Genomic DNA, 136,893 nt, shown 5'->3' on the forward strand with positions numbered 1-136,893 from the left:
ATTATATAAAACAATTATCATATTATTATTATTATTACATTATATATATATATGAGCAAAAAAAGTCCAATTATTTTAAAGTAAAATTGTCTTTTAATATTTGATTAAATGTTCTTGTATTTAGTACTTTTTTTTTGCACTTCCTCTTAGTTAAAAATATAATCATTATAATCTTTTAGTTATTATTACTAGGAGTGTTTACAGATGGGATATGGCTGAAATTTCGATCCAATCCGCACTAAACTCATTAGATCAAATTCGATATTAGCACTTTTTATGTTTGGATCAGATATCAAATATATCCATAAAATAAAAAATATTAAAAAAATTTATTTTTATAAAAAAGGTCAATAATTTTTTTTGCTTACTTTTTTAAACATATTTACTTCTATCTGATTAGAGTGTGGATCCGATTCGATCCAATCCAATTACAGATCAGATCACATCCTCAAATTACAGATCAGATACGGATAAATATTGTGGATTAATATGAATATGATCTAATCTATGAACACTCCTAACTACTACTATAGGTTCAGTATTGCAAAAGAATGCTTCTTTTATTATAAATCATTATTAGATCTTAATTACCATTAAAACAACTTAATTGTCAACAAAGAGATAATACTTGTTGGTCTCTGAAATTATGTTCATATTTCAATCCATAGTTGTAAAAATCAAACTGGATCAGCTGGTTCGACCGAAAAACTAGTGAACCAGACTAGAATCGGATCCTGGTCCGGTTTGGTTTACTTCTTAGACCGTTTAAGAAATAAAACCGGTGTGAACCGATAAGAACTGGTGCAAACCGGTCTAACCGAACTGGTCTACTTAAAAAAAATTTTAAAATATCTCCACAAAGTCTCGAACCAAGAACCTTGGAGCAAAAACAACCTTTACTTGCCACTTAGCCATTGTACTTCTAAATATTATATTTGACAAATACTAATTATATAGTATACATAAATATATAATTTAATTTAATTTTTGTTTTTTCTATTTTTAAAATTAATTATATTTTAATTATATACCATTATTAATATAAATATAATTTTCACTAAAAAATTATTAATTTACTTTATCTATTTTATTGCTAGTATTGTGATTAAGGTTATTTGTTTTGATGTTAGTATTAAAATCTACTGATATTATAGTTAGATGATAGGCTTTGTGAATTAATTATTTTTTTATTGTGTCAAAATAAGATACTATTGTAGTATTAAAATTTTATGGTTTTTTTATATTAGTTATTTTTATAAGCTGAGACTTGATTCTTCATAAAATGTTAGTGAAGATATGTATTTCAAATTTTAATTTTAAGTTTTTAACTATTTTATATTTTATATTTACATGAGACCGGTTTTATCGGTCCAACCAGTGAATCAGTAACTTGACCGGTTCGATCACTGGTTCGGTTCTAACAACTATATGTTTCAATCTAATTTCAAAAATTTTGATTTACTCAATTTAGTCTCCCAACTTAATAGTTATGACTTATGACTCACATTAGTTCCTAATCTTATTTTTGTCACTGTCTCACAAAATCGTTAACGACATGCTGAGATGGACTAACGACTGCTACATTATACATTCTAGCGACTATTTAATGTGACAATTAAAATTTTTTTACCTTATTTTTTTTAACTAAACACTTAAAACCCTAATATGAGTCACGAATACCAAAGTTAAAAAATCAAACTAAGTAAATTGAAACTTTAAAAATCAGATTAAAGCTTGAATATAACTTCAAAATAGAACTTTAACTTATGTAGTGATTAATTTAAATGAGAATCAAATAAATCAAAATTCAACATAATTTTTATTAATGTTTTCAAATTCGAAATTTCTATACGAAAATTAACTAGGATTTTTCTTTAAATTCAAAATTTAATGAAATAATGACTTTAATTATCTTAACCAATGTCCTACTTAATTACTTTTATATCTTAAAAAAATTGTATATGAGAAAAAAATAATTAATTTGTCTACTTTAATAAATAGTTATTTTACTAAAATGAAAGAAACTATTTTTTAGAATCTTTTAAGAACTAATTAATATTATATATATTTTGTTACACTACATTTAGTTATAAAAATTTTATTTATTTTTAATACTTATATTAAAAATATATATATATTTATGTTAATCTATTACCTTTTTGTTTTAATCCAAATTAAACATTTTTTATTGTTTTTGGAAAGAAAATCTTTTGAGAAATTTAATAATATGTGATGAATAATACCAAATAAATTATACAGAAACAAATTAAAACACAATATGAAAACATCTTTAAAAAAATACGTTTTAGGCGTCTTTATTTGAGTGGCCTCCATGACAAAAATCTATATCCAAATCAGATAAGAATTGAAAGGGTAAAAGTTACTATCATTAACAAGGATAGAATCACGGTCATATACTACTCTAAAGTCTAATCAAACTATGCATGCATTACCTCATTACTAATCTTAGAAATCAAAGGCACCTCATGAGTTCTTCTTCTTGTTAACCTTCTTCTTGGACTTACTAGAATCTTGGCTCTTACCCGCTTCATGTCCATGGATCATACCATGCAGCTCGAAACCAATGAGGTAGCAAAGATAAGTATCAATGGTGATGAACATTGTCTTCTCATCCGTATACACATTGTAATAACAGCACGAGCTTTCTTCATCATACCAGTTCAGCTTCTCTTCCGGCCTCACCACGTCAAAGTGCTTCCCCAGCACTGTCTTCGCCAACTTGTCAAGATTGTAATGCCACAGATCCACCTTCTCCCCTACCTCCTTCATCCCTTCCACCGCCATCGCCCTAAGGTCCAACGCCTTCTTCAGCTCGATCCCGTAGTGCTTCTCCAGCTTTGCCTTCACCTTTTCGATCTCCATTCCCACCGTGATAACCCTAGTGTTGGCGAAGAAGTCGCAGAGGGGCCTAAGATTTTGCTTCGCCTTGTAAGAGTCGGCTTGTTGGAGAAGAGGGTAGAGGAGGTAGTGAGAGCCAATGCAGAGGGAGATGAAGTCGTAGCCGTGGTCCTTGACGCCGCGCTTGGTGTACTTGGTAAATTGGTGCTCGGCGGTTACGCCCACGATGGCCGAGGTGTTTTTGGGAGTGGACTTGAGGAGGTTGGTGAGCCACTTGGAGAGCGTTGGTCGTCGGCATAAACGGTGTAAAGATAATGGCGGGAAGTAAGGTCATAAGTCTCGACTTCGATGATCATGCTGGGTTCAATGCTGATCTCGAGAACCATTGTTGTTAGTGGTTGTAGGATCAAGGACTTGCAACAGTTGTCGGATCGTCTTTTTGGAGTGGCCGGGGTGGTGGAATCTGCAAAGATACTCCACAGTCTAAAAGGTATAAAGTATGAAGGATGAGTTTGTACCTGCTTATGATAGTTATCTTATCTTATCTGGCTTATCCTTACAAAAGAGATAAGATAACTATCATAAGCTATATAAAGGAGATAAGATAAGCTATATCTTATTTGGAGGATATCTTCATTATTCTCTAATGTAATGGAGGAAACAAAATTCTTTTCAATAATTTATTTAACGTTTAGTAGAATAAAAATAAATTTTATTAGAATAAATTTTAGTACGAGTTTAATATTTTTATTCATCGTAAAATATTTATAGAATTACTTGTAAATAAATTTTGGAAAAAATAAAAAAACCATAATTTTTAATTTTATTTTTTAATTAATATTAATTTTTTTTACCGTATATAATTATTCAATTATTTTTTAATCATATATAAATAAATTACTCTTAATAAGACTTTTTTTGTGTTATTCAATTATCTTTTTAAAAAAATAATTAATTATTAAAATAATTAAACTTTTCACAACAAAAAATAATAAAAAAAATTATGAACGAAAACTATCCTGATAATTTTTTTGTATTTTTATTCATATTTTATTAGGGTAAAAAATCATAATAAGCCATCTGGCTCAAAAAATTACGTAAATACGCCAAAGCAAAAATTGTTTCAGCAATAAGCCAGATCGCATTTTTATATAATTCGAACCAGCTTGGTTCGAACTCTATTTGTTAGTAAATCGAACCAGGTGAGTTCGAATTAGGGTTTTTTGATGGTAATAAATCGAACCAGCCTGGTTCGAATTAAGAATGAAGGTAATTCGAACCATGGTGGTTCGAATTATAGAGAGAGAAGGTTTCCTTGTAATTCGAACCGGGCTGGTTCGAATTACAGCAATCATAGTTCGAACCAGGCCGGTTCGAATTAGTGTGAGACTGACTGAGCTGTGTATCTATGGACGAGGCAGATCCGAATCGGCCAAAGAGATGCGGCCTATATCGCCAACCCGGACACAATCTAATAAGAAAAAATAAACACTAAACTGTTTCAAGATTCATTGATCATACAAAATGAATGTCCCAGAACACAAATTAAAAAAAAAACATAGGTAAACAGACTATAACATAACAAAAAAAGTACAAACCACTATCATACATGATTGAACTTTAAAGAAAAAAATACATAATTAAAGAAGCCATATTCATTACTACTCGCAACAATCAAACTAAAAGTCATGTGCACTAATGTAAATAATACTGACACTAACAACATGGGAAATAATCTAAATAACTCTAAGACTAGCAAGATGCGCACTAATGTAGATAATGCTAACACTAACAACATGCATACTAATGGTGTCCTTGTAAAAATGTTGATGAATGTGATATATTTTTTTATGTAAATAATCTTTTAAAAAAATCTAATAGTTAATTTATTATCTTTTTTATTATAGTCCAAATTAAATGCTTTTTATTGTTTTTGGAAAAAAATATTTTGAGAAATTTAATAATATGTGATGAGAAACACTAAATAAATTATACAAAAACTAATGCATGCACAAGCCGAAATTTAAACTCTCGACACTTGTTTAAACAGACCAATGAACTAATCACTAAACCAACCCAACTTAGTTAATATAAAAATATCCTTAAAAAATATTTTAAACGTATTTATCTGAGTGGCCTCCTTTTTCTTTTTCTGGTCACAATTCAGATTGTGAATTTTCATTCAAAGCTATTGTAAATAACGAATTGAAATAAATAATGGAAAAGGAAAACAGCTAGACAGTGTGGACGTTGGATTTCGGGCATCTATAGAATCAGCCTCTATTTGGCCTTTATCCCTTTCGTGTCAAATGCCCTTTCACATACCCCACAATAAAATTAAAAAAAAAAAGTTAGTTAAATAATAATTTAGTTAAATTTATTAAATTATTTAATAATTTTTAATTATTAATTTTATATAATGATAATTTAATTACATTTATCCGTTAATATTACAAATATAAAAAATATATAAAATTAATCTCACGTAAAAAAAATAAAAAGATAAACTATTTATAAAATAAAAGACTTATTAATTTGACAATATAAGATTTTAAATTAGAGATAATGTCAAAATTTTCCAGGATAGTCCGAACTATCCAAATAAAAGTCAAGGTTTACCGTTTACTCGATTGGTTTGTATTTATAATTTAATATTTAATATTTATTTATTTCGGTAATTAAGGGGGGAAAAAATGTAAAAGGCGGGCGTGGGGTTTTGAGGTGGTGGAAAAGGTTGGTACCTTAGCTGCAGTTGAAGAATGAAGAGGGAAAGAAAGAAAGAGAAGTCAAGTTCCTTTCAGGTTATAACAATTAACAAACGGTGTCTGTATTTGAAGAGAGTATATAAATGTATAATCAGCACCTGACTCCTCTTACAGTTTTGTATATAAAATGAATATTTGTGTATGGTGGGGTACTTGTCGCCTTTGCAACCAGATAGAGATAGAGACGGTTACAAAAATCATTCATCACTTCTTCTTTCTCACCTGAACCTGCCTCAATCAATCATTTCTCTTTTCGGTAGGGTTTACTTCCTCACACTGATTGGAACTCTTCTTCTTCCTCTTTGCAGTTTGCCTCCTGTTGCAGGATTTCACTGCCTCTTCATTTTCCTCCATTCATTCATTATCCATCTAAGGTTTCTGTTCAATCATTATTCGTATCCTGATTCACCTTTTTTTCTCTGTTTCGTGGTTTCATCGCATCTGGAAGAAACAGTATCATCTATGTGATTTGCGATTCCAGAGAAACTTAATTTCAAGTCTTTGATGTTTGTGCACGTTACTAGCTAGCTTGCTAGCTTCGTTACCTTCCTCTCGTCAAGTGTTTTGAGTTTCAATTTGATCCTGCCGTAACAATCTTCACCTGGATTTGGAGGGATCTGTTTTACGTGTTGGAAGACTCCAGAAACAGTAAGAAACCTTCTAAAGGTTTTACTTCTGTTATTTTGTAGTATAGTATTGGGAATGGCCTTCAATTTATGATTGTTATATTCTATGTATGTTTCAGAGTTCGCCACGGTGCACAGTGTTATAAAGCTTTTGAAGGCAGAGTTGAATTGTTTCCCTATCATATCTGTGAGTTATATTAACCTTTTCGAGGAAATTGGATTTATCCTTATGGATCAGTGAAAGTCTGCAAGTCATGGAAGACGGTGGGAGGTAATACTGGAAGAAAGTCACAGAACTCCTTATATATCTAATCAATCATCCTGTTGTTTTATGTACTATATGATAGTATGATGCTACTGTTTCTTCTTAATTGTAGTTTTGAAGAAAAGTTGTTTTCTAATGGAGATGTCTACGTCGGTAAGATCAAGGGCATACTGCCCCATGGCAATGGAAAATACACATGGTCAGATGGAACCGTATATGAGGGTGACTGGGTAGATGGGAAAATGACTGGGAAAGGACTGATCATATTTCCTTCAGGGGCAAAGTATGAGGGTGAATTCTCTGGGGGTTTCCTTCATGGTTATGGCACATTGACTACATCGAATGCAGGCGTTTATAGAGGTGGCTGGAGAATGAACGCTGAGCATGGAATTGGACGGAAGGAGTATCCCAATTCAGATGTATATGAAGGCTTATGGAGAGAAGGAATTCGTGAAGGCAGCGGGAGGTATTCTTGGAATAATGGAAATATATACGTTGGGAATTGGAAAAATGGAACAATAAATGGCAGAGGGGTTATGAAGTGGCCTAATGGTGATATCTTTGATGGTTCTTGGTTAAATGGACATAGACATGGATCAGGTGTTTATAGATTTGCAGATGGAGAGCTTTATATTGGGACATGGAGTAAGGGCTTGAAGGATGGAAAAGGAACATTCTATCCCACTGGCAGTAAACAACCATCTCTAAAGAAGTGGTGTAGTTCTCTTAACAGTGAAAATAATGGTTTGGTGTTAAATACAGAAAAACATATGGCTCAAAAATCGAAAGTAAAACGTAGCCTTTCTGAAAAGATTTCAAGAAGTAGCAGTTCAAAAAGTTCACATAACCTATCTCATAGGAGTAGGACTTCTTCATTGGATTCAAGTTGGGGTGTTCAAGATCCTGCTGGTGATTGCATATGTCATGATTCCTTAACCAAATCATCCCAGTCCTTTAAAGAAGCTCAATCTGATGCACCTGGTAATAGTACTAAAGTTTATGAGAGGGAATATATGCAAGGGGTGCTGATTATGGAGAGAGTTCGGAGTTATTCGGAAGTATCTCATACGAACAAACAGCAAAATAAGTTTAGTGTGAAGCAAGTAAAGAAGAGCACATGTATAGACATTTTTGGAGGCCGCAGAAGCCATTTTCTGAAGCTTAATTTGCAGCTTGGCATCAGGTAATTACTTGGTCTAAAGTCATCCTATTAACCATTTCTTGATATCATTTTTCTTTCTATTGACTTGTTTAAAAATCATGAGCTGCAGTGTGTACAAAGTGATGTGACTGATCAATTGGATGAGTTCAACACACTAACTAATGACTTAGCACAGTTGACTAAAAAAAAAATGAAAATTAAATTTTATCATCTTACAGATAAAATGGGTGATTCAGCTTAGTATTATCATATTTTGTTTCATGTGAAAATTATTTTGAAAAAGTTTGGCTGAATTATCAGGTACACTGTTGGCAAAATCACACCAGTGCCTGCACGTGATGTTCGTTCATCTGATTTTGGAGAACGAGCTAGGATAAGGATGTACTTCCCTAAGGAGGGTTCACAGTTGACTCCTCCACATTCTTCTATAGACTTCTACTGGAAGGATTATTGCCCCATGGTCTTCAGGTATTCATTTAACTGTGTGCACACCATGCTTAACCAGGTTATATTGTGAGCACCATAAGTCCGCTCCAGTTAACCATATATAGCTTCCCTTTCTGCATCTTATTTTGTTTTATTATTTCTCTGCATAGTTACACAAGAATATATTTCCAGGAATTTGAGAGAGATGTTCAAACTGGATGCTGCAGAGTACATGATGTCTATCTGTGGTGATTGTGGTCTAAGGGACATATCTTCCCCTGGAAAAAGTGGCAGCATCTTCTTTCTTTCTCAAGATGACAGATTTGTGATAAAGACACTGAAAAAATCAGAGCTAAAGGTTTGCGGTCAGTTTATGTGTCGAGTTCATCAATTGTTGTATGAACTTCACTTTTTAATAGTTCTGCAGTTGGAGATATCATCATATTAGATAGCACATAGACTGCAGAGTGATACAATAGAGTGTGACAAATTTGAGGGACAAACTACATGAAATCTAATGCCAAGTGGCTAACTAGGACCCCAATTGAATGGTGATTTTCAGGAGAAATGCATTTATTTTATGATTTTAACAAACATGCATATTTAGGGAGAAATAATTGATTGCATAAGTTCCTATTTAGGTGGGCCGCTATTTTCTTGTGCACTAATCTGTTGACAATTTTTAAGGCAAGGTTCATGAAGTCCAACATCAGAAGTTCCTTTTATGTTAAAGATAGAGAAGTAGATGATACATTTATGTTATTATCTCTATGGCAATCAATAATGAATTGATTTGTGCATTTAAATGTCCATGGTAATGTACTTTTGGTTCTCTTCTTGTAGGTTCTGCTCAATATGCTTCCTAAATACTATTACCATGTAGGGCATCATGAGAATACTCTTATTACAAAATTTTTTGGGGTACATCGAATAAAACTAAGGGGTGGGAAAAAGGTACACCAAATATCTTTCTCTAGCTCTTTTTTCTTCCTTGTTTGTTAAATGGCAAAGCTATAGAAATTTCCTTATTTTCTCAATTAGGTGCGTTTTGTGGTCATGGGGAATATGTTCTGCACAGAATTGCATATCCACCGTCGTTATGATCTGAAGGGGTCTTCTCATGGAAGATTTACGGAAAAGGATAAAATTAGCAGCCATACAACATTAAAAGATCTTGATCTAAAATACGAATTTCATATGGATAAAAAATTGCGAGAATCACTGTTCAAGTAAGTTCCTACTTTTTGAGAGGTACCTCTGTTGAAGTGAAATGATAAGCAACACATTTTTCTTGAATAATTAAGGAGTACTTGTAAAAAATTTCAAGCTCATATAATGGCCATGAAACCCAAAAGTTAGCTTATAAAGTGAGGGATGCCAAAGCTCATATAAAGGTTATCTAGGTCTTGTTATCTCTAGGTGATATGGGACTCTAACAAGTAGTATCTATTCATATATAGTAAGTTATGATGGATTTACTTTCATATGGATACCTGGCTGTGGCATGTGGTAGCATTGAGTTGTGATTGTGACTAGTAGTGTCAGTGTGTATGAACTATGAACTGAACTATTTATCAGTGGCAACTGCATTCAACCTCTCATTGACTTGGGATTATTAACTTACCTTCTATTTATGACTGGATTTCATTTTTCTGGTGCAGACAAATTTCTCTAGACTGCACTTTCTTGGAGTCTCAACACATAATTGATTATAGCCTTCTGCTAGGATTACATTTCAGAGCTCCAGAGAATCTAAGGGCCTTAGCAGAATATCCTGGATCTTTACAGCAACAGGATAGCTTATCTTCTGGAGAAGGTAATTGTTAAATACACTTTCTATTTCTAATGCCAGTTTTCTAAAATGTGACATAAGAAGTTTCTTTTAGAAATTATTGATTAAATTTTTCTACAGATAGGACAAATGTTTCACTTAATCTATATAGCCAACCATATCCAGGGGGAAAAAGTGTTTTGTTGGTCGCATATCTAGTGAACATATATAACCCCATCTAGTGGAAAAAAGTTTTGCTGGTCATATTTCTAATGAACCTATAACATCTTTTACATCTATAGCTTTTTGATATATTTTATAGCATGTAAATATCGCTCTTAAGAATTAGGTGAGCCTAAGCTCATTAGGCAGGATCCGTCGAACGTTTATAAAGGCAATCTCAGTCATATCCTTAAACAAAGTGAGACTTTGACAGATCTGATGAATCATAAAGTCATGATTTCTGTTTTGAGTTGTTTTACAAATTCGCTACAAGGTTCTTTTTCCTGCTTTTTCTTTTTGAAAAATCCTTTTGCCTTCTATTGAGAGAATTTGGGCCTGCTTTACGTACACTAGATTCAGTCAAGGAAGGGGATGAGTTGATTCTTCCTAAAGGGTTGCTGTTGGTTGCCCATGAACCGGGCTCTGTGAACACTGCACCTGGACCCCACATTAGAGGAAATACGTTGAGGGCATACTCCATTGGGGACAAAGAAGTTGATCTTTTACTTCCTGGTACTGCAAGGTATCTTCTTTGAATTAGTTGTTCTTGTGATCTACACTCTTTTGTTACTTTTCCCATTTCAGCATTCATTAACCCAGAAATTTACCAGTGTTTTCTATAATTTCTTTGGTCATAGAAGCATATAAAAAATAATCAATTTTATAGTTCAGTTTATATTTATATCTTAACAAGAGATATTTGCAGTTTTGCGTGTAATGGTGTGGATGCCACTAACTTTGTGCCATGTTGCACATACCACATGCCAATTAATTTGTAAATTGATGACAAGGACTAAGCATTAAAAGAATGACCAAAATTAACACAATTTTAGAGGGATTAAAAGCAAAATAACCTATATTTGTAGAGACTAAAAACTTATTTAAACCTTTATATATGCCGTATTCGTGTGTTATTTCAAAAAGTTGATGTGTGTCTCTGTGTTTATGTCCATGTGAATGTCTATGCTTCACTGATACCATATCATTATAGTCAGAATGAAAGCTGAAAATATCCTTTTTTCCGTGAATTCTGTCTCGTCCTCTATATTCAATGTGATGTCAATTACTTTCTTATCAACTCTAAGTAAAAATGTTATTGTTTCTTGTGTTTATGCTTTGTAACTCTGCAACCTGGCTTGATTAATCAGGTTGAGAGTGCAACTAGGAGTAAACATGCCAGCTCAAGCTACGCGCAAGGTTCAGAAGGATAAGGTGGAGGCATCAGAAATTGAGCTTTTTGAGGTCTATGATGTGGTGCTGTACATGGGAGTAATTGATATATTGCAGGAATACAATGCCAGAAAGAAAATTGAGCATAATATTAAGTCGCTACAATTTGACCCCATGACCATATCAGTAGTAGAACCCAAGTTATATGCTGAGCGTTTCATCAATTTCTTGGATAAAAAAGTATTTCCGGAGACTCCCTGATATATATATTGCTTTTTTATTATATCCATGTTTGTAAATTCTTTTGATCTGCGAGTCATATCTTTTTTGGGAACTGCAAAATCATATATGATTGAAATTCTGTGATATTTTATAACGAAAACAAGATATTAAGCCGCCTAAAATCCTAAAACTTTGAATAAGATATACCATTGAAATTCTGCAAATATAGCTGAATGTTTCATTATGAATTCTGGTGCAGCTCTAGTTTCCCACTTTTTCTAAACCAGCAATATTAAAGAATGAAAGCATTAAATACAACAATAAAGGTTAAAAGAAGTAAGAACCAGATGAACCTTTCCAATTTCCATGCAGCGGTTGAATTCATTGCATCCTCAATGTACTCTTGGAAGCAATGTCCATTTCTGGTTGTGACATCCTCTCAAGCTCTTCTTCAAAGCATCGAAGCTCATCGATGGCACTTTCCATGACACATTCAAGGTATTCCTCATGATCATCATCTTGTTGCATGGCAGTTGTTACCTTTGCTTCTTTTTCTTCTTGCACTTCTTTATTCTCTTGCTCAATAAGTTCCACACCTGCCCATGCCCTGTATGATTCGATCTCAAATAGCCTCATGAGGTCTTCACTTGTGGAGGGATCAGAGCTCCTTTCTTGTAATGCTTGGTTTGAGAGGAAGGTGAACTGGGAAATGAGGGCTTCCATTTTTCTTCCTATGGTGAGGTAAGTCTGAATTGAATAAGCAATTCTAAGATTGGTTTAGTGCTTGAATTCACAGGGTAAGGAATCCTATCTTATATCATATCATATATATCATTATAAAGTATGGGTATTTTTACTTTTTATAATGTCGAGAATTCGCGAGAGAGTCACATGGTTCCAAATGCATATTGGACCAAGTCTTATGAGTAATAGCTCTAATGGGACAGCAAAATTAGTAAGATAGAATGATTAAATCTAATTATTAGCTCACACTTTATTCAGTTAGATGTTGAAGAAAAGGGTTAGATAAAGGAGAAAATTGACATTGAAATCCAGCTTTTTTTTGTCACCTTTCTTGGGTTTATACGTTCATAAATATTTTATACTTATCCTTAATAGAACATAGAATCAATTTAACTAAAACTTATACTAAATTTAAATTATATGGTTTTCTTATATGATAGTCGATATACCTCATTATTTTATGTGATAGAATTGAGCCGTTGGAGCTCTTTTGTTAACTTGCTCTCATTTGGTAATTATCACCTTTATGCATGGTGCAGATTAAAAGTATTATTTTTTTCCCTTATCAAACTCATTAGCGAAATCTTTGTCACTGTCTAATAGAAAGTTTAGGGTGGGACCATAGGTTTGAAATTTTAATGTTGTTACGTTATTCTGAAATGCAAAGAATGGATGGATGCGGACATTTTGAATGTTAAGTGTAAGAATGCTTCCAAAAACAAAATCACATGTGGGACACTCGAATACATGTGTAGATTATGACAGCCCTAACGTGCACTTGTTTTTGTCAGGGACCCGGGCCAAAATTGGCCCAGACCCAAAGCAGAAGATCTGAGCCCGACCCGAATTTCAAACCTGCAATTCCATCTTCATCTTGCGCGAGACCAAAAACGACGCCCTTCATTGCGACGGCTTCCCTTTGCAAACACGACTAGATGACCGGAAGAGCTCTAGCGAGGTGGACGGCAGCATCTTCGAACTCGAATCTCTTGAATCAATGGACACAGTGTTTGGCAGATAACGTAAACCACTACAAAGTGTAGCAGTTTACCTTGGGACATATGTGAGAAAGAATTGTTACATTTCTATAGCGGTTTCTGAACAAACTGAACAATGAAAAAACTACAGCACTTCTACGGCTGTTTTTTCATAAATGGCCAACATAGGAAACCGTGTGAGTCTATAACGGTTTCTTCACATGAGAAATGTCTATAAATACTAAGTATGGTGTAGCAGTAGATAGTCATTTTTCACAAATTCACAAATGGATAGTAAAGACAGTTTTTTAATTCTAGTTCATTATTCTGAAAAAATTCAAAAATGCAAAAGACACATCGTTAAGTTTACTAATAGTGAGTGTTTTTATTCGGTCATCAAATACGTTATCAAAGTTAAAAACGAGTATATTGCAAAAAAACGGGAGTGTATAGGACAAAATGGGTGAAAAAGTTATTTTACAAGATTCCTATGTGTTAACTGGTGTGAAGTATGAAAAATTTGTATAGGGTCGGACAAAGATATGCAGGTTTTGTTTCATTGTCGATGTAATTTTCCGGAAGTGAAAATATACGAGTTGTATGTCAAGTTGAAAGATGGCATTGAAAGTTCTGGGATAATGTGCCATTTGTGAAAAAACAGAAGAGCCGCGGTTTCTTCATTGTTCAATCTGTTTAGAAACCGCTATAGAAGTGTAGCGGTTTCTTTTCACGCGTCCCAACGTAAACCGCTACATCTTGTAGCGATTTACGTTCAATACGGGATTCACTATACTTTTTCAAATTTTTATAGAAATATAAAAGTTGTATTTCCGTCTGCAATATCCAAAAGTTACATTCTGATAATATTGATTTTCAAACATTTTATTTATGTCCAAATATTAAATAGGGCAAATCACTTATATAAGTCAAGAGGAGAAAAAATTTACGCAAATCAGCCAAATCAAAAATTGGTTCATGAATCAACTAGTCCATCTTTTTATATAGTTCGAATCAATGTAATTCGAACTTCATCTCCATGTAATTCGAATCATACTGATTCGAATTAAATACACACGCACACACCCACTAATTCGAATCAACCTGATTCGAATTACACTCACAAAGTAATTCGAATAAGGGTGATTCGAATTACACCCACGCACGCGTTTCTAAGTAGTTCGAATTTGACTGATTTGAATTACATAAGCTATAATTCGAATTACACTGGTTCGAATTATACAGGGCCAAACGTGTATAAATATGGTGTGAACGTGAATTGATCTCATTAGAGTGAGAAAATGGCTACTGAGGAGAGTTTTGTAGTGTTGGTTCATCACAGAGGATCGATTAAGAGGAAAACACGATCTGGTGTGAAGTTCACCGATAAGGATCCTCTCAGTATTTTTATGAGGCATACAACGAACTATGATGACCTTGTGAATTCTATACTATAGAAACTTGGTCTGCAAAGCGTGAAACAGGTTAAGAAGTTATTCTATCGCATTCGGATCTCAGTGCTACAAGAAATCGTGAAGTATGATTGTTTCACGATCGGGAGTGATGAGGACTTGCAGGCATGTTTCATTGTCATCGGCAGTTTCCCGAGGTTATGACACCTAAGCTGTTGGCGAAGTTGGTTGATGTGGTATCTAGCTCGGGGGGTTCAAACCGGAATACCCACACTATAGGCACGGTAGCCGGTTTTAGCTCCAGACCTATTGGTGCATCTTCGTCCGTCCTTGTGAATGAACCTCTGGTCGAGCCTATCGCCTCCCCGTCGTTCGCTGTTGATCTCAACTGTAGTGGAGGCGGAGAGGTTGGAATAGGGGATATTGTGCCGACTTCTTTACAGTGTGCTGCACCAGCTAGTCTGGGCGATGCATTGCTGGATGATGTTGACGATGATGATGTGGAGCCGGATATCATTGCTGATGACAGTGGCGATGATATTGGAGCGAGTGAGCCAGCTGGGGCTGGAGGTGGTTCTAGCTCTGGCACACAACAGTACCCTCCGCATTTTTCATCTGCAAGTACGGAACGTACCTCTCGTCGAATCGCATGCCCTGCTGCCGTCGCATGCTTGAGATGCATCGCTGGGGCTGCACATATGATGGACCAAATAATTAAAACCACTTACAAAACCACTAACAAAAACCACTAACATAAACCACTTGCAAAATCACTAACAAAAACCACTGACAAAACCACTTGCAAAACCACTAACAAAACCACTAACACAACCACTAACGAAACTACTAATATAAACCACTTGCAAAATCACTAACAAAATTACTTGCAAAACCACTAACAAAACCACATACATTATCACTAACAAAACATAAAAAATCAGTCACATACAATGTTACCAACGTCATTTATCATCAAAACCACTAACATAACATATGGAATAAGTTACCTAATCCTACTTAAAAAAAGGTTACCTACTAACCTCTTCGTTGATGACTTCGGCTTTATGAGCTACTCCATCCAAACGATATAGTCTGTCCGGATTATCCCCATGAGCTGAATATCCTGCTCGAGCCTTTGTTGGAACGAATCTGGGTCATTTTCTCTGGGATTTACTGGGGTATGATAATGGAAAAGTGGTTCGAATGAGGTTGGTTCGAACTCCTTTTATAGCCGAAGCATGAGTAATTCAAAACACCCCAATTCGAATTACTACTAGAGCTAACAAATAAGTAATTCGAATAAGTCAAATTCGAACTACTTAAGAACGCGTGCGTGGGTGTAACTTGAATCACCCTGATTCGAATTAATGTGTGTGTAATTCGAATCAGGTTGATTCGAATTAGTGGGTGTGTAGCGTGTGTGTAATTTGAATCAATATGATTCGAATTACATAGGGATGAAATTCGAATTAGGCTGATTCGAACTATATAGAAATGTTTCTTGGTTGATTCATGAACCAATTTTTGATTTGGCTGATTTGCGTAAATTTTTCCTCCCCTTAGTTTATATCAGTGATTTGCCTTATTAAATATGAGAATGGATAACCTATTTAAATTTGTGATGTAATGCTTAGAATTAAAAATCTCTTATTATGAGATTTGAATGTAAACCTTAACATATTTTAGGGGTAAAAATGGTGCCCAAAAAGGCAAGAACCAATTGATCATATAATTAATAACTTTTGAGTTTTGACTATACGTAAACAAAAAAATAGAATAACAAAAATGCTATGCTTATACTAAAATTATAGTCTATGTTTTTATATAAATACATAGTTTAATTTATTTTCAATATATTTTTAAAAAATTTTTAAAAATGCTATATGCATTTTAGGAATATTTGAATTTTTTTTGTATTTTAACCTATATTTTATATTAATAATTAATTTTAGTAACTAATTTTAATATACATTTAACATAATTAAATGTATACTAAAATTAATTATAATTAAATTTATAATTTTTAGAGAAAAAGATAAATAGGTCCCTAACGTTTTGCTCTGTGGACATTTTCGTCCCTGACTATTGAAAAATACCTTTAAGTTTCTGACTTTTACAAAACTTGGACAGATTAATCCCTCTGTTCAATTGTCTCCGTCAGATCCAACGAAAAAGTCTGATGTGGCTCCCGTAATGCTTGTCACGAGTACGCGTCGCCTAGCAGACTTCCCTCTCACGCGTACGCGTCACCATGAATTTAACAAATCCTCATTTCTTCATGAATTCTCCACTTTGCATGCTTTTTTCCATTTCTTTCAAGCCATTCTTGCCTTCAAAACTTTAAATCACTCAAACAAACATATCAAGACATCGAATGGGAGAAAAGTAAATTAAATTTAGCAATTTAATAGCCTAAAAAACATGTTTTCAGTCACTAAGCACACTTAGGAGAAATTCACATAACCATGCTATTTTAGTAAATAAATGTGAAAAAAGTTAATAAAATCCACCAAATTCAATACAATATAAATCATAAAATTAGTTCATCAACTTTTCCACACTTAAACATTAGCATGCCGTCATGCTAAACTCTTGTAGTTCATCAACTAATATGCAAAATGCATCTACCTAGTTGGTTAAAATGAATCAATCTCCAAGAACATATATGAACAAGTAGGACTAAGATAGTATGATGATTTATGAATTCCACTAATTCAAATCTCAAAATGAAGTATAAATATACTTGCAAGAAGAAAGCTCGTGAAAGCAAGGAACAAGGGATTGAGCATCGAACCCTCACCGGAAGTGTTTGCACTCTAATTTCTCTAGTGTTTGAGGGTCGATTCTCTCAATTTTCTACTAATCTTGCTTTCTAAAACTTGCTCTTCTTCTACCAATCAACATATATTCAATGCATGGATACACATATCAAGAGGTCTTTTCAAGGGTTGTAATAGGGTTAGGGCTAAATTTAATTTACTTTTCTCCCATTTGATGTCTTGATATGTTTGTTTGAGTGATTTAAAGTTTTGAAGACAATAATGACTTGAAATAAATGAAAAAAAAAGCATGCAAAGTGGAGAATTCATGAAGAAATGAGGATTTGTTGAATTCATGGCAACACGTACGCGTGACAAGCATTACGGGAGCCACGTCAGACTTTTTCGTTGGGTCTTGGACGGAGGAACTGATCTATCCAAGTTTTGCGAATGTCAGAAATTTAAAAGTATTTTTCAATGGTCAGAGACGAAAATATTTGCGGGACAAATAGTTAAAGACCTATTTGTCATTTTCTCTAATTTTTATTATGCAGCAGTCATATTATCTTAATTTAAAAAGATTAGACATTTATATTTTTACTATACAAACTTTCTATTTTAGAGATTAATTGAGAAAATATTTATCCATTTAATTTGCTTTTTTTTAGTAATACAATTATTTGTACTCATAAATTTTATAAATATTGACAAAAATATCCATAAAAAACTAATTTTATATCTATGAAAGATGGGTTTTATGTAACAAAAATATTTAAATCTTAGATTTTTGTTGACGTTTTAATAAAATTTTTAAATTACACCATCCTTTATTATCAATATCAATTTCACCACTATCTCATCTTTTTCAAATCTCAAATTTTCACATCCCTCCATTACCACCATTATTAATTCATTATCTTTGGACAAAATCTTGTACTTTTTTTCTCAAAGGGTCTTTATCACTCTCTTCTTTTCGAGACACTCCTAAAGAGAAGAAAATCTTTCAGCCCTATTTTGGATACCTTCTCGTGAATAAGATTGAAGATAAGAACTATGCATATGAAGTTTTTGTGTTGTTTTTCATTCACTAAAACAAATTAAAAATAAACACAGCAGTTCACTCTAATATCATCGTCTTGGTTGGTGGTTCTATTCGCGGCGAATGCGACGGCGGCATGGAAGCCGCCGCAAAATGCCAAGAGAATGAACATCTCCAATTACGCCTTTGGCGACTCAAAGAAGTACGAAGGTTCATCAGAGTTCATAAGATCTGGTACCATATGGGTTCGTCCTCACCACCAACATCACTATCCACATAATCTGGTATGGCCACTGGGAGCGCAACCAAAAGAAGATCATCCCCGAGTTCATCAACCCAATCTCTGTCGTGAATGCCTCTCGCCGCTCCATGGCGGCGAGGTAGCGCATTGTCGAACTCTACATGGCCCAAACCGGCGCTAATATCTCCAAAACCGTCTGGCTCGGCCAGGAGAAGAACGACTGCTTCTACTCCCATGACAGTCTCTCACGCGCCTCTCAATCCAATCCGTCATCAACAGTGCCATAGCCGCCATAACTAAATCGCCGCCACAATAGGAGGATGAGCAGTTATGTAATGGAGGGATGTAAAAGTTTGAGACTGGGAGAAGAAGAGATGATAGTGGAGTTAACGTTTAGGATAAAAAATAGATAATTTAAAAATTTTAGAGAAAATACATCTCTCCTCTTATACGAGATGCTAAAATGACATTTTCCTTCCCTCTATTTATAAAATGTATATTCTCCTCCCTTATAATTTTTAAAAAACCTCATTTTTAATTCATTTTAATTTTTTTTGTGTTAACTAATGTTAATTTTATCTATTTTCAAAAAAATAAATTATTTTCTACAAAAATTTTCTTTAGTAAAATTTTTTTTTTTATCATTAAATTTTGCTTAGCAAAATACTCTTTAATAAATTATTTTTTTATTAATTAAATTATATTTTTACCAAAATATTTTTTCAAAAATTAATAATTAAATTTAACAGTAAAATATAAAAAAATTGTTAACAAAAATTTTGATAAAATTATAATTTAATAATTAAAAAATTATTGAAGGCTATCTTAGAAAAAAATTTAATTATTAATTTTTTTTAAAAATATTTTGATAAAATATAATTTAATCAATAAAAAAATAATTTATTAAAGAGTATTTTGGTAAGCAAAATTTAATGATAAAAAATAATTTATTTTTTCTTGAAAAATGGATAAAGTTAACATTAATTAACACAAAAGATTTAAAACGGATTAAAGAGGAAGTTTTTTAAAAGTTTTCTGGTTTCCTACGGTATCTCTCAACCCGACAGTTCAAGGACTAATCCGTCGCGGTACTGAACTTCATTTAAGGTTTGCCGCTGGCCAATGAGTTGCTGCATGCACAAGGCAGGATTTGAACCCTCCGATACTTGCTTAAGTGGACTAGTGAGCTAATCACTAGACCAACTCAACGAGGTTAGTTTTTTAAAAGTTATAAGAGAGAAAAATATACATTTTATAAATAGAGGGGATAAAAGTGTCATTTTAATATCTCACAAGAAAAAAAATAATATTTTCTCAAAATTTTATTAAAGTTTTTAAAAATATAAAATTTAAATATTTTTGTCAGATGAATTTAATTTTTATGGATATAATATTTTTTAACGAATCCTTTTATCGGTGTTTGTAAAATTTATGTGTACAAATAATTATTTTTTCTTCTTTTTTATATATGTAATTCTATTTTATCTGGTGAAGCAAATAGAGCACATTAAAGACAGGATAATATTCGTACATAAACCAAACACATATTAATATTCTTTGAAAGTCCCAAAATAAATAATTGTTATATATATATAAATCGAATTTAATGAATTTGATTTAGGTCTTTTAGTACTAAATCGAATTAAAAAGATTTGAATTAGTAGCGTTTCATGTATTTACATAAATCGAATTTATTGAATTCGAATTAACTATTATACTGCTAAGGGCCCATTTAAAAAGTTTCAAAAGTAATTTTTTTTGAGCTTTTGAGTTATAAAAAGTAGTGATATTAATATCTGGGTACAATTTTTAAAACCAAATTGCGGCTCTCTAAGAAGGCATTTAGGAGTTTATAGAGAAGTTAAAAAAATGATTTTTCTCATAATACTTTACTTTTTATCACATTTCTATAAAATAAGCATTTTTAAAACTAAAAATCCAAACACAAAATAACTTATTTATAGCTACTTTTAATATAGTTATTTATTGTTTAAGTTTTTTTTTTTTGTTGCCCACGGTATCCCCCATCCTGACAGACTAAGGACTAATCCGTCGCGGATCGGAACTCCATTTAAGGGTCTGCTGCTGGCCAATGGGTTGCTACATGCACAAGGCGAGATTCGAATCCCCGACACTTATTTAAGCGGACGAGTGAGTTGACCACTCGACCAACCCAAGTTGGTTTATTGTTTAAGTTATTTTTTTTCAAAATGAGTTTAATTAAGCTGTTTACTCAAATTAGGCCTAAGTCAAATCTACTTAATATTAATATGTGTTTGGTTTATGTGTGTATATTGAATTTGGATCATCTAAATTTTAAATTTTTACTTTAGAAAATAAAATGATATCTCTTACAATTGAGTGTTTTTTTTCTCATATTTTTTTAATCCCGTTTATGAAATAAATGATAATAAATTATATTTTATCCTTTAAAATAAAATTTAAAATTTAGAGGATTTAAATGAGTGTATATTGCCCTTAAAAGACAGTTGACCGATAATTATTTTCACAACACAAATAAATATAAATAATAATTGATATTAATGAATGTAATGAGAGAGAGAGAGAGAGAGAGAGAAGCAGAAGGAGAAAGAAAACTGAAATTAAAGCACCTAGCTCACTGAATTAAGCAGGGATAGTGAGACACAGAGATCGGAGGAGTTTTGAGCTTAACCCTAATTTGTGACGCTCCTTAACACCAACATTGCATTGTTGTAGAGACTAGAGAGAGAAGGGGCTATGGGGAAGATGATGCTGTGCACGCTGGGCATCTCCCTCTGCTTGTTCTCCATCATACCTTCCGCCTTCGGAATCTGGCTCACCTTGCCGTCTTCTGGCACCAAATGCGTCTCCGAAGAAATCCAAACCAACGTCGTCGTTTTAACCGATTACGTCGTCATTCCCGATGGCTCTTCCCTTCAACCCTCCATCGGTGTCAAGGTACACACACATTTCTTTCCTGCGTCGCTCTTTAAATTCCAGATCAGATTTCTTTCCATTATGAGAATTCGAGGTGGGAGTGTATTGTGTTCCTATTCATGAACTTGTTGCTGTCGATTTGCCTTGGCCGATTGGTTGTTAGGGGGAAATTTTTATTTATTTGTAGAATTAGTTGGTGTCCATAATGTTATATAAAAGCGTAAATGTTGACTATGGCTATCATCACGTTTAGGTTTGTTATTACTAGTATCAGTTAATGACCTAATGCAAACTTCTCCAAATTTGTTGTTTTATCATGTATGCTTAGTTCTGCAGCTGGAGAGGCTTAAAGCTTAATCATTGTTCTAATCATACCCTCAAATCTGCCCCTTATTTGTGCATTCCTCCTGTTGAGTCCATTGAGAGTTATTGAATTATTGTGAAAATCATGCACTTATGCCAATAGATTAATTTCTGCCGTTGAGACTAAAATCGCATTATCTTGATGATAGAACATTTTTTTCTTTTGGGGTTTCCAATTGATGGAGTTTCGTGTCAATTGTCAAACCCTGAACATACTTCAAGTTCATAAAGCTAGAAAACTGTTAGTGTTACAAGAGAAGTGGCATCATGATATAACTGTTATGTTGGTGCTTGGATGACTATCTTTTCACATCAGCTTGTTGAATAGTTTTATACTTGTCTGTTTGTTTTTAATAGTAATATGTTATATTTTAGGTGACATCACCATATGGAAACAATCTTTATTACAAGGAGAATACAACACATGGTAATTTTGCATTTACAACTCAAGAAACTGGGAACTACCTCGCATGTTTCTGGATTGATCCCCATTATCAGGGAGCTAAAGAGGTCAGTGTGAGTCTTGATTGGAAAACTGGAATTGCAGCCAAGGATTGGGAGTCGGTTGCCAGAAAAGAGAAGATTGAGGTAAATATCCAAGTGACATCTATAACTTTTATCTACCTGTGAACATTGTCTACAACATGTATATGAGTTTCACAAGGCTGGCATTTATTCAAGGCATCATAAGGAAGGAGTTTAAGCATGAGTTGAAAATGTTTTTTAGATATATATATATATATCGTTTCTTTTGATTTCTCCTTTCTACTGATTGTTTTTCCCGTACATTGATACTGCATAGGGAGTTGAACTTGAGCTGAGAAAGCTAGAAGGAGCAGTAGAGGCCATCCATGAGAATTTGCTTTATTTGAAGGGCAGGTAACCTGATCATGTCAACATGACAACATCTCCTGCCCCCAAAAAAATATTTTATTTTATTTTTCGCAAAATATCGAAATTTTTTGTTTTGATTTTGTTTCATTTTTTTTTTTTGAATTTTTAACTCAGGGAAGCAGAGATGAGGGCTGTGAGTGAAAGAACGAATACCAGGGTGGCATGGTTTAGTATAATGTCCTTGGGCATCTGCATCGGAGTTTCGGGTTTGCAATTGTGGCATTTGAAGAGATTCTTCCAGAAGAAGAAGCTAATCTAAACTGTGCTAGTGTTAGCTTAATATCATTAGTGAAACAAAGAAAGGTATAATAATATATAAGCATTTTCATCAAGTATACTCACAAGTTGTAGCTGGAAAGATTTTGATAACATATGTAGCGTTTCCAGATCTTCTTATACACAAGTTCCTTTTTTATTTTCAAAATTAATGCTTTATAATATATGAATATAATATAATTATTATACTGGATTATGTTACATGATATGGTTTATGAGAACTGTTAGACAGAAGGGAAATAACACAGCACAAACCCTTTAAGGGTCAGAGTGAGAGCATGACAACAATTGCAGACTTCACTCTTGTTGAACCTCATTACTATGATGCTAACCTTGTAGATGGATTCAATTTGCCTATAGCAATAGCAGTAAAAGTGAAACCTGTTAATGGCACTGGAAATTGCTTTGAGGCAGAGTTGGCTGGCATTAGAGGCAGAGCATTGTATTGATTAAACAAAAAATACTACAGGGCCACCAAAAATCAGTTACCAAATATTTTTGTCTATATACATATGTTGTTTTATACGTTTTTAATGTATATTTTGTATTGCGCCATGTATTTTATACAATTAGTTAATTTGGTAATTGATTTTTAGTGTACTCATAGTATAATTGATTTACGGTTATTTTGAGCATTCTAATGTTTTCCGGCCATAACTATCCAGTAATCTTGTAATGCTAAAACAAATGTTGATTTGGCCACCATGGAAAACAATAATCCTAATGAAATAATTGCAAGTTATGTTATTCCGGTCCATAAGGAGTTCTTAAAATAAGGTACTTTTTTTTCACACAACACAAATGTATGAGACTAGTTTATGCTTTCCGTTAATTAGTATCAAACAACCAAAAGGCTTATGATTCACGTGAATGAGGATGTTTTGCACTCCATAAAAGGCGTCATGATTATGTAAGCCATAAAATATGATTAATTATTCTACTTAAAAGATGAATTTGTATGTCAAGACTCCTAAGAGGATAAATTGATTGTTAGAAGAATAAATGTCCAAGTTTGAAGTGGTGATGAACACTTGAACAGTGATCAGTTGACAAAGTAATAACTACAAACTGAGTGGGAAACATGGCCAGCACATTTTGCATCCTCCTTTTGAAGCAAGTCAAAAAGGACAATGAAATCACAACCTCAACCACATATATAATTGCCATAGTACCACTACCACCACCACTACTACTCCTCCTGCTGCTGCTACTACTATAGTACTATGTATATGGTATCTGTGACCAATTGAGGCAAGATTATAAGTTGCACAGTGTGTTGAACAGAAGAACAGTGGATTTCTGTCATAAAAGTTACATACTTCTGTTAGACAGATTATTTTTGAACACTTAATATATATAATATTTAGATTGAGTCTCCTATGATTATTATTATGGTGGTTGGTGATTATACAACTTATTTGGCAATATTTAATACCGTTTTTAAAATTAAAATGATATTTTTACTACTTGATATAATTTTATTTTTAAATTAAAAAAGTGTTTCAAATAATAAAAACGTAACTTTATTTTTAGTAGTATTTTTTAAATGTTATTAAATAATAAACTCTGTGTCCATAGAAATAATTAACATGAACCCATTAATTAGTATATAGTATATAGCTAATGCTCATTTTTTGGAGATTTGAAAAAAATTCGGTGTACAAATTTTTCTTTTTAAAATACCTTTCATTTTATATAATTTATAAAAATAAAATTATTAACTCATGACTTTTTAATTTTAGTCTAAAATACTTAATAGTTAATACCATCTCGACTAAAACTGAATTTGTTATCATTGTTATTCAAAGTTAATTTATAAAAAAGTGCACACTAGAATATAATAAAGCAAGAGGCACTCACTACTAGTGAGTTGTGTGGAAACATGAAAAGGAAGAGTAGTAATAACTAATAAGTAAAGATGGTGCAACAACAAGAAGAAGAAGCCCTATTGCATGCACGCTTAGGCTTATATAATATAGCATATATAGCACATTGAATAATTACCACTCCCTTCTTTCTTTCTACAAAACAAGAGCCGCTCTTTGTGTCAAAACCCATCATTGGATCCAAATACTTGTTATACTTATGCCTTCAACACTTCTACCTTTACCATTATTATTCATCACAAATAAATCCTATGATCTCCAATCTTCTTCTTCTAAAGAGTTTGGTGCCCTCTAGGGTTTGTCAGAGGCATTGTTCCATAGCCATTTTGGCATTCTGTCCACCTCCGATCCGATCCGATTCAATCCATTAATTTGTAGGAGGTGGCCAGTAGGCCAAACGGGTTCTGTGAATATGTATTTGACAAACCCCATCTTAGAGGGCAAGCTTTAAGGCCTTCATCTTTCTTATTTCTTCTCTTTGAATAAGTGTTAGTGTTTTCTTCTCTATCATCTAACATATATACATGAGTTTTCATGTAGCATTTTTTTCAGAAAATACTACTTGATTTGAAGCTTGAAGATCAGAGAATATATGGTAATTACTCCAAGGTATGCATTTTTTGGTTTGTCACTGTGTTTTTCAGCTCCAAAAGTCAAAGATTAATTCATTATAAATCCGAGTTTCATTTAAAGATTTATCGTTGTTCATTCTAACCCCCGATCCATGCGCTTAGTATATTGTTTCTATTTTCTACTATAGAACGATCTTAATTAGGACAAGGTAATTGAAAGTCAATAATTCATATTAACTTTGACACGTAACTTGTTGATTATATATTATTGGTCTGAAAAATTAAAAGTCAACCAGCCACCACACATGAAACTGATGACTGGCATTGTCATAGAGGAGGTTTCTTTTGTATTTTTGTGTGTGTGTTTGTCTTGCATTGGATGGGTTTGCAAAGTATGATAGCGAAGTCACACCTTTTTACATGTTTAAACTCCTATTAAAAGCATGATAGATGATGGAGGATCCACATGTTTAAATTCAATTGGCCCATTGCTACATTAGGAGCATTGGATTCCTAGAAGCATTAGAGTACAATTTAGACCTAATTAGCAATGCTGTATTTGAGGCCAAACCAATTCCAATTATAATCATCATGAGTGGTAGTTGTGTTTATTAGTTTCATGCCCTAACAAAAACTCATCATCATGCCAACACCCACTAGCACCAATTCTATGCAAATATAGGAGGGGAATCTCTTAGTGCTCTTTCATTTCCAGCTGACACATTTCTATCTATATATACATCATTATTTATCTCATCGATGCATAATTCTTAGTCTCTTACAGGCTTTCAAAGCATACAAATGATGAACAGTAGTAATTAATTAATTTGTCAGAATATATAGCTTAATTAGCTAAAAATAATATAATATAATAATTCAATTCAATTAATTAATTAAGCTAGCTAGCTAGCTAGTAGTTGTTCCTATGAAGTGATTTCTCATATTGCCTCCTTTAATTTATTTTTTATGTGACAAAGTTTAACTTTGATAATTTTGCTGGTAGTTTATTGATATCTATGATGTGTGTCATCACCAAGCCCGAAAGAAATTAATGACCGAGTTTGCTTATGTTCAAGTGTAGCTAGCTAGAATGATTATGTATTTTCATTGCCAATTACTTCTCCTAAATTTTGTTGGTCAATAATATCAACTTTTGTTTTATATATTTTTTACTTTTGGTATTGAAACGGGGGCAAAAGTCCACTTTTCCCGGCCCTGAAGAGTGAAGTGTTTTCCCTTGGGCCAACCAACAGTGAAGTGTTGACTGTTGAAGGTCCAAAAATCTGCATCCGCTACTGTGTACTATATAGTAGTGACTGATGCATCAGATTCATTATCAATACATAACAGTAATAATACCATTATTGCACCGTCTTTTTCCGCTCCCATATCTTTTCTGAATTAACGGTTTAGGAAGGTGTTGAAAGAAATTTTAGAGTAATCCTAAGATTGGCTGTTTGCACTGAAAAAATCTTTTAAGATTTTAATTTTATCGTAAAAACTTTTGAAATTGAACAAATTACACGCATCATGTTAGTTCTCATTTTATTTTCGTCGAATTATTTGTCATACTGTGAGTATCTGATACATATTACTCTTGATTAGACGAAACGATGCTGTTTTAATTTTGATGTTAAATATTTGATGAAACAACGTCATCTAACCTTTAATGTATCAAAAAACATCTTATGAACCACAAAAAAATGTATAACGATTAAGATTAAATAGTGACGTTTCATCAAGTATTTAGCGTCAAAACTAAAGTGGCGTCGTCTCGTTTAGTCCAATATGAAAGAAATGTATCAGGTTACTTATAGCATAAGGAGTCTCAAAGACGCTTTTGGCATAATTAAAATTTGAATTTTTTTTTAAGTAGTCAATTTTAAGAATTACTTTAAAACTTAATCTGAAGATGTTAATTGCAATATTAGAGCACATGATTTTTATGGTAGTCAAATTAATTAATGGAGTAGGTAAAATATAGAACAATAATAATTCATGCCCAAAGCAATTATGAATCTAAGACAATGAGGGTCACTTCGTATTTGTAGTCGTCATCTTCTTAATTTAACACGACATAAATATATAGTTTGGTATTGAGTTTAGAAAACAATAATTATATTTTTTGTGATGACAAACATATATTTAGTTGGGTTGAAAGTACAAAAGTTTATTTGATGTGAGTATTGATTGTGCAGGCCTATATGATAGTTGAAATTGATAAAATGAGTTAAACTATTTTGGGTTCATTGAACATTGAATGGAGTCACAAGTTGCTGTTTTTTTTTGATCCAACAAAAACATATATTAAGACTCATTGATGCTGCACTATGTCCAAATCAGTTCGGATAGCGGTAATTTTGAGAAAAAGTTGCTAATCTTTAACCAAAGAAAATAAGAGTTTATAAGCTATTGAAGCTACAGTCTCACCATCTCAAGCCCAAGTTTGATTGTGCAGCCCAAACCAAGAGAACCAACAGGCCAATAAGTAGAACTATTTGCAACCAAAGTTGCTGATTGGAACCAAGTTCACAACCCAGTTCACTTGCTTCATGAAGAGAAAAAGAAAAACAATGTGATGCAGGTGGAGCTTTGTGGTTTTGCGTAAGGATCAGAGAAAAAAAAGAAGGGTTCACTTTTTCTATTTACCATCAAAGAAGAAAAGGGGAAAGTAAATCTTGGAAGCTATGTCAAATCAAAATGGAGTTAAAATTAATATGCTCAAGCAAACAAAATCAGAAGAAATAGGTAAAAGATTTCTATTAATATGCAAGTCAATTGTTTGTTGATTTCACCTTCTCTCTGCACAAGTATTTAGAGTAACAAGAAGACAATAAAGACTATTTTGTTCTGCTATAAATCAATGGTTGATATTGAAATTTGGAGTCAAAGCACCAGATTAAGGTTTGAATTTGACAAATTCATTAAGGAACCCAAATCAATGAAGTTGCTACTACTCATCTCTCTTCTGCATTGCTTAACTTTGATCTTAATCTCTGATTTTATAGTCTGATTGATGAAAAGAAAGGAAAGACTTCAGCTGATTCAAGATCTAATGAGTTGACTTAGTTTAGCAAACCTTAGTCTTAGGAATTGTACTTCATACAAAAAGAAAAATCAATTTTAGTTTTGAATAAGGAGAGTTGACCAAAATCTGAGTTTCATTTAGAGATTTTCTACTGTTTTTGCTCAATGTTTTGGACAGTGTTTCTAACTAAAAAGAATATTCTGCCAAAATGGAGAGCTACATATGAAAAAAATGAACCCAGTTCATTATATAGCTTCAAATCTGTTCTACATCATGTCCTTCATAATTTATCATTGAATATTTTATTTGTATATTTTATCTTTCTTAGTTTCACTGTGGAAAAAGGCATATATGTGATGTATTAAGAAAAAACCATTGAAAGAAAAGACAGAGTGGTACTTGGAGAGAAAAATCAAAATTTATATCATGCCTCTTTTGATTGTATTTCTATTTTATATCTTATACCTGAGATGTATCCCTTGTTAAGTTGGATGAGCACTTAGTGTGTTGTGAGTCTAAACAGTGAACCTAGTCAAGTCAAGTTTAAGTAGAAGTTTGATTTGTCCCTAATAAGATTATATTGAATCCTTGAGAATTGGTGTATGTAATACTTAAAAAGATAGTGAAAATTCCACCATTGTTGTGGTGAAGACTGGATGTAGACTGCATTGCACAAAGTAGCTGAACCAGGATACATGGTTGTATCATTTTCTTCTTCCCTGCTCTGATTCAGTTTGCACTCGTTATGAGATAAAATAAAATTGTCTCTTGCATAAACAATCTCAAAGTCTGAATAGAAGCAAAGTTTTATTTTTTGGATTAAAGATTAATTAATCAATTTAAAAGAAAGCTATAGATTCAACCCTTTTTCTCTAAGCCATCAATAACTTTCATCATACATTCTAAAATTATATTTATTTTATGTTTCTCAAAAGTTGAGACAAAGATATAAAGACATTAACCCTAAAATAAATACACATGTATATTGACATATTTGTGTTTGTACGGGTGGCAGTGGAGTGAGTAGGGACGGGTTTTTGTCCTACCCGATCCTGTCCCGCCCTCCTTTCACTTCACTACTACCCGCCCCACTCCTACCTGTGAATAGTATATTGCTATGTCCTAACCCATTTTCGTGTGTATTCGTTCCGTCCCTATAAAAATTAAATAACACTTTAATGTTTACATATTTATATATAAATTAAGATAAAAACTTAAAATTCATACTTAAATTAAGAATTTTATGTATAAACATATTCATAAAAATTTGTGTTTTAATAAATAAACAGTAAATATGTATTACTTGTCCATCGAAAATTATTATTAAACTTTTAATTTTAATAAATACACAAAAATATATTAAAAACATAATTTTATTTTTTTCCGATAATTTTAAAAAACTTTAACTCATCCACATGTTAGCTAAATATATATAGTTTAATCTTAATACACAACGATTAGATATGTGTATAAAATTATTTTAATATTAAATTTATATACCCGTGCATCAAAACTAAATCTATAAAGTCACAAAAAAAAAAACTAAATCTATAAAACAAATACAACGTGGTCTCATCGATCCACCGTGTTGCAATAATCCTCCCAAAATGACTGTTAATTACACAATGCAATATAAAGAATTTAAAGCAATTTAATTAAAAAAATATATAAGGAACTAATTTTTTAATCAGACAACTTGTACAACTCATTTAATTATAATAATTTAAGTTTATTTTAATAAATTATAATTTGATTACTTTGAAAAATTAAGATTTGGTATTAGCCACACAACAAGAACGTCATTTACAAAAATCTCTTTGCTTATCTATCATCCGGTATGCATTCAGTACTTGTGCTTGATCAATTGTGTTAAAGAACTCAACACTAGAACAACTTCTTTTCCGCATTTTCAGCGCTTTGCCGTTCGTGCCGCCGTAAGTGCTGTTGTTATAGTGCAAGGCTTCCGACAAAGAGCATTGGTCATGGAGTTTTTATTCACCGACTACCACCGCAGCGTCTTTCATCGCGCTGTGGCCTTTTCATCCCACGGCTCTTCTTCTATCGCGACGCAGTCACCGCGGGGTTCTATTTACGACACGCCATCAACTACTCTGATCCATGATGACTTTTTCACTCGCGATGCGCAGCTTTCATGACTTCCTCCTCGCAACGCGCTATCGTAAGTCCTCCACCGTTCACGCAATGCTGCCCAAGACGTCGTTACTGGCCATCCTGCGGCTCTTCTTCTCTTCCTCCTATTTGATTTTGAATGATTCTTTTAACTCGTTTTTTTTATAAGAAAAACTACCAAAAATATCGATGAATTTTACGAACATTAACAAAAATACCCATAAACTAAGGAAATTGACCTATTGCCGATACTAAGTAACAGCCAAAAATTTGTATCCATTTTTCATGATATTATGCATGGATCAGATATATCATGGCGAATTCTTCAGATTCCATTGTGGAAGAGCTATACCCATGAAAGATGGGTTCCGTACAACAAAAGTATCCAAATCCTAATTTTTTGTTAATTTTTTAATAAAATTCTCAAACTACCCCACCCTAACCCCATTCTACCGTCACTCCCTCTCTTCCCACTTCTTTGTCTCTCCTCACTTTTTTGCCTCTCAAAAATTCTTATAGAGTCACATATCTCTCCTCCTACCTCCTCACTACCGTCCGTCACCCACCTACCCTATCACCATCAATCTCCTCCCCTCTCACTGCTTCCCCTCACTCTTAAGGTAGCTACAACACCTTCGTCGCGCGCCTATGACCCAACCTAAGGAGAACTTTGTCGTGGCGCGCTTGACCCAGTCGAGGAGAACATCGTCGTCGTGCACCTGAGAAGAGAGGGGTCGTGGTGCTGCTACATGCAGAAAGAGGGTTCGGTAGACTTGTGACTAAATCGGTTGAAGTCCGATCCTCCACCACCATTGATTTCGGTCTGGTGTGTTGTAAGAGTAATTTTGGACTCCATGGCAAGAATTTTAAAGGTGTAGGTTGGGTTATAGAAGGTTAAAAAAGGTGAGTTGAGGTTGAAGGTGTAGTAGTGTAGGAATTTTATTAAAAAAATCAACAAAAAATTAGAATTTGGATACTTTTGTCTTACGAAACCCATCTTTCATAGGTACATCGTTAATTTTCTTAGTTTATGAGTACTTTTGTTAGCATTTGTAAACTTCATAGGTATTTTTTTGTTGTTTTTCCTTTTTTATATATTTTTTAAAAATTTAGATAATTCTTTTTATTAGTTTTGGATGATTTTTTTATATTTTATATTTTTTTAGGATTTGGATGTTTCTTTTTCATATATTTTGTATGCTTTTTTTTTTGTAAGAATTTACATTTTCACACTATAATTGACCTTAATAAATAATTTTTAAATTTAAGTCCTAAGTTTTTTATGAAATCTTGTTATATTAACTAGGATGAGAACACTACTTATATATTAGCAAAAACACACATATGTCCTGGTGCAGGCACACTCACTCACAGCTCATTAATTAACTCCACCCTCTTCCTCTTGTTTTATTGATTCTATGATGATGAGATATAGAGAAAACTAAAAGAAAAGAAAAGGGATTATTATTGATATAATAATAATAATGAATGGGTGTGCTTGTGTGTTGTGATCTTTACCGAGAAGGAAAATGAATGTGAAAGAGTATGTCATGGAAAGACAGGTAACTTGACCAGTGACAGAAATATGGCATAAAGGTGTTGTAACCCTTCCTTTAGGCCGAGGTTCCATTTTTGGCAACCACTGACCAACACAACACACACTATGCTACTCTTCACTCTCCTCACCCCTTAACCCCACCCCATTCTCCTTCTTTGCTTTCCAATTTTTTATATTATTCTACTCTTTTTTCATCACTACATACATACTACTTATATATGTCTCATGTATATACTAACTCAAATATATCATCATCTATCTACTCTTTTTACAATTTTGTAAAAACATGGTAAAATTGTTTTTACGTGAAATTATTAGTTAAGAATTATTAAATAATTTTATATGTTTGATTAAATTATTATTTTATAATTTTTAATTATTAATTTTAATTATAAAAGATATATATGATATATATAATTATGATTAACGATTAAAATTCAATTAAATACTTAGCATACTTGAAAACTTTCCTATATAATATACACTTATACAGCGTTGAAAGTATGGCAGACAAGAAAACGACGTACAGTTCTTTTAAATGCATGTCAAAAAGAAAAAGGTGCAACTACCAACTTTAATTTGAAGGCATGATGATGATTACCGCATTAATTAATTAATGAAAAAGAATTAATAGTTGATCTTCTTCCATTGTTTGGGTTGGGGAAGAACCAATTTATGTTATTTTCAACCAATGATGACCAACATTAAACTCCGGAATTTTGTTTTTCATCTACAAATTGCGTTGAAACGGATCAGACACTAGTGCTTTATCAAGCGGCGGAGTTTAGTTAAGACAAAGGGACCATGACTCTTTAAATTTTTGATAAAAAAATTAGTAATATTTTTTTAGAAAATAAAAAATAATTTAATTTATTCAAATACTTTACTATAATTTAAAATACTAAAATCAATCTTCATCTCTTATTTTTATTGCACAATAATTTTTAGTTTTAAACATTCAAATTTTGTTGGATTTGGACTGAACTGAATATATTTATATTTCGCAGCTCTCTATTCAATAAGTAACACTCTCTCTATTTTTGAGTTCAAATATAGAAAATTAGATATTTTTTATTTATATAATTTAATATTATTTTATATTTTACTATTTATATAATTTAATTTTTTAATATTTGTCTTTCTAATTTTTTTTACATATTTTATAGGATATATGTTCAATTTTTATACAAAATAATCATGAAAAATCAAAGAATTGATACATTTTTAAAAGGAATGCTAATATTTAAGAAGGATAACGTATAACTTTTACAATATCAACACTTGTAGATAGTTCTTCTATTTTAGTGAATCACGAAAAAAGTGAAATACAACCTTCAAAAATTTAAAGAGTTGCATCTGATGAGTTTGACCTTAATTCTTTGGAACGAGACCCTAAAAAATAGTTTCAAATTTGGCAATATCATCCAAATTAAAGAGATAAGATTATATGAACTTATCTTAAATAAAGCTATATCAAAAACATCTTAACAATTATCTTTTATTTGAATTCCAAAATTTTATTTCAAGCTCTACTACCGATTTTATCCATCATCCCATGAATATGAAGCACGCAATTGTGTCTTTCTGCAGCTTCAAGATCAGCATTATAATTTTCGACAATTTTTATATAGAGATAATAGAAAAAAAATTAAAAGATTAATTTGACTTTTAATCTTAAGTCAAACAAATTTTATTATCGAGAATTTAATTAACATAATTAAAAAAATAAAGACTCAATCCGCATTCTTTTTATTTTGTTGAAAAACAATGTGATCACTTCTCTAAAAGAAAAGGACATTTTGACAATTTGACTCTCAATATTATTATTTTGAGATAATATAAATTTTCTATTAAAAAATTCGTCAAATGTTAATAAAAATTAATTAATTTTGTGATACTTTATTTTGTAATTTTTGAAAATTTAAAACCCTCGCAAACTATAGTTTTTGTTGGAAATAATGGTTTTAAACTCTATAGATTATAAATAAAATTGTCACAGAATGATCATTTTATTAATATTTCACTGAATTTTTAACAAAAAATTCGTATTATCTTAAAAGAATAATATTAGAGATGAAGCATTTCTTTTTTAATAAGAGATACAACAATGCTAGGGAACCAACTCTATATAAGTAAAGAATCAGCTAACTGATAATCGGATGTTGCTACTAATAGGCACACGATAGTTTTGGATATAATTTCTATGTTTCATGTGTTACGCATTAATAAAACATAATTAATTATATGGAATCAACTAATGAATGATCAAAGCATCTGTTATGTGATTCTCTCCTAACACTAACGTGGTCGACAATAATTTAACAAACAAATTAAATTATAAATTAATAAAACTAATTATATTAATTATGTTGTTCCATTCTTGGCTGATTATTAGTTGGTTCCATATACTTTTCCTAAGAGATAACATCGTTTTTCGTAAAAATAAACTAGTACTAAATTCAGTAAATTAAATATTTACTCTTAAAAAATTGTAGCTATATTTTTTAGTATTTTTTAATCTAATACTTGAATTGAGGATCATTATGAAAAAATAAATTTACCGTCAAGTCTAATCAACATAATTAACGTTTAACGTTTTTCAAATTTTTTAACAATTTAATTAATATTAATTAAATATAAAAAAGCTGGGTTATGTTTGTATGCTGCTCTCTGTATATAGAAAGGAACAGATGATGGTAAATAAAGAAAGAAAAATATATAATAGCAACATTTATTATATTACTAGATCCATATATAGTATAGATCAGTGAACCATATTACATACGATATGAAACCTACACCCTTTTATTTCTTACAACTTAACCGAGTTGCTACATATATATTATAAGTGATGCAGTGTAAAATTAAAGGATAGAAGAAATATGATGGAATAATGAGGAGGATGGGAGGATTAGGCAGCGTTGACGGCGATTTTCATGCCGGACTCGCAGTGGCCGGGAAAGTTGCAGATGAAGTAGTTCTGTCCCCTGACAAGCCTGATCTGATCTTTCCCCGATCTGTACACTTTGGCTCCTCGCGGTGTCCTGCAGCTATCATACCCTCCTCTGTTCACTGCCACCACATTGTGTGCTCTTGGGTTGTAACTGAATACTACACAACCACGATTTTGTTAATTAAATAACGGGTTATGCTACGTGTACATCAAAAATTTTTATCAAACGATTTTGATTTTAAAAACAAAAACGTTCAACATAAAATTTGTTCTATTCGAGTACGCACTCTTAATTAAATATGTCAAATTATCTAATAATTCTTACCGAGAGTGTCGCCGGCTCTAAAGCGCTTTCCTCTGGGCCAGCCGACGGTATTGAAGGTCCAACCAGCTGCATCTCCAACGGTGTACGTGGCAGCATCAGCCATCTCGACCACCATCAAGCACAATACAAGTGCCACCATTATTGCACTGCCTCTTCCCACTGCACCCATGTTATTAATTAATAACACCTAGGTAACTTGAAAACTTAGTTCTAGAGAATACTATAGATATAGATAGATATTTGACAAGCGTTTCAGTGTGCATTTTGGAATGAAGAATCATGTAAGGTTTTATAAGTGAGGATTTAGGACTCTGTCTTTAGCTTGGTGGGTAGGTGGTTGGATAGAGGATGGTAAATACCATTGCAGGCCCCCCTAAATCCGTTCATTTTTTTATTGTTATTAATTAATATCAGAATTTATCTTTGAAAAAGGCTATTGTTTAATTTATGTTTAATATATATTCTCTGTACTTTTATTTTCAGTAATTTTTAATTATTGATTTTAATTATAAAAAATATATATAATTAAAATTAATAATTAAAATTTATTAAAATATCAGTATACTGATATATTTAAAAGTATTATTTATATATTTTTAATGAACTAAATAATAATTTTGTTTTTTTAGAGAAAAAAAGATTTTAGAATGAGCTAGATACATTAGATACATGAAATCTAGAAACGGTGGTTGAAACTTGAAATAACATTATTTCTTCTGTCTCCCTTTCTACAGTTAGACATTGACCAAGAGACACATGGTGATGTAGGCAGATAACAGAGTCAACGCTGATGCATGCTTTGGATCAACATTACATTACAAAAAAACTGTGTTGTGTGGTGCTTAATTTTTCAACTATATGATATAAAAATAAAAGGTGAAATAATCCACTTCTATCTCTTTTGATTATGTGTTAGACACCGTATAATTTCCCTTAAAAATATTAAAGGAAGAGCAATAAACATAGATTGCAGGCCCTCATTAAGGGGCAGAAAATCTGGAATTCTTGTAACAAACACATTCAGTATGCAACACTTCCTTTGGTATTATAAACATTCAGTATTCAATATTATTTTGTATGTGTTGGCAATTCCCTGAGCTATTGTGAGCTTGACATCACATTTTACTTCCATTGCAAACAACTTTCGCATCATATCAAAGTAAGTGTTTAAGATTCTTTATACTTGACCAAAAAAAATTACTTTATACCAAGTCTTCGTTTTGGAGATCTACAAAATTTTACTATACGGCGGTATAAGATGCCATGATAGTGGTCAAAGTTACTAAACCATACTATTAGTGTGTATATAACTATATGGTATATAGTAGTGGATTAATGAATTGGTTTGTTTAGTACACAACTTTAATTAGTGGCATGTCATGAAATTTTGAGTAATGCCTAACCCATTAATTTCCCGACATACAAATATAAATACCAATTATTATTTTTTAAGAATTGTGTGCCAACCACCCACCAGGCCTCTCTTCAGGCCCATCCCTTTAATCCCCCCCCCTTTTTTCTCAAAAAAAAAAAACTTTTAACATTAAATTTAAATTTAAATTGATTTCTCTTAAATAAATAGTAATAGTATTACTATTGATTTTTCTTTGCTTGGAGAAGTCCTACATATACATTGAATAAGGATCACCATCACCAATATCAATATGTATAGATTATAGTCCACAATCTCGGCTGAATTTAAGTATGGATATCTACCAAGTTTGGATATTTCACGAAATTAATATCATATGTTGTAGATGTTGAAGACAACGAATACACACACTAGTACTGAATCACAAATCAAGTTAACAATTCAATATATTTAGGATTTAATTAATATATCTCATAAGAATATATGTTATTAACATCAGGGATGGAGTTAGATGAAATATTAAAAAATAACTAAAAATATTTATACAATAAAATAAGATTAAAATAAAATTTAAAAAATTAAACTGAAATTTACATATAATTTACATATAAAAAATTAAAATTAGAGAAACCATTGTCCCCTTTCTCTTTATGTAGTTTCACCCCTGATTAAAATTATTTTAATATAAATTTTTAAAATTTTTTTTTGATAAATGAATAAAAAAAATACATTTAAAACCTAAATTTTATATGTTTTGTATAAAAAATTCTTTAGCAATCTTAAAAGCACGGTTTTTTTTAAATAAATAAAAAATTATTTTATTTACCAAAATATATAATTTGTAGTATTTTAACAAAATTTTATCGTATTTCTTATCTCTTTTATCGTATAAACGAATAAGAATGCATGTATTTCATTTATAATGAACGAGATAGGGTAATATATGGGAGATGTGCATATTTCATTTACAGTGTAAATGAGATACGTATATTTTTATTTCGTTTATACTGTAAACAAGATAAGAGATAAATTATGACGTTTATACTGTAAACGAGATATGTTACAACAAATTTTCAATAGCTATACAAAGATATGCAACTTTTTGTATTATCCACAAATATTTCACTTCTTCTTCTCTTCCGTTTTTCTTCCAAAAAATAAGTCAAAATGTCTAGTAGTAATGGATATGTGGTTGTAAGTGTGTATCCCAATTGCCATATGAGAAACAGTGACATTGGAATGATATTTGAGTGTGATAATTCCATTTTTTGCGCACTCGGCGAGTAAGTTTTTGTCCAAGCTAAAGAGTTTATAGCGTTGGTGGTAGCGGGAGACAAGAGATCGGAAGGGTGGATATAGGTTGCTAGCATAGACGGAAAATTGAGTTTTTCAGTTTCGTCTGTTTTGCCTCCATGGCGACGAGCATGTGTGTCTCATGTTTGACATCCATGAAAAAATCATGGCGGAACAAGTGATATAACTTTTTGCGGAGGTCGGTGATGTTGGTGGTAGTGAATTTGGCCACTCAAATTTTGTGTAGAATGACCCATCTCTCGCACCACCACGCTACACGATGCTAGTCTAGTGGAAGAAATGGACGTGGATGGCGATGACTCCGACGAGGAGTATGTCACGGATAGCAACGATAGTGGTTCTTCTGAAGATGATGATGAGGAGGAGTTTATACCGGAGATGTCGGTTGAGACATCAATTCGGTATCTTCTGCCTGCTCTGCACACAATTCTGACCTTATCAACTTACTCAGTCACTATCATACATTGGATCTAGACGCGATGCATGAGAAAACTCCATTTTTCAACACGAGTAAAGACAATTACAACTTAGACGGTGGTGTGGAGTTTCGAGTTGGCCACATATTTAAGAGCAAAGATGCAGTAATGCAGGGTGTGAAGAATTACAGCATTCGCAGAAATACTGAGTACTGAATTGTAGAGTCAAACCGATTAAAGTACCATGTGCATTATCAACAATATGCAGCAAGATGCCCTTGGAGTCTCCGTGTTACCTTCCGACAGAATCTCGGATATTGGTGAGGTCAAGTTTAACTATGGTGTATTTTCTCATTTATCATTGTTATATTTGATATAAATGCCAACCATGTATGTGTTATTTCGTTAGATGGGTGTGTAGGGTTGAAGGGGTGCACACATGTTTAGCACCCACCGTGTCTCAGGGCCATCGACAGTTGGACAATAACCTCTCTGCAGTGCCATCCTATCATTGATACAGTCCAACCCATCTGTCAGCATCCCTGTTTTACAAGGTGCAATTAGACAAAGCTATCATTTCAAATCCTCGTACAGAATTATATAAATAAACATTTACTTAACAAATTAATTTCACTAATACCTAAAATCATTCCCCCTGTTAGTTAACTCTTGCTAACAATACATTCATCCACCTAACATATATTGTATACTAGTTCTATTGAAGTATCCTAAGTATGGCTACACATATATGCTTTAACATAAACATAAAAATAACAACACTAACTTCGAAGTCAGTTGCTCAAGCAATGTGTCATGTCGCATTCAGTCAGTTGATGTCTGCATCATGTGCATTTACGCGCGCCATAATTTACGAGTTATTCGATAATACGATTAGAAAAAAGGTAGAAGTTAAAAGTTGAAGAAATGAGACAAATATCTATCCAAATGGTGCTGTAAATAAATTCTATATATAGGTCGCCTCTTCTCTTATCTCGTTTATAATGTAAACGAAATAAGACCGTTACACACCACATGTACAAATGTAATATGGCTATTTACACACCACGTATACAAATGTGATCCGACTACTTTGTTTACATACATTTTTTTTTTGTTTATATTGTAAACGAGCTAAACGATAGGATAAATTTTCGTAAATATATTACAAATTGTATATTTTGATTAATATAATATTTTTTATTTATTAAAAAAAAAACCCTAAAAGCACCCATATATTTGTTTACTAACTTAAAAAAGTCAACAATATTTATTGTGATAATTCTTAAATGCCCACTTTGACAAAAAATCTAAATATTTAATGCGATCTATTTAATTGTTACCATATTTTCAAACCAAAAAGTAATGACATGCATGTCTTTTCAAACTATTATATTTTAACTAGAGTAAACATACATCTAGATTGATTCTAAAGGGAAAGAAAAAGTAGATATTTTATTTTTCAATAAATTTGTTTTATCTTTTAAATTTCGGAGAATTACTTTTATCACATAAATTAGTTTCTTTGTCATTTAAAAAAAATTATTTTATTATAATATTTTAGGACACGTGTTAATATTACAAAAGAAAAAAATTATTAAAAATATAAAAAAATAAATTTTTAGTGTATTTATTTTAAATTTATTAAATGAAAATATTTAAAGTTTTGTACTAGTTGTAACTGATAAACTTATTATGTGTCCTAAGACACATGTTAACTACACCCTAATATTTTTAACCTAATTATATTATATACAACAAAATTTATTAGAGTCTTATTTGTCTAATATATATTAAATTTTTTTATTAAAAACTATAAAAGGATTAATAATCTATTTAGAGAGACTAATTTTTAAAATAATAAAAAATATTAAAAAATGAACTATCTAATATAAAATTTACTCTTTTAATTAACATTATAATTTAAAACAAAAATTTGATTTGCTTTTAATATTTCAGGATAATAACATGACAATTGGTACATTTAGAGTTACCCCTCAGATTTAATCAAATGTTACTATAAAATATAAATTAATAATGAATAAATAGTTCGAGAGGAGCTTTGCTTTTATTTTTAGGGAGAGTACAGTGAAACCAAACAAGGGTAGTACATGCTCGAAGTCCAAACGGCTAAAGTAAAAAATAAAAAATTGACATATCATTCTTAATGGGTCAGGCCCGACTTGGTCAGCCCAAAACTATAAAGAAGTGCCCCTAAAGGCAAGTGGATCGACTAACTTAGCCACGTAAGAACTCAGGTCTCACAGTCCAAATCCGGTAAAAGAATAAATGTATTAAAAATTTAAATTTTTTATATTTTTAATATTTTTTTTTGTTTTGTAATCTTATTATCTTAACATGTGTCCTGACATGATAGATAAACTGTAAACAATATTCACTTTTACTGATATGGTGGAAACCTTGATGCTTATTCCCTAAGCATTTTCACTCAACCCTCCTTAAGGACATTTAAAAACTCAAGGCCAATAAAACCAAACCTCCCCTTCAAAGAAGAAGATAACAGCAATGGAAAAGTTTCAGAATGAGATTTATAATTTTTGGAGGTTTCATGAGGAACCAGTAGATGATGAACCACAAAAAGAGATCTTGTTGCATCATAATTTGATGATGAACAAATTCATACATTGCAATGCTTTTTTTTTTCAAAAATATTATTCGTACACCAAAATCAATCACTAAAATCAGTCACTAATATATTTGTGTATAAATATATACATAGTTTAATTTTAATATATATTTATATTCTAATATGTAATTTATACTAGTGGCTGAATTTAGTGATTGACTTTCGTGTACAAATAACATAATTTTTTTGGTTAAATTTTTGTTTTGGTCTAAGATAGTGGTTATTATTATGAGAAGGGCACGATATCAGGAAAGCCCTTAAAGAAGGATAGAGGCTTATGGGCCTAGCCCAGACCAATAAGCCCATTTAAGTCAAACGTGACCTGGCTACATCAATCTCAAATTCCAAAAAAAAAAAAATATATATCCTATTACCACCAAGGAAAAAAACAAACAGAATAAGAAAATCTCATTATTTATTTATTTATGGCTCTTTGTCAATTCGCTCATATTTTTTAAATGAATAATTGAATTCTGTTCGTTACTCCACCATTTATTCTACTGTATTGAGAGAGCTTTTCAGAATTTAAATATCCAACTTTGTGAGTAAAACTTGCCTAAAACTCAATTCACTTTTACTAAAGTGAGACTCTTTAGATTTTGAAAAGAGTATGTTCTATATGAAAAACTCATGTGTTTAAGTAAATTTCATGATTGTTAACGTGCTATATAACCACTTTTTAATGAGTGTGCTTGCAAATCCTTGTATATTAAATTTTGCTCATACATAATTTTATATAAATAAAATAAACATAGCAATATTAACCAACGCTTCTATAATCCACGGTCAAAATTTACATGCAGTTTGTCTTTTAGTGAAATTATTAATTAATAATCGTTAAATAATAATTTAATTAAATATGTCAAATTATCTAATACTTTTTAACTAATAATTTCATATGAGAGACATATGAGCCTCAACATGATCCAGAGTTAGAAAATGTGAAACAAGTTTTCTTACCAAACTATGTTTTCCTCTATACCTATGGTGTGCCAAATTATATATGTATCGAAGTGGAATGGTCAAATAATTTTTCTAGAACTGAACTTCACTGTTCCAAGTACTCAAGTCGTTGACCATGTGATCTAAAACACTATTTTTAGGGTTCAATAACTTATGACTTTTGACGAGTATGTATATACGCAAATCATTCTCCACTAATAGAGGAATCTAGTGCTTGTCTCTTTCAACATTTCATTATTGAAGGAATAAAATTTGGGGGAAACAAATATTAATTAAAAAAAATGTTTGGTATGTAGTGCAGTCATAACTTCCTTTCACCAGTGCTTTGTTTGAACTTTGAAATGAGTTTGACAAAAGCTTAGTTGAGATTAAACTTAAATAGCTTGGATCCCAAACTAAATTAGAAAAAATGCATATGGTGTGTGACCGTGTTAGTTAATTATCAATTTGTCTCTCTCAAATTTGTTGAGCGGTACCAAATGTTATAAATAATAAACATTCATGCATACATTAAAAACCAACTATTAAATTTATTATTTATATAAAATATATATTAAAAATAAATTTAAAAATTACATGTATTTAACAGAAGCCCAACACAATAATGTGAAAAAAAAGGAAAAAAACAACAACAAAAAAAATAACTAAAGAGCAATCAACTTATTGTGGTATTGCCATTAACAACCTAATGAGTTAATATTAAACCACTAGCTCCTTATAGCTCAAAAAAAAATCTAAGAATAACAATATATATTTATACACAAATATATACTTACTGATTTAATGAATAATAATTAATTTTAGTGTATAAATAATATTTTTTAATAAAAAAAGAGAAAAATTAATAATATAAGTCTAATAATTTACATTGATACATTCACAGTTTAAAAGATTTTAAGATTCATAAAAATTAAATATATGTTAAAGAAATTTAATTGAACTTATTCCTATTATTGTTAACTTTTTCTAAATGTGAGTTATTGAATTATGTAAGAATTTAATTTCAAAGTTCAAATGTTTGGTGGAAGACTAGAAGCTATGCAAATAATAAATACACATCAAAATTTCAAGGTCTGCCTAATTTCACAATCAAGACAATTAAGTAACCTTCTTTCATTTAATGATTCCTCTCGATAATGGTAATTGACCCATTTCACCATGATATATAAAATGGGCACTCTTCTAGGTACCAAGGAAAAAGAAACTGCCACCTTTCTTTTTACTTATAGTTATACTGCCACCCTCTTTTTGTGAACATATACAATAATGTTTTTAAGGAAAAACAAATCATAATGTATCCAAATTAAAGAATTCCATATGTGTGAATATTATTTTATTTTTGGGTATGGTATGAATCTAGAAAGTGTTGGGGGTTCATGTGCTTCACAATGATTGATAATGAGGCAATTCTTGTTTGACTTTGGAGACTTTAGGCATACTTAATTTAAGGAGAGGATTGAGAAAATGTAGGCTTTAAAATAGGGAGCATAAATTGTAACCGACAATATGAAAATTCTTTTTTTTTTTTTTTTTAGTAAAGACAATTTTGTTCACTATATCTATATACTTAAAATAATTCATGATACTAAAAAAATGTAAGCAAGTTTGCGTTATTTTTCCTGTAATAATTAAACAACTGGGTCAGCTAATAGGGCCATGTGTTTTGCGTCGGTTTCGAAAAAGGTATACCTAGGTATCACAGTTTCGGTTTTCAGAAAAAAATAAAAAACATTAAAACAAAACATTTAAGATGAGAATGCTAATATTTTTGCTAACGTGATATTTAATATTTTTGTTAATATTATAAGTATGAGAAGTATATGAAATTAGTCTCACATTAAAAAAAATAAGAAAAATGAAAAATTTATAAGATGAGATACTCATTAATTTATTATCTTAAAATTTGGAGTTAAATGTGGTGTATTCTCATTTTATATTCTCTCACTTTATTTTTTTTCTAAGTCTACCCAAAACAGCAAAAATCTACGCATAAAATTAATTAATTCCTGAAGAAGCATTCTTATTATCATATATGTATCGAATGAAAAATAGAGTCATGAAATAACTCAAATAAATTAAATTAATTAAACATACAAAAGTAGTTCGTGGTCATAAAAGGATATATGAAAATGAAAGAGCTAAAGAAGCCCGACCCGGATTCATTTCATTTGGCACCACCGTCACTCACATTAATTAACAATGAGAATTTAAAAAAAAAAAGAGAATAGAAAAAGAGTGATCATGCAAACATCATGATAAAAGATTAAGACCAAATAGTATATATTTTCAACAAGAAAAAGTATAGGGAGCCAATGGTCTAAACGTACAATGTGTACAATGGAGGTTTAGGAAATATTAGAGATATGACCATTAGTGTTACATTGTTCTGTCAGGTTACGTTTTTGGGATGAGTGGGTTCATGATATGGTATTAGAATTCTAGATCCGAAAGGTCAAGGGTTCGATTCTTGGTGAACTGATGTTCATTTTATTTATTCATGGACCAAAAATTTAGTCCATTATACACATTGTACACTTAGACCATTGACTTCCTAATACTACCCTTCCAACAATAATTGTAAGAATATTCCCTTGTAAAAAGGCAAACCACATGATCATAGCCTCATATATAATGTTGGACATGCATATGCCTTTTAGAATATAATAAAATCAATTAATCTGTTATATGTACATTATAAATCACTCAATATAAAATATATATTAAAAATATATAAAATAAATATATATAAATATTAAAAATATGAGCTGATTATTTTTTTTATGTGTATGAAATATTCCTGTAAAGCAAGACCTGATCTTTCAAAGTATTAGCCTTGATTAATTTATAATAACAAGCAGCATAGTTTTCATGCCACCCACCTACAAGCCAGTGTTCGTGTTTAAAATTCTAGAAATTTGCTTTTTAAATTGTATTTACACCCATTGTCAAACGTGCTTTTTTTACTTTTGATATTAGAGATAAGATAATGTCTTGCATTATTGTTGGAATATAATATGTTTAATTAGGATGTGAAAAATATAAATTAAATAATCAGATTTGTCACTTAAAATATAAATATGACTTTTAGATTTGCGTATTTTAATTTTTAAAAATTGTTAGTACACATTTAAATTTGTGTATCTCGTTCAAATTGAAATTCAAAACATCAAAAAAAAATTTTCCTTAACAAATTTGACCCTCAGAATTTTATAAAAATTTCAAGAAGTCAAATAAAAACTTTCAATTTACTTTCATGATTCATATTAGAGTAAATATCGTTTTTGTCTTCACATTTGGGGTAAGTTATAAAGTTGTCCTTAACATTTCAATCGTTTTATTTAAGTCCCTAACGTTTTAAAATTTGTTCAATGTTATCCTGTCATTAGGGATCTGTTAATAGAATTGACAGTGGGATAAAATTGAGACGATTTTAAAACGTTAGGAACTTAAATAGAACAAAAATATTGGTAATAAAAAATGATACATAGAAATAAATTTTAATTTTATCTTTTAATAATATCAATTTTTTACTGTATATAATATTCAATTATTTTTTAATCACATCTAAGTAAACTACACTTAATCACACTACTTTTATTCTAAATAAATTTTTTATATTTTTATATTAACTTATAACTTTAAGTGTAAATTTATAAAAAATAAATTTATTTACAATGAAAGTAATGTGATAAGTGTAATTTACTTAGATGTGATTGAAAAATAATTGAATATTATGTACAGTAAAAAATTGATATTATTGAAGGATAAAATTAAAATTTATTTCTGTGTATCGTTTTTTACCCCAATATTTTTGTCCTATTTAACTTCCTAACATTTTAAAATCGTCTCAATTTTGTTCCGCCATCAATTTTGTTAACGGATTCCTAACAGCAAGACAACATTAAGTCAATTTTAAATTGTTAGAGACAATTTTAGAACTTACCACAAACGTTAAGTACAAAAATGATACTTTATTTCATATTAAAAGAAAACACACTTACCATTCTATAACACTGCATAACAGGTAAAAGGCCTCTCTTACTAAAAAAATAGCCTCAAACATGTCTTAATTTATTTTTAAAAAGGTAAAATATTAAATTGGTCTTTTATATTTGGGCGTAATTCTATTTTAGTTTTTAAAATTTAAAGTGTCTTATTTAAATTTAAAAAAGTTTTATCTAGTCCCACCGTTAGGTCAAAGTTAAATAATTAACGAAATGTACTACATGAAAGTAATACAAAAATAAGGTCGATAATCTGGAGAACAAGTACAAGTTTCAGAGGTACAAAATCAATCGTGGATGCATCAATACATTTATTTATCATTTTTCTTATAATTTAAACGAAATATTTTCTCTAAAACTAAGGAGAATGATAAATAAATGTATTCCACAGTTGATTTTATGCTTTTAGAACAAGTGTGTTTACTGTCATGTAAAACATTTCGTTAATTATTTAATTTTGATCTCACGGTAGTACATTAAAACTAAATGAATTTTTTTTAGATTCAAATATGATAATTTAAATCTTAAAGACCAAAATAGAATTACGTCTAAAAATAAGAGACCAATTTAATAAAAAAAATTATGAAATTAGAGATTTTTTTTGTTAAACTATAAGAGATTGCAGAAAAGGGATTGAAGGGAGGAAAAGCTGGGCCCAAAAGTGGACTATACTTAAAAATTTAGTATTTGATTGTTAAAAAGAAAGTTAAATAATTAATATTTAATTTAAAAGTATAAAATTTAATAAATTTTAAATAAATTATAAAAAAATAAAAAAAATTAAAATACTAAGTAATAAATACCATAGAATCAGTTTTCAAGTTTTCGTGCTACTTTTTTTTTCATTTGCTCCCACTTACAAAATAGATACAACTACAAAGGGCAAGGTGGTGTATCAACCTAGGAATTATTTTCGGCCGCCATTATGATTTACAAGTAGTTAGGTTGCTTTCCCATTTTGAAGTAAGATTTGGTGGTATGGACATTGCTTACAAGATTAAACATAAAAGTTTTCCACCCCTAATTTTAAAAACTTATGTCCTTTAGTCAAATTATTTAGTTATGATACTATAGGGATATTTGTTAGTAAAATTTATTAAAATATTATATATTTTTATTTTTACTAATTTATTAATATGCACTAATGTATTTACTATTCCAATGTTTATTTATGATATAATTTAAAAATAATTAAAATTTAATATAATTGATTTAAAATTTAAAAATTCATATACAGTTATTTTTATATAAAATTAATAATTATTAAATAATAATTTAATAAAAAAGGGGGTGTTCCTGTCCGGCAGGAAGAGGGCAATGGCTTCACAAAATGGAGTCGGTCGACACAGAGCCATTGCAATACTCCCTCGCTTCTCTCTCCTCCCTTCGTTTTCTCTCTCTCTCTCTCTCAACCCCAACATTTTTGGGACCCTCCTTTCACCTTCCATTTTCGTATGCGTTTTCTCTCTTTCTCTTTCTTACACCTTTTCTACCTTCTCCTTCTTTTAACTTTTTCTGAGATATTATTATCGCTAACTTTGAAAGCTCCCGTTTCCATCTTCCTATTGCTTTTGCCTTCTTAATGTAAACTGCTGCTGCTACTCCAACTATCTCTAGCTACTTCTTTTTCGTTTTCTGATTAATCATGCTTCGCCAAAACACAAAGGATTTTGTTTCTTGTTTTTCAAATTTTGATTTTGAATTTTAGTTGTACTGAAAACATGTGATTGTGTGCTTTTGTTTGTTTTCGTCATGTCTTGGATCTTGCAACTCAAACATTTTGTAACCATTTTACTTACCTTCTTTGTTGTTTTCTCCCAATTAAAGCTCTGGCACAAGATTGATTTGCATGTGAATTATGCAGAACTTGCCTTCTGCCTTCTCTCTGTTTTTTCAATCAATCGTTTCACTGATTTCTTCCTCTGCTGCTTTATTTGGATCTTCAATTTATTGCTGGGAATTGCAGCCACGAGAAGCTTTTAATCATCTCATTTTTTATGTTGTTTCTTTTGCTTTCAATGTTGACCTTTATTCGTTGTCTCTGTGTCTTTGTCTTCCATCTGTTCGTTAATTTGCTTGGGTGACTTTTCATTTTCAACTTCTTTTCGGGTTGTTTTCATTGTACGTTGACAATGAAATTTTTTCCTTACATGGCCTTTTTCTTAATGCAGCGTGTCTCTGAAGACCTATCAAGGAAGTGAAGCTTGATTTAATCATTCATATCAAGTGAAAAGACCTTATTCTCTGCAATAAATAATAAGGATTTTGCAAATGCTAAATTTTGTCCGGTCCAGAAGTCAGCCAAGGGCAGGAGCTAGACCTTTACCAATGGGAGGTAAGATTATGTCCTCCAAATTTGAGCATGAATGGTGTTAACTTTCCTTTTTCTTGAATGATGCTTCATGCTTGGTCACTCAAATCATTAATCAATTTGAAAATTGGAGCGAAGGCTTTGCCTTTTCAACACCTTAATCTAGGATAGAATGAATGCTGGTATATGACTGCACAGTCATAAGGTGTTTGCAGATTCATTAGTTCTAAAAGTTCTGTAGTTTATTTCATGCCATTGGATTTGTTTAGCTTATCATAGATGTGGCCTCTTCAATTTAATTTCTCCTGTTTATGTTTTTCTGTCTTTTAGGCTTGGATTATGCTGACCCAAAAAGGAAAGGCAATTTTCTTGGAAAAGTTTTTCTTGCTGCTGGATTAACAGCATTATGCATTATCATGATCAAGCAATCTCCATCTTTGAGTTCCACTAGTCCGGTAATCGCTAGTCATCTTACACATGTTTTCTTTGAGAGCTTTTTATGTCTTTGCTTCTTTCCCTTTTTTTTGTCCCCTCCACACCAGAGATGTACATATTCATTATAGTTTCATAGCTGTTTGATTATTACCCTTTGAAATATATCTTAAAAGTGGTAGATTGTTGATAGAGATGAATTGATGAATGATATGAACTATTTTAATTTTTTATCCATAAAGAGTGAAGCTTGGTTATGTTTAATTACCGTTCACAACTTTTGTCAGCCAGATAGTTGAAAGAAGGAGAAAAGGGGATACTTTGTAAGGGAAAAATTAGAAAGACAAGATATATATTTTTCAGTTATAGTTTTCTTCTTTCTTTGAACTATCCTGATATAGGAGTTTGCCTTCTCTAAAGCTAATTTTCTTTATTTATTTAAGCTAATTTATCATTTTCGTTTCTGTTTTCCCCCTTTTCCAGTTTGCCATTCGCGAACCTGGGGTAACTCATGTTTTAGTAACAGGCGGTGCAGGCTACATTGGTTCACATGCTACGCTTCGGCTTCTGAAGGAAAATTATCGTGTCACTATAGTAGTATGTCTATTAATAAAAATGAAATATTTCTCTGACAAAATCAAATGCACTTATCAGTGTGGTTGCAACAGGCATAACATTGTTTTTTCCTTTTTGGCAGGACAATCTGTCACGAGGAAATATGGGTGCCGTCAGAGTTCTTCAAAATTTATTTCCAGAACCAGGAAGGCTTCAATTTATATATGCTGACTTGGGAGATCAGACATCTGTATCCTTACCCACTTTCCTCATCACTAGAAATATTTTGTTGTCATATTTTTAACTTTGATTGAAACGTATGTGGAGAATACCCAAGAAAGATTTTCTACTTAACTGGTTACCAGGTTAATAAAATATTTTTGGAGAATAAGTTTGATGCTGTGATGCACTTTGCTGCTGTTGCATATGTTGGGGAAAGCACTGCGGATCCTCTCAAGTAAGTACTTCTGGAGTTTATTCAAGCACTTCAATCTCAGTTGAATGTTTGCGTTCTGCTTGTAGTTTGCTCCTCCTTCCAAGTTGCACAAGTAACATGTCTATTTAGATACCGATTGACTTGTTTAGTGGCATATTAAATATGGTATGAGATTTATCATTGTGCCGGCGTTGTAAATGTGTTCCTGATAACATAGTCACTATAACAACATTTTTATTTAAAGCTGTTTTGCTGTTGATGTTGGTTCTAATTTAGATTTAATTCTCGAGTTGTATCAAATTTGAGTAGTATCAAATTGTAATACTTGCGATAATGCTAATTGATGGTTATGATTCATCTACTTCAGTCTTATTGAATATATATTTAATCGTTTCTTTTTTTCATATTGTCAGGTACTATCACAACATTACATCAAATACATTGTTGGTATTAGAAGCTATGGCTAAACATGATGTGAAGACATTGATATATTCTAGTACATGTGCAACGTATGGTGAACCTGAAAAGATGCCCATTACGGAAGAAACACAGCAGGTGATTAAATTATGAGAGATTATATTTGCACCACTCTTTGATACACCACTAAGTGTATACCTTTCTTTTATGGTATAGAAGACATTTTTCATTTCTCTCATTTCTAATCAATCACTTTAATACCAAAAGTGCAAGGTATATAGAGAGGAGTGCATATAACATTCCTCTAAACTATGGAGGTTGCTTGAGAATATTTTACGTTTCTCATTGTATCTGTATTGGCTTTATCGCTTTTGTGATAAAATTAATGTTCTAATGTCAGGTCCCAATCAATCCGTATGGGAAAGCCAAAAAGATGGCCGAAGATATCATCCTTGATTTTTCTAAAACTTCAGACATGGCAGTAATGATTCTGAGGTTTGTATTCTACATAAATCCTCCCGGCTCTTTCCTTTTAAATAACTTGCTCATACTTTATTCAGCGTGGTCTTCCTTGCTTAGGCTAGCTAGAAGTGATTCTGAAATGTATGGATGCCTTGAAAAGTGGGTTGCGAACAGATGCGCAATGGTTGGGTTATGGGTCCATGTAACTAATGCAGACCTTTTTTATCTTTGGCTTTCTGCTTTTTTCTTATTTTCACGCCCTAGATTTTAGGTTTATCTATGTGTGTTTAGAAGATTGTAGGGAGCTTGTGGACCTTTCTAATTAGCATGTATCAAACAGAAAACAATTAAAAATAATATTTTTTGGATTTATTGGCATAACAAAACTGACTACTGCATGTTATTTGGGCTATTGGTAACAGTTTGAGGTGTCTCTAAGTGAAATATAGGCCGTCACTGGATACTTAGGAATTATGTATGCTGATCATTAATAATATGTTTTCATATGGGAAACCGCCAGATACTTTAATGTGATTGGATCAGACCCTGAGGGAAGACTAGGTGAAGCTCCAAGACCTGAACTACGAGAGCAAGGCCGAATTTCAGGTGCCTGCTTTGATGCAGCTCGTGGTATTATACCTGGCTTAAAGGTATATCTCGCTTAAATTTCTGAATTCACATATAAAAGGAAAACATCTTATTGTTTAAGTCTCATAAACTTGTAATTGTTGAATGCATGTAGTACTTGAAAGTTTTCTCATTGCATGTTTTGCCACCCTGCAGGTTAGAGGCACGGACTATAAGACAGCCGATGGAACTTGTGTGCGAGATTACATTGACGTAACTGACCTTGTCGATGCTCATGTCAAGGCTCTTCAAAAGGCAGAGTCTGGTAAAGTTGGGATCTTCAATGTTGGCACTGGAAAGGGTATGTTAACAACTCAGAATACAATGCTTCAATTTTTTAGTTGCCTCAAATGTTCATTCCCCTGTGGTGGTTATGTTTATCAGGTAGATCAGTGAAGGAGTTTGTGGACGCGTGTAAGAAGGCTACAGGGGTGGACATTAAAGTCGAATACCTCCCTCGTCGCCCTGGTGACTATGCTGAGGTATACAGCGATCCGACAAAGATTAGAAATGAGTTGAATTGGACTGCTCAGCACGCGGATCTTCTAGAGAGTTTGAAGGTTGCATGGAGATGGCAGAAATCTCATCATAACGGTTATGGTGTTTCAAATGCAGTGGTTTGAATCATTTAGAGATCTAACATAGCAGAAAACTAGAGAAGAAACCCCAGCAGCCTCATATGTCAGCTGCACTTACTAGTTACTATTGCTATCTTAGAAGAGGGGTTATCGTTACTACATACTTATTATTATTATTACTAATTTTTTTCTTCTTTCTTTCTTTCACTCTACAGTGATTTGGTATTCAGTAGGTGGTTGTTAGGGAATTATTAGTCCATTCGTTATATGTATTAACCACATAATATGATTCAATAATATAAATGCCCAGCCAATGGTATAGTTTTTTTTCACTCTCTTAGCTTTTGATTCTTACCTTCTCAGTTGTATAATAACAATAATAAATTAATACTACATTGCTGCTAGTAAATTATATGATTGTTCATTAGGTGACACTACTAGTTTGAACTTACAAATTTTTTTTTTCTTTAAAAAAAAAACGACAAGAATAAAAGGTGGTCCTGGTCCAGTATCTAGAACCTAGATGTACCTACTATTATTGCAGATTGTCGCTTTTGGGACCCATGAATTTGTGGTCCAGTATCTTGTTGGCAATTATTGGTTGACTTTAATCATAATCAAATCCTTATGTTGCCACAAAAGTCCTTATAGGAGCACAATTAATCGAAGCATTGATTGACACAACCATTATTATGCTTTATAGTTTGTATTCTTGGATTTATGAGATTTATGGGGATGTACCGTGAGTTAAATGGTACAAATATTACGGCAGTCACAAATTTAGGACATGATAATATTCACATGTTCATACAATGTACACTGAAGGTGATGCATTAATTATAGACCCCATAGATTTTACAATTGGTAGAGACTTGCATGCATGAAGTTGATGATTGAGAATTGTTAGATGATTTAACACGTTTGTTTAAATTATCATCAAATAATTTTTAATTATCAACTTCATATAAAGACAACTATACGTGAATTTTCACCTTAACAATTTTTTCCTTATTCTTACCTTTTAACCAAACTAGGCCTTAGAGGTGGCGAATTCGGATGGGAATTCCATTCGCCGGAAGAGGCACCAAAGAACCTAAGACTTGCTCATGAGGATGCATAACTTGCCAACTGAATTTGGTAACGAGATTGTGAATGAAAGTGAGAATCACAAACCTTGTGTAATCCTTTCCGGGGCAAGACCTTGCTCCAGCACCAAATGGTATATAACTGTATGGAACAGGGCCATTCTCTTCAAATCTTGATGGATCAAAACTTTCAGCCTCATCAAAGTATTTTGAGTTCTTATTTGTTCCCATCATTGCCCAAAATATCTGTTAAAAAAAGAAAAGGTAGTATTAATTTTTTTTTTATTTTTTGTGTATCAAGTTTGTTAATGTAAAGAAAAGGGTACCTTCCATCCCTTTGGAATAGTAAAACCTTCAAAGGTGATATCTGTTACTGCCTCTCTGAATGCTCCTGGTGCAGTTGGGTACAGTCTCATGGTTTCTTGTGTAACACACCATGTGTATTTCATTTTTTGTATGCTGTCCCAATCTAGTGCTGCACCTGCTCCTTTTGATTTTGTAATATCAGCATGCTCTGATTCAATTTAGAAAGAAACCACAAAATATTAGTATCTCTGTCATTGTGTTAGAAAGTGTTACACAATTACTGTCCTAAACTATTGAAGCAGCTACACTATATTAATACAGTTGCTATGTTATATTACCTGATACAATTTTTTGGTAGATATGAGGATCCAATCCAATGTGTTTGATCATGAAAGCAAGTGTGATTGCTATTGATGTGTAGCTAGAATTCATCAATCCCATTATGATGTTACTTATTTCAATTTTTGGCACATATTTTCCATCCTCAACAGCACCAACTAAATGTGCTAGTAAATCATTCATAACAATTCCCTTTGACAAATAATCAATCTTCTTATTGATCAATAATTGAATCTCTTCTCTGATTTTACTTGCAGCCTTCATTGCCCTGTGAAATGTAGTCCCCGGAAAATTCGCCGGAACAGCATAAATTCCAGAATACAAATCATCAAACTTGCTGATAAATTTTGCCACATGGAGTGGATCATCAATTCCTAAGTAGAACTGATAGGCCAGTGAAAGAGCAAAATTTTTCACCAAAGGATAAACCTTTAGTTCTGTTTTTCCTTCCCAATTTCTCATGAAGTGTTGGTGCATGATGGATTCAATGTTGCACCCCATGTACCTAAATAGACCTTCTGGTTTCAAGAACCCTAAGATCTTCACTGGAGCCGCAGCTACAACGGCCGAGTTTTTCGCACGCAGCTGATCATGATCAGGAAGATTGAAGAGCATTCTTTGTGTCCTCAAGTACCAAACTTTGACATGTTTTGGTTCATTGGTGGAGATAAATTTGTTTGCACTAGGACCATAAAGAACCACTGTTGGTTCTCCTAGTAACTTGGTCTTGAAGATATCTGAGGAGTGCTTTTTCTGTTTCTCTTGAAGGAAATGATCAATTTGTTTGAACAGAAATTGGTAGGTTTCATTCACTATAGGCCATCCAAAACTACCTTGGGGCAGGGTTTTGGTGGCATCAAGATTTTTTCTGTTCAGAACAAAGATGGATATAACTAAGGTGATCATAATTAGAAATAAAGATTGCATGAAAAAATCCATTTTCAAACTCTAGCCAATTTCATTGAAGGATGGATTTTGTGTTCCAATTTCATTTAAATTGATCTCCAAACAAGACTCCATCTCTAGCTGACATCATAAAATTTCTATATTTTCATTTTTTTTAACTTCTGCTATGCTATAAGTTGATCAAGATTTAATTTTAATATAATATCTACTCATTCCTATAAACATGCTGAGAGCATGGACCTTTTTATTGTTTTTTTTTTTACCTGTTTTCTTTGTCGACATTATATACAACCAAGCACTTTGGACATGCTATCATATATAGGAGACTCAAATCCACGATCTCTTAAATGAGTATAAGAAGATTATGCTATTTGAGTTATAACTTATTGACGCAAGTATAGCATAAATAAATTATAGAATCGTGGGAGCTATATTGAATTTAAGATCATAATAAAAAAACAATCCCGCTAAGTAAACAAGGGAAAAAGAAAACTGTGATTTTAAGTTCTATGATTGCATGGAAAAAAAAATGTTTAAGTTGTTACGTTAGTATTTATTATCATTATTATTTTAAAAAATTTCGGAATCATAATGACTTCGTGGTTGTATGATATCATTGAAATTGAAATTATATGGTCCTTTTAATTGTTTTATTGTATATCTATATTGTAATTTTATAATTTAGATGATGTCGTCGTGGTGGTCCAGTATATATACATGTATGGTCCAGGAATATTATGTCGTTACTAACATCTTATGCGAATAACCTAAATTCAGTAGCAATATCGTGACATGTATTATCTGTATTTATCCCCATAGTTTCTCAATTGTAACTGTCATGGCTGTGTTTTGCTTCGTCAATTATATTTTAATTAAAACTTATATTAAAAATCAAGAAGGTAGGATTATGGTAACTTTTAAAGCACATATTAAATGTATTTTTAAAATAATATATTATTATTTTTTACGACCAAAAATTTAAATATATAAGCTAATTCGATATCTATAACTCTACAAGGCTGCGTTTGTTTTTGACAATAGGACAAGAAAAGATCCTGAGAACAGGATATAAAAGACAGAGACACAAAATTTTGTATTCTTGTATTCTTTTTGGTGATAAACTAGAACAAATTATAAAAATCTAATTTATTCTTAATTTTTTATTCAAAAAATTTGAGACGAAAAATATAATAATAAAAAATATGATTATAAAAAATTAAAAAGAATAATGAAAGAAAAAATAAAAAATAAATTGTGTCTCTATATCCTTTCTGTTAGATGGACAGAAAATACACTAATTCAGTGTTTCTGAACACATTGTCTCTGTCTATATCTGTTCCGTAAATAAATACAGCCTAAATAATTAGAGTCAGACTGCCAAGACTACTTAGAACGTTCAACAGAGACATTCATTAAATAATCTATTTCAGACAATTTTATTGGAATAAATTTATACTTTTTGTGATTAAAATTATTCTTTCCTAAACAAAAATCACATTTCTAAACAGGATTAGCCCCTCCAAAAAGTTCTAACTTAAAAAACATTAGCATTTTTTAACTTTTCGAAATAACCTTTCACTCAACACTCATTTAAGTTATAAATAACGCAACCAAAATCTATTTACTCACTAAAAAGGTTCTAACTAACATCACAGTTCACTTTAACCGACTGTATAAAAGAAGGGACCCAAAAAAACATAGCAAAAAAGATAAAAAAAATATGCATATTAAAAATGACATGCAGCTTTTTGATTGAGCTTTGAGTCATACTGACCACCTTGTTGGCACCTTATTCATCGTCAGAGTTAAAAAGATCATTGTTTTTATCATTCTAAATCTACTAGAGTTGAATAAAATAAGAAAGTATTCCTCTAGTTAAAATTCTGCTTCAACTAGTTTTTTAAGTTAGGACCTGTAGAATACACATCCAAGAGAGTTTAAATTTTTCTAGTTTTGATATAGTCTCTGAGAGTAATAAAAAAGAGATTTAAGAATTTGTTGGCATTTATGACAGATATCAAATGTTGTAAAACTACCAAACCCATTGTAAAAACAAAGCCAAACCAAAAACTAATATTTTCCTGACACTTGCAAACACCAGTCATAATAATTTATATGCTTTAAAATTACATAAAACTTAACCTTTCTTTATAAAAGAAATCCATCAAACTCTTCAAATATATATAATATAATATAATATAATATCATTTATGTTTAACCATAAGGACCACACAACACATTTACAAAGAAGATACTTCGTTCTTTCTTTTTTCCACTTGGTATCCATCCAACGTGGCAATACTCAAAGAAGCAAAACATGCTTTGCCATGCCATTGGGGCCAGGGTTTTGGACTTCTAAGACTTGCTTGACTAATTAGTACAGAGTTTATGGAGATTCCCAAAGATAACGTTTAAATTCGTGTAACCTGGTTAAGGAAAGGAAAGTAAACACCTACTAACTACTTTACCAACCCTCCTAATTAAAGGACTTCATATGTGAACTTCTAACTGGGGCTTAGAATTTTCATGTACAAGACTTATTCAGCTTAGAATTTGCTCGTTGAAGTAATTTACAGTCATTATTAATTAGCACGAACTATTCACATGAAATTGTGGTTGCAGGAACCATAAATCGTATTCACATCTACGCTAGAAAAAATAGCCACCTTACGAACCAATAGGCTTTTTTTTTTTCCGCGGTGTTTCTTAATCTAACAAATTAAGAACTAATTCATATGAATCAAAGCTTCATTTAGAGGCTTGTCGCTCACAAATAGATTGTTACATGTATAAGACAAGATCTAAATTCTCAACACTTCTTCAACCGAATGAATGACAGGTCAACCAATCTAAGTCGGTCAATCAATTAGTGTTGATATGGGAAAGGTTTTTTTTTAGTAGAACTAATCCATTTTTTTTAAACCCGTTTGTATTTACTATTTGTGACGCTTTGATTCAGTTGGGCCAAGTGGTAATCCAGTTCTTATTTGAGTGTTGACTCCGTCTATATTTTTGTAAGATGACTTTGTCACTTCAATTGTGAGTGCCATTTTACATCGAAAGACTTATAGTCATACATGTTCCTTGACCCACTCCCGACCATGTCCTTGTTCATTGCATTTTTAGAATTTCATATTAGGGTATAACATTTTACTCTCAAAATGCTGAATATAGAATAAATTGTCATATTTTTATGTTGAAAAAATTCTCTATGTATGAATTCCATTCATATTGTATTTATAGAAAAATGATTTTGTTTTTTTAAGGAAAGTACCTAAATATTAACTCTAGACTTTATTTAAAAATAGTTTAAATAACACTATCCAAAAAACCAATCACTGTAGAGAAAAAAAGTAAAGGGAGATAAGAAGAGTTTGAAGTTTGGAAGGGTTTGAGTTGATTTGCTATTAGAAGAGGTTAAATCAATTCAAAGATAAGGTGAGAATTTTCTGTAGAAAAAAAAAAGTTGAGAATCTGAGGTTCCACATAATGAGGAGGAAGATGTTGATTTGAAAATTTAACATTTCGTACAGTCTTAATATTTGGATATAAGATGATTTTAATTTTTGTATAGACAATTTTGTCAAGATTTGCATCTTTTATGTCACCACAAATAGTAATTTATTCTAAAATAATATAAAGAATATAATCCTGTTAGCCAGAAAGATTATTCTTATTATTATTATTATTATTATTATTATTATTATTATTATTATTATTATTATTATTATTATTTTAGCTAATAATTGAAAAAATTTTCAAGTTTTTAATATATTTGTTATGTATTTATATTAAGTAAAATGTTTTAAAAAATTTACTACTACTACTAATAATAATCTTAATATATATTTTTAAGACACATTTTAACTAACAAAAATATCTAAAAAATAATAAAAAAGTTAGTCTAAAATAGTTCAAAATGATCATATTATGTATTATTAATGATCGCTTGTATTATTTTGCATTCTTTAGTTACTATTAGAATAATTATATAATATTAAATGAAATAAGTATGTAATTATAAATGTTACAAATATAAAATTAGATAAAATAATTTTAAATTATTTTCTTCCTGACAATTAACATTACCGTTTACCTAAATTATTTATTTATTTATTTATTGTTTTTTACATTGGCAACCAAATAAGTTCGGTAAGAAAAAAGAGTATCCAGTTAAAGTGTATAGTGAGAACATTTATTTATCTTTGTCAATTTTATTATTGGATGTCAATATAAGAAAAATGTCGAAGTTAAGGCTTAATATAATAGTGTAGTGTTATGGCTTATTTAAAAACTTAGACTCTAATATATATATATATAAAAAAACACTTTTAGACTCTCCAAACTCAATAAACAGAGAATCACAAAATTATAATGCCTAATATAAGTGATAGTTGTTTGAGTTGCTTATGTGTCACGTCCCGAATTCGATTTTATAGCTTAAGATCGACGTGTATGTAGAGTTAAAAATTAATTGTTGGCTCTCGGTTGATGGATACTAAAAAATTTATGCCTAGTAACAAAAAGAAAAAAAGGAAGAAAAATAAAGAATCACAACAATATTCTGCAAAATTATTCTTAAAAATCTAAAACCCCAATTAAATCACAATTAATAAAACTCTTCAATTTGAAAAATAATGGTAAGAAAAATAATTTAAAAGATTCTAATTAAGAAAAGTAATAAATTAATTATAATCTTAATTGTATTATATTATAAACATCTCAAAGACAAAGTTGGTCATTAACACAATTCAAGTTTGACTTCCCTTTTTGGCTAAAGTTTATTATATGAGAACTTGGCTGCTTCTGCGTTATAACTTATAACAGAGACGGTGGATGTTGAAATTGAGTTCACATACTCATATCCATACACATACATACATACATACATACATACATCACCATTTGAAAAAAAAGAGAATCTCCATCACTATAAATAGATAATATCTTAAGCTTGCATTGCATGAAATCCAAACCAAATAAACAATAAAGCATGGGTTTGTTTTCTGAAGCACTTGTACTTCATTTTCCCTTATTAATCACCCTCCTCCTTCACAACCATGTGGTTGGGGTATCATATACCACAGATAAACAAACTTTGATCACACTCAAGTCTCAGCTCAGTGATGACACTTCCAACAAACTATCTTCTTGGAACCAGAACACTTCCCCATGCAGCAACTGGACTGGTGTCAAGTGTAACAAACTAAGCCAAAGAGTAACTAGCCTTGATCTTTCAGGGTTAGGACTCTCAGGTCAATTGAGCTCTTCCATTGGCAACCTCATCCGTTTAAGAGTTCTCAACATGAGCTCTAACAATATTGAAGGAGTGATTCCTTCTAACATCACCCTCTTGACTCAGCTCCAGATTCTTGATTTATCATCAAACAAGATTGTGAGCAGAATTCCCACAGACATTGGAAGCTTGAGGAATCTTCAAGTCTTGAAGTTGGGAAAGAATAATCTGCATGGTGCAATTCCAGCTTCTCTGGGAAACATTTCTTCCCTCAGGAATATCAGTCTTGGCACCAATTATCTCAGTGGCTGGATTCCAAGTGACTTGGGAAGGCTCAAGAATCTGATAGAGCTTGATCTCACTATCAACAATCTCACAGGGACTGTTCCATCAGTTATATATAACATAACTTCCCTTGTTAACTTGGCCTTGGCTGCAAACTCCTTCTGGGGTGAGCTTCCTCAAGATGTTGGTCATACACTTCCAAATCTCTTGGTGTTCAACTTCTGCTTCAACAGATTCACCGGTGGGATTCCGGCTTCTCTGCACAACCTCACTAACATTAGGGTCATCCGAATGGCTCACAACCTCTTGGAAGGGACAGTGCCACCTGGTCTAGGAAATTTGCCATTCCTGCGCATGTATAACATTGGATACAACAAGATAGTTAGCTCTCAAGGAAGAGGTTTGGATTACATTATTCATTCTTTGACAAACAGCACCAAACTCAACTTCCTTGCGATGGATGGTAACAGGTTGGAAGGTGTGATTCCTGAAGCCATTGGTAACCTCTCCAAGAATCTCTCAATATTATACATGGGAGGGAATAGAATCAATGGAAGCATACCCTCTTCCATTGGCCATCTTAGTGGCATGAGATTGTTGAACTTGAGCTACAATTTGATCACCGGAGAAATCCCACAAGAGTTAGGCCAATTAGAGGATCTACAAGAGCTGATTCTAGCTGGAAATCAGCTATCTGGTACCATTCCAAAGTCTCTTGGTAATCTCCTTAACTTAAACCAGATTGATCTTTCAAGAAATGAACTTGTGGATACAATACCAAGTAATTTTGGGAACTTTCAAAGCCTGCTCTATATGGACTTATCCAGCAACAAACTCAGTGGAAGCATACCTGGGGAGATACTCAATCTCCAAACTTTGAGCAAGGTTTTAAATTTGTCAATGAACCTCTTGAGTGGACCAATACCTCAAGTTGGGAATTTGATCAGTGTTGCCACCATAGACTTTTCCATCAACAAATTGTATGGTGAGATTCCCAGCTCATTTAGCAATTGCCTGAGCTTGGAAAAATTGTCTCTAGCAAAGAATATGCTTTCAGGTCCCATTCCAAGTACTCTTGGAGATGTGAAAGGTTTGGGAACTTTGGACCTGTCCTGCAACCAACTCTCAGGATCCATTCCTGGTGAACTTCAAAATCTACATGCCCTTCAGCTTTTAAACCTCTCTTATAATGATTTAGAGGGAGCCATTCCTAGTGGTGGAGTATTCCAGAATCTCTCTGCTGTCCATTTAGAAGGTAATACAAAACTCTGCTTGCATTTCTCATGTGTGCCTCATGGCCATGAAAGAAGGACCGTCTACATCATCGTAGCCTTGGTGGTGACATTGATACTATGTCTCACAATTGGCTTGATACTATACATAAAGAACAGAAGAGTCAAGGTAACATCGGCGGCAGCATCTGAGCTGTTAAAGCCTCATGCTCCGATGATCTCTTATGATGAACTTCGTCAGGCAACTGACGAGTTCAGCCAGGAAAATTTAATAGGATCTGGGAGCTTTGGCTCAGTATATCGAGGCCTTCTACGCGAGGGAAGTATTGTTGCTGTGAAAGTGCTTAACATTCTAAGAACTGGTTCTCTGAAGAGTTTCTTTGCTGAGTGTGAGGCTATGAAGAACTCAAGGCACAGAAATCTGGTTAAGGTGATCACATCTTGCTCTAGTGTTGACTTCAAGAACAATGAGTTTCTGGCTTTGGTTTATGAGTACATGAGCAATGGGAGCTTAGATGACTGGATTAAAGGGAGGAGAAAGCATGCAAATGGAAATGGTTTGAAGCTTATGGAGAGACTGAATATAGCTATTGACACAGCTTGTGCATTGGATTACCTGCACAATGATAGTGAAATTCCAATTGTGCATTGTGATTTGAAGCCTAGCAACATTCTCTTGGATGATGACATGACTGCCAAGGTTGGAGACTTTGGATTGGCTAGGTTGCTGATTGAAAGATCAACAAATAATCAAGTCTCCATTAGCTCCACTCATGTCCTTAAGGGTTCAATTGGTTACATTCCACCAGGTTAGTAGCCTAACAACATCTTTAATTGAATAACAGATCATGAAAGATTCTTTTGAATGCTTTGTTTAACCAAAAGGGTACTTGAAATGCAGAGTATGGATGGGGAGAGAAACCATCTTCAGCTGGAGATGTGTACAGTTTTGGGATAGTGTTACTTGAGCTGTTCTCCGGGAAGAGCCCGACAGATGAGTGCTTCGCCGGTGGCCTAAGCCTAACAAGATGGGTAGGTCCAAATCCACAACTCTATTGTCTGGATGGAATTCTTGGAGTTGGTCTGTCCTGTGCTGCAGACACCCCAGATGCGAGAATTGGCATTCGAGAAGCTCTTCGCCAACTAAAAGCACTTAGAGACTCTTTTTTGAAGAACAATGACAGTAAGAATGCTGCAGCTACTAGCAAACGTTACTACCAAGTTTCAACAAAATGAATTCATGGAGAGTACTCGTATGACTCAAGGTTGGCACCATTTTATCTCTTTTGCAGCTACACTTCACAAATAATGGTCAAGTTGTAACTTGATATTGAAATCTTGCCATAGAACATATATAGCATGGTACTTTCGTAGAATATAAATGACAGAACGTAATAATTCTCCATAGAAAAGAGAATGAAACACTTAGTATGTAAGCATCTCTTATATATATAAATGTCGCCATATTTGTTTCTCTGTTGTTAAGGTTTATTCTTAACGGAAAATAATGTCACATTTCGGCAAAATTTTCCCAACATATAGACATAAGGTTTATGGATTTTACATACGATATAACTATAAATGAATAAGGTGACTACTATATTAATGTATATATGAATAACACGGCTGCCTGCTGCTGCTATACTCTACTTATAGCAATTTTTGATAATTTTTGACACTCAAATTGTCATCTGGAGAAATTATTGTTTCTTTCTTAAAATTTGTATTTTGTCGTAGTCCACACAAATACCAATCATAATTTTGAAGAGTGAAAGCATAAGGGGGAAAAAAATTCTGTTATGGGCACCGCATAAGATATGCTTCTTTGCATGCTCAGTCATAAACATAGAGCAACACAGGTATTCTAAACTCAAGGGTTATTACATCTAGTGCCACTTCCAACACAATGTAGGCTAGCCCGGGAGTGTACCAGACCAGTATATAAATGGAATCAATCTCTGGTTTTTGTATCCGGTACACATCCATGCTATTTAACCTGTGTTGTGTAGCATTATTTGTAACATCTACATAACTGCACAGGAATTTAAAAAAAGAACATCCTTATCAAACCTTGTAAGCTAAGAAAAGACAGACGAAAAATCAAAAATTGAAATGACTTGCTAAAGAAGTAAAGACACTAATCCTGTTAGCTTGTAGTGATGTTATATTTATTTGAGATTTTAGTGATGACTGACACAGGAATATTTACAACATGACCTTGATTACCAAATAGCCCAATCCTTCCAAAGCTTGCAGCAGTGCTGTTGCTGGTTGCATTGAAGATCACAGTTAAGACTTGTCTCTCCCCATTGGCAAGAGAGAAGCGAGTTGGCGACACATTCACTGAAACACCATATGGATTACTCCAACCAACACCGTAAGTTTCATTCCCAGCAATGTTTTGGAATGTTCTCTGGACAACTCTAGTTTGGTTTAACTTTGCTATTGTGATTGAGGGAATGTTCAGATCAGGGCCATATAAAGTAGAGTTATAAAGCAAACAGTTTTGATTGGTGTAGTTTAGCACTGTAGGAGCTGAGCCATTGATAGCACATAGAAATGACATATAATCCTCATAACCTACAAAGCCAAAGACATATATAAACATGTAAAGACACCAATCTATTGTTTCACTAAGTTTTGTTTGAAGATCCCAGTGCACCTTTTGAGTGACTTACTGGAATCAAAAAGCAATCCCGGATCTAATGCTGAAGTAGCATTCACAAAACCGCTTCCCGTGTCGAAGGGAGTTGCAGGAGATTGGCTTAAGTCTGGAGAGGCATATGACTGCTGAGCCATTATTGGCTTACCAATGCTGTCATACAGAGAAGCTGTGGTGGAAAGAGCAGACGCAATGGCTGCAGGACTGAAATGGGGGAACTTTTGCTTAATGAGTGCAGCAAGACCGGCAACATGAGGTGCAGCCATGCTTGTGCCAGACATTAAAGCAAAATTCTCACCTAAAAATTCACCAAACCAATTGGAGATCAGATTGTAAAAAATTCACCATAACAATAAAAATAGTAACAGATTATAAATTTGTAATAGAAAAGGGTGTCATGTTTTAACTTGAAAGAAACCTAAAAATCATTTGTGTTTTGTTTTTCTACTAAAAGCTAGCTATACTTATTTATAAACCTAGGAATTCAGCTGAATCAGTGGAAAGAGAACTCCAAGCTGCCCATATAAAGTTTCCAGGAGCAATCAAATTGGGTTTCAAAATATCAGCTTCATGAGGAAGACTGTCCTGAGGATCTGGTCCTCTAGCAGAGTAATACATAACCTTTGGAGCATCATTGCTATAGTTTGCTTTTAGTCCACCGCAGATGCTAGCAACAGCCCCTAGTTTAACAACTTTCTTTGAAGTCTCATCTATTTCAAGTGAAGAATTGTAGTATTGCAGTAATATCTGTCCAATTGAAATTTGTGGGAGAGGGGATCATTTTAGTATTTATGAGATTAAGAACTCAATGAGTGCATCAAATATGGTATGCACAGAATATAAAATACACATGTGTATTTAATCCTGCATATAAAAGGAAGAAATGAATAACTTCACCTTGGAATCATTTGCAGATGCAATTATTATGCCAGCCATTTTCATTGGAACTGGGTTAAGCTGAAAACTAGTCACAAGAGGGTCCATGCAGAAAACAAGACCAATTGCACTAAGATTCTTGGCCATTTCTAAGGCACTCTTGATGGTGGATAGCCCAACCACAAATCGGATCGTATAGCTACAGATCAGGATGTTTCCCTGTACCAAATCCTGATTGAATTTACTTGCATCTTGACACTCACCCACATACATATCATCTTTAACTGTTGTGTCATTGTTCAAAGCATGATGTGCATGAACCAGTTTATACATTATGTTTTTAGGTGTTCCAGCTGTGGAAAGTCACAGAAGAAATATGTAAAAATTGGGTAGTAAACAAATACCAATATCCGTATTGATAAAGTAAATTATAATGCACATATTAGCAATTCAATTATATTATTTACAAATGGAATGTGTGACAAATTGTGAGGGAATTTCATCAATGAAACATGGTTACTGAGAAATCTTTAAAGACAACAAGAACTGGTTCTCAACAATATAGTGAATGAATGAGTGAAGATCTCAGATATCTGTATTGTTCTTCCTAGCTGTTCATCAACCAGTGAAAGATAGCAACTTAGTACATTTTAAATCAGCAATATCAACGGAATAAGAATGCAGAGATGCACTATGCTTATATCTCATGCAGTGGAATAAGTACAAGCACTGAAAAGCATCCTATATATGATGTAAATATGGTAAGGAAATTTGGCGAAATGGGATTCTTTTTAAAATACAAATTCCTCAACCAGCTGAGAATGTTCAAAGAAAAGTTAAACTTTTCCACAACTGAAACTTCAAAACAAAGAATAACTCCGTTTTTGTGATTTTTACAAAAACATTACATAACTAAGCCAGCCTACCAACTCCTACCAACACACATATAAGCCAAGAACACTCCTAGAAAGTTTGGAACCTTGATTCATGCAGAAATCCTGTTTTGAACAGAAAATATTTCCTAATCTATCATGATTCCAAAACTAATGATAGAACACAGCGAAAAAGAAAATAAAATAAAAAGAAATGGTTTGCTCTATGCTTTTCTATATTAAACATGGAAGTTTCACCTTGAAGCTCTTGATTATAAGGTAAGAAATCAACTAAAATACTTGGCATTTCTCTGGAAAATAAGGAATAGCTAACCAGGATTAGAGTAAAAAAAAAAAACCTACGTGCGAGTCCAACTCCAGGTATGGTCATATTATTTCCAAGAATGATGGAATTGCTATAAAGTCGATCATGAGAGGCTGCTCCAACAGTAAAGATCCATGGACTGAAGGAGGACATGCTCATAGGTGAGGGTCCAGTATTGCCAGCAGCTTGCACTACAAATATACCAGCTTTTACAGCTGATAGTAATGACATGTCTATTGGATTGAAGAAAGTTGCAATACCAGGAGGGCGCCTATTTGGAGTGATTGACAAGCATATTATGTCAACCATGTCCTGAGCTGACTGTAAATGATGAACCATACTTGTAAGCCTTACCAGATATAGAATTGACGATGCACTTGACGTGAATAATATTTTTAAGGCAAAAGAAAATTATCTTTAAACTATTATATTCAAGACCAAGAAGTAGCGTTATAAAAGTCAATGAATGACATTGTAAATTCCAATACAGTCTATTGAAAAAATGAACTTCTGCAAAAGTAGTATGAAGCTAGTAAAAAGGCCCTTGTTAAATGGATAACAATAGCTATATAGTTAACAAGTCATTCATCACATATTTCTCATTAAAAGGTACAAGGCAAAAGAGCATAAATCAACGATAATTATACAAAAGAGTAGAATATGCCAACAACTGACCTTTTAACAAATAGAATTATCGTATATTGCAGACAAAAACATATTATGTTGGCAATGCATCATTTATCAATACATGTACCTGGTCAATAGCTGCAACAACATCTGCAGCAAATCCACCAAACCTCTTGTATAATGCCTTGTAGACAGCAATGCTGTAAAAGATTGAAATTAAACACATTCATAAATCACACAAAGAAAAAAAGCAGTCAGCTAGCCAGTGCACAAGCATCCCTCGTTAACGCATGGTCCAAGGCTAGAATAGATAAAATGTTGCTCCAAGGCTCCCTTTCACATTCATAAATCACATAAACAAGATTAAAACAAAAGAATTGATTATGCTCATCTGAAAATATTAGAAATCCAGGCTAGATAAATAAAATGTCTGTTTTCAGATTAAAAAAATAAATAAATAATGAAATTGTCTCTATAATACTGAAAATGCAGAATAACTTATTAAAGGGATAAATTGTTTTTTGTTGCCAGAAAACTATGTGGAGACAAAAATAAGCATAACAATCTTATGTCAACTAAAATAGAAGTAATAAAAAAACACAAGGCTTAGAGAAAATAAGCAACAATGTAGACAAGAATGGGTTGGCACTGATCAAGTTGTAGAGCACTTGATTAAGGACCAATTCAAATAAATTCTTAAGTTGTTGGTGAAGGTACGCAATAAGTTTACATCCCTGATAGAGTGCAACTATAGGATGAAGCAGAACAATGCAAAACTCCAGATACTGAATTATCATACATGAAATGCATTACTAATCATGACACAACTTTTTTAAATCAGATAGTTTGAAATTAGTTACTGCGAACGGGGAGCCATCCCACTAGCATTTCCAAAATGATGCCCAGCAACGACCACTGGAATCCCATAGTTTCCTGATGAAATAGAAGCTGTGTGCCTGTAATTGTAGATACATCAGAATGGATAATTAGTAGAAGAAAGATTGAAAAGTCAAAGTTTACCGGTGCAACCACTTAACGTAACTATTATGCTGAGAACGTGTGATTGAAAAAACAATGAGACATAAGATCCATTTGGAAATGCCAAAAACTCACGTGCCATGGCCATCGCCATCAAATGGAGAAGCATAGTCCTCACTTGAATTAAATATTCCTCTGGTTATAGCAGAGGCTGCGAAATGACGGGCCGCAACGAGCTTCCTATTGCAAGAACCAGATGGAAAATCCTGTGTAACCTCACAGATGCCGGAGAAATTTGCAGGAACAGGGTATGGATGTTCAGATTTATCATCTTGGAAACTGGGGTGTGTAGGATCAATGCCAGTGTCAATAAAACCAATGGTGATTCCTTCTCCAGCAGCTTCAAACCCACCTGCTTCAACCCAAGCTCCCTTTGGCAGACCCAAAAATTGTGGCGTATGGGTGGTTGCAGTTCTGACAGAGAAATCCAAAACCACATTTGACACTTCTCTTCTCTTTGATAGCTTCTCTGCCTTTACCAATTAAGTAATTCAAAAAATGAACATGTTTCAGTTAGTCATATCACATACAGAACCAATAAGATAAGCAATAAGCATAAAGGCACCAAACACAAAATGAGATAATCAAGATGGTGAAAATTAGTGTCATACCTGCTGTGGGGTAACCAACACAGCGAATCCATTAATCAGGTAATGATAGCTATAGAGCTTCAGATATTTCTCTCCTCCTAACACTTTCTTCAAAAGTGAATCATGAGCTTGGGCAATGTAATAACTGTGGCTCCTAACTGGCTTCGTAACATTTCGATGTCTAAAAACAGCAAAATACCATATCCCTCAAATAAATGCATTCATTTCACAAATAACCTCAAAAATTCTAGAAATTGGCAAAACGAAAGATAAGGAAGGATGATACAAAGTACCTAGAATTCAGAACATGGAATAAAAATATAATGATAAGTTTTTCAGGCAAACTATCCATGAACAATATACATTGTATTAAGCAATCACTTAATAATTGCATATCATCACTCCACAAATATATAACTTCCACTTCTGATTTTAACTTTTAACCAACCGGAGCGCGCGCACCGGTGGGGGGAGGGACACAGAATACTAACTCACTCCGACATCATAAGTCCTAAGAAACTGGGAAAATAAAATGAAGAAGAACAAGAGAGCCAAAAAAGGAAAAAATATGTAACTAGAAAAGAATCTAACAGTACAATTACCAAAAACATAAAAATAATCCTTCAAACATTTTTCTTTTTTAACTGTGAAAGTGATGGGTTACCTTGTTCTATGGAGTCTATTTCTTCTCAAAGAAGTACCATGTCTGAAGCTGTGACTCCTTCTTGCCAACTCATCCTGATAATGAGAAGCAGGAGCTTGTCTCAGAGTAACAATGTAGACAGCACTAGCTGCATCACCTGAATCAACTTGACAAAAGGAAGGTAGTATAAGCATTCCATATAAACACAACATCCCCACATGTACCCAATAAATGTTCCCCATTTGTGTTTTGGTACAAGTATGAACAAGAAACTGAGAACAATTCTTCAGTAGCACATATAGCTCATCCTGGCAAGATTTCCCTTTAACATTTATATAATTAGATATTATTTATTCAGTGGAAGAGTCAAAATAATGCATTGTTTTATAGTTTCTCCTGGAGTCTAGCCCATGAAGCAGAAGTGGAGAAAATGAATCCAAGTGTCAACTCAACACAGAAAAAGATAAAAAGCAGTGAACTCTATTCTGTGAGATAAGAACCAGCCGAAGACACTTTTGGAGATGGGAGGGTCTGTGACTTCTATCAGTATTCATAATAGCTTAAGTATGGAAAATCTAGAACCTACCTTGGATACTGAGAAAGTTGTAACTTTAAATGCTTTGTTTATTGGCTAAGATACTACACAGAAAAAAAAAATTAACATTCCTTATTATAGTATATAGGTGGAACTAAATTGTAAATAAAGAAGCATATTTGCTAAAAGAAAAGACGGACATCACGCTCAATTACCAATGTACATATCAGATTTGTGACATCACACGTACCAATTCTAAGCAATTTTTGAAAGAAAATTAAAAAAAAAAATCAGTTAGGAAAGTTTTGGTGGGGCGTGTAAGGGAATTTGATGGACGGTTTGTCCAAATATTGTCTCCTAGACCAACTATCAAATATTTAAAGCAATCCTTTTAATTTTGCCTATGCCTCAAAGAAAGTGGACACATTGTGGCTGGGGTTCGGTGGCACATAAGTGCTACTACCTTTGTGCACATGTCATAGTGATACTTAGTGATAGTGCATCACCAGTCCAATATAGCATTCTAAAACTGCATGTTTCAGAATCTTTTTAGCCTAGTTGATTAGTTATAATTATGCGATCCACGCATGCCTCAGATAAGTTTTTTTCTTAAATGGAAAAAAAATTCTGAACCAGAACAATATTTTAATATGAAGAAGGTTCTAGTTAAAAACAATATAGCATGTAATCTGATAATTAAAAAGATATGATGAGTGGAAAATTCATGTGCATACCCGTGCTGATGATAACATTGTTTCTTGAAAGTGATGGTAGGCCATGCTCTCATGTCGCAAAAGCACCATCTTCTTCAATCATGACCAGTTTCAGTGTTGCCCTGTTCTCTTTTAGGAACAATTGGTGATCGATCCTCACCTCCTGCATGCGTTTCAATTCAAAAAGAAAAATGTACGGTCTGAGATTCTGTCACGTCAATCACCAACTCTACGATATACATTACCATATTTCGTGATTCTACTTTTGTCTTTTCCGTCTTTTTGCACCTTCAAGTTTCTATTCTTTCTTTCTTTCTGAAAAACCTAGAAAAACAAACATTCTAAAGTTTTTAGAGATATTTAGAAAGGCTCAAACGTAATTATTCTTCTAAGAAAATAAGATGCAAAACAATGAAACTGAAAATCATGCAATTGCGTAGATAAACCCTAGTACGAAAATTGAGTGGGAAAAAAAAAAAAAGAGGAGCTTAACATGCAATGCATAGATGAAGTAGCAGCAGAGCAAATTAAGAAAAACATCTTGGAATTTATAAAGCTGAAAATCTTGAAATTGCGTAGCTAAACCCTAGTGCGAAAAATGATTGGAGCAAAAAGGAAAAAAAAAACTTGACATGCAATGCATAATGAAGCAGTAAGAACGTAAATTAGAGGGAACGAAGTGTGCAACTACGAAATAAGAGAATAAACCCTAATGGGATGAGGCTTTCACTGGAAATTAAAATGGTTGAAGCTGCTGCATGCTTATGAGTATTTGAAGAATCGTAGAACTAATGAAATCAAATAACAAGTCTGGGATCATAATCGTAGATCAAAATAAGGCCAATGCTACTATGTAGATGGTCAAAAATTTTTATACATATAAATTTGAGGTGTTAAAATAAGATTGGATTTTGTCTATAATAATGAGACTCGGATGGATAGACCCACCATTTGAATTGTTGCAGAAAAAAGTCAAAAACACTCACACTAGGAGAAAGTTTTAAAGTTTGTGTCTCATTGTAAATAATAAAAAAAAAAGCTTGTGTCTCATTTAAATTAGTTAATAGTTCTAATTAATATTTAATAAAATTTTTTGTATTAGACCAGTTGCTGAAAATTTTGGATTGGACTTGGGAACTAACTTTTTACGTTAGGTCAATAGAGAGCGGATCTTTTCTAGTAAAACAAAAATGAGAAATTCTTCGCATACAAGCTATTAATGTTTGTAAGTTTTACAAGTCCAATTAAAATTAATGCTCAAAACGCACTTCGAATCGTTCTTCTTCCTCTTACTCTTCTTCTTCTCCTTTTCTTTCGTTTCTGCACGTTCTTCTTCCTCGTCTTCCTCTTCTTCTTCTTCATTCATTTACGTGCTCTTCTCTCTGTTTTCTCATTTTTTTTCGATTTTTCATGGTAAAATCTTTATGGAAGAAGAAGAAGCAGCAGAAGATGAGGAGGAGAAAGAGAAAGAGTTCTGAATTATGCATAAGATGTACTTCAACGAATTTTGGGTGTATTTTCTTAAATCCTTTGGGTGTAGTTTTGTAATCTTTTAGGTGTATTTCTGTAATCCTTTTGGTCTATTCCTATAATCGTTTGGGTGAATTCCTGTAACCGTTTGGGTGTATTTCTGTAATCATTTGGGTGTATTGATTTCAAAAACCATGAAAATCGAAAAAAAAATGATGAAGAAGAAGAGGAGGAGAAGGAAGAGGAAGAGGAAGAGGAAGAGGAAGAGGAACCATTCATAATACAGTGTAGCGCTTTGAAAACAGAAAACGGATGAATAACGCATTAAAAGACCCGTTAGCAACTTGTAAGACTTGTAAGTCAAAAAGACTTGTATGTGTAGCAGGTCTCAAAAAAAATTAGATAGTATTCAGTATTTAATTTTATTTTTTATTTATTTTTGGTCCCACTTATAGAATTAAAAATGAGAAATCACATTTTATTTTTTTAAATATTAAAAAAATAAAAAAAATCTATTTTCAATTCAATGTTTTGTTGCCAGTGATAACAAATTTTAGGTTTAAAAATTATTATTAATTAATAAAATTAATAAAACTATATTAATTTGTTAGAAATTTCGTTTTTTCAATTTAAATAATATAAATTTAATTTATCCTGTATAATAAAAAATACTATGACTTTAAAATTTTATTTAGTAAAATTTTTTAATAAATTTTTTTTTTCTTCGTGCATAAATTTAATGTAATAGTGGAGAAAAAAATTAAAAAAATGATAGTAATAGTTTCTTTAATATAAAAATATATATTAATACTTAATTGAGAAAAATTGTAATAAGCCATATTAAAAAAAGAATAGACATTATTTTATGATTATTTTCATCATTTTAAAATTTTTTTTATTATCACATTAAATTTACGTAACAAAATATTTTAAAGGCATAGTATATTTGTACTATTATTTTTTTAAAAGAATAATACAAAATACTTCTCATTTTATTTTTTGTCACTTAGGATAAATTAAATTTATATTATTTGAAATTATAAAAAATTGTCTTTAATAAATCAATCTAATTTTATTACATATATAATTAGAAAATTTTGTTCAACACTTTTTTTTAAAGGTAATAGTATTTTGTAAATATTGATAATTACAATATAAAATAAGAATAGCAAAGATATTATATAATAAAATTTTATTTAACAAAATCAATATAAATAATAATTTTTAAACAAAGAAAAATTTTTATATTGACATAGAAAGTATAACATCAAGTTCAAGTCTAAATGTTATGGCCGAACACTAAAAAAAATTATTTATACTAATTTATCTAATTTAAAGGATACAAAAGTAAAATGGTTAATATTTTCAGATTTTCTACATACATCCTGTTCTTAGCTGTAACAATTCAGATGGTAGACCCATAGATAATAATTTGTTCATCAATGCGAGTCTCATTATTATAGATAAAATCCAATCTCATTTCAACACCTCAAATCTATATTTTTAGTTGTCTACACAGTAGCATTGGCCTCAAAATAATAATTATTTTTATTAATATCACGTTATATAATTAATTATTTGTATAAAATTTTAATTAAGAATACATAAAAATTTAATTTTTATTTTATATTCTACTCTTTAAAATAGAATGCGAACATAGGCATATAAGTTAGTTTCTCTAAATAAATGGTACATTTTTCATTCGTGGGAGAATTGAGGATGACAAATCGAACACCAATGTTCATCAAAACAAAGCCAACCTCGTACAATTGATTAACGTTTTCAATATTAACCTCGTACAATGGCTGGCTCTGATCCCCACAAAATGATAGCCCAAGCTGATAACTTGTGCGTATCACTGATCTCCGATTTATATATAATCATCATCAATCATTATCACGCAACATTTCTATTTTGCTTCTGATCAAATTGTGAATGTTTTTTTCTTCTTGTTTCATTCAGAACAACCCTCAGTATCACAAGGTGGACTGCAGATTGGAGTAGTGCTACTTCCCTTTATGAACAGGCTGGTAAAACAACATTGTGTATTCATACCTTAAATTCTGATAATATAGATAGAGATGTATGAAAATTAAAGCATGTAACTCTATTTTCTGTAGCTAATCGATTTAGAGTTGCCAAGGACTATGAGAGATCAAAAGCAGCATATGAGAAAGCTTCCAAGGGACAAGAGATGCTTGCTTCGTATCCTTATTTATAACTGCTTGTTCTATAATCACTGTGAAAGGATTGTGTGTTTCTGTGTCCTTGACAAGTAAACCAGCCCTTGGGATGCAGCTAAGCACATGGAATCAGCTGCTAATATGGCAAAGGAACTCAGAAACTGGAGAGAAGTTGTGAGCTTCTCTCGAAGGGCGTCGGAATTGTACATTGAGTGTGGGAGGCCACAGCCTGCATCAGATGCTCTTGCAAAGGGAGCCCGGTATTGTTTGGTTTCTGTTTTCATTTTCAGTGTTCTATGCTTTAAGGATTTTGTTAAAGAACAAGTGAAAACAAACAAAATGAACTTTATGGCTTGGAGATGCTGAATTATGTAAATGATATTATGTAGCTTTCTTTATTTTCTCACTATGCAGTGCTTTGGAAGAAACTATGCCTGAAGAAGCTATTCAGCTATATACTGATGCCATTACAATTCTTGAGGAAGATGGAGGAGGACAAATGACCTTTGATCTGTATCGTTCTGCTACTGCTGTTTATATAAAACTTGAGAAGTAAGTCTTTGTAGTAAAGTATGAAGTTCCATTCAAATTTTTCTACCAATTTTCCTTGAATGCTGATTTTGCAACATTTTCCGGGGTATGTTTCTGTACTGTGTAACACAAAGGTATTTGGACGCTGCGCCTCTCCAATTGAAGTTTGGCTTAGCAGCTTCCAAGTGTAATGCTACCAATAGCCAGTGCAAGGTTAGGATTGATTAATTTTGCATCCTGCATTTGAACTATAACTCTATATCTGTATCTGTAACTGTAACTTTATATATATTGCATGTTGCTTTGATGTGATTTGCTTGTTATTTTTAGGGAGAAATTCCTCTAACAGAGATACTCATAAATGCAGGCATATCTTAGTGCAATTATTATCTACCTTTATACTAATGACTACAAGCAAGCAGAGATGTGTTATAATGACTGCTCTCAGTGAGTTTCTGCCTCCTCTCTTGTTAGTTTCCTTTACTACAAAAGATTGAATGTCACTTTAATCAATTATAATATCTATGGATAACATGGTTGTGTGGTGTGTCTAGGATTGATGCTTTTTGCAAAAGTGACCAGAATCGCTGTGCTAGCAATCTCCTTGCTGCATACTCAGATGGAGACATTGAAGAAATCAAACATATCGCCCAATCAAGCAGCATTTCAAATCTTGACCACTCGGTAACCTAAGTTTGTATATATTACATATATTCAGATTTCATACAAGGTGGTTTTAGAAGAAGTTCTAATAACTGTTCGGTCAGAAAATTCATACATCAGAGAATCAATTTTTTAGAGTGTAATACCGAAATCAGTTTCTAAAAAATATTTTTAATCCTCAACAAATTTTAATCCCGAATCAGGCTTTAACCTTTTATTTTATTAGACGTCAAATTTTGGTAAAATGTTAGACAAATCGATCCCTGTTATTATGTAACAAAGACACAACAATTGCTAAAAAATTTTAAAATCCTCGAATTTGTTCTTCTATATAAATGAACAATTTGATGTAAAGACTGATTAAAATATTTGAAGAACAAAATATTTGACTACAAATTTTCTTAGAAATTAATTTGGGATATTACTTATTTTTCACTATATATTTTGTTACCCAGTCCCTAATTACATTGATTTCTAATGTAAGCATACTGAGTGGTAAGAAGTAAGAACTTGTGGCACAATTCTTGTGATGTGAACTAGGCTTTGTATGAAACTTACTATGTGAGTTTTGAATTCTGCAGATCATTAGGCTAGCAAGGAAACTGCCAACAGGAGATGTGAGTGCATTGAAGGGTAACACTGCCAGACAGGAAGACCAGCCTCTGGATGAAAATGACCTCACTTAACAATTCTCCGGGCCACATTTCTTTTATTAATTTTTCGTTTCTGACGTATCATAAGAATATTTTGATCTTAAGAACAATGAAACTTCAAAAGAGGCTTGGTGTACCAAGTGTTCAATCTTATTCAAACTTTAGCAGGAAAAGAAATTTCACTTTGATAGACACTCTGACTATAGTATTAAACAATGTAAAGGTGACAAAAATTGTGAATGCTATGCTTTATAAGCATGTCTTGGTATACTAGGCCCTGTAGGAGAACAATACTGAAATATGAACTTAAAAGAGTAGCCAAGGGTTGAAAGTGAAACACATTATTTGAGGAGCAAAGTTCTCCATGTATTGTTTCTATTGATATCAATCATCAGTTATATATCAGCAGCATTTCTTTTTCTGTTTATATACAGAAATTTAGAGATAAATGGAGATCAGTAAGGATGAAATAAATAAAGCCTAATTGACACCAAAAGCTAGCTTAAAAAGAAAAATATAAGTATAAAAAAGAAAAGTATAAATGGGACAAAGGCACTAGCAACTACAATGGGTGTTCAATAGCATTAGCCATCTCTAACTAACCAGTTCACTCTATTACTAGGTACAAAAGAAAATTTTATATCTTGGCCTTACCCAGAATTTTCTTCAGTTTAATTTATGAATGGATCTAACTACTGAATAAATAGAAAAATGACTATAGAGATCTTATTCTTCTTTTATCTACACCCTTTCTGGATCTCTTCGATCAACGCTACGAATGCCGCTCTCCATTGAATAACATGTGAATCAGAGCTAAATAACTTGAGCATTGCACTCAACTCAGCAGGACTGGCCTTTTTTAGGAATCCTTGTAGCAATGACTTCATCTCTTCAAATGAATGAAAATGTCCTTCTATGTTATCTTCTTGCTCCTGCTTTATCAAATCGAAGCCGAAAAGTTTGGTCTTGACATCACCCAGAGAGTTGTTTGAACCATTTGAGCACTTAGAGGCATCATTTCCACTGCCTGAAGATTCAGAGGCAAGTTCTTTGTGATGCCAGTACTCTACACATTGATGACTGGGATCTTGAGCTTCAATGGCCTGAAATTGTTCGCCAGAATTGATTAAAACTTCAGAAGTTAGATCACAACTTCAGTGGCTAAAAAGATCTTCAATATTTGAGATTGCGTTACCTGAATAATGGATGGCTTAAGGAATCCGAACATTTCATGACCATTAATGCTTTGCAAAACCTCCAAAGGAGGGAGTTCTTGTTCACCTAGACTCTTACACCTCTCGATCTCACTGTTTAGTCTGTCAAGAATTGTTTCCCAACACTTATCCGCTGATGTGTTTGTGAAAGCTTCAGTTGGATGTTCTTCCATGGTAACCTGGAATATATTTTATAAAATGTGTAATAAACTTCGATCAAGAACTCGTCAATCATAGGTGTAAAACCAAAGAAAGATACAAGGTCAGAAATAATACCTTGAAAAGAGGCCCAAGAAATCCAGCATCAGAAATTTCAGAAACATAATAACAGGGTCTTGTTGGATCAAGAATACTAAAGAACTTAACGCGGCTCTTGAATCCTGGATAAGTTTACCAAAACAATAAAAAAGTTGCTCTTCAAAAAAATTAATGGTATGATCTTAAAAGTATTTACTTCATAAAGCATGATACCTTTTGGATATATTGCACGTTCATTGCACCACCTCTTCCCATGCAAAATTGAGCCCAAACTTACAAGCTCAACAGAATTACCAAACTCTTGGATCAAGAAGCTTTGGTTTGTCAGTGATATAGTTTTATCAAAGGTGTCTATATCTCCCTCTTTAAATGCACTGTTGAGCTGCTCACCTGAATCTGAATGCATTTGCAGATCAACCCCGAATAATTTATAGCCATCAAGTGAAAAGAAATTTTCAACATCTCTTGAACATGGTGAAAAACCTTTATTCTCTGAGTCTGATAGGATATCACCAGCTCCAAGTTCCATATTGTCTCGTTCCTTTTTCGCCACTGAATAGCAGACGTCACCTTTACTATCAGAAATATGCAGCAAATCATGCTCACCAGACAAAAGATCAGTGTTCAAATCCATAGGTAGCTCCTGCTCCACCATAGCTTCATCGTCCATGACCAATTTTTTGCAAGCATCTTCAGCATTAGCAGAAGCCATTCCAGAACTTCGATTTTCCCACACTTCAATAGCATGCAAGTCTCCTTCTAGTGCTTCAACCAATGTAGTTAGCTCTTCTGTAGTATAACGAAACAGAACAAATCTTTCATCCATTGTACACGAGCAACGCACATTTGAGTGTCTAAGACAAAAATAACGGTCAGGAGAACACTTGCATCCAACAGCAGATAGATGCAAATCATAGAAACAAGAAAAGCACTCTCTTTCCTTGTGCAAATCAAAGTCATCATCCATCTGAAACCTCTTTAAACGAGCCAGAAAGTCAAGCCTCTCCTTTTCCATCTTTATCCTCATCTGTCAAAATAACAATAATGCGGAAAAACTTAAACAGGTAATTGCATAGTAAATTAATAAATAATGAAAGCCTTCCCAATTGTAATGGATCTTTCTAATGTGCGGAAGGGTAATGAGAGAGAGAGTGCAAGAAATCATTACCTTAAGTGCCTTGGTCAGAACTCCATCTTTCCCACAGAAACTTTTCCATTTAAAATTTTTTACATTTTCTTTTCCGTGAAGAGTTAGATCTGACAGGGCTCTTACAGCTTCCTGAGCTGATCCAAATAACAATTTGTCATGCGATAATGATGTCTTACGACGCTGCATACTGTAAAGCTCAACAGCATTCTGGCCATGCAAAAACCAATCGACAGGAGCCGCATTCACAGCCTCTGCACAGTTGAAGCCACAGTTGAAGCCAGAGTGGTATGCCCTTGGAAAAGTAACAACAAATTCTCCACAATGCTGGACAGCGCGATATACGGGGACACCTTCAGATTTAAGAATTGAAGGAGATAAGAGAGTCACCTGTTCAAAGATGAAGTCATAACCAATAGTCATAATAAAGTCACCAAACATCATGAAAAGCACATAGAACACAAAGATAGATTACAGTTGTGAGGATTAAAAGATTATATTGTTACATGGGAAGCCTAGTATTATTTATATCTGCAACAGGGAGAAAATAGAAAATATCTCATAATCATACAAGTAAATTTATTCCTAATAACCCCCGCTTTTGAAATGTCATTGTAATTAGCTTTTCTCAACTTCCATTTGTAAATTGAGTAGCACAAAAGCAACTAAAATAAAAGCATGGCTTCAACTGTCCTACCAATTCATTGAGTAGATTTGGTTGCTCTTCAAATAAATCAGGCAAGTGCTTTCTCATTGCATCCTCCAAAGCTGTGGCATGGCTTCCAGGTACACCATACCATATTTTTGGCTCGCCCCAATGCAGATAATTAAGTGAATAGAGGTGATGGTCCTCAACATGCTGCTCCAAGGAGAAGGAAGGTATTCAGATTTGAAACAAATGAAATGCAAAGTGTAGCAAGTTATTGCTTAACATTTCAAATATATCAACATAATTTTCTGAGTACTAACACACTGACATAGTTCTTTTTAATTTTTGTATAATAAAATAAACCGTTGTTGGGATTTTCAACCGAGTGTTCATGGATAGAACTTATACTAAGTAACCCCACCAATTATGCGAAGGGAGGTTAAAAAAGATTGGTAAAATTAGTCAATATGCCTTAACTTCATCCTCATTCATAGATTTTGACTTAGAAATATGTGTTTCTCAATACTTACCCAGCAAAATGTTGAAAAGCACATTCCAACGTATAACCATGGAACTAGAACACCCGAGATATCATTTCCCTCGTAACATAATGCAGAGCCTGGCAATTTTGGGAAGTTATTCAGATTCCAACCAGACATGGTATATTGATCTGCGCTCTTAGTAAAGGATGATGACTTTGGGAAACCACTTCCAAGTGCTCCAGTTTCCAAGTCAGCTCCATAATAGACCTAACAAATCAGAGAGAAAATTATAAAGTGTTTGTCCAATTATCTAAAAGTAAAGAACGACAATGTTATCAATAAACCATAAATAATACCTCAACTTCATCTGTAGGTTGCTCTACTATCCGCCAATATTCGCCCTCAATTGCCTCCACAGAGGGCTCCCATCTCTTCTGCTGATCATTATCACCAATCTTTCGATCTCCGGCGGGATCATTCAGGCCAAAGTAGGAATCCTTAAAAAGTCTATCATATTGCTCAAAATCCTTGAGTGTGAAATCTGAACCTGATTGGAATCCAAATTTCTCTTCAGGCTCGGAAGTAACATCAGCTTCCGAACTAGGCTTTTCATTTCTCCTACATGAGCCCATTTTTGATTGCTTTCTACGCTTTCGCTTCCTTCCCTTACTTTTCTTTCTCATTGGCTCTCTATTCTGAAGCAAGTCAATTTGTTGAATACGGGTAGGGAATCTAGCATTTTCCCACACATGCTTCTCTTTGAGCGGACACGGTGGAACCCAGGAAGTTGGGGGTATAATCCTACATATGCCGTAGGGTTCAGCCTGGGGGCGGATCTTAGCTATGAAGCCAATAGTATCTTCAAATTCCTGATAACAGTATAATAGAAATTAATTCAGAATTCAGAATAACATATAATTAACATCAAAAGAAACACTAAGAAGAGTAATTAGAGGTACCTCAATAGTAGGATAAAACACAGGAGCTTCGTCAATTCTAGGCCTACATGCTTCAAGTGGATTCCACCTGGCTGATACCTACAGCATCACAACATTTCATTTACTCATCATAATTTTCAAATTATTCACGTTGTTTAAATTAAGACTGCTTTAAACAATTTTCTCTAATTCAACGCAGGGGATTAAAAATTAACAATACAATGAAAAAAAATTACATTTAATTTTAAAACTTAATTCATGTTTAGTCAGAAGAAAAGTAGAAACACTTCTAAGTGTATTGTTCATGATCCATCAACAGATATTCTTAACACAGTAGATTAATACTACATACATCTCTGTGTCGCGGACTGCTAGGAGGTTCAACAGCACTTTCCATTTTTGGTTTGTGCCTAAGAGAATTATCCTGCAAAATATCACATGTAAGCAAAAAGGAAATTTTGGCTATGTTCATTGATACATTGCATACAGAACTGTGCAATTGGAGACTTACACGAACAAAATGCACTAAACTTAAGTTTATCACAGTTTTACAGTCAAAAAGAAAAAGAGGGAAAAATCATACCTCTTAGGCCACACTACAGTGATAAACTAAAATAAGGGTTTCTAGGTAAGTTTATATCATTCTTTTGAAATGATGACACAGCAACTAAACATGAATTTTGATTATAGATACATAAATAGCTCTTATAAATGAAAACGCAAGGACAATGTGTTAAGCAGAATGAAAAAATCACAAAAAAAGAAAAGGCAAAATTTGTCAAATTCCAATGAGAAACACTACAAAAATAAGATCTGGAATTGGTTATGATCCAGAAAAGGAAACAGAGGAGCAGCAACAGAGACACAAAACACATTGCCAAGGTTCATTAAAAGGATCAAATCAAACAGAAGAAACCAAAAGAAAAGAAAAAGAAACTAACCTCTTTGGCACCCAATTTGAACTGTTTCATTCAATTCAAAATGTTGAAGAAACCAAATTGAATAGTAATTATTGTGCCTGCAACAAAAATAACAGAGCACCATTGTAACTCAACCTATCATCAAAGACATCCCAATTCACCATCAACACAATCCACAAACAGTTACTGACCTCGAAAGAAACCTCAATAACTGCTAAAACAACAATAAAATTGAAAAAAGAATTCCAACAAATGCAGAACATAAAACGTACTCAATGCAGCAAAGCTCTTCGAAGAAAGTTCTGTTTCCATGTTGTGAATGAATACGGAGCAGTTGCGTATAAATGAATTAACCAAGAAAATTCCAATACAAAATTAACAGAGACACAGAAAACCCAAAATGCAATTCAATTGCATGTGTGTATATAATTATATATATCTAATATTTATCTATGTATGTGTATGCATGTATGTATGTATATATTAAAAAATATATATACACCAATCAATATTTATCAAACCCAGAATTTCCGTACAGAATTGTGAGAGTGTAGAATCCTTATATTCTTGTGCCCAATATCAAATTGTTTCTTGAATACGCATATATTATATTATTATATATATAGTAAAATTAGAAAGAAGAAAAAAAAAACAGAACAATGATTTTTATGATGCTTTTGACAGGTGGAATTGGAGGAATAATATAATTAATAATTAATTGGAAATAATGGTGAAGGATACGTACGAGGTGCTACTTCAGGTGAGAGAACCCAACAGTAGTGTTTTTAATTATGGAAAATGTAAATGATTTTTAATTATGATAATTATTTTCCCGAAAAAAGAAAAACAAGATCTTATTATGTTTTCTGAGAAAGAAAAAACTCAACTCAAAAGTAACTGAACCTCTACGATTCTACGCTCGAAGACGCAATGTACTTGAACACTTCTATTATCAATCAGAATCCTAATTTATCTTTTAATTATCTAAATATTTAAATAAATAAAAATTTCAATATAAATATTATTTTTGAAAATTACAAAAAAAGAACAATTTAAAAAAAGATTTTATTTAAAAATTAAAAAATAGAAATATGAGTTAAAATTTCGAAACTATTTTTCTTATTAATTTATCATTCATATTTTCTAATAATAATAATAATAATATGGGCAATTTACCCAAATAAATAAAGTTGGTGAAACCTTTACTCAAATACACAAAACAAAAACATGTTACGTGTATGTGCATTTTCACCTTTTTATGTAATCCGTGAGAAGCAACTACGGTTTCTCATTTCTACATAAACCGTGGCTGCCAAGGACAGATTATGAATGGTGGGTGTTGTGTGTAAATCATAGCAAGCCGCAACAGATTACAAAGGGAGAAAGTAAGACATAAACCGTGGCTAGCTCCCACGGTTTATGAAGAGGGTACAGTAAACGTAAATCATTCTAACTTCCCACGGTTTACGTGTTAGGGGTTATAAATACATAATCCGGTGAAGTTCCAGAATTATTTTGTATTTTAATATGAATAAAATATTAAAATATCATTATAATTTATCTAAAAAATATTTTATATTTTATATATATACATATATCTGTGTCTTATAAAATTTTAAAATTCGTGTGTCTACATATCCCATGTCACTCGTGTCCGTCTACATCATAGATAATTACTCCTTAAATATTATAAATAAAAAGCTAAATATGTCCCAATAAATAGGGGGTGGAAACAGGTCAAAGCCAAGTGAGACTTTTTATTTAGGCTTGGTTTGGTAAAGCTTTTTGAAGATGTGCTTGTGCTTTTTAAAAGCTCAAACTCCTCCTTTTGTGTTTGGTAAATCAAAAAGATCATGTGCTTGTGCTTGTAGCTTTTAAAAGATCGGGGTACTTTTGAAAGCACATAAGGTGGAGCTTTTCAAAGTTGGCTTGTACTTTTCAAAATTTAAAAGTCTAATATAACCTTATATATTAACTATTTTTTAAATTTAACGCTTAAATTTATGTCTCTTATAGTATTTTTTTTAAATTATTGTAATATGTCATATTTAATATTTATAAGAATTTTCAAATTTTAAAGTATTTAAAATATACAAAAATATTTATAATTAAATATAATAAATTTAAAATAAGTTATTTTTATTGATAGCAGCTTATAAATAAGTTATTTTGTGTTTAGATTTTTAGTTATAAAAATACTTATTTTAAAGTTGTAGGCTTGTAGCGTTTGAATAAATAAGTCAAAAAATACAATTTTTTTCACAAGAAATGGATAATAACAAATATTTTTTAATATTGAATGTTGATTTTTTATAACCTAATCACTAAGATTACAATTATTTAGGCAATTAATTTTTTGTTTGCTCTCTTATTAGTTTCATTTTTTAGGTAAAAATCGGTTCTTCTACTTCATCTTCACCCATAACAGTGTTCTTGTATGTGGTAAATAGTAATAAAATTTTAATTCACAATAATCTTGATGGCAATGCCAAAGAAATTATTGTGTAGTTGGTGTTTGCTGTTTTATTGTGTATGATATGGTAGATACAAATAAAAAATAAATGTGAAATGTGTGTCAATGTATATTTTGTTGCTTCTTTTTATTTTTTTTACTTCTATTAAAATTTCTTTCTCTTTTATTGGGATCAAGAACTTGCTATAACTAACTATAAAAATAATAGCAGCTCTATAAAAATAAAATCACATAGAAAAAAATAAAATTAAAACTGAGATTTTATATTGCATACAATGTTAAATACAAATTTAATAATAAAAATAGAATAGTAAAAAAAACTGGAAGGAATATATGCAATAGGTAGTTCAGATGAAACATTGTTTTAAAATGGTGGTGGAAGGTCAATATTTTCAGCAGATAAATCATTACGTGAAAATGATGGTGGAAGGCCACATTACATGAAAATGATGGAAGGTCAATACTTCATAAACCGTTGTAGCCCACAATGTTTTATCATCACCTCGCAGCCTTAGTAAACCGTGGTGGTTTGCCACGGTTTACACACAACACCCACCATTCATAATCCGTCGTTGCTTCCCACGAATTATATAAAAAGGTGAAAATGCTAATATATTTATGTTTTGTGTATTTGTGTAAAGGTTTCACCAACTTTATTTATTTGGATAAATTGCCCTAATAATACTGTATTCGAAATTAGCACAACATTTTTATTTAATTTTACCATAATTCAGATAAATCAGCATCAGAAACATTCATCAAACAATTCTTTTCTTTTCAGTTTTGGTACGAAATACATGAAGAAACATTAACATCGCATAAAAATGATGTCTTACTATAGGCAAGTATAATATGTAGTATTAACTCACCTAATATTAATGTTTATGTGGCCCTGAAAAAATAAATAATTTAAGTGTGAATTTGATTCCTCAAGATGTAGAAAGCAAGCAGCATTAACAGAAAAGTGGTGGAAGTAACTAACTACAGAATGAATGACACATTTGTTAATGCTAATGTCTCACTTGTTTTACACGTTCGCCTTCCCCACCCTACTAACCCTTTCTTTTGACAAAAAGGACACCAAAAATTTTGAAGACAGAAAAAGAGGGAGTGACAAGAATATTCAAGCTTGTTAAATTTATTTTGTTATGAATTTAAAATAAATAAAGAAAATTTTAAAAACTTAATATCTTTTGACAATTTTATTTTTATAATAAAAAGATAATATAATTAATTAAAAAAATAAATTAAATATAAATCTTATAAAATTCTTCTTTTGTAAACAATATTTAATTTTTAAATTTCTTTCTTTCTTTTAAAACTCGCCACACTCTTAAAATTTATTTACAACATCTTTTCTCATCGTTAAGATCCTCTAAATAGAGGAAATTAATAAAGTGATAAAATAAAAACTTAATAACTTTTAAGTTAAAATAGTGAAGTTTATATACGATGAAAAATTATAAATGTAATGGTGATTAATATTAACCTTTTATTTAATGTTTTATTAATTTATTAATTTTAAAAGATTTAAATTTCTCTTTCTCCTCACACAAATCACAAATATAATAAGATTAGACTAATAATTAGAGCGAATACTAATATATTTTGTAAAAGGTAAGAGTATAGCATTTTTATATTATAAATTTTAAATTTTAAATATTAAATTTTAAATTTTAAATACTAAATCTTAAATTTTAAATTCTAAATCTGAATATTTAATAATTATTGAAGAGCTAATATTTATTTAATTAATAAAAAATATTATACTTTTTACTTAATAAAAAACATTTAAAAAATCAATAATTAACCATAAATCCAATAAAAAATATTTGCAGCAATGACCCAGCGCATATTTAGTCCAACTCAAACAGGTCAGTTTTAATAAGTAGAATCATCCTTGACTGATGTAATGGAAGTTGTTTTTAATTTAAAGTAAATACCTTTTTTTAATCTTTGGCTATTTGTGTGAAGGACAAAATGTCTTTTCATAATTAGAAAATTTTTAATCAATCCTTAATTCTTTAAGTAATTGGTCTAAGCGGTATTTACAAATATTTGATAGAATGATGTATTAGACACCGCTTAAACTAATAACATGAGATCACTTAAGCTAGTTATTTGGATGATCAGAGACCAAAAGTATTTTGTCTTTGGAATAAATAGTTAAAGATCAGAAAAAGACATTTACTCGTTTTATTTATTTAAAAAAATATAAATAATTAAAAGAATCATTTATGTGGCAGAAAAAAAATGAATATTTAGCATCTAATAAATCTAGTGTAATATGTGGAAAAAATTAAAAAACTCTAGATAATTAATGCATATAATACGCAGAAAATGTATTACTAAAAAGTGTGTTACTGAAAGGCAGTTAGGGTTGGCAATTCATACCCTACCCGCGGGTACCCAATCCGGTCCAATCCTACTCGCAGCGGGTAGGGTAGGGTACGGTTCGGGTATGCCTGCGGGTAGGGTAGGGTCCAACCCGTTCGGATAGGGTAGGCTATTCTACCCGCAGCGGGTAGGGTAGGGTACGGTCCGGGTATGCCTACGGGTAGGGTAGAGTAGGGTACGGGTTTAGGGTGTATCCTACCCTACCCTACCCTACCCGCACCTCATATATAACACATATTTTATAAAAATCTCTCTATATAGTGAAGGAAGTGAGAGTTGAACCCACAACCTCTCTTATGTAATGACTTATAATAAGTGAACAACCACAAAACTAGTTAGTTAATTAAGTAATTTAAAGCATTAGTTTTTTATTTTTTATGTTATTAATACGTATAAAATTCGAAATAATTGAATTTTATATTTACTTTGAAAAAATTTGATATTTCTGCGGGTAGGGTAGGGTAAGATAGGATTTAGAATTTTAGGGTGCGGGTAGGGTTAGGGTTGAGAGATTATCAACCCGCGGGTAGGGTAGGGTAGAGTTTTAATGAAATTTTCAACCCGCGGGTAGGGTTAGGGTAGGGTCCAAACCCTACCCTACCCTACCCATTGCCAGCCCTAGCTGCAGCTCAACCTGGCTAGTTAGATTTTTTTCTTTAACCAAATTAGGTTAGTTTAGTGATTAATTTACTAATCTACTTAAATAATTATTAGAAATTTGAATTCTGTTTTGTACATGTAGTAATCTATTAGCCAACAATAAACTCTTAAGTATAATTCAGTATCGCAACAAATTAATTTTTACCTTATCAATTTTGAGAATACCGTGAGAAACTAAAAAATAGTTCAATTTTTTCTTTGATAGATATAGCGATAAATACATAATCAAAATTAATATTATGAAAAATAATTTCTCACATGAAATGTTTGCATTCAAAAGTCGAATAAACAACTCTAATTCAATAATCAATTCAACAATTATATGAAAAAAAGAAGAAGTTATATTCAACAATCAATTAAACAATTGTTTTTTAGAAAGAAAAAAAAAAAGAAAAAACCTAATACAAAAATTGAAAGAGAGGGAGACAGCGAGTAGGAGTGAAGAAAGATCAGGTGACCTGTCGGCCTGACCTGTTATAAAAGAGGCACAGGTTTCGACTCTTTTAAAAGTTTTAATATGTTAATAGATCAGGTCCAGACTCACTAATTTTTAAGTTTATTATATTTTATTATAAATATTTTTATATATTTTAAATATTTTAAAAAAATTTGTAAATATTAAATATGACATATTACATATAAATATTTTTATTAAAAATAATTTTTTAATAATATTTTTATTTTAATAAAAAATTTTTATCAGACCTTATAACAGGTTTTAGGTCAAACCAGGCAGAATAACAGATAAGGTCTAGTACTTTATAAATAGCCTATAGCAAGCTACAGGTCAAGACTGTTAAAAACAAAGTCTGGCCTGTTTCTACCCCTAACGGTGAGGGAGGGATTGACAGAAGTAGATATGACAAAGTAAAGCGGTGCAGATATGTAAGACGCAATGGAGATGGAATGCAGACAACTCATATCTGAAGCAAGGCAGACATGAAGAAGAAAGAAAGACAGATGAATCAGAAGCAGAAGTGAGCAAATCAAAGACGATAACGATGGTGAGAGAGAAGCGTACACAACGAAGACAGAAAGTGAATAAGAGGTAAAAAAGATGATAGCAAGATGAACAAAGAGGAAATCACCCACAGCAACAGCGATAGCAACGGAAAAAAGCGGAAGGAGAGAGACAACTGTTGAAGAGGAAGCAACAACGGGTATGGGGTGAAAATAGAGTGGGTAGAGAAAGGGAGGAGGGGTATGCGGATTAGGTTTATGTTGAGGGTAAAATTGAAATTTTAAAAAATAATAAGGGATAAAAATGAAAAAATTTATATTTTAATATTTATGTCTCAGAATCGCAATTTTAAAGAGATACATTAAAGATATATATTTTATGCGTCTTTATATATTTTTGTGTCTATCAATTAAAATTCAATGTCTCAACAACTAAATGATCGATATGTATCAGTGAATCTATGTTTCAATGGACATGTAAAGCAAAACAAATGCTGTCTAACCTAATTCGATATTCAATAAATGCAAAATCAAAATTAATATTATGAAAAAGATTTTTTTGCCCCATTTCTACATTTAAAAATCGAATCTATTCAATAAAAAAATACTTACAATAGAATATTAGTTTTCGGAAAAGAAAAAAAAATAAATTGTTGTTGTAAATACGGTAAAAGAGTACTATACCCTTGATATGCAGCTCTTGTTATTAATAATAATCTCTTAACTTGAAGATCTTGCTAATTCACTGCAAGCAGAAAATAAGATAGGCTGAAATTAAAATATTGAAGACTTTGTGAACTCACATACGAATATCAGAGAAAAAAACAAAATTGGGTGATGTAATGTCAAATGACAAAAGGAGTTAGAAACCGGTGACAAAAAAGTTGTACAGACCTCGAATGAATGTTTTCTGAAATTCCAATGGTGTTTGTTTTCCATGTTTAATTTTCTCAACTACTATAACTTTTATAACCCTGGAGAAGGAGAAGGATGAATTTATCCACTGAATAAATCATGCACATGTTCAGATGGTGGTTAAGTTTAACGAGAGAGTTGAAATATAACTCAAGTAAATAATACGATACGAGATGTTGGGGTAAAGTATGTTTTAAATTTTTTGGTAAAGTATTTTTTTTTCTAAATTTTGTAATTTTATATAAGTTTAATGATTCTGTTGGTCTTTATAATTTTACAAAATTTTTAATTAGATTTTTTATTTTTTTTAGTTGGATTTTTGCACTATTTTTTTTTAATTAGGTCCATCTTGACAATAATTAGTTCAATTATATAAGGGGTCAATAAAAAAAAATTGATGCAGAGACTCAAATAAAAAGAAAAAAGTATAGGAATTTAATTAAAAAAAGATTTGGTTCAAAAACTCAATTAAAAGAATAAAAAGCATAAAGATCTAATTAAAAATTTGACAAAATTATAGAGACTAATATATTATATTTGATGTTTAAATTATCTTAATTTTGTATTTAATATTTTTAAATGTTATTAAAAGTATTCTTATAGTAATTTTAAATAATTTTGTAAAAGGTTAAAATGGATAAATTACATAAATAAAATTATTCCAGCTTAAAATTACCTAGATATTCAAAATCAAAATTGTTTCACGCCAGTACTTCTATATAAATTGATTTATGTTATTTACATTAAATTAATTAAGCTGATTTAATGAGTAAATAGTTATTTTTTATCATGAAAGATTTAGACGATGAAAATTAAAATTAAAATTATACACATATAAAATACATTTTGTTCAATAAAAAATATCAAATTTTAAATTTTTATTGATAATTTCATAAATATTCTTTACTTTTGATCTCTCTTTCTTTCCAAATCCAATCCTAAACCCTACCAATATAATCTTCGCTTTCTCTTTCTCTATTTCTACCCTTCATCATTTTCCGCCGCCACAACCTCCTTCCATAACCACCATTCCCCTCCATTCCCCTCACCCTTCCTTTTTCTTCGGCTATCACCAACTCCAACACCACCACTGCTCCATTTCCTTTCCCATCCCTCTCCTCCAATCACCTCCTCCACCGCCTACTCACTCCGTCATTCTCTTTTTTCTCTTTTTCGTTCGAGATGGGTAAAAGAAAAATACCCCAACTCAAACCCACAAACTACGCCGTTTCTAAGTTAAAGAAAAAGTTCAAGAGTTCCTAATCCATCTTTAATCCCAAAAGAGGAATACTAGAAGCTAGTAATTTTAGTATTTTGTAATTATTAATTGACCATTAATAATATTTTTAATGGTGTGAAATTATATCTAATAGTGAAAGATCACTCACTTTTGTTTTAATGATTAAATACTAGCCAAAAAATACAAAAGTTGTTGGCTCCCTAAAATTTTCCATCCCAAAAACCGTTGTTTCGTCGCAAATTACATTCTGCCAAACGAGGCCTGGGCCAAATGGCCTGCGCGCTACAAAGGAGCGGTAACGAAGTCAATTTGAATTGGAGCTTTCTTCATCAATGTCTAGTGGAGTATGGCATTTCAGACAGGGTTCTAACTTTGATCATGGCATGCGTATCCAGTACGGAGTACCAGATACTTTGGAATGGGGAAAAATAGAAAATTTCACACCAACTAGAGGTATTAGGCAGGGAGACCCTATATCTCCCTACCTCTTCGTCATCGCCATGAATAAACTCTCAATGCTCATAGAAGATGGAGTTGAAGAAGGAAATTGGAAACCCATGAAGGCTGGTAGAGAAGGACCAATCATATCCTACCTTCTTTTTGCAGACGACCTCCTTTTATTTGCAGAAGCCTCAGAAAATCAAATCAGGGAAATTTTGAGGGTGCTCCAAATTTTCAGTAAAGCATCAGGTCTCATCATAAGTAAGGAGAAAACCTCTATTCTATTCTCCAAAAATGTGAAAAGGGATACGAGAAACAAAGTTCTGAGAACATGTAGTTACAGAGAGGTTCCATGTCTAGGAAGATACCTAGGAACCCTTCTAACCAACAGCAAAAAGAACAAGGACAACTATGGCAACATTATTAAAAGGGTGCACAGCAGACTAAAGGGTTGGAAAACCAGGTGTCTCTCCCTAGCTGGTCGTATCACCCTTGCGCAGTCAGTCATTAACCCAGCTCTAAATTTCAATATGCAGCATGGAAAAATTCCTATTGGAGTGTGTAAAGAAATTCAAAAATGTCAGAAAAGATTCATTTGGGGGGAAGAACAAAATACTAGAAAGATTCATGCCATAAATTGGGAAACACTTTGTCGTCCTAAATTACAGGGAGGATTGGGATTTAGGAAGATAACAATCATGAATGAGGCATTCCTCATGAAATTGTTCTGGAGGATCATTACCCAGCCAGATGCACTATGGGCTCAAGTTCTCAAAATCAAGTATGGAAGAGGTGAGAACCCCCTCTTTGGGGTGATATCCAAAAGTACGGATTCAAGGCTCTGGAAAAACATCGCAGCTATTACAGAAATAGTGCAGCAGAATCTCACAGTCTCGGTGGGTAATGGTAAAAATACTTCGTTTTGGTTCGATAAGTGGATGAAGAATGAACCCCCTCTTTTTACTGCTGCGACACAGAACATGAACCTAGGCATTTTAGAGTGGAAAGTTGCTGACCTCACTCTTGGGGAAGGGAGCTAGAACTTGAACAGACTCCAAAACTACCTGGAAGAAGACAAAATCAGGAAGATAACAGTCATTCACCCCCTAATGAGGAGCTTGGTGAAGATCGTCTCCTTTGGGGACTGACACATGATGGTAATTTCTCCATTTCCAGTGCATACAAGCTGTTTGCAAATCCAGACCAGATTAGCGATCAAACCTGGAAAATAATTTGGAAATGGAAAGGAACACAAAAGATTAAGATCTTCATGTGGCTAGTTGTTCACAAAAGACTCATGACATCAGATCGAAGAAATCGAATGTTTGGAGGCAACCCAAACTGTCATATGTGCACTCAAACCATCGAAACTATTCTTCATACCCTCAGGGATTGTCTAGCTGCATCCAGGATATGGTCTCAACTCATAAATCTGGTGCACATACTAGAGTTCTTCAGAGCTCCCTTCGAGACCTGGATCCGCTGGAATCTAACCGTGGAAGCAGGTTTAAACTCCAAAACCCAATGGAAAACCATCTTTATGGTTACTTGTTGGTGGCTATGGTTCTGGAGAAATAAGGAAATCTTTGCTCCCCCTTTTAAAAGGCCACCCAAAGTAGAACGCATCATCATGGATTACATCCAAAGGTTGGATAAAGCATTCGAAAAAGAAAATCTCATCCAAAACGTAAAAAAAAGGGAGATTCTAATAGGCTGGTCTCCTCTCCCTGAACCCTGGATAAAGATTAATGTGGACGGCGCTGCCTGTGTAACCACTCGGAAGGCCGGCTGTGGAGGGATTATTCGAAATCATCAAGGAAGATAGCTAGCAGGATACATGATGAACATTGGAACATGTTCAGCATTTAAAGTAGAACTTTGGGGCGTGCTCCAGGGACTTAAAATGGCGTGGGACCTAGGATTCAAAAAAGCTACTCTGGAGACAGATTCTAAAGCAGTGCTGCAAACTCTGCAGAAGAAGGAGGAAACCCAGAATCATCCAGAGGCTCTGGTCAGAAGCATCGGTCAAATTTTGAAGAGAGATTGGCAGTTGAATATAAAACATGTCTATAGAGAAGCCAATAGAAGTGCAGATTGGCTTGCTAAGAACAATCTAGAAGTATTTCCGGGATTTCACTTCATTGAGCTTCCCCACCTGAGTTAAGGCATATTATTGATGATGATAGCAGAGGGATTTTATTACCCCATATGGTCTCTAGTTTGAAATTTTAATTTTTTTTTCTCTTGGGCTTTAAGTTTCCTTGTAAACAAAAAAAAAAGAAGTCAATTTATTCTCTATTTTCTTTTTTTTTATTTAATAATTATTTCATTTGGGTTGTCAAATTTTGAGCGGATATAATGTTGCAGTGAAAAGATTGAAAACAGTAACATTTTGAAGGTCAAGTGTCATTACCGTCAAGTTATGATAGACGAGGTTCTTTTCGAGCTTAATGACAATACTTATGTTAAGGTATTCTTCTTTCTTATCTTATGTGCTTTCAATTTCTTTAATTTTCTCTCATTTCAATTAATTGTTCATTCAATTCGTTCAATTTTTAGCATTGCAGTTGGTACTAGATAACCATTTTCAAATTTTGGTGATTGTGGCGACCGAAAAAGGTGGAAGATAGAAGCAGAAGAAGAGAAAGAGGCAGCAACGATTATATTATTAGGGTTAGGGATTAAATTTGAAAATGAAGAAAGATGAAAGATGAGAAATATTTACAAAATTATCAATAAAAATTAAAAAATTGATCATTTTTGTCAAACAAAATATATTTTATATGAATATAACTTTAATTTCAAATTTTTATAATCAATTTTATTAGCGTTCGAATCTTTTATAATAAAAAATAACTATTTATTCATGATTTAACTTACTGTGGTTATTAATTTTATCCTACACAGGTAGGAAATAGTAAATCTACAGCACATTCATGGTGAATCAATTTTTTTTTACGTTATTTTTCCTTTTGAATTTACATGTTAGGCTTGGGAATATAATATAGTCTTTTGAAAAATAAATGAAAAAAATGAGTTTAATTTTTTTAAATAAAAATATTTAAAATATTTTTTTAGGATATTTTTTAACAACTAAAATTTAATATATGTAATCAATTAAATCATATTATTCTATCATAATTAGATCGGGCAAATTAATTTTGTCAAAAAATTAATGAACCAAATCTTAAATCGATTTAAATTAATATTTTTTTATAAAAAATAACTACAATATCTTTATTATAGAAAATGATTAAAATATTTTTATTATATATATAAAAATATTTTAATTATTTTCTATAATAAAAATATTATAGTTAAAAATATTTTTGTCATTTTCTATAATAAAAATATTATAGTAATTTTTTAAAAAAATATTAATTAGATTTATCAATATTTTAGTTAAATAAATTTATTCAATTTAATTTTACAAAAATAATATAATTTAATTAATTATATATATTAAATTTTAATTACTTAAAAGTATCTTTTTAAAAAAATGTAAACATCTTTATCAGTTTCTTTTTATGTATTGTGGCTATATTCATGTCTTTATCACTTTATGAGTAGAAACACATCATGCTTTTATCATCATTGGAAACGTCATTAATAGTTCCTCTCTTTAACTTTCTCTTCTTTTATTTTTTCGATATTTTTTCCGTCTTTCTCGTTCGAAATAAACACACCCAAGTCAACTTACAATTATTATTCATTTTTCGTTATTGATTCCATTATAATACATACCATAAGACCATCTCCAGTAAGAAACTCATCTCAGTCTCTATTTATGACCTACATGTCATAAAAAGTAACTCCACATCAGCTTTTGCATTATAAACGGTAAATAGAAACTCAAAGTATCTCTCTCTTCTCCATTAGGAGGAACTAACTTTAGTCCATGTTGTAACAACGGCTAGTTTTACAACTGCTAATTTTAATAATATGGTTAGCATTTTAAATTTTAAAAATAAAAATAACCAACCCAACCAAAAATTATTTTGTAAAGTATAAAAATTAAATTTATTTTTTGATGTAAGTAAATTTAATTAATTATAATTTAATATAATAATATAAATAATATTTAATATTAATTATGATATAAATAATTAATATAAATTATTAATTAAATAAAAATTTAATTATTTAAATAATTAATATAAATTATTAATGGTTAATTTGAGTCCCTGTTTAGAGGGACTCCCTCATCTTGAGACCCATGCGAGAACTCATTCCTTCTCTCCTCCAATGGTTAGAGTTCCTATGTGTCAGAAAAAAGTGAAAGAGAAACTCACCATTGTAGGTGCTCTAATTGTTTGTTAGTAAATACAAATAAATGAATTTAATTTTTAGGATAAAACACATAGATAAATCAAATTATTTCCAATATTTTATAAATATCTCAAAATAAAAATTATTTTATCAAAGTCTTATATATATATATCTATATAAATTAAATTGACCTAATTTAAATTAGTCTTTTCAGTAGTAAATCGAATTGACCTAATTCGATTTATAAAAAAATTGAATAAATGCTAGTAAATTGAATTAAGGTTAATTCAATTTAGTACTGATACAAAATATTGATATTTACTACTTTTAAATTAATTGTTTATTTATTTTATATTAACTTTAAAACATAAATATCAATAAAAAAATACCACTTATTTGGATTCAAATAAAATATAAAAAATATCAAAACTAATAAAAATAGATATCCAATTTTTATATTTTAGTTTAAATTTCAGAAAATCTACCTTTTTATAAACTTATGAATTTAAAACGGAACAATAAATTATTTCTAAAGATTCATTAAAAAATTTTCTTTGACTCATTAACATGTAAAGAATCATTATCAAGACTTTTGATGTTGAAAAAGTTAATATAAAATATAGCCCTGTAAGATGACATAAGATTTAAAACTTGGATTTTTTTCAGAATTAGAAGTAACAGATAGTTTTTCTATATGTTTTACCATAATTTTTATGTATTTTCACAATCTTCAATTCTTCAAACCATCACTAATTAAAGTTATAGAAAGATGACATTAAGCTTTTATCATCATTTTGAGATGTCGTTAATGGTTATTCTTTTTAACTTTCCAATCCAAATGACCAAAAATGAAATGAAAAGGTCAATCAAGGGACATAAACCACTATAAGCTAAGTAGAAGTATTTATATAAAAATACACCCACATATTACATGCATATACTTGAAATGGGGGACATAAGCTAGTAATACAAAGTACAAACTATACAAACACAAAATCAAGTTCCACTCAATCTACATATTTATTTGTGGTCTTGAATTAACTAATCACATATATCAAACCTTGTGACACTCAAACAAAGTAGGAAGATAAGAGAGGGAAAAAAAAAAAGAAAAAGAAAAATAATACAGAAGAACATTTTGTGTATGATGAAGTATTCTTAGGCCAGAGCATATATGAAGAAGTAACATTATTAGTTCTTAGGCTTTAGCTTGGAGATGGACATAACTGTGGTAATGAGGAGAAGAATGATGGCAATGAAAGAAGCAATGAGTGCAGCACCACCTCTGTTGCAATATGATTCAAACTTGTCACATATCTTATCCCACCTTGCATGTGTGTTCCCATTCCTTCCCAATTCTGACATGAATGTTGCTGCTCCATCTCCAGCTGATGCTAGAACCAAATTCATCTTCACCACCCCAAAAAAAAAAGTTAGATATAATTAAAGACTATAATAGAATTTTTTTTAGATTTAATTATTCGGTTAGTCCTTATACTTTTATCAAATTTACAATTAGGTCTCTAGTTATATATTGTTTCCTTTCAATTGGGTCCCTATTTTGTTTTCAGTTTTATAATTAGGTGCTTCCTAGTGTAAAAATGTTAGAGTTAACTAAATATTTTTTCATAAATTAAAAGTATTCATAATTAAAAATTTAATTAAAATTTTTACCACATGTATTTTAGAAGAAATATTATGTTTATTTTAACGTTTTTGACATGAAAATGACTTAATTACAAAACTAAAAGTAATGTAAAGATTAGGGGTGTTCAAAACCGATCCGAACCGAACTAAATCGACGAACCGAATCAAAATAACCGAAAATCGAACAAATTAAAAATCGAAAAAACAAAAAAAAAACTTGTTTTGTTTTTTTTTTTTGCAGTTCGGTTCGATTTTCGGTTTTAACCATAAAAATCCTAATAGAATCGAATCAAACCGCACAGTGAACACCCCTAGTATGGACCCAATTAAAAAGAAAAAAGCATAAAGACCTAATTAAAAATTTGGTGAAACTATAGAGACTAGTAGAGTAATCAAACCTTTTTTTAGTATACAAATATATATATTGGTTTATGCATGTGAATACTAAAAGTTTATAGCGACAAATATAAAGAAATTATAAAGTACCATGTCCAATATTGCAATTAATACAAATCGGAGTCCTTTATAATCAAATCGGGGTCCTAATATGTCCACTCCTATCATGACCAAGTTATGAAGACTTGCAACTCCATTGGCTATCACAAAGAATCTGTCACACCATAAAGAACATTTACATAGATGAAAAATATTCTCTAACATGGTAGTATATATGGCACTATATATATATAAATAATTAATCATGAATAATGAAATGATAATTGATTAGAACTAACATAAAAGCAGGGGTGTGGTGAAACTTTGCAGTAATAGACACTGTTATAGGGGTGGTACCAATGGTGGCAACAACAAAGTTTTTGGTTTGTTTGTTGAGTGCCATAACAAGTGTAGCTGAAGCTGTGGCCAAAAATGCAAGAACCCTTAGAGACAAAAGGACCCAATCTTTCTTTGGTTTGTCAGGAACAGCACTGAAACTAAGCTCTAACTTTTCAACATTTCCGGAGGCCATTTTTGTGCAAGCTAAGCTAATTAAGTGTGAAAAATGAGAAGAGAGGGGTGCCTTGTTATAGAAAAATTGATGAACCATATCATTTGGTAAGTCTAAGAAGACATATTTTGGTTATGTCTGTAAATTCCTTATTAGGTTGTCTTACCAACTAAACTTTTTGGTGGTTGTTAATTGGTAAGAAACATGTGATAGTGTGCTAATTAGATTAATGTAACAAAGTTCTTATGTTTAAAAAATATAGAAAGGAGAAACTTATATATTCGGCACGTTTGATAGTTTTTTTTTTTATTTTGGGATTTTAAAATCTTTTAGAAACAAGTTTAAGTTTTATGTAAAAAATTTATGTATGTTTGATAGTTTAATCGGTGGATACTACAATAAAGACTTTATAATTATCTTTATGTAAAAATATTCTCTTTTAATCTTTGGATGATAGATTGTATGATTAAATTTTAATATTTATAAAAGTATTGTCTTTATTTAAAGTATGGCTAAATAAATAAGCCACACTTTTAAACAAAATATCTTTATGAAAAGATATTTTTGCCTTTTTCATTTGAATAGTTGTCTTATTTTTATATGGCAAAAGAAAATCATTTCTGATCAACTGTTTTTCAAGACACTGTAAGTTTTAAAGGCACTAAAAATAATAAGGAATTGAAGTGAGACTCACGAGTTCTAGTGAAAAGTTACAAATTAAGATTGAGTATAAAAAATACTAAAAAATTATTTTTCAAAATAAAATATTTAGCATTAGCATCAAACGTTACATACTGGCATGCCTAAGAGATTTTTCATTTTTGTGTGTCAATATTTAACAGTAATGAACTATCAGGCACCTAAAAGCTAAGACTATTGGTCATTGAGATAAACAAAAATCAAATTAAATAGTTTTTGGATATTATAACGGGAAGGAGAGAGTCAGAGGAAAAATAGAATTAAAGACAACGATAGCTTAGACCAAACTGACCCATGAAAAATTGAAAATTGGAATAAAGTTTCATGCCATCCCTCTGTGCTCTATGGAGATTGAATGTATTCAATTTGATGAATCAGTTTACAACAAAGGATAGATTTTAGCTTTTTCCTAGGAGTTGATTTTTCAAAGAAGAAAATAAGCTATACAATTGTTGAAAGATAAAAATTCGTTTTCATACATGTAAAAGTTAATAGTTAAAAATTATATGAGTTTTTAGTATTTTACCTTATTAAAAATAATTCTTTTAAGTTTTAATCATGGTAATGCTTAGATAATTAATGTTAATATTTTTTCAAAAAAACATCATAACAATAGTATTTGCCTTTAGATAAAAAATAAAAAAATAATTATTCACATAAAAATATATTATGTAAAAATAAAATATTTAAAATATAAATTAAATATTATATTAAATTATTTAGTCAAATATGTTAATAGATGTAATAATTCTTGACTATTATTTTCGGTAGAAGAATAATCATCAGAAAAAATTTCCTTCCAGATTTTAGCTTCCGTGTTTGACAAAAGCAATAGGACTACAGGAGCAGGATATTCCTTTTCTTATTTTATTTATATCTCTTTAGAAATATCGCTTCTAGATAATCCAAATTACTGTAACTAATAAATTTCCTTTAATATTAAAAAATAAACTAATTTCCATAAATATTTTTTTTAAATTATTTTATTTTTATATAAAATTAATAGTTATTTGAGAATTATTAAATAGTAATTTAAATAATGTTCTTGCTACATATTTAAATATTTTTATCAACCAAAACTAATAAAATTGATTCAAACTCAACAAAAATTACTTATACAATATGCACGTGAATCACACGTATTTTCTATTTATCGTCATTTTTTTATTGCTGATGCTATTACATTTTTTTGTATTTCTTCTTCTCTTTCTCCTCTTCCCGTAGGAGATTTGTTAGATACCAGAGATCAAGAGTGAAGAAGATAAAGATTGAAGATGAATGTTGCAGAGGAGATTTCGCAAGTAACAATGAAATTGGTACTGTGTATATTATTATTCAATGAAATAGAAGAAGTTTTATATGTACATGAAATGGGCCACATAAACCCTATATGTAGAACTCAATCCTGGCCCAATAACTAATTGATAACAGAGTTGATAGCTAAAACAGAGTCTTAACACAATAAATCTTGATTTTCTTGCTTAGTCAAGTTATCTCAGTATTACTATTGTTTATACACTTAACACCCTCCCTCAAACTCATGGTCGTTTTAGACAAGACCCTGAGTTTGTTCTTGAAACGATCAAAGGTGGGAAGGGACAGAGGCTTGGTCAAAAGATCTGCAACTTGGTCTGTGGCTGGGATGTGAACTACAACAAGCTGATTGCGATTTACTCGCTCCCGTATTGAATGGAGATCAAGGTCAAAGTGTTTGGTTTTGTTATGGAGGATAGGATTGGCGGTGAGCATGACAGCACTGATATTGTTATTGTAAATCACAGGAGTGTTTGACCATTGGAGTCGAAGTTCAGTGAACAAGTTCAATATCCACCGAAGATCTGTTTCGGCTGCAGCAATGCTCCTAAACTCAGCCTCAGCACTGGACTTGCTGACAGAATGTTGCTTCCTACTTGCCCAAGAGACCAGATTGGTGCCAAGATAGACACAGAAGCCAGTTGTGGATCGACGGTCATCAACGTCTGAGCCCCAATCTGAATCTGCAAAGGCAAACAAAGTCAAATCAGTACAAGATTGAAAGAAAAGTCCTTGATCAATGGTACCTGCTAAATATCTCAAAATTCTCTTAACACATTTCCAGTGTGGGAGAAGAGGTTTATGCATATACTGAGAAACCTTATTCACAGCATAGGCAATGTCAGGCCTGGTTAGAGTGGCATATTGAAGGGCTCCAACAATTGATATGTAATGAGTTAGATTATCAAATACATCACTGCCATGAGCTGAGAGTTTAGTACTAGTAATCATGGGAGTAGGCATAGGATGAGATTCATGCATCTTAGATCTAACCAAAAGGTCTCTAATATACTTTAATTGTGATAATATGTAAGATCCTGATGTTGTTTTTGTTGCTTCTATGCCTAAAAAGAAATTGAATTCTCCCAAGTCCTTCAAAGTAAAAATGGAATTAAGTTGTGATATAAGTTGAACAATCTCAGAATCACTACTACAAGTAACAAGAATATCATCAACATACACTAAAACATACATAGTAGAAGATTTAGTAAATCGTAAGAACAAAGAAGGATCTGACCTGGTATTCTGAAAGCCAAATCGAGACAAAGTGGCAACCAATTTAGTGAACCAGGCTTGAGGGGCCTGTTTCAAACCATAAATTGACTTATGAAGTTTGCAAACCTGATTTGGGGAGCCTTGGGGAAAGGAGGGAGGTTGTTGCATGTAAACAGTTTCTTGAAGGTCACCATTGAGAAAAGCATTGTTGAAATCGAATTGTCGAATTGGCCAAGATTGAGAAATTGCAAGTGTTAAAATGATACGAATAGTTGCTGGCTTGATGACAGGGCTGAAAACTTGATCATAGTCAATTCCTTCTCGTTGATGAAAGCCTTTGGCCACTAGCGTGCTTTATATTTGAGAATTGTTCCATCGGGATGTCGTTTGATAGCAAAGACCCAACGACAACCTATCACTGTGCTATTTTTTGGTGGTTCAACCATTGTCCAAGTTTGATTTCGATGCAGAGCAGCCAACTCCTCCTCCATGGCTTTGGTCCAATGTGGTGTTGTAAGAGCAAGTTTAGTATTGGGGGGTATTTCATTGAGAAGATCAGGAGGAGCTTTCACTGTGGATTGTAAAGCTTTAGGCTTTAGGGACCCAGTCTTTGAGCGTGTGACCATAGGATGAACATTGGTGGTGTTGGAGTTGGCAATGGACGGAGGTGGAATTTCAATATCCCCTATAGAGATAGGATTTGGGGTTGGAGAATTAGCTATTGTATCTGAGGAGGAGGCTGGAGTGTTAGTACTAAGAATTGGTGTGGTAGATGTGTGAGTGATGAGTGAAGGAGAAACTAAATTAGGTGTAGAATCGGTAGTGGTAGTCAATATAGGAACCGGCAATATAGAAGTGACAGTAGGATTTCTGGCTGGCATGTTGCACTGTGCTGAAAACATAGAACTACATGGAAAAATCGTTTCATCAAAAAGCACATGACGAGTAATAAATATCTTACCTTGAGAATTCATACACTTGTAGCCTTTGTGATGTGGGGCATATACCAAAAAGACACACAAATCATATTTAAATTGAAATTTAGTAGAGTTATAAGGTGTAAGTAGAGGATAGCATCCACATCCAAACACTTTAAAAAAACTATAATCTGGCACTTGTTTATGTAAAAGTTCAAATGGTGATTTTTTTGATGTTACCGTGGAAGGTAATCTATTTATAATGAATGCAGCAGCTAAAAATGCATCATCCCAGTGTTTAAGAGGCATGGATGCAGTAGCTAATAATGAAAGGCCTACTTCGACTAAATGTCTATGTTTCCTCTCAACTCTACCATTTTGTTGATGAGTATAGGGACATGAAAATCGATGTATGATGCCATTTGTTGCTAAAAAGGATTTAAAAGAATGAGACATATACTCTTGACCATGATCAGATTGTAATTGTTTAATTCTCAAACCAGTAAAATTTTTTATCTGATTTTTGTATTGCTGAAAAGCAGCGAACACTTGTGACTTTGAGGATATTAAGTATATGCAAAGATATCTTGTGCATGCATCTAGAAATGAAACATAATATGAGAAACCATGATGAGAAATGAATGATGAGGATCCCCAAATATCAGTGTATACCATTTCTAATGGATGATTGAATTTAAAATTGTCAGTGATAAAAGGCAGTGAATGCATTTTGGACATACAACAAGATTTGCATAGAGATGAATGGTTAATATCATTTTTATTCATACGAATCGAAGAAAGATTACAAGAATTAAGTACTGAAGATACAATTTTAGGGGCACAATGACCCAATCTTTGATGCCAGACCTGAAAATCAGTACAAACAGCAGTAAAAACGAGGATTGGATTGAATTTTAGATGATTTAGTTATAGCAACCCTCTCAAATTTATACACTCCTTGCTTAGGAGATCTTTGGAGTAGAATCTAGTGGGTGCCCTGTGATTTTACATAACATGCATCAGGATGAAATTCAAAATAGCAATTGTTGTCAACTGTGAATTGATGCACACTGATTAGATTATGAGAGATATCTGGTGCATGAAGTAATTGTTTTAAAATAAATCTGTGATTATTATTATCTAAAGAGATGAGATAGGAATGACCAATGTGTGCAATAGGAGTTTGAGAACCATTACCTAGCACTACCTGTTCTGCCCCTTGAAAATCCGAAGAGGAGTAAAGATTGGTCTGATCATTGGTGATATGATGTGAGGCTCCAGTGTCTGGAAACCAGAAGGATTCAACATCAGATTTAGGTGTTGTAAAATAGGCTCTGGGGTTGTGAAAAGAGTTTAGTGGTGGTGTTACTGAGGATGAGGAATTGGAATTGTTGTTTGAATTTGTGTGAAAATTCTAGTCGAACCGATGAAAACATGAAGCTGCAGTGTGTCCAAATCTTTCACAGAGTTGACATTGAGGATGATTTGTAGAATTTCAATTTGATCTGCCACCTCTAAAGGTTCTTCCTCGTCCTCTTCTTGCTGCAAAACCTCTACCATTTCCTCTATTGTTGAATTGATAGCTGGTTTGAGTGAAGTTTGATTGTATGATTCCAAGATCAGGTTTCTTGAATTTTTTCAACATACTTTCATGAGAGATCAATAATGCTTCAGCATCTATTAGACTCATAGAGTCTGATTTTGACATCATCGAGATGTAGACTTTGTATTCTTCATTTAAACCCTCAGTAATGGCTTCAAAGTGCTCATCAAGTGTTAAATGATGACCCATGGCAGCTAAAGAATCAGCAATTTTTCGAATTTTCTTGAGATACTCACTAGCTGAGCTTCCTCCTTTCTTGATGCTTTTCAATTCTGTCCTCAATTGCTTGATTTTGATTTTCGAAAATTTTGCAAAGTGCTCTTGAATTCTTTCCCACATCTGATAAGCAAATTTTCAACCAATCATTTTTGTTTTGAAAGATTCATCCATGGATTGAAGAAGTCATGCAGTGAGAAAATTATCACATTGTTTCCACTGTTTGTAGCTCTTTGAAACTGTGTTGGATGCATGATCTGCTTCAGAATCAAACATGGAGGGGACCAATTCTTTCTGGAGGTGATCTTCAAGATCATTGGCTCCTATTGTGAATAAAGCAAGTTGTTCCCAAGTAAAGAAGCTTGCTTCATCAAGCTTGTCACCAATCGGCATGAATTTCCGAGAATTATTTGTGAGAAGAGGAAGATTGTTAGTCATGGTTAGGGTTTTGGAAGATGTGATTTCTGGTGAATTTACTTTTGGATCGGAGTCTTGCTCTGATACCATGTTATATAACAGAGATCAAGAGTGAAGAAGATGAAGATTGAAGATGAATGTTGTAGAGGAGATTTCGCAAGTAACAATGAAATTGGTACTATGTATATTATTATTCAATGAAATAGAAGAAGTTTTATATGTACATGAAATGGGTCACATAAACCCTATATGTAGAACTCAATCCTGGCCCAATAACTAATTGATAACAGAGTTGATAGCTAAAACAGAGTCTTAACACAATAAATCTTGATTTTCTTGCTTAGTCAAGTTATCTCAGTATTACTATTGTTTATACACTTAACAAGATTAATACATTATTTTTTATTTTTTATTTGATTTTTTTAGATGTATTTATTCTTATTAAGAGAATGAAATAAGAAAAATTATGAGAAGGTGAAATTAAAAAAAAATTAAATTGTGTAAAATTTATTAATAAAATAACACCAAAATATTTGAACCATGATTATATTTTTTTAGTTGTGGCACTATTCTTAATTTTGACATCCAAAATTTTTAATTATGACACAAGTAATTATTTAACTAATTCAAAATTATTAAAAAAATTTATAAATTGCGGTGTTTTATTTTTTTTTGTGTTATTCATTAAAAATTTATGTGTTATTTTTAATTAAATGATGTATTTTTTATTATTAAATTAATTGAATGATATTGAATTCGTATATAAAAAGTTGAACTATTTTTATGTTATTTATAATAGAATGATATTTTTTATTTTAAAATATATTTAAATATATTTTATTAGTTAAGTGAATAATTAATTGAGTTTGAATTTATGGTGCTTTAAATATTTCTTATGTTATTTATAAAAAATTTTGATATTATTTTAATAAAGTTTTTGTGTCTAATTAAAAAATTTTGTATTACTTTTATTATCATTAAACTAATTGAGTGATAATATTAATAAGAAGAAGATGACGACAATGACGATAAAGAATAAAAGAAAAATAAATCAAATAAAAAACTGATGAATAAAAAGAAGAAAAAAGATAAGGAGAAAAAAAAATATAGTAATAATGGATATAATAAACAAAAAGGCAGAGGAAAAAAAAAAGAAAAAAAATCAAGAAAAAAATACATGTAAATTTAATTTGGTTGGCTTAATTTAAAAAATATTTAACGCTTTGTTATTTGTATTTAAATAAACACGTCAAATCAACATTGACACGAATTCTCAACTAAAGTTGGTAATCAATAGAGTAGGGTAGAATTTGGAGCCAACCCTAACCCTACCCGCATGTTGAGATTTTTATATGAACTCAACTCTACTTTATTTGCGGGTTGAGAATATCCTAATCTTAATCCTACCCATTCTTAATTCGTGGGTACCTGACCATACTAGCAGGTTACAAAAAAGATGCAACATTATTATATAACTTGATGATAATTTAAAATAGAACTGATTTTTATGTAGAAAAAAATTTAAACTATCAATTAATGATCTTTTTTTAGTGGCTAAAGATCTTTTACTTTTAGTGAGAAATTTTTGGAGTAAATCCCCATAATGGTCCCTGAGATTCAGGTCGTTACCCAATATAATCTCTGAGATCCCAATTGCACCATTGTAATCCTCCAGATACGGCTCCGAACACCATAATAATCCTTGGACATATTTTCGGTGATGAGTCATCATCAAGACGCTGACGTGGCCTCATTTTGTCACGCTGGATGGTGCCAATGACTAGTTGAGCTGGCACAATTTCAATTTATACTCAATATAGTCCCTCCCTCTATATTTAACCTAAATTGCCACAAGTTAATTTCTTCTTATTATTCATCGTTCTCTTCTCATTCTTGTTGTTGTTGTTGTTCGTGAAGCTGGAAGTAAATATGCATGATGGGTGGTGGTAGCACTAGAGCTGGAAGCTCTATTAGTTCATCGTCCAGTGGCCATCGGATGAGAACGCAAAGCGGAAACAAAAGATCTGGGGTGCTGAAATAGTGTGGTTGCGGCTGCCGGCCAGTTCTCAGGTGGTCTGGGACATATTCAAACCCAAATAAACCATTTTTTGGTTGTTCCAATTATAATGTGAGTTATCAGTATTACTTGTGTTGTTATGATTGCTCCTACCTCACTGTTCTTCTCTTGTTCTTCTTCCCTGAAGCTTGAGCATGCTATATGTTTGCTTGATTACAGACAAGTAGAAAGAGATGGTGTGGACTTTTTGTGTGGACAGATACAGGGCAAGATGAACCAATTGAGAAACCAAAATCTTATGAAGACAATCATGAAGTAAAGATGAACTTTGACTGGAGACTTGGGAGGTTAGAAGAAGATGTCCGGAATTAAAAATTGTTTAACTAGTTGTTGGTATTAGCTATGTCTGTATTGATAGTGTTAATGGCTATCCTGTATTGTAAAGCATGAGTTAAAAGAGTTAGTGGTGTGTACCCTGTATTCATTATATGAATAATATATGAAAAAATGATAACATGATTATGGTATTAGAAACTGATGAATGTTGTTTGTTAATGGAATATAAACTTGGGTAACTCAATTAATGAAAACAGTAATATGCTAAAGAAGGCAGCATAAGTGATTGAAAACCAACTAGCACTATATTAAGATAATGGTTCAAACTTAAAAGATAAGTGTATTAAGATAATAGTTCAACTTAACATAGTCAGTCACATAACACAAAACATAGCCAACTAACATGAGCATGTTAAACATAGTTGCATAAAAAGAGAGGGTTTTACAGCAAAACATAAAGGATTGTTTTTTCCTTGTGTAGTCTTTGTCTAGTGAAAGTTTTAAATTTAAAACAGAAAGTCCTATACATATTACGCTAAAGTCTTCAATTCTTCTTTCTTGGAGTCTTAAATCCTGGAGTTGGGATGAACTTCATGTAATTGGTAAGTCTTGTTGCAGTTCCTGAACTAGCACTTTGCGTGTGTGGTCGTCATTAAATGTTTTGATTTGCCAACAAGTGTTCTCATGGTCCTTTGATACATAAACCACCCAAGGACACTCCTTAACTTTACAAACTACCCTGCATCTTATGCTATCGTTCTTCGCAAGGCGTTACGCCTACCCTCTTGAATTGTATACTCCCTAACAGCTTCTCTAAAGTCCCACTTTTTGCCAAATTTCATACACACCTCAAGATGCAACTCACCAAATCTTGCACATTCTCTAAACACTGGACATGCGTCATCAGAATCGTTGTCTTCTTCTAGTTCATCTTCTGAATTTTGAGGAGTCTTCATCACCTATGAGTGCTATGAATTGTCACTGTCTGAATCAGCTCCAAGATCTTGACCATATTCTACACCTTTAGCAAAGCTACCAATAAAACCAAGATCCACTTCTTTATCGCTAACTTCTTGCACAAATGCATAATACTCGACCAGAATCTTCTCCTTTCTTTTAGCTAGAGGACCAATATTTGTCAATATCTTCTCCTTCTGGTTCTTATTCACCCTACTCCTATTCCTACTGTTGACATTCTTCACCCCAATATCTGAATTAGAAGAGCTATCTTCATCAATATTTGGCTTAAAAAGGCTATTTTCTTCGCTCTCATAAGAGTCAAAAGACACTTCAAATAAAATCTCATTATTAAAAACTTTGCTTTGGAATCCTCTGGCAGCAGATCTTGCACAAGGTCTCTTAGAAATACTACATTTGTTGGGCTGCTTGGACTTGTTAGTCTTATCTGTTTTGGTGTTTTGGGTGGTCTTGATGGATTTGGTGAGCTGGATGCTACTAGTGGGTTTGTTTGGCTTGGGTTTACTGACTTTGTTAGTGGATTTTTTGGTGGTGGTTATGTACCTTTGATGTTTGAGGCAACTTTGGTGTTTGAGAGTAATGATTGTGTTAATCTTGGAGAATTCTTTTTCTGTTGTATATTGCCCTCCAAAACTTTTAGCAGTGATGCTCCCTGCTCCAAATATACATCAATAACTCCATTATTTTTCTTAGCACACTTTACCATCTCTCTTATCTCCTTGTCATTATTCAAGCTTCTTAACCCGTTTTTCAGGCCTTTTCCAAGAACATGCCACCAGCATTGCTTTATCTCATCATAACCAAGTTTTTTATGGTAGTTCCTCAGGTAGAAGACATCTAACGTATCCACATCTAGATCACCTAAACAAGCCTTATTATCCAGATAATATACCATTGTTTCTTTTTTATTTTCTTTGAAATCACCTCGTGATGAAACATAATATCCAACATCTCTTCCATCTGGAAAAAGAAAATTCAAAAGCCATTACTTGACAATTACTATAAACACAAATAGATTTTTTTGTCCTATTTACACTAACTATTCAATAAAAAAAAGATTAAAAGCATAATATATGTGTACAAACAGATTTTTCTATCCTATTTACATAACTATTTGCAGGATAAATTTCAAGTGGCAAAATTTTAAAGACACAGAATAAATTTGATCCCAAAAGAATATTGGCTCCTGGACAAAAAATTTTTAATTGAACAATAAGATATGTATATTTCAAGTTCCATAACATAAGATATTCTACAAAATTAATAAAAAATATACTTTTGTGATAATATATTGCTTTTTATTTCCAATCTTCTAATAAAATTAGAGCGGCTTAAGTAAAATAAATCTTCTAAATATTCTCATTATTATACATAAGAACTGAATTAGAGAAATTATAAAATATACAGTACAACTGTAGCAGAAGTATTTATATTATTGTTTATATTACAAGTCATTGCAGTACTCACTCATATAATAGACATCAACAGATAAGAATTTTATCAAATAGAACACTTATGACTATGAAACAGAGCATGATTTTCAACTTTTTTCAATAAGTAAACCTTCCACTAGTTAACATTCATTGTTATCCTAAACCAAAATCAATCAAATGTTAACTTGCTAAACCTTTGTTAACGACGAATACTGTCCACCCAAAGAAAAGACATAACACAACACCATAATCAAATAGAGCATCTCATGAAATCCCAACCTAATCAAATCCTAAAACCATAGTAACATAAAAAAAGGCACATAACACAACAACCACACTCACAACACAAACATAAGAAAAACCATCATGCATTACAAAAAAAGAATAAAAAATTACCTTTACTCACATTTGAACCTCTTGTTTATGATGTAGGATGAGACGAATAATGAAGTAAGACCTGATTTTGATGTCTTTTGAATGCAAGAATTTCAATCTCACTAATGGAACCCTAAGATAGCGACATTGATGAAGAGAAGAGGAAGAAGAAGAAGAAAAGAAGAAGACACAGGGTGGAAGTGGAGAAGACAAGTGAAGAGAGGGTATGTGTTTGATCAAACTCGTTTAACATTTTTATTTTGAATCAAACGACGACGTTTTTAACAAAATGGGGCGCCAAATCAAAACGCGACATTTTGGCTCTCTCCAACGTGGCAATTTCGTGACACATCAGAGCGTCGGTGATGACTCATCACCGGAAATATATCCAGGGACTATTATAGTGCCCGGAGCTGTATTTAGAGAATTACAATGGTGCAATTGGGATCTCGGGGACCACATTAGGTAACGACCTGAATCTCAAGAATCATTATGAGAATTTACTTGAAATTTTTGGTTTAACATTCACTTGAAATATATTTTTATATAAGTATATAATATATACATATATAGGATGCGGGTTAGTTGGATAGGGTTGGGACTTAATCTACACCCTATTCGACCCGTACAAAAATCATATCCGTACCCTACTTTACCTGTTGCAAATCGAGTTAGTAACCCTATCCAACAAGATGGAGTCGAATTGAGTACCCGGTTATCCGCATGTAAAATGCATGTTGCCAACCGTACTCTCAACAATTAAGTTTCTTATGGAAAAAAACTGAGTTTTTACCAATAAAAAAAAATAAAAAAACTATCCAAAAGTAAAGGTCATCGAAATTTTGACTAAGTAAATAATAAAACGATAATAAAACCTCAAAAAGTGGACCAAAAGTAAAGGTCATCGAAATTTCAAAATCTGTGTTTCGGAAGCGATGAAGAAGTTGAATTTCATGGGAAAATATGCCAAGTAGCACACAACAATACAAACAACACAGAAACACACAGGAAGCTTAGGCTGAGAGAAAGAGAAAGAGAAAGAGAAAGAGAGAGAAAAAGGGCGTGTTTGGTTGGGTTTACTTTTCCCCCCTTTTCCCCCTTTTTTCTTCCTCTTCTCCTCCTTCCTTCAATCCAATCTAATCCCAATTCCAATCCCTCAATTAACCAAAATAAAATCAAGTTTATCGCCAAACCACCGCCTTCGTGGCCCCTTTTCATTCATCGAGCTACCGTTTTGATTCTTCCCCAGATTCTTTCTTCAATTTCGCATCTTCTTGTTGCCCCCATCGGTTTTCCCCTTTCTTCCATCTTTGTTTCTAAGAAAGTTTTTTTTTTTTTTCCGTTGACTTGGTTTCGGGATTATTGAAGCAGGGTCATTCGCAGGTATTCTTGTCAGATCATTTATTTTACCGTTTTGTGTTTTTCGTTGTGTTAATTTTGGGGTTTCTGGGTGTGGTTGCCATTTCAAATTCATAAAGGATTAGATGTTTTGTACAAAAGTGAACTTTTAATTGAGATTAGATTATTAATCACGATTGTATGTGGCACTACATAGATTTATTTTGTTTGAGCATCTTGGTGAATTGATCTTTTCCTCTTTTTTGTTTGGCAGCTATGCAGAGCCAACTTGTGTGTAATGGGTGTAGGAGCATTTTGCTTTATCCTAGAGGGGCAACCAATGTGTGTTGTGCATTGTGCAACACAATTACCTCTGTTCCTCCACCTGGTAAGCTGTGTCCTTCAAATTTCTTGATTGGAGAATTTTGTGGGCTTGATAATTTGTGTATTATCCTGCGATCTTCGTTCATTATATACAATATTATTCTCTGTATGAACAAGATTAAACTAGAAATGGACTATGCAGCCTGCGGCAAGGTTATCAAACTCCTGAATTTACTCAACAACACTTACTAGTTTCGGTTTTTATGGGTTGAATTTTACATTTTAAAGTCTATCTAGGCTTTGCGAGTTAGGTGAATTCTCGAGTTTGATAATTTTGGCCTGCTGGATTATATACTTAAATGTAGCCAGAGTCTGAATTGATGCTTTTATTGAGGACCTTTCTCTTATGCCTCTGCAGGAATGGAGATGTCTCAACTTGTTTGCGGGGGATGTAGGACACTGCTAATGTACACACGTGGAGCTACAAGCGTGAGATGTTCCTGCTGTCAAACTGTAAACCTTGCACCACCAGGTACTGTATACTTGTTTGTTTTCGGTTGTGTGAAGCGGTGCTGACTACTAAGTGCTTCAATTGGTCTAAGAAAATGAAATGAGTGTATGTCCGTAAGAGATAGTAAAAAGGGGTTGATTAAAAGTTAAAACCTAAAGCTTAGTTCTTGGACCTGAGGGTATGGATGTTTCTCACCTGCAGTTTGTTGATCATACTTCATTTTGTGAAGCTTTCCCCCTAGCAAATCATAAAAATGTGTTGATATGGGAGAAAATCCCTCCCATCCCAGCAGAAGCCATTGCTTTTGATTTTTAAACACAATCAAATATCATACTGGATAAATGACTATTTTGATCCTTTATGTTTATCCTTGCTTCACATCTTTTGTTTACAATATGGAGAACAATAATATTAAATCATGAAGATATAGAATCATGACTATGTTATGACGATTCTTAGGCAATTGTAATGTCATTTATATCCAACCACTTGGTGTTGACATTTCTTTGTTAAAAAAGTACACTTTCATGATCAGTTTGTAGCCAACAATCTGGAACTATATTCATTCTATATCTAGAGATCAGTGATGAGGGCCTTATGTGCACAAAGCCATGCTTAATGCTTATGCTACAAGATGTTGGCTGTTTTTGAGGTGTTGGTTCATTTGGTTGTGTTTCGCTCACCTTATGTAATAACCTATGCTTTTTATCTGGTTGAAGGTTGTTTGTTGTTTACTGACTGACTGCTTTTGATCTTGTTGTTTGCATTAAAAAGCACCCAGTCAAGTCGCCCACGTGCATTGTGGGAACTGCCGGACAACACTCATGTATCCTTACGGAGCTCCTTCTGTCAAATGTGCACTTTGCCAATATGTTACCAATGTCAATGTAAGTATACATTTAAAGTGTTAGTTAATATGTGGATTGATTATATATTCTCATAAATGCTTAAATATGCCAAAAAAATAAAATTCAAGTTCATTTTCCATTATTGTTGCTTCATTTAAATGTAAATTTTGATAAATTCCTGAAATCATTTTAATTTTCTTCTTTTAAATAATTGGTTTCTTTGATATGCATGCCACTAACTTTTTCTCAGTAATTGATTGGATCTCAAAATGGAATTCTAAAACCCACTCATATGGAGTAGGGTAACTACAATGTTGTGTAACATCCCTATCTTTTTATAGATGAACAATGGAAGGCTTCCAATCCCAGTCCATAGACCTAATGGAACAACCAACTATGGGACAGTACCCTCTACTTCAACAGTATGTTTTTAAATTTAAATATATAGAAATATAGTGATTATGAAACGTTATGGTGAATTGATGATTTTCTATTGTGGTATCATGAATATGTATATGGTTCTATTTCACTTCCTGCAGTCGATGCCCCAATCTCAGACCCAGACCGTTGTGATAGAGAATCCCATGACTGTTGATTCAAATGGAAAATTGGTAATTGTCGTCTATTTTCAGTTTCTTTTTTTGTTCGTTTGCATATATGTTTTTTTGGTAACTAAAGCCAGCAAGACTGACTGACATGAAATTTGACATGTTGCAGGTTAGCAATGTTGTTGTTGGGGTTACAACAGATAAAAAATAATGGAATCAGATTTAGAAGCATAGTGTACAACAAATTATCACAGTGCTGTCATAGGAAGATGTTTTTTCTTCTTTTTCTTGTGTATAATGATGTTGCAGCCTGCAATGATTTCAATTAAAATGAATCTTTTGTCCAATGCCAGAGTTGGAGGGTATCATATCATATATGCATGTATATGAATTGAGGAGGACAAGTCGTGTAAAGGGGCATTAATATGTGTGTGATTGCCAAATCTATTGGTTCATTCAGATTCTATCTCTTGACTTACAATCCTGGACTAGCATATGCTCTTTTTGGTCTTCTTTCTTATATTTATTTCATGGATTGTGAAGCTTGTGCTTTTCATGATGACATGTTAAGAACAATTTGTTGAGATTTATTTGATATGAATATGATGTACACACTGATGATGAGGTGGCTTATGTGAAATAGATTTTTACCAATCATTTGAAATGTCTGGGATAATACCAATAATGGTGCTGCAGTGAATATCATGCATTAATGCTACTCCAGAACTAAAAAGTTTCTTGAATAAATGACCATTTGTACCCATGAGAGATGAAAACGCTGACATTTGTACCCATGAAAGCTCGAAACTAATCTTGTACCCATGATAGATGTTCGTCTGACAAAAGTACCCTGGCTTGGATCTGAGCTTGGTTCGTGAGTTTCCGAACCTACGTGGCATTCCCACCCACCCCCCAAGCCATATCTGAGCCAACCATTCACCATCATCATTTTCATCTTCTTCACCATCATCCCCATCCATCACTGTCTCTTCCCAGCTACCATAACCTCCATCACCATCACCTCAGTACCGCCACGGCCACCTTCCTTCACCACAACCTCCGGCGACAACCCACACCGCCGCGCCCCTTTCTCTTCTTTTTCCCCTCTTCTCACCTCCACTGAGCCCAGAAACCATAGCGCCAGCTCCTCCTCTCCACCAAAGCCCAGAGCGGCAGCGGCCACTTTCTCCATTCCTGGGTCTCCTCTCGTCTGCCACCAAACAACCGCGACACCCAACCTTCTCCGCAGCGTCCTTACGGCGTTCCAACCCGTCACCACTCCCCTGTCCGAACTTTAGCTCCGCCAACCATCACCGTCGGCCTCTACGAGCCACTGCAACCCTCTTCCCTTTTCTCCCCTTTGCGTGTTCTCTGTCTTCCTCAGCCACACCAACGAACCGGCCACCTTCTCCTCCCTCTCTCTCACTGGCCGAACCGCCGCGCCGTCGACGAGCCACAGCGACACCGACGATGAGCCCCTTTCCCCCTTTCTTCTTCCTTCTCTGTCATCTCGTCTCACCATCGCAAACCAGTCTAGCACTGTCGCGATTCCAGCCCCGTTTCCCGTTCTCCCATAGAACGACCAGAACAGGGTGCAGCCCCTGTGTCTTCCATCCCCTCCGTTTTCTCCTGTTTCATGGCTGCGTTCACTCTCCGCTCCTGCAATTGAAGCAGTGCTACTACCAGGCCGCCGCTTCTGCCCCGGCCAATTTAGCCATCATCTTCCCTTCACCTGTTCATTCTTTGCTTCCCAGGTTTCCATTTTCATTTGTTGAGTTCTGTTTCTTTCATTGTATTGCTTTTAGCTCATTTTGCTTAATTTGGTTAGTTAGAAATGTATGTTAGTTGCTTAGGTTGTTAGATAATCTGAGTTGGATAGTGGATTTAGGTTTGTTTTGATTCATGCTACTGTTTGAAAATTTTGCTATTTTGATTCATGCCGCTGTTTAAAAATTTTGGCTTGTTTGATGCTGCTGGGAGCTTTGGGGGGGAGGGGGTGGGAGTGCCACGTAGAGGCCGACGGTGATGGTTGGCGGAGCTAGGGTTGGGACAGGGGAGTGGTGACGGGTTGGAACGCCGTAAGGACGCTGCGGAGAAGGTTGGGTGTCGCAGCTGTTTGGTGGCAGACGAGAGGAGACCCAGGAATGGAGAAGGTGGCCGCTGCCGCTCTGGGCTTTGGTGGAGAGGAGGAGCTGGCGCTGTGGTTTCTGGGCTCAGCGGAGGTGAGAAGAGGGGAAGAAGAAGAGAAAGGGGCGCGGCGGTGTGGGCTGTCGCCGGAGGTTATGGTGAAGGGAGGTGGCTGTGGCGGTGCTGAGGTGATGGTGATGGAGGTTATGGTGGCTGGGAAGAGACAGTGATGGATGGGGATGATGGTGAAGAAGATGAAGATGATGATGGTGAATGGTTGGCTCAGATATGGCTTGGGGGGTGGGAGTGCCACGTAGGTTCGGAAACTCACGAACCAAGCTCAAATCTAAGTCGGGGTACTTTTGTCAGACGGACAGCATCTATCATAGGTACAAGATTAGTTTCGAGCTTTCATGAATACAAATGTCAGTCTTTTCATCTCTCATGGGTACAAATGGTCATTTATTCAAAGTTTCTTAAATGAAAAGGTTAAAGGGAAAAAGTAGCAAAAACGTATCTCAGAAAGTATATAAAATTTCTCTTAAGCATATTGAAGCAACAAAGATGCACTTTTTCTAATATTGATAGTCACTTTCTCTGTTGGCAATCTGGTTGCCTTGGGTTAAAAATTTGTACATATCAAGCAATCGGAACGTGAATATTCCAATTTTGCTTTGAAACAAGAATCTAATCTGTAAACCCGGGTTTGATTAAAACTTGGGGTAAAAGATTACAATAAAGTTACACGGCCAAGTAATTTTACCACTAAGTCCCAACCAAGTCAGATACGTGCATTTCTTCTTTTAAACGTGGTCGTCGTCGTCGTTTTCAACAACTACTTCGAGCTTCTTCTGCGCACTTCTTCAACGACATCGTCTTTTTCTCTTGTTTGATTTCTTTTTTTTATTTTCCTTCCCATCCTCTTTCATTATTATCATTGTCATTATCATCTTCTTTTCTTATATATATTCACAAAACCATAACACAAAAATTTTGGTGCACAACACAAATTTTTAAAAGACCACATGACTAGAATTTTGGCACTCAACTAACAAAATACGCACAACACAGAAAATTTGATACACATCACAAATTTTGGTGCGCGGTACAAATTTCTGAAGAGCTAAATGGCTAAAACATTGAGACCCAACCAACAAAATACATATAACGTAAAAATTTTGGTGCACAATACAAAATTTTTTGGTGAGTTCTATCCAACCCTCTCTATTTCAACATGTAAATTACCCCCTCGTGACATGGTATGTTTTAATTGGATGTTTAGTTTTAGTTTGAGTTAATTTAACTCAATAAGAGTTAATATGTTAACTAAAGTAGGATAATTTTGTAATTAAATATTTTTATAAGAGGGATAAATATATAATTTCTATAAACATTAAAAAGTAAAGTTATATTTTTATCAACCATCCCCATTCAGAGTTCAGAGCTTGAGCTTCAATGGCTACGAAGAAGCAGAACGATGATAACACCAAGAAGGCAGGCTTTACTCACTAGTGCCCCCCAGTCCCCAACCTTTGTTCTCACCGTCGAAGAAGCCGTACGCTCGCCGTCGTTCTCACCCTCAAGCAGCCGACTCGCTTTCGCCCTTCCCTCAACTCCCCTTTTCTAGCAAAACAGTTCTGGAACTGCCCTCCTGAGATTTTTTTTAGATAACTTATTTTTCATGAATTTGATTTTCCTGAATTATGATACAGTTCTGAATTTATTTGTTATTGATTTAATATTGTTTAGAAATTTTGTTATTGATTTGATATTGTTCTGAAAATTTTCATGATTTTTTGTTTCTTCAATCTGATATAGTTCTAAAATCTGAGATAGTGAGCGTGGTCAGAGAAATTCTTAACTATACCGAGAGCAAATCTCTCTCATGCTCTAAGCCAATCTGTTAACCATAACTCAAGAGCCGTCAGCCAATGCTAACCTTGTATTAGTTAGATAGTTTCAAGGGTTGGCTTCATGTTAAACTGATTCATGAAATACTTACTTAATTTCTTGTGTAAGATAATGGCAAGTCAGTGACTGACTTGAAGGCGGAGGCCTCTCTTGAAGATGGGAACCAAGTTCATTGTGTAGATGAGTTCCCTGATAATCCTTTCCTGTGATGTGTTGGGAATGTTACTGGTTTCGAAGATGGTAACATGGAGGTGAATTGGGCTAATGGTTTCACAACGAAGGTATGTCCTACAATTATCTGTATTCATATGCTTTAATTTAATGAGTAAGCTAGCAAATTATTATTTATTTATTTTCTCAACAGGTTGCACCTTATGAAGTTTTTCGAATTGAAAAACATGAAGGTTCATCTGTTATCTCCATTCCTCATGAAACTAATGTTGACAAGTTACCTCAAGAGATGATTGAACACAGAAGTCTACCCTCTGACATCATTGTGTGGGAGGATGATTTGGGGGAAGAATGAAAGACTGAATTTTTAATATTTTAGTAAATTATATAATCACCCACTTTGGGTTATAATTTAATTTCCAATAGTTTAACCATAGTTAACATAACAACCAATTAAAAGATGACATGTCATAGAAGGTAAATTACATGTTATTATAAAAAGGGTAGGCTAGAATTTACCAAATTTTTTTATGCACATAAATTTTTGAAAGACAACAATTGATTTACCCAACTAAAAATATATTCGCATAAAAAATTTATGTACTATGTGCAAAAATTTTATGCTATATCAATAAATTTGTGCTATATGCAAACATTTTTGTGTTATATCAATAAGTTTCTGTGCTCTCCAACAAAAATTTATGTGATGAAAAAGTACAGAGAAGAAAAAGGCGGTAATGCATGCACACATTTTTTTTTGTTAGACTTGGTTACAAAAACACTTGTATGACCGAAGAAATTAAGTGAACCAACAATTATGTCAAAACTTGGGCAAAGATTCAAAAGAAAAATTTTCTTTTTAGGGGGCGGAATGTGTTCGGTTCATACTTGCTAGCAAGATGCGTATAAAACATTTTATCTGCACAGGCAGTGGAAATCACATTACACAGGATACCATATATACAAATGGAGATTCCACTTTTTAGCAAATGGAAAGGTTACACTATGAAAGAGCAGAAGAGATGGATGCCTTATCACCATGAGAAGAATTCTTATGTTTACCGTATCTGTTCTTCAATGTCTTAACTTTACTCTCTCCAATTTTTTGTTTTCTAACCGATCCTTCATTGGCACTACACATCTTAAACCCAAGCAACATTGGCATATTTCCCCAAGAGCTAGTGCTAGAAGTAGAATTCTTTACACCACTCAATTTCTCAATCTCCTTCCTCATGTTTGAACATTCCTTCTCAAGCTCACACACCCTCATCCTCATGCTGTCCATTCCCACTTTTAGAATCTGATTTTCCCTTGCAGCTGTTGCCCCACTTCTTAGTAAGTATCTGGACCCTTCAAGATTATCTGAAACCATGAAGCAACCAGCGATTGAAGTCCTAAGTTGGAGTTGCTCAAAGAACAGGACTTGAACTATAACTCTCAAGGGTAGCCTCTCATTCTGTGCAGCATGTGTGCATGCTTCTAACGACAGCTTCTGACAATCCATCACCCTGCATAATTGCTCTCTCTCAGATTCTGTCAACCATGGGTGATTCTGCATTTTTTTAATGGTATCAACATTAAGTCAGTCCAGTATACAGGTGTTTTACCAGTTGGATTCAAAACAGCACCATTTTGCATGTTCCAGGAAGATTCATAGCTGCTCATACTCATATATAATGATTAAAAATTATATAAAGTATGAGAACGAGCGGCTATAAGTGTTCCTATAGACAAGTTAAATACTCTTTAGGAGTATGCAAATTTAAGTTATTATTCATGGTATATATACAATTAAGTTATTACCTTCAAATACATGTCTATAGCGCGGTATAGACCATCATCCAAAGGCCTGGCAAACTCTGGAACTGCTGCAGCAAGGGCTTGGAACTTGGGAAGTTTCAGGTTGACGTCCGGGGCAATCTCTACGAGGTAACCATCAATCAGCTTGGCTACCATGGTGATTGGTGTTTGTGATGGTGAGCCAATCAAATGGCTGCTGTCAGTCGAACACAGAGAAGCACCACCTGCCACCTGATCCATGTCAAGGAAGTGTTCAAGTACTCTTTGCACACAGTCAACATTGTAAAGTGTCTCATCTGAACATGTGAAATTGGGCATCAAGAGATCTTCTGCATTAGCCTCATCAAGCTGCATCCCGATCCTCTTCTCCAAACTTGATATGCAAGAGGGGCTAAGCTGGAGTATCATGGCAAGGCGAAGTAGACCAAGCAAGAATTTGGTTGGAACAAGACCTCTTTGCAATGGAAGTAACTTATCAACATCTTCCAGCAAAATCTTCTGCTCTTCTTCAGATAATGGTGTCAAATGGTTACTAGACTCATCAGATACCTTGTGACGATTGAAACCTGGCAGAAACTTTTCTGCATAGACAACAAGAGAACCAGCAATGATCTTGTGGCTAATGCCGTGAGATTCCATTACTGCTATAAGCCTCATATAAAGAGGTAAACTCAGAGTTGTTAAATCTCCATACCACCAATCTGAACTTGAGATGTTTGGTTTTGCACCAATACTTATTCCATTCCACAAAACACTACCGCCAGGGCTCTGCATTGACCACAAACCCTGCTCCACTATTGGCCACCCAAAGAGGTTTGGACCAGAAGATGCTTTTTCTGAGAGTGACTCAATGCAACTTTTCACAATGTGAAGCTCTTCAGCATATGGTAAAACGTCACCATCACAGGTTTGAAGTGCCTTAAGTGTATCTTTCCAACTTCTGAGGACTACTTGGTTAAGAAAGGTTTCCGTTTGTGAAATAAGATTGGCATCACCATATTCCTCAGTCATTTGAAGATGCTCAGCAGCACACCGGAGGTGTACAATGTTTGAGGCAGTAAGCTCGAATTTCACATTGTAGCAGAATTTTGCTACCAGTTCAAATGTTTTGGATCCACCTGGAATGTCAGGAAGTTCTATGACACATTCTTCCCTTTCTTTCGGAGCTTCAGCTATCAGTCTTGCCAAAACACCACTTCTAGAGAGTAAAGGGAACTGCATTGATGATAATTGAAGGAAAACTGAGTTAGGACTTGGTATATTATATATAGAACAAGATTCCAGTTGTAGCAGCATCAAGTATTTACTATTTTGTACTTATTGTAAACAGACACGGACTTCAAATTTAGTTGCATAAAATCTGTTTTTGTTTGTCACGTAAGCTTTAGCGAGTCTTCAAGAAAAACCAGACTTTAGAAAAAATTAATTATACATTCAAGAAACTAGAACAATACACTATCCCCATGAATATCATCAACAAAGTTATAACTAAATTAATAAAATAAATATGAGATACCTTGTGAAGATGGAAGGATATGTCACCAACTTCAACAACTATATCACTTGGTAGCCCCGTTCTGCAGAACCTGTGTTTATAACATATCAACGAGAGGTTAGACATTATACAAGCGCCTTATTATCAATGAAGTGAAAACAATATCAACTTTAGAATTTTATGATGCATAAGGAAAGAGATTAAATACCAGGCCTGGCCTTGACGTTGGAATACATCAGCTCTGGAACCCAACTTCATGCAAGCCATTGAGTATTCGCTCAAAGGCTCAAAGCTACAAAAGAAGAACTCAATAACCAGTGTCCAAAATAGATCACACCTTATAATTAAGCAGCGCCAAATAAAGGCCTATTGTTCAATTATATGACAAGCATCGAAGCAAGATATCTGACACCAGAAGGTCTGTGAAACTTTGTCTCCCACAACCTCAAAAGTAGAGTAGCAAAACATTCATGTCAGTTCTCTGCAACCCAACAGAGTCAAAACCACCAGCGGATAGATGAAAATCCTACAATGGTGCTCTTACCAGCTTGTCAAAAATACAAATACTAAATCCCCAAAACCACCTTATCAAACAGCTACCTACTGCACATAAAGAATAAGTCTTCTGCAAAGGAAATAAATTAGTACCAAATATCTCTGTTACGAGAAAGAAATCATGATTGTTTATGTAAAAAGAAAAAGCATAAACAGAATTAAGTAATAACCCAGGGACTCAGGGAGCCATGATTACTTATACCCGTTTAAGAAAGATGCATTTAAGTAATTGTCTCTGGCAAAACTGCACTTTCTTTGGATGTGCTATAGGGTAATTTTTTATTTGATTAACGAAGCATCTGTGGGGTCCTTTGGCTTCAAAGACACTCATTGCATTCCTCGAACTTAGAATCTGTAAATCAAGCACTAACTCAAATAGACTTAAAAAAATTATATACAAGAACCGTTTTGTATTTATTAAGGAGAATTTCAGTTTAATGCTGGTGTCAGGTTCTTTGTAACAGCCTAGCTAGTGGGTTAGCTTTACCAACCAGGCCATATGGGGGCAAAGATAATAAAATTAGGATGATCCTTGAAATTATTATAATAGCAATTCTGTCTTGGGATTAGGAAAAAGCACAGGATTAGGTCATTTAATGGAGGGGACCAGTACTGACATCCGTGGATAATAATTTATGTATATTTGGGGTTAAATGAATGAAATCGTTCCAAAGATAAAAAGATAATTGGCTCATTAGTGGAAAAGAATGTGTGTGATCGATGCACTCACATAATGCACCAGCTTTCGCCTAACTCTAAATCCAAATCCAAATCCAAAGTTGATATATAAATTTAAAGGACATGTAGCATTTATTACATTTAAATCATAAATTCACAAACATCAGTACATGAAAGTGGAAGAACATTGCCAATTGTCACAAAAAATGAAAAACAATAATTAGCTAATTCACCTGCTTCGACATCTCAAGAGTTATTAAGTCTGTTATATTATATCAGTACCTGCCTGAAAGAAAGCATGATGGAGAAGAAGTTAGACAAATTAACTTGTAATGCATTATCGATTTTCCAAAACCATGTAACGGGAAGTAGTGAAGATATTAAGTAAGAAAAACCGATGGCTTCCCCCAGCTCCAGAGGTCTTGGAGCAAATGCCGGGGAAGGAAGCCAAGCGCGTTCTGTGACGACCATGCAGGAACGTCGGAACCGTACAAAGGGACACGTTAGGGTTTTGGAATGCGAAGGCGGCGTTCGGAGGCTTCTTCGGCGGCGGCTGTAGGCGGCGGTTTCCTCCGCCGCCACGGTGGTAACGGCATCGCGACCGTGCATTAGCCGGGAAAAAAAAAAGGAAAAGCGAAGAATGTAATGGTAGTGAAAGCCCAATTAGTCCATTCTAAGCCCAATAGTGTGCAATTTAACCAAATACTTATGTTTGCGTTGAATTGGAGCCCAATAAAACTGCACTTAGGCCCAATGTTTTGTTTTATTGAAATTCTGTCCAAAATTCAAATAGTGGAAACTCACGTGAAGTCGACTTCACGTGAAGTTGATACCTGAGACGTGAAGTTGACTTCACCTGAGTTTTCACCAATCCAAATGAAATAGTATTTGCATAATAATTATTTGAGTTGAATTATAATATATTCACAACATAAAATATTTTATATAATTATTTAATAAAATTTGTTATTTTAAATGATTATTCATGTATTTAATATAAAATATAATATTATACGATTCAATGTATGTATAAAATTTATACTTACAGTCTATTAAATTAAATATAATTAATTTTTTAAAAAAAATCCATATTAATTCATAATAATTTATATTTAGTTTGTCATAGTAAAAATTCAAAATTGATCTACCAAAATCTTTGATTAAAGGGTAAATACAGAATGGAAATTTATAAAATCCAAACATAATTAATATAAAGGTACTACACATGGTGAAGTTGTTTCCCCTTTATTGAGAGGGAAAAGCTATGGTTTAAGCCAGAGGGCAGTAGAAGATGACTACCTAAATCTTTATGCGACATATACAGAGAACTTAGCTTACAAATTCATAAACACATTGAGAATCATTCAACTAGGAAGTGGATGGTGTATGAGACACTTTTCCATCCACTCCCTCTTCAACCTTGTTCCAATGTGCCTCAGCCTCCTTGGTTCCCTTTTGGGTTTCAAACTGTTTTGCAGTGTCATAAGAAGCATGCAACCCCACAAAAACATAGTATACCAAGAGAAACCCTGTCCAAGCCAAAAACCTTATAAACGATTGCTTATCAATAGAGCCAAGAAGGAATATGTTAATGGCAATGGACAGAGAAGGTAGCCATGGAACCAAAGGCACTCCCCAGAGTTTTGGCTGCTTTGCCTGTGGAACACCAAGCCAAAGTCCTCCGGTCCCTATAAGCCACAATGGTCCAGCTATGACATACCCGATCCAACCATCACTGCTGGCCCAGTAAGCTGCAATTCCACATGAAGAACCAAGAATGATAACAAGACACACGATGAGCTTGATCTGGTTCTGTTTTGTGGTAACCCCACTTGAATAGTATCTCCTCACAAGAATCCCTAGTGCCACAAGCATGAATATAAAGAGGGTAGAAATTGATAGAAGGTTGGCGAGGATTCCAAGGTTCGTGAAGAAAGCAATAATAGCTGTAGCTGCAAGCATTGTTACTGTGGCATTCACTGGTGTCCCTGTTTTCTCATGAACATGAGCAAACCAAGGAGGCATCATGTGGGTACGTGCAATGTGAGTAAGATAACGAGCTTGACCAACTGCACTTACCAATAACACTGTCGTCATTCCCTTCAATGCACCCAATGCAACAATGTACTTAGCCCAATCCCATCCAACAACAGAAAAAGCAACCGAAAACGGTGCATCTGGGTCAATTGTCTTGTAAGGTTGCATAAGGCATAGTGTGACTGCTAATAAGCAATAAAGTGTTGTGGTAAGCACCATTGAGCCTACAAGGCCAATGGGAATGTCCTTGGCAGGGTCCTTAGTTTCTTCAGCCATGGTTGACACTGCATCAAATCCTACATATGCAAAGAAAAGAACTGCGGAAGCTTTGAACACACCACGGACACCATAAGGAACAAAGTCAGTGTAGTTTTCAGTTTTGGCATTGATGAGGCCGGCGATTATGATGAAAACAATGACGACCATGTGGAAGAGTGAGGCGATGTAGTTGAAGATGGAAGAGCCTTTGGTGCTGTACACTGCAAGGATGGTGATGATTATCAGGATTCCAACGGCTATAGGGTCAAGATGGCCATAATCAGGGTTCATTTTGTGGACTATTATACGGAAGTCATCAGGTTTTTTGTTACACAGGGTGGCAAAATATGATGTCCATGACCGCGCTACGGCGGCGCCACCTATTACATACTCAAGGAGGATGTTTCCGGCTGCTATAAAGGCCACAAAGTCTCCTAGCTCTACTCTTAAGTAGGCAAATGATCCACCTAAAAAAGAAAGAAAAAAACTTGTTACATTACTCATTCTTGCTATTTAGATTGCACGTGCAATGTAAATAAAAATATATAAAAAAGTAGAAATTAAATTAGGCTAAGTGTACACTAAAATTAGTCACCAAAATCAGTCACCAATATAAAATATAAGTTGAAATAAAATACATATTAAAAATAAATTAAATTACACTTGTATTTATACACAAATAATAATAATAATAATATATAATATTTTTCGAATGTAAAACACAAAACAGATACTACTTATTATATTGTATCCACTTTATGCTTACATCAGAGTTGAATTTCTGATGCATAAAAAAAATTCAAATTTCTAATAAAATATATATGTTCTCACTTATCCTTGAGATATTTTTATATTACATTTCACATGTATTACGATTAGTAAACGCATCACTCGAAATAGTTTATGAAAAGTATTCATTTCAGCCAAGAATTATTGTACGCTTTATTTTGTTTTATGTTATGTAGTCAACACCAAGAGGGTATGCTAATATATGTAGGAACAATCAACGCTAGCAAATGAAGAGGCCACAAGGATACGCAACGTAAAGTTGACTATTGAAGTCTTGATTATCTGTCACAGTTGCATTTTCATTATGTTATTATTTTCTTTGGGTAAAATAAGTAACTTCATACGCAAGTTGACTCTTTATTGTGTGGAGTTTGTTCTGAGATTTTTGGTATGATGAGAAAATTTTAAATTAAACATGAATGTGAGACGCCTCATATAGACCTCATATGAAGTAGGGTTCGTTAAAAAGGGTGTACGGACTTCTTTTAAAATCATTTCGTTGGTTTTGGTTGACCTCATCTCGATCGTTTTTATTGTCCAAACCTCATCTGATCTTTCTGTTTAGAGTTCGGACTTCTTTTAATCTACCGTTGGAGCCGATTGGCCGAAACACTTGACTCTATATTCAAAGAAGAGTCGTAAACACTAAAAGAAAATGTGCAAATAACGTAACTTTGAATTTTGGTGAAAAAAGAAAAATAATGGAGGAATGTTAGAAAGCCATTAGAATTATTGTTTGGAAAAGTTTAGGGATCAGCAATTTTATTAAATTTTGATCAGTATATGACCAACAAAATAAAAATGAGTAATTCTATATAATTAGATAAAATCTCACACTATTAAAAATATTATTGATGGTTATTTGATAACTACAAATTATAAAAATTGTTAACCTCTTAACACTTCTCTTATTATTTTTTATTATTAATTAGTCATTAATGTTTAAAAGTATGTTATTAAATTATTAAATTAAAAAAATTAAACTAAAAAAATTAAATTAATAATTAAATAATAGTCAAAAATAATAAATCTTAACCTAGTTTTACCATTTTTTCAAAATAAAATAGTCAAAAAGGTGGTGTTGACTTTACACAAGTTGTGTGGAACGGCACTGTGGGCTGAAATTCTACTCAGCCATTCTACACCTATCAAATATTTTGTAGACTAATAATTTGATCAAAATATGATTTTTTTTAATATTTTCGCATATTTTAGTTCATTTGCCAAATAAAACAACAAAATGAATTTGTAAACTTGATATATAAAGGAGCCAAAATAGATATAATTTTAGATTTAAAAATTAAATAAGTGAAATTCCTTTATGAAAACTTAATATTTCTTAACTATAAGAATAACATTTCAACTTGTAAGAATATAATAATCTTTTTCAGTGTATCGTAGTCAAGCTCAGGTAACATACAAATAAAGAATTTAATTTGGATAAGGAGATTCAGGTTGTATACGACCGATCACTCTCAAAAATCAACATAACTGTTTCCTATGGACGAATAATATAGAAAAACCTATCGTAGTCAGCCTATCATGATTAAATAGTAAAAATTATTTAAACAAAATATAAATATATAGTTATATATATTATAATAATTCAAAATATATTTCAATCAGATCAAATTAGTACATCATTAAAATTTTAATGTATCTAAATTCATTAAATTTTTCAAATACTAATTATTACAAAATACAGCTGCAGTACTAGCCAGCCAAGCTAGCTTAATTAAGTCAATCACAGCACGAAATACGAGTCAACGCGGAACGCATGATCCACTAGGAGTTTTTGCGAAATCACTCTTACTTCGGCAATTTATTATGTTAATTATCTGCGTTAATCTTGCTAAAACACATTCAGACGTATATGTTATTATTATCATAATATATCCTATATAACTCTTTGATGAGTTACAATAATTCTTTGATATCTAGTATAGTCAAATTCTATATATGTCGATAGGTAACATTGATAGGAATAATTAGAACGTAAAAAGATTATTATACAAGTGAAAATTGCCTTCGCATCGCAATTAGGGAAAAGTCACATTATTATGGCAATAAAATCTTAGCTGTTTATCATTTTTCTTTTTCTTTTTTTTTTTAAATAGCGTATGTATAATTATTTATTTATTTAGATTTTACAGCATTTTTCAATTATTATAGATCATATATATGGTTTTATGAGTTGCTAGATATTTTTGTTAAGGTAATCAATATCATTAATATTGGACTATTGCCTATTGGTATTAATGGATTTCCATAATTATATTTAAATGATAACTATTGAAATGACATTCAAAAAAATAAACCTAAAAAAATAAGTCTCTAATTTAAAAAAAGTTATAAAAATTATCTAATATTATTCCTAATTTTTGTGTTTATATTCTAAATAATTATCTAAATGTTTAGATAAAACTTGGATCGTGGTACAAATTTAAATAGTTTGTCCAGTTATGAAAAGAAACTATATATATTTTTATTTTTATCAAATTTTAAATATTATATTTTCTGAATTAATTTTATCAAAATATAGCAAAATTGAAGTCAAACGAAAATAAAGTAGAAAGTATATCGGTTTTTTCACGTGAAGGGTACCTGCGACGGGTATTTCGACGGCGAACTCGGTGTAACAGAAAACAGAGAGCAAGGCAGAGATGCCGGAGACGACGTAAGACAGCACAACGGCGGGTCCAGCGTCGTCACGGGCTTCAAGACCAGTGAGAACGAAAATTCCGGAGCCGATGACGGCGCCGATCCCGAACCAGATTAGGTCCCACCAATTGAGCGTCTTCTTCATCTCGTGGCTGCTCCGAGCCTTCACTTCCACAAGCTCCGTATTGTCATTGGATCGGGACAGGACCCGATCCTTCAACCTCCACGGCGTCTCCTTGAACGCCTTGCTGTAGCTCCCGAAGCTTCTAAACGACTCCTCCGGGAAGAAGTCTTCCCTCCGTGGCGCGCATCCTCTCCGGCGTGCTCCTTCGTCGATTCCCATCCTACTCATCACCGAAGAAGAAGAATTGGAGTTAATAAACGACGCAGTGTAGCGCTGCGTTTTTAGATCTAAATAAATATCATCATTATTGTTTGTTGTAAAAAATGAAGAATATAATAATAGAAGGCAAGAAGTGTTTACCGTAAAAGAATAGAGAAAACAAGAAGTGCTGGTGTCTCTATGCACTGAAAACTAGTCAAGAATACGGTGTGGATGGATATGGATATATATATAAGGTAACATAAGATATGTATCTATGTACAGCTAGAATAGTTATAGGCTAGTGTGAATTCAAATTTGGAAATTGGAATAGTGTGTATGAACTGTATACCAATGCTAATTAATTGTTGAGATACAATGCACGCAAGCTGAATCGTCTTATATTATTTATTAAGAATATTAGTATGTAATGTGTTCTCATTAGTCGAGCTTGCAGTTACCTTATTCTCTATGTTTGAGGGCCAAATACTAACTACCCTTTTGTTTCTCATCAACTGTACTATAATTTCTAGTTGTGGGCTGGCCTTGTTTATTTTGACTACTTTTCAGACCTTTTACACAAGTCAAAGCTGTGTTTGTTTTTCATTTCAATCCCTAAATTCATATTTAAATTTAATTTAATTAAACTGTTTCTTTCTTTGTAAGTTTGTTTATGGTTTTGTATAAACTGAGAATATAATTAGAATTTTTCGTTTTTTATTATTAGTTATTAGTTATTAATATTTAAAAATATAAAATAAAATATGTTGTTGAATTATTAGATTAAAAAATTTAAATTAATAAATAATAATTAAGTAATGGTAATTTTGATATTTTTTAGTATTTTTTTAAATTGAAAATAATTTTTATGAAATTAAGCTCTTAAACTAGTATTCTGCGAATAAAGTATATATTATTTGATATTTTGCATTTTTTATAATTTTCTTTTGGCTGTTTTAGTTCAGTTATTAGAATGGATTTGAAGATCCGATAAAATATATATATGGAATAACGAAATTGATTATTGTAATTAGAAAAGAATATTATAGTGAGGGAAGAGTCAAGAGCTGGCAAGGAGAAGCAATTGGCATTAATTTGAAAAAAGAGAGAGTGGGCTGGGCAACAATTTGCATAAAATACTTTCTTATAATAAAAGTCAAAGGTCATGTGGTATTAATTATTAAATGGATCGATAGGTAAGGCAAATAATGAAGACCACATAATTAGATTGGAATCCGGAATCTGGAAGTTCAGATTCTGGCCACGTAGACTCGAGTGAAAAAAAAAAAATTCACAGCATATTCTTGTCCAAAAATGTTTTAAGAACAAAATTATAGTCATAATTTTTTATTTTTCTTCATATATTTGTTTTTTATTTTATATTTATAAATTATTATTAAAATAAATAGTAATTTTAAATATAATAAATATGTAAAAATATTATATATATAAAATTATAAATATCAAATTAAATAAAATAATTGTATATTATTATTATTATTATTATTTTAACATTACTCGTTTATATTCTCACGAATTTATCAAAAAGGACAAAAAAATAGTTTCATATTATTACGTCATCATTTCTTGCACCTCCTAATAATTTTCACCGACTCTTCTACATACTTTCAACAAATGTTGTTCATATGTCATATACTTCTGAATATTGCATTGTGAGAATTAAAACTCTTTGAGCAGCAATTTTTTTATTTAATTAATATAAATATTAAATTATATAAATGTGTATATAAATTATATATTACTGACTAAATATCAATAAAAGTTAATAATATTTACTGATTAGTTAACATTATTCTTATATTATTGAACCATATATAAATCTGTTATGTTTGACTTTGAGTTTTTTGTTTTTTTTTTTTATAATTCGTTTGATTTTGAGTTAATCATACACTTTTGGAATTGGGCTTGTCCAACTCCTACACAATTATAAAAAATTAATTTTTTATTAGTTAATACTAGTTATATTTTATGATAAAATTATTTTTAAAACTTTTTTACATAGTTTATAGTTTTGAATTTAAAATATAGAATTTCTGGTCAAAATTTAACATTTATAATTAAAAATAAACAATAATTTTATAAAATTAGTTAATATTGACTAAAAAATTAATTCTTTAATTGAACTCAGAATATTAAATGACTAACATAACTTTTCATATTTAGTTTATATTTAAACTAACATTAATTATTTGTTTTACTACAATTATTAAGCTCTTAACATTTTTTAATAAATAATTAAAATAAAAATCTAAACCTTTACACCAAATACTGAAGTTTCTTCAATGCAGTCTAGTATCTTATTATTTTGGTCCAGCAATCTAGTCAAATTTTAATTACTAAAAGATATTTAAAAAAAAATATTTTAGGTGTCTTTATTTAAGTGTCTCTCAATTAAGTATAGTAATTTGCCAAAAAAAAAAAAGTTCCATAAGGCTAAATAACAACTAATAAGAAACCTGAATCCAAAGATACATGAAACAAGCAGACAAAAAGAATATTGAGCATAAGGGAAAACGAATAATTTGCTAAAACTAAAACTAAGAAAAGAAAAGAGATATGCACAACTAAATAGATTCTTGTCTTGACGCAAAATGAAAGCTAAGAATATTTTGGCAAATTACGAAAAGAGTAGTGAAATTCTATTATACTAACAAAGATACAATCAGTAACCATTCCACTATTTAATTTCCCACGTTCCATTTTTGCACACACAGCTTCACCGACCATAACTCACATCCAAATGTATGAAAGCCATAGAATGGTACCAATTTTTTCCCACCAAATCAAGCTTTGCCTGTGTTTTCCCATAGAAGCTGCTGTCGAAGAATCTAAAGATCTGAATATATGTCACATGAAATTAAGATTATAAGTAAAATTAATTAATTAACAAAATGCTTATGTTGTGCATGCACAGTTCTAAATAGTTTTGTACTAATTTTTAACTAGGTTTTTAATGATGTATTAGTAAGTGGTAACTAATTATTATCATACTCATTTTCTTGAAATAATATATTAACTATATTTGTATCATGACTGCAATAATATGTACATCATTGATCATACATACCCAGAAGTACGAAAGACACATTTTCCATAACCTGCAATCAGAAGAAATTAAACACTGAAGTTTAGTACGAATCATGTGATCTTAAAAGCCAAGCATGAATACACCAACAATTTCGCATTGTTATATAAAAATTACTACTTATATATTTATATGACACTTGTTACATATTTTAATATGTATTTTATATAAATAATCAATTTTTTTATACACGTGTAACATGGTTCAACTAATAATGCAACGAATATACACTCTGTGCATCTATAGTTATGCTCCTTCCTTTTTTTTCTGAAAAAGAGATGTATTAATTCCATTCCGAAAAATGGATCCAACTCAGAAGATTTCTGATGTAAACGAATTCCAAATAATTGCTTTATTGAAAAGTGAAATTGCTTAAGCAACTGCCTTTTGCAGCAGCTTCAATTCGACCATCCACACCCTCATGAATGATCCTTCTCCAACAATAAAGAAGAGAAACTAATGTCCTAAAAGTTATAGAAATCAAACACATTGAAAACTCAGATGCAGTTAACTTGAGATGAAATTGATAGTTAAAAACTGTTACATATCAAGCTGTTAAATTACCAACTTCACATGAAATTAACTGCATTTGAATTTCTAGACGAAAATGCAGACTCACTGGGATTATGTTTGGTGATAGTAGCAGTTCCTCCAAAATTACAAGCAATATCAGAGTTGCCATTAGATTGGTAATAGCTGTTGAAGGCAAAGGATGCATGAGACAGCAGTGTGTCCGGTTCATAACACGCTCCGCCTTGTTGAATGGCGGCGCAATCCGCCATTCCAAGGCCACAAGCCCAGTCCAGAGCATTCTGCAAATCAACTTGAGAAACACCGCCTAATGCCACACACCATGTGGTGCCGTCGATGAATGTCGTGTTGCCTTCCGGCGGCGACATTGTTGCCACCGGCATTGCTGCATCTTCCTTCTCTTGCGTTGTTATTCCCCTTCCCATGGCTTTATCTAAGCAAGAAGAAATTCATCAAACGGTTCAAGTTAAAAAGAAATAAAGGAGATGAACAAAATTTCATGAGAATGAGACCTACCGAGATAACATTCCATAAAAAGCAGGCATAAGAGAAGCCACGCATTCTTTTTCATTGTTGTTCTAGTACAGTAATACCTTCAACTAATAATTCTAGAGAGAAGGAAAGCAAGAATGAATGCGATGAGTAGTATTAGTAAACTATTAGCGGAATGGCTAGTTAATTAAAGAGAAAATTTTGTTTATTTTAGAATTTTAATTCAAGTATAGAATGGAGAACAGAACAGTGATGATATATAGAGTAGTACTATCTCTGCTACACTGCACAAGCAGTATTTATTTCAGCCTTTTCAGCTTTTAAGGTGAATCGAAACACTACACTATATACTTATACAAGATTGTAAGTTTATGCCCAAAAAATCAGAAAGAGGGGAAGCAACATAACACAATCCTTCTAGTTAAAGTCCAAAAAAATCCTTGTAGTTGCCCATGCCATTGACATGTTACTTTATCTTTATTTGCAGAAATATTTCGGACTCTGATGATTGTAAAGGGGGAACTATAGCCCGTAGCTTGTCTTTTATTGTAATTCTCTGGGCCTAGGCCCTGTATGCTTACCGAAAAAAATCCATTGACTGAATCCATTACCAATCAAACTGGGAGTTTATACGTGAAATCCTAACAAAAACTTTTTAAGTAATGATGCTATATATGCTATCTAAATAAAAATATTTTATTGGACAAAAAAATTAAAGAAGATACAATCATGACGATGAAAGTGTGAAATTGACTGATAATCCTTCCTTTAAATGCATAAACACGAAGGCCTTAATCCTTTAGACATTATTCTTTTGTTCAAGTATTATTTGCAAGCAAAGTCTTAGTCTAGGTAATTATCGAATTTGAGATTTTTTAGAGATTAATAGTAAATTCTCAAAAATTGGCGTGTAAATGGTACTGGGAGATTATTGTGATATTGTAATGCTAAAGTTAAAAATTTTTCAATTTATTATCTTAAAAAAAAGTATAAATAATTTATTTGGTTATTAAGGATTTAACTTAGTGTTTGTTTTTATAGAGTGAAATTGAAATTTGATATTATTTGACAACTAGAGACGAAATTAAAATTTTGTCTATTCAATACTTTTAGAAAGTGAAAATAAAAAAGACTAAAATTTTTTAGGACAAAAAATGAAACTTGAATAACAATTATTTTCAAAAATATTTTTATCTAACTTTTTAAATTTCTATTCTACCTATTCCACCATCCTCATCTCTCTAACCTCACCTCTATTCTACTTCTAATCTCTCACCTTATTATGGCACCTGTTACCATAAAAAAGAATACTAAGACATAACTCATTTCTATATACTTTACATTAAACACAATACAAAGATTTATTCCAATTTCTGTTTTTTAGTCTTAATATCTTTTTCAAACATTATCTAAGTGTTATCTTTTGATGTATATTTAATTTTTCAAAAATACCATATACACACTTCAATTACCATATATTTTAGTATAAATATATGTATTATACTATATGTTTTATATTTAAATATATAATGAGTGATTAATTTGATAATTAACTTTTGGTGTACGCTAAGCATGATTCTTATTTTTTGTCTTAAACAAATTCTTGTATCCTTTGGGATGCAATAGAATCCTAAAACATTTTCTCATATTGATTGCTTATAATCTCATCATCTCTAACTTTAGTCTAAAAGATGTTATTAAATGCTACTAACTAATCAAACATTGGAACAGATCTAGAATAGTAATAACACAGTACGTAGTACGTGAAACAAAAAGTCATAACAAATGAGTTTCCAACACCTATAAAAGTAAGGTAATCTCCTAGAGTCCTAGTAATAAACAAATACGTTGTATTAATAATAGGGAAGAAATAATTAAGGTCTATCTAGCTAACATCATCGCAAAATTCTATGCTATAAAGAAGACTAAAGCCATAAAAACCGGTTGACTAATTAAATTGAAAGCGTCTGTTGGGGAAAATCACAACGTAGTATCAACTTGCTAACCACATGATTAAAATTTGATTATTTATACTTAGTATTGTATATCGTAGAGTGAGACAAAGTTTGTAGTTAGATGAACAACTTCTGATAAAACCAAATTTTATATTATATTAAAGGAAATAAAGAAAACATAAAAACGATGTAGAACAATGTGGGAACATATGGCGTGGACGTTATATATTATTATGGTACCGAGGAGAACGAACTGAGATTCTAGACCATTTTTTCTATTTCTCATTAGTCTAGATGCAGTCATTCGTGGATTATTTTTATTCCAAATTTAATAAACTTTATCATATAAAACTAAAATAAAATAAAATAAAAAAATACTCAGTTCAATAACACCTAATATATAATTTCTAGAATTTAATTAGGTAGAGAGTCGACTTTTTTCAATTAACATCAATTAATATTTTTAAATTTTTTTTATTCTAAATTTTATATCATAAATTTTAAATTTTAAATTCTAGTTTTAAATCTTAAATTCTTAAAAAAATGAGGATTAAAAAATAACTTTATAATAAAAAGTTTGACTATTATTAACTAATTAAAAATTAGATTATTTTACATACTCTATTTGCTATTAGTAATTACTTATATGATTGTCTTTAATTTTACTAAAGCAACTATGATAGTGTAAGGATTAATTTTGATTTGAGTCAACTTAATTTTGATTAGGATTTAGTTAATATATAGTAACTTGATTTATATTAGACAATATTTAATTTATCTTAACTATGATGATATGGTTTTATTATTCAAATCTCATTACACTTAAATAATATGTATGGGGAAAAAGGCATGAAAGATGCTAGTTTTTCTTCTTTTAGAGTTTTAAAAAAGTGTGTGGAATTATTTTAAGTTGATGGTGGCATGCATGATGTAATGGTTTTGAACTAATTATAGTTTATTTTACAATAACTAAGGATGAGTTCCTGACTAATGTGACATATTTTGTCCGATTGTCGGCCTATCAAAATAGCGGGAATATTGCTGGGTGTTTTTCTTTTCTCTCTCAAACGCTGCTTCATTCGAATTTTCCTTTTGATTCTTGCACAATAATATATAATTATATTAATAAACTATTCAACTATTTGCTTAATTACAACCCAATCTTATATCCTAAGTTTGCCTTTCTTTTTTCTTATTTCTTCTTTTCTTTTTAAAGAAAAAAAAGTCTACTCTAATAATACTGTTAGAAAAATTAATTTTTAATGATTATTTATTTTGTTTTTAGTAACAATAAAAATAACTACTAATATATTTTCTTATAATAAGATATTAATCATCTTATGTTTATCGCTAATAAATTTTAGTGATAATTATACAATTTCTAATAAAAATCTATTTAATTGTTACAAAAAGTATTTAATTATCATTATAATATATAATAATAACGATAAATATATAATTAGTATAATTGTATAAAAATATAAGTTAAATAAGATATACAGTGATTATTATGTTATTATCACTACTAATTTATCATTAAAAATAATTTTTGTTATAGTGTAAAAATATTTTAATTTTTAATATAATTTTAATTATATATGAGAGTAATTAGATAGATTTATTTTAGTTTAATTTTGAACATGATACTTGTATTTTAAGTAAAAAGGATCAAATATATAGCTAGGATAGGCAATTGTTGGGTGCTTTTATAAAACAGTAACTAAGGAAAACAAGTGGAAAACAAACTACTAAATATAGATCCTATGGCTAGTGATGATACAGTAGTAAGTTTTAATCTTCTATGTTTAAGCTAAGTACGATTACTACTCATATATATGAAATTGATAATTAAAAATTATTAAATATATTAGTAACATATTAAATTTATTGAAGATATTAATAATAAGAGTGCTGATAAAAAAAAGTGACCAGTGTTAGTGAATCTGTTAATTAGTTATAACAGATTCTTAAATAGTTAATTTACTGATGTGAAACACACTTACTTATTTAATAAAGGTGAATATTATGATACCTTTGAGATTGTGTTTAACTTATCAAAAAAGGTAAATAGATAATATTTAATAAATTTTAAATATTTTACGTTTTTGTTTTAATTTTTTTTATTTTTAAAAATAAGTTAGATAATTTAAATACCATAATAAAAAACACTATAAAACTCACCTTTAATAAAATTACAATATATCAATCTCAGTTTTCATTCTTGCTTCTCTGCCAAAGTTCCTTCTCTCTATTTTTTAGTTTCTATCAAAATTGTTCGTAAGAAATTAATTGTATATGAGTTTTTATCTTCGAGTATTATTATTCACTTTTGATTTTTGAATTGTTTATTTAAATTTAACAGCACCCCCGAAAATATTAACAGAGATCTTTCTCAGTTCCTAATCAATATAATATGCTAATTAGGTGATTAATAAAAAGAGGTACAGACTCGAGCAAAGCCAACTTTATATAGCATATAGGAAAAATACAAATCAAACATTAGGGGTTAAGATTTTGAGATCTCCATATTATTATTGTAGAAAACACTCTAGCTTGTAGGTCCTGGTAATAATAATTAAAAAAAATTGACAATTACTGTAACAAGTAAAAGACAAAACCTGAGTTTTAAATTTGGGAGGCTAATTAATAATCATTATTATTTCTCAAACTCGTAAAACTCATGGTTAATTGAATGCTGATTAATTATCTTTCTTCCGCTAAAACAACACCAGATCTGTGTCCATGAGTAGATCATGTGTCTGCCCAAAAATAGAGTAAGGTTCAATAAGATATATTAAATTGCACATTTTATTGATAAAACTATACAAAACCTTGCCAAAAAAATCAAATTATCCCAATGAATAGTGAGGGCTTCCGTTTCTCCTTTTCTAGAAAACATACATGAATTCCAACCCCATCTAAAAATCATTCAATATATTTATACATGCCATGCATGCACACCACTACTATTAATTTTGTTCCACCATGTATATATTCACTCTGTTAATCTATCTACTTTGTTTTGGCTACAAATGTTATATAGATTAGAATATTTCCATTTAAATTTCTTTTTCACCATATATATACAAAAAATGACCAGATGAAAAAGAGGAAGAGATATAATCAAATAATTATTTTATGCAACTTTTTCGCTTTAGCCAACAAAATACAGTTCCTAGCTCACAAAGCGAAAAAAGTGAATCTGATGTAGGTGTTGCTTTAAGGGGAAAAAAAAGTAAATAACTAATAGAGAAATAATTTTATAGACTTTTTTGTATATATCTCATTTGTTCAGGCTTTTTATGAAATAAAAGATAAGATTTTTATCTTTTCTCATTTTTGTTAATTATTTTTAATATTAAAAATAAAAAATATATGTAAGAAAGATATATACAGAAATAGTGTATAATATATAAAATTAAATATCTCTAAATAATAATAGTGATAATGATGATAATCATAATTTGTGAAATATATGCATGATAAATTACTAATGGC

The 136,893-nt window shown here is 32.2% G+C and overlaps 15 protein-coding genes across 25 annotated transcripts; 6 read left to right on the forward strand and 9 right to left on the reverse strand.

Annotated features, from left to right (window-relative positions):
* Positions 1 to 5,696: 5,696 nt before the first annotated feature.
* On the forward strand, positions 5,697 to 11,586 carry LOC107481857 (phosphatidylinositol 4-phosphate 5-kinase 7). 4 transcript variants are annotated; one of them, XM_021139311.2, is made up of 12 exons: positions 5,728 to 5,811; positions 5,933 to 5,998; positions 6,106 to 6,272; positions 6,370 to 6,521; positions 6,628 to 7,698; positions 7,978 to 8,145; positions 8,296 to 8,461; positions 8,947 to 9,057; positions 9,145 to 9,332; positions 9,765 to 9,919; positions 10,451 to 10,619; positions 11,245 to 11,586. In XM_021139311.2, exons 4-12 carry the CDS (start codon positions 6,505 to 6,507, stop codon positions 11,525 to 11,527), a joined length of 2,328 nt encoding a protein of 775 aa, XP_020994970.1. In that variant the 5' UTR covers positions 5,728 to 5,811; positions 5,933 to 5,998; positions 6,106 to 6,272; positions 6,370 to 6,504; the 3' UTR covers positions 11,528 to 11,586. The 4 variants fall into 4 exon arrangements, with proteins under 4 accessions (XP_015957683.1, XP_015957685.1, XP_015957686.1 ...); XM_016102197.3 differs by having other exon boundaries at positions 5,697 to 5,998; XM_016102199.3 differs by lacking the exon at positions 5,933 to 5,998 and having other exon boundaries at positions 5,697 to 5,880; positions 6,073 to 6,272.
* Positions 11,587 to 11,659: 73 nt separating this feature from the next.
* Positions 11,660 to 12,548, reverse strand: LOC107481608 (uncharacterized). Its single transcript, XM_016101879.3, has one exon. The coding sequence runs from the start codon at positions 12,209 to 12,211 to the stop codon at positions 11,870 to 11,872; it is 342 nt and encodes a 113-aa protein (XP_015957365.1). The 5' UTR covers positions 12,212 to 12,548; the 3' UTR covers positions 11,660 to 11,869.
* An 8,672-nt stretch (positions 12,549 to 21,220) lies between these two features.
* Positions 21,221 to 23,751, forward strand: LOC107481856 (transmembrane emp24 domain-containing protein p24delta4). The gene is made up of 4 exons (XM_016102196.3): positions 21,221 to 21,597; positions 22,315 to 22,527; positions 22,742 to 22,818; positions 22,948 to 23,751. The coding sequence occupies exons 1-4, from the start codon at positions 21,397 to 21,399 to the stop codon at positions 23,090 to 23,092; spliced, it is 636 nt and encodes a 211-aa protein (XP_015957682.1). The 5' UTR covers positions 21,221 to 21,396; the 3' UTR covers positions 23,093 to 23,751.
* An 11,251-nt stretch (positions 23,752 to 35,002) lies between these two features.
* Positions 35,003 to 35,830, reverse strand: LOC107481606 (basic blue protein). Its single transcript, XM_016101878.3, has 2 exons — positions 35,562 to 35,830; positions 35,003 to 35,394 (listed from the first exon to the last, which is right to left on the reverse strand). The coding sequence occupies exons 1-2, from the start codon at positions 35,728 to 35,730 to the stop codon at positions 35,195 to 35,197; spliced, it is 369 nt and encodes a 122-aa protein (XP_015957364.1). The 5' UTR covers positions 35,731 to 35,830; the 3' UTR covers positions 35,003 to 35,194.
* Positions 35,831 to 47,577: 11,747 nt separating this feature from the next.
* On the forward strand, positions 47,578 to 52,501 carry LOC107481854 (UDP-arabinose 4-epimerase 1). Of its 2 annotated transcripts, none has more exons than XM_016102195.3 (11): positions 47,578 to 47,726; positions 48,446 to 48,609; positions 48,916 to 49,040; positions 49,501 to 49,614; positions 49,715 to 49,822; positions 49,938 to 50,029; positions 50,422 to 50,563; positions 50,826 to 50,920; positions 51,408 to 51,537; positions 51,671 to 51,815; positions 51,899 to 52,501. In XM_016102195.3, the coding sequence occupies exons 2-11, from the start codon at positions 48,546 to 48,548 to the stop codon at positions 52,135 to 52,137; spliced, it is 1,254 nt and encodes a 417-aa protein (XP_015957681.1). In that variant the 5' UTR covers positions 47,578 to 47,726; positions 48,446 to 48,545; the 3' UTR covers positions 52,138 to 52,501. The 2 variants fall into 2 exon arrangements, with proteins under 2 accessions (XP_015957681.1, XP_015957679.1); XM_016102193.3 differs by having other exon boundaries at positions 47,602 to 47,858.
* A 406-nt stretch (positions 52,502 to 52,907) lies between these two features.
* On the reverse strand, positions 52,908 to 54,793 carry LOC107481853 (beta-amyrin 28-monooxygenase-like). Its single transcript, XM_016102192.3, has 3 exons — positions 53,822 to 54,793; positions 53,504 to 53,691; positions 52,908 to 53,423 (listed from the first exon to the last, which is right to left on the reverse strand). The coding sequence occupies exons 1-3, from the start codon at positions 54,759 to 54,761 to the stop codon at positions 53,130 to 53,132; spliced, it is 1,422 nt and encodes a 473-aa protein (XP_015957678.1). The 5' UTR covers positions 54,762 to 54,793; the 3' UTR covers positions 52,908 to 53,129.
* A 4,920-nt stretch (positions 54,794 to 59,713) lies between these two features.
* LOC107481559 (putative receptor-like protein kinase At3g47110) lies at positions 59,714 to 62,863 on the forward strand. The gene is made up of 2 exons (XM_021139318.2): positions 59,714 to 62,290; positions 62,383 to 62,863. The coding sequence occupies exons 1-2, from the start codon at positions 59,722 to 59,724 to the stop codon at positions 62,715 to 62,717; spliced, it is 2,904 nt and encodes a 967-aa protein (XP_020994977.1). The 5' UTR covers positions 59,714 to 59,721; the 3' UTR covers positions 62,718 to 62,863.
* A 317-nt stretch (positions 62,864 to 63,180) lies between these two features.
* On the reverse strand, positions 63,181 to 69,889 carry LOC107481558 (subtilisin-like protease SBT2.2). Of its 2 annotated transcripts, XM_052259709.1 has the most exons (11): positions 69,865 to 69,889; positions 69,136 to 69,271; positions 68,493 to 68,652; positions 67,957 to 68,354; positions 67,704 to 67,799; positions 66,971 to 67,043; positions 66,255 to 66,537; positions 65,041 to 65,372; positions 64,620 to 64,890; positions 64,160 to 64,441; positions 63,181 to 64,061 (listed from the first exon to the last, which is right to left on the reverse strand). In XM_052259709.1, exons 1-11 carry the CDS (start codon positions 69,872 to 69,874, stop codon positions 63,628 to 63,630), a joined length of 2,475 nt encoding a protein of 824 aa, XP_052115669.1. In that variant the 5' UTR covers positions 69,875 to 69,889; the 3' UTR covers positions 63,181 to 63,627. The 2 variants fall into 2 exon arrangements, with proteins under 2 accessions (XP_052115669.1, XP_020994979.1); XM_021139320.2 differs by lacking the exon at positions 69,865 to 69,889 and having other exon boundaries at positions 69,136 to 69,656.
* A 3,664-nt stretch (positions 69,890 to 73,553) lies between these two features.
* Positions 73,554 to 76,171, forward strand: LOC107481852 (gamma-soluble NSF attachment protein). The gene is made up of 9 exons (XM_016102191.3): positions 73,554 to 73,680; positions 73,795 to 73,862; positions 73,953 to 74,037; positions 74,117 to 74,275; positions 74,430 to 74,567; positions 74,681 to 74,759; positions 74,914 to 74,993; positions 75,101 to 75,230; positions 75,791 to 76,171. Exons 1-9 carry the CDS (start codon positions 73,634 to 73,636, stop codon positions 75,893 to 75,895), a joined length of 891 nt encoding a protein of 296 aa, XP_015957677.1. The 5' UTR covers positions 73,554 to 73,633; the 3' UTR covers positions 75,896 to 76,171.
* A 102-nt stretch (positions 76,172 to 76,273) lies between these two features.
* Positions 76,274 to 84,835, reverse strand: LOC107481851 (lysine-specific demethylase JMJ18). Of its 3 annotated transcripts, none has more exons than XM_052259445.1 (12): positions 84,813 to 84,835; positions 81,492 to 81,568; positions 80,903 to 80,974; positions 80,572 to 80,649; positions 79,969 to 80,481; positions 79,661 to 79,879; positions 79,179 to 79,340; positions 78,503 to 78,871; positions 77,548 to 78,361; positions 77,353 to 77,456; positions 77,058 to 77,255; positions 76,274 to 76,965 (listed from the first exon to the last, which is right to left on the reverse strand). In XM_052259445.1, the coding sequence occupies exons 2-12, from the start codon at positions 81,519 to 81,521 to the stop codon at positions 76,600 to 76,602; spliced, it is 2,925 nt and encodes a 974-aa protein (XP_052115405.1). In that variant the 5' UTR covers positions 81,522 to 81,568; positions 84,813 to 84,835; the 3' UTR covers positions 76,274 to 76,599. The 3 variants fall into 3 exon arrangements, with proteins under 3 accessions (XP_052115405.1, XP_052115406.1, XP_015957675.1); XM_052259446.1 differs by lacking the exon at positions 84,813 to 84,835 and adding an exon at positions 82,007 to 82,029; XM_016102189.3 differs by lacking the exon at positions 84,813 to 84,835 and adding an exon at positions 81,743 to 81,908.
* Positions 84,836 to 95,711: 10,876 nt separating this feature from the next.
* On the reverse strand, positions 95,712 to 97,493 carry LOC107481850 (CASP-like protein 1B1). The gene is made up of 3 exons (XM_016102188.3): positions 97,207 to 97,493; positions 96,959 to 97,082; positions 95,712 to 96,235 (listed from the first exon to the last, which is right to left on the reverse strand). Exons 1-3 carry the CDS (start codon positions 97,437 to 97,439, stop codon positions 96,017 to 96,019), a joined length of 576 nt encoding a protein of 191 aa, XP_015957674.1. The 5' UTR covers positions 97,440 to 97,493; the 3' UTR covers positions 95,712 to 96,016.
* Positions 97,494 to 109,837: 12,344 nt separating this feature from the next.
* LOC107481849 (protein LSD1) lies at positions 109,838 to 112,971 on the forward strand. The gene is made up of 7 exons (XM_016102187.3): positions 109,838 to 110,321; positions 110,551 to 110,664; positions 111,019 to 111,132; positions 111,886 to 111,998; positions 112,301 to 112,381; positions 112,499 to 112,570; positions 112,677 to 112,971. Exons 2-7 carry the CDS (start codon positions 110,553 to 110,555, stop codon positions 112,716 to 112,718), a joined length of 534 nt encoding a protein of 177 aa, XP_015957673.1. The 5' UTR covers positions 109,838 to 110,321; positions 110,551 to 110,552; the 3' UTR covers positions 112,719 to 112,971.
* A 4,704-nt stretch (positions 112,972 to 117,675) lies between these two features.
* On the reverse strand, positions 117,676 to 121,082 carry LOC107481848 (BTB/POZ domain-containing protein At1g30440-like). Of its 2 annotated transcripts, XM_021139322.2 has the most exons (5): positions 120,769 to 121,082; positions 120,220 to 120,636; positions 120,033 to 120,102; positions 118,520 to 119,731; positions 117,676 to 118,268 (listed from the first exon to the last, which is right to left on the reverse strand). In XM_021139322.2, exons 2-5 carry the CDS (start codon positions 120,276 to 120,278, stop codon positions 117,720 to 117,722), a joined length of 1,890 nt encoding a protein of 629 aa, XP_020994981.1. In that variant the 5' UTR covers positions 120,279 to 120,636; positions 120,769 to 121,082; the 3' UTR covers positions 117,676 to 117,719. The 2 variants fall into 2 exon arrangements, with proteins under 2 accessions (XP_020994981.1, XP_052114573.1); XM_052258613.1 differs by having other exon boundaries at positions 120,220 to 121,082.
* A 1,301-nt stretch (positions 121,083 to 122,383) lies between these two features.
* Positions 122,384 to 127,637, reverse strand: LOC107481846 (cationic amino acid transporter 1). 2 transcript variants are annotated; one of them, XM_016102182.3, is made up of 3 exons: positions 127,474 to 127,637; positions 126,933 to 127,333; positions 122,384 to 124,006 (listed from the first exon to the last, which is right to left on the reverse strand). In XM_016102182.3, exons 2-3 carry the CDS (start codon positions 127,330 to 127,332, stop codon positions 122,613 to 122,615), a joined length of 1,794 nt encoding a protein of 597 aa, XP_015957668.1. In that variant the 5' UTR covers position 127,333; positions 127,474 to 127,637; the 3' UTR covers positions 122,384 to 122,612. The 2 variants fall into 2 exon arrangements, with proteins under 2 accessions (XP_015957668.1, XP_015957667.1); XM_016102181.3 differs by lacking the exon at positions 127,474 to 127,637 and having other exon boundaries at positions 126,933 to 127,341.
* A 2,233-nt stretch (positions 127,638 to 129,870) lies between these two features.
* On the reverse strand, positions 129,871 to 131,747 carry LOC107481847 (major pollen allergen Ole e 10). Of its 2 annotated transcripts, none has more exons than XM_052259451.1 (4): positions 131,465 to 131,747; positions 131,037 to 131,381; positions 130,400 to 130,430; positions 129,871 to 130,145 (listed from the first exon to the last, which is right to left on the reverse strand). In XM_052259451.1, the coding sequence occupies exons 1-4, from the start codon at positions 131,517 to 131,519 to the stop codon at positions 130,049 to 130,051; spliced, it is 528 nt and encodes a 175-aa protein (XP_052115411.1). In that variant the 5' UTR covers positions 131,520 to 131,747; the 3' UTR covers positions 129,871 to 130,048. The 2 variants fall into 2 exon arrangements, with proteins under 2 accessions (XP_052115411.1, XP_015957669.1); XM_016102183.3 differs by having other exon boundaries at positions 129,871 to 130,168.
* Positions 131,748 to 136,893: the final 5,146 nt, after the last annotated feature.

The sequence above is a fragment of the Arachis duranensis genome, chromosome 3, assembly GCF_000817695.3.
Source record: "Arachis duranensis cultivar V14167 chromosome 3, aradu.V14167.gnm2.J7QH, whole genome shotgun sequence".
Taxonomy (NCBI): Eukaryota; Viridiplantae; Streptophyta; class Magnoliopsida; order Fabales; family Fabaceae; genus Arachis; species Arachis duranensis.

Bases quoted from the DNA above. Each gene is read 5' to 3' on its own strand.
- LOC107481857 (XM_016102197.3), top strand. The intron at 8,146-8,295 runs GTATTCATTTAA...ATATATTTCCAG, and splicing joins TATTGCCCCATGGTCTTCAG to GAATTTGAGAGAGATGTTCA. The intron at 9,920-10,450 runs GTAATTGTTAAA...TACGTACACTAG, and splicing joins TAGCTTATCTTCTGGAGAAG to ATTCAGTCAAGGAAGGGGAT.
- LOC107481608 (XM_016101879.3), bottom strand. From the start codon at position 12,211: ATGGAAGCCCTCATTTCCCAGTTCACCTTCCTCTCAAACCAAGCATTA.
- LOC107481856 (XM_016102196.3), top strand. From the start codon at position 21,397: ATGGGGAAGATGATGCTGTGCACGCTGGGCATCTCCCTCTGCTTGTTC. The intron at 21,598-22,314 runs GTACACACACAT...GTTATATTTTAG, and splicing joins AACCCTCCATCGGTGTCAAG to GTGACATCACCATATGGAAA. The intron at 22,819-22,947 runs GTAACCTGATCA...TTTTTAACTCAG, and splicing joins TTGCTTTATTTGAAGGGCAG to GGAAGCAGAGATGAGGGCTG.
- LOC107481606 (XM_016101878.3), bottom strand. From the start codon at position 35,730: ATGGGTGCAGTGGGAAGAGGCAGTGCAATAATGGTGGCACTTGTATTG. The intron at 35,395-35,561 runs GTAAGAATTATT...GTGGTTGTGTAG, and splicing joins TAGAGCCGGCGACACTCTCG to TATTCAGTTACAACCCAAGA.
- LOC107481854 (XM_016102195.3), top strand. From the start codon at position 48,546: ATGCTAAATTTTGTCCGGTCCAGAAGTCAGCCAAGGGCAGGAGCTAGA. The intron at 48,610-48,915 runs GTAAGATTATGT...TCTGTCTTTTAG, and splicing joins TAGACCTTTACCAATGGGAG to GCTTGGATTATGCTGACCCA. The intron at 50,564-50,825 runs GTGATTAAATTA...TTCTAATGTCAG, and splicing joins TTACGGAAGAAACACAGCAG to GTCCCAATCAATCCGTATGG.
- LOC107481853 (XM_016102192.3), bottom strand. From the start codon at position 54,761: ATGGATTTTTTCATGCAATCTTTATTTCTAATTATGATCACCTTAGTT. The intron at 53,692-53,821 runs GTAATATAACAT...AAATTGAATCAG, and splicing joins CTACCAAAAAATTGTATCAG to AGCATGCTGATATTACAAAA. The intron at 53,424-53,503 runs GTACCCTTTTCT...TTTTTTTAACAG, and splicing joins CTATTCCAAAGGGATGGAAG to ATATTTTGGGCAATGATGGG.
- LOC107481559 (XM_021139318.2), top strand. From the start codon at position 59,722: ATGGGTTTGTTTTCTGAAGCACTTGTACTTCATTTTCCCTTATTAATC. The intron at 62,291-62,382 runs GTTAGTAGCCTA...CTTGAAATGCAG, and splicing joins AATTGGTTACATTCCACCAG to AGTATGGATGGGGAGAGAAA.
- LOC107481558 (XM_021139320.2), bottom strand. From the start codon at position 69,356: ATGGGGAACATTTATTGGGTACATGTGGGGATGTTGTGTTTATATGGA. The intron at 65,373-66,254 runs GTAGGTTTTTTT...GACTTTCCACAG, and splicing joins ACCTGGAGTTGGACTCGCAC to CTGGAACACCTAAAAACATA. The intron at 64,891-65,040 runs GTGAAGTTATTC...TCAATTGGACAG, and splicing joins CATCTGCAAATGATTCCAAG to ATATTACTGCAATACTACAA.
- LOC107481852 (XM_016102191.3), top strand. From the start codon at position 73,634: ATGGCTGGCTCTGATCCCCACAAAATGATAGCCCAAGCTGATAACTT. The intron at 74,038-74,116 runs GTATCCTTATTT...CAAGTAAACCAG, and splicing joins GGACAAGAGATGCTTGCTTC to CCCTTGGGATGCAGCTAAGC. The intron at 74,276-74,429 runs GTATTGTTTGGT...CTCACTATGCAG, and splicing joins GCTCTTGCAAAGGGAGCCCG to TGCTTTGGAAGAAACTATGC.
- LOC107481851 (XM_052259445.1), bottom strand. From the start codon at position 81,521: ATGAAACAGTTCAAATTGGGTGCCAAAGAG. The intron at 77,457-77,547 runs GTATCATGCTTT...AAACTTATCCAG, and splicing joins ACGTGCAATATATCCAAAAG to GATTCAAGAGCCGCGTTAAG. The intron at 77,256-77,352 runs GTATTATTTCTG...AATATATTCCAG, and splicing joins TTCTTGGGCCTCTTTTCAAG to GTTACCATGGAAGAACATCC.
- LOC107481850 (XM_016102188.3), bottom strand. From the start codon at position 97,439: ATGGCCTCCGGAAATGTTGAAAAGTTAGAGCTTAGTTTCAGTGCTGTT. The intron at 97,083-97,206 runs GTTAGTTCTAAT...ATGGTGTGACAG, and splicing joins CACCACACCCCTGCTTTTAT to ATTCTTTGTGATAGCCAATG. The intron at 96,236-96,958 runs GTACTTTATAAT...GGGGTGGTGAAG, and splicing joins TAATTGCAATATTGGACATG to ATGAATTTGGTTCTAGCATC.
- LOC107481849 (XM_016102187.3), top strand. From the start codon at position 110,553: ATGCAGAGCCAACTTGTGTGTAATGGGTGTAGGAGCATTTTGCTTTAT. The intron at 111,133-111,885 runs GTACTGTATACT...TGCATTAAAAAG, and splicing joins TGTAAACCTTGCACCACCAG to CACCCAGTCAAGTCGCCCAC. The intron at 111,999-112,300 runs GTAAGTATACAT...ATCTTTTTATAG, and splicing joins AATATGTTACCAATGTCAAT to ATGAACAATGGAAGGCTTCC.
- LOC107481848 (XM_021139322.2), bottom strand. From the start codon at position 120,278: ATGGCTTGCATGAAGTTGGGTTCCAGAGCTGATGTATTCCAACGTCAA. The intron at 119,732-120,032 runs GTATCTCATATT...TCATCAATGCAG, and splicing joins TATCCTTCCATCTTCACAAG to TTCCCTTTACTCTCTAGAAG. The intron at 118,269-118,519 runs GTAATAACTTAA...AAAAAAATGCAG, and splicing joins CTATAGACATGTATTTGAAG to AATCACCCATGGTTGACAGA.
- LOC107481846 (XM_016102181.3), bottom strand. From the start codon at position 127,341: ATGAGTAGGATGGGAATCGACGAAGGAGCACGCCGGAGAGGATGCGCG. The intron at 124,007-126,932 runs GTACCCTTCACG...TTTCTTTTTTAG, and splicing joins CGTCGAAATACCCGTCGCAG to GTGGATCATTTGCCTACTTA.
- LOC107481847 (XM_016102183.3), bottom strand. From the start codon at position 131,519: ATGAAAAAGAATGCGTGGCTTCTCTTATGCCTGCTTTTTATGGAATGT. The intron at 131,382-131,464 runs GTAGGTCTCATT...CTTCTTGCTTAG, and splicing joins TTTTATGGAATGTTATCTCG to ATAAAGCCATGGGAAGGGGA. The intron at 130,169-130,399 runs GTATGTATGATC...ACATATATTCAG, and splicing joins TGTGTCTTTCGTACTTCTGG to ATCTTTAGATTCTTCGACAG.